The sequence below is a fragment of the Saccopteryx leptura genome, chromosome 7 (assembly GCF_036850995.1).
Source record: "Saccopteryx leptura isolate mSacLep1 chromosome 7, mSacLep1_pri_phased_curated, whole genome shotgun sequence".
Lineage (NCBI taxonomy): Eukaryota > Metazoa > Chordata > Mammalia > Chiroptera > Emballonuridae > Saccopteryx > Saccopteryx leptura.
Window position 1 is genome coordinate 107,269,513 of NC_089509.1, and position 144,179 is coordinate 107,413,691.

The 144,179-nt window shown below is 44.4% G+C and overlaps 1 protein-coding gene, 1 non-coding gene and 1 pseudogene across 7 annotated transcripts; 1 reads left to right on the top strand and 2 right to left on the bottom strand.

Annotated features, from left to right (window-relative positions):
* Nucleotides 1–10,124: 10,124 nt before the first annotated feature.
* LOC136379044 (NADH dehydrogenase [ubiquinone] 1 alpha subcomplex subunit 11 pseudogene) lies at nucleotides 10,125–10,598 on the bottom strand (annotated as a pseudogene).
* A 1,661-nt stretch (nucleotides 10,599–12,259) lies between these two features.
* Nucleotides 12,260–79,597, top strand: ACSL3 (acyl-CoA synthetase long chain family member 3). 6 transcript variants are annotated; one of them, XM_066344951.1, is made up of 17 exons: nucleotides 12,260–12,512; nucleotides 36,565–36,623; nucleotides 37,493–37,660; nucleotides 49,961–50,378; nucleotides 59,052–59,229; nucleotides 60,607–60,716; nucleotides 61,559–61,697; nucleotides 63,433–63,583; nucleotides 65,267–65,390; nucleotides 65,639–65,710; nucleotides 66,961–67,100; nucleotides 69,543–69,715; nucleotides 71,276–71,350; nucleotides 72,789–72,980; nucleotides 73,818–73,932; nucleotides 75,350–75,507; nucleotides 78,886–79,597. In XM_066344951.1, exons 4-17 carry the CDS (start codon nucleotides 50,001–50,003, stop codon nucleotides 79,041–79,043), a joined length of 2,163 nt encoding a protein of 720 aa, XP_066201048.1. In that variant the 5' UTR covers nucleotides 12,260–12,512; nucleotides 36,565–36,623; nucleotides 37,493–37,660; nucleotides 49,961–50,000; the 3' UTR covers nucleotides 79,044–79,597. The 6 variants fall into 6 exon arrangements, with proteins under 6 accessions (XP_066201048.1, XP_066201046.1, XP_066201050.1 ...); XM_066344949.1 differs by lacking the exon at nucleotides 37,493–37,660; XM_066344953.1 differs by lacking the exon at nucleotides 37,493–37,660 and having other exon boundaries at nucleotides 36,565–36,579.
* On the bottom strand, nucleotides 62,419–62,546 carry LOC136379247 (small nucleolar RNA SNORA68). The gene has a single exon (XR_010746730.1). It is a non-coding gene; the product is annotated as a small nucleolar RNA SNORA68 (small nucleolar RNA).
* Nucleotides 79,598–144,179: the final 64,582 nt, after the last annotated feature.

The window sequence follows — 144,179 nt, forward strand, 5'->3', positions numbered from 1 at the left end:
GAGACTCCCGTGTCTGACCTATAGTCCACACTCTGCTCATGTCTGTCTAATTGCTTACCACAATATGAACAAATTCTTACTATAAAAGATTCAAAAATATACAGAAATACATGGGACAAAGGTGAAAACTGCCCTCATCTCAAAATCTCACCTTGCAGGCCTGACCTGTGGTGGCACAGTAGATAAAGCATCGACCTGAAATGCTGAGGTCACCTGTTCAAAACCCTGGGCTTGCCTGGTCAAGGCACATATGGGAGTTGATGCTTCCTGCTCCTCCCCTCTTCTCTCTCTCTCTTTCTTTCTCTCCCCTCTCTAAAATGAATAAATAAAATCTTAAAAAATAATCTCACCTTGCCATTGGCCTTTCATTATATACTTTTTCAGTCTTTTTTTCCTGCATTTTCATTGTATAGACATATGTAAAGCAGCAATATATTTTAGAAGCTTTTCCATGACAGTGTTCTAAGATTAAAGTACTATGTTATGAAAAACAGAGAATGTACCCTTAGGCCATGAGATAAGAATGAGCAAGTTTTGAAGGACAGAGGTGGGCAGGGCACCTGTGCACAAGCCTGAATGGGGAGAAGTGGGGGGTGGGTGGGGGGTTTAGGAACTTGTAGGGGGTGCAACACTCAGCGGGGGTGGGGGGGTTAGGAACTTGTAGGGGGCGCAGCACTCAGCGGGGCCACGTCCAAAACAAGCGCCACAGACTTCCCAACGTTTCCACCCCTGCTTCTCAAATCCTAAGCCTAGGAGGATGGCTGGGTTAGCGCCAATAACGAAGCCCTCTGATATTTTCTATTCTGAATTGCTACTAAAAGCTCAGTACAGGTATTTTATTTTTTAAATTTATTTATTAACTTTAGAAAGAGATGCACGGAGAGAAAGAGATACAGAGAACCACTGATTTGCTGTTCCACTTATTTATGCATTATTGGTTGATTTCTGTATGTGCCCTGACGGGATATAACCAACTGAGCTACCTGGCAAGGGCTCAGCATTTTTTGTTTTTTAAACACAATGTTTATTTTTTTTCTTTCTTTTCTTTCTTTCAGAGAGATCAAGTTAGACATTTTGTTTTTCCTTGTTATGTGCCAGATTCATAATATGTGATAGATGGTGTCTGATGAGTGATTCTTGTTTTGAGTTTTCTTTTTTAACTGGCAGAAATATCCTTGTCCTCTTCTCCCTTCTTCTCGCTTCTTCCTCTTCTTTTTGCATCATTAGTCTTTACTCTCTTCCAGTATTCTACTTTTTTTGGAGGGGGGGGAGGGCTTTTTCCCCAGGTTAGACTTTCATTCAATTTAGGCTCCATATTATGATTACTTATCTAACATGTGAACTATTTTATACTGAGCCTTAGAGAATGCCGATTATGCTTCCAAAATATTTGAGCACATGGACATTTGCTATGATACAAACATAGCACCAGGGTGACTGACACTATTTGCCTGGGAAGCAATGCCGCGCCTCAGAGAAATCACGAGCTGAGAGTCAGAGCTGGGCGTGGGCCCCATTCTACCACTCACTCATCTGTGGTTCTCAAGGAGGCATCCAACAGAGTCTCTATGCTGTATTTGGGTGTTTATCAGATTAAACAAAATAATATATATATGTAAACACTGATTCAATACATGAGCACTATTTTTCCATCCTAACTTTCTGATGTAGAGACTCATCCATGGATTATGTCAGACCATCCATCCAGTTAACCAAATACAGGAGGAGAGTGATTCGGGCAAATGTGTCTGAAGGGAAACACTGCTCGTGCTTCTCCTCCTTTGCTGTGTTTACTCAGAAACCTGAGCTTACCTGATCTAGGGCAGGAAGAAGAGGAAGCCCTGGAAATATGACTCCCGCTTTGCAGGGATGAGATGACATAATTCAAGCAGAATACCCTGTAAGGGGTAAGTGACTCTGTTTCCTAAAGACATAACTGCACTTTCATAATAGTAACAAGTTATCGTCCTAAGCTTCAATAACTTTTATTTTTGAAGCCCTCCTTTCATCTTCCTGTTTGTATATCAGGAAGTTGGGGATGAATGACCCCAAACTGGCCTAAGCAAACATACACGATCATTTTGCTGGTCAAAATACGGGGGGGTCCTGACCCCAAGCACCACTAGGTTTGGGTTTTCTCACCCTCCTCGCTTTCCTGGGCTTTCCTTTGGGCTCATCCAGTGTAGGCTTGATAGCTTCTGAGAGATAATTGACCTGTATGCAGTAAACTTTAGACTTAGAAGATACCAACTCAGTCCCTTTCTCAGGATAAGGATGTAAAATGTCTAGGATGTACTCTGATTGGCCCTCCCTGGATCATGTGACTTCCCTCAAACCAATACCTGTGGCTAAGGGAATAGGATGTTCAGATTGATAGGTTGTGTCCTATATTCACTTCTGTAGCTAGAGTACAGTGACCAGCCGTTATGCCAGAAATACACAGAATGAGGAGGGACCCTTTCCCAAGCTAAGGGGATCGCTTTTCATAGAAGAAGTAGGGCAAAGGTTGCTGGGAAGACAATCCAACAGGTGTTCATGCTAGAGGTAATCTTTTATAGGTGAACTTCTAGCTAGAATTAGACTGGGATTATGTAGGTTAATATAGAGCTTTAAAATTTTTTTCTGGGCCCTGGCCGGTTGGCTCAGTGGTAGAGCGTCGGTCTGGCGTGCAGAAGTCCCGGGTTCGATTCCCGGCCAGGGCACATAGGAGAAGCGCACATCTGCTTCTCTACCCCTCCCCCTCTCCTTCCTCTCTGTCTCTCTCTTCCCCTCCTGCAGCCGAGTCTCCACTGGAGCAAAGATGGCCCGGGCGCGCTGGGGATGGCTCCTTGGCCTCTGCCCCAGGCACTAGAGTGGCTCTGGTCTCAACAGAGCGATGCCCCGAGGGGCAGAGCTTCGCCCCCTGGTGGGCAGAGCGTCGCCCCCTGGTGGGCGTGCCAGGTGGATCCCGGGGGAGCGCATGCGGGAGTCTGTCTGACTGTCTCTCCCAGTTTCTAGCTTCAGAAAAATACAAAAAAAAAAAAAAAATAAATAAATAAATAAAAAATTCTGTATCCCCTATGAGAGCATGTTTGTCCCATCATTATTTTTGGTAAACATATCCTAAAGTAAGCTTTAACTGTGGTAATAAAAAAGACAATATTGGGATAGCCCACCAAAATGAACAACTTCTCACTAATTGTCCATTTGGTGGTTTACTTCTTTCTGCCTTTGCTAAAAATAGCTGATTGAAAAGTAGATAAATGAAGCCCTGACAAGGTAGCTCAGTAGGTTTAAGGATCATCCCCAAAACCATGGTTGAGGGTTCAATCCCAGGTCAGGGTTCATGCAAGAATCAACCAATGAATCCATGAATGAGTGGAACAATGAATCTATGTTTTGCTTTCTCTAAGAAGTTAATTAGTTAACTAACTAATTAAAAAAGTCGATAGATGAGAATGTGGGATTTGGTAATTTAAACTAATGTGTGGTGGATTACTTTGATTTTCTCCCACTGACACTATTGGTGTCAAGTGAGGTTGGGAAGCATGTTCTGACGTTGTAGGTACTCTCTGGGGTCACTCAGGCTCCTGAGGGGCGTGAGTGGGGAAGTTTATAGGAGAAACTCGGTTCTGTAACATTTGCACACATTTTTTTTCCTTCCTTTTTTCCTCTCTCACTCTCCCTTTCCTTTCCTCCTCCTTCTTTTCTCTCTCTCTCTTTCCTTCCTTCCTTAGTACAACTCAAGGGGTGGCAGGAGCTTCTGCTTTTTGGATGAGTAGCAAACAACTACGACACATTCAGGCCTGCCCTCCATCACCTTTACCGCAGTGTTTCCTCCATCTGTGGGAAGCTGCGTTATGTCCCTGTCCCAGCCTGCCCGGACACTAGAAGTCAGAGATGCTCTGTCTGTTCTCTGGGCCTGTTGTTTCCTTTCTGTGCCTGGCTCCCATCTACGTGCCGAGTATCAATAGATCTGGTGGTAGGTTTACTGACAATAATGTTGAATGAGTGTGTCTCAAACTTGAGTGTGCCCAGGAATCACGTTTTGTTAAAATGTGTATATTTTATTCAGTACATCGTGGAGGGGTCTGAGGGTCTGCATTCCTAACAAACTCCCAGGTGAAGTGGCTGCCACTGGTCCACGAAAACGCATTTTAAGCAATGTACAGATGATGTATCATTGAACTGTATACCTGAAACTTATATAATATAAATATAATTTTATTAACCAATGTCAGCCCAATAAATCTGATTTTAAAAATAGAGAAAATGAGCCTGACCAGGCAGTGGTGCAGTGGATAGAGCGTCGAACTGAGATGCAGAGGACCCAAGTTCGAGACCCCGAGGTCGCCAGCTTGAGCATGGGCTCATCTGGTTTGAGCAAAAGCTCACCCGCTTGAACCCAAGGTCGCTGGCTCCAGCAAGGGGTTACTCAGTCTGCTGAAGGCCCGCGGTCAAGGCACATATGAGAAAGCAATCAATGAACAACTAAGGTGTTGCAACGCACAATGAAAAACTAATGATTGATGCTTCTCATCTCTCTCTGTTCCTGTCTGTCTGTCCCTATCTATCCCTCTCTCTGACTCTCTCTGTCTCTCTAAAAAATAAATAAATAAATAAAAATTAAAAAAATTTAAAAAATAGAGGGAATGAGATTTCTGGAAAGAGGTCTGACTCTCCAGTGGGATAGGCATCTGCAAGGACCACTAGCTATCTTGCTGCCATGAGGATGAGATGTGGAGGCTCAGGATGAAGCAAATACTGACACCAAGAAAGGCAACCTGCGCAACGGAGGTCAAACTGTTCTTTCAGATCTAACGGAGCCCGTATGGAGCTATCCCTGAAGGCAGATGCACTCCCTTTACTTCTGTAAGCCAATGACTCCATTTGCTTCAGCAAGTTTAATATGTACCTTACATGCCTTGTAATCTAAAGAGGCCCAACCAATAAACCAACCAACAGCATGAACAAACACCAAGAATGGGGCAAGTGATTTTTCAAGGGAGCTTCACAGAGCACATGACATTTGAGTGAAATGCCTTAAATGACAAAGCAAGATCTAATAGGTCTTTTGATGATAGACTTGTGTTCCCTGTTCTATTTATGGCTCCTGAAAATTGGGCAGGATTCCTAAAAATGCCAGGACCAGTCCACGTGATACAAGAATATGATCCTCGTCTCTGGCAGAAGCTGGCTAGAGCTGGAGGATGATTTTTCTGAAAACAAAATAAAGAAACAAAAATAAAAAAAACAAAATAACAACACCCAGTCAATTTCTCATTAGGACTTAGATGTCAACTCTCAGAGTCTTCTTTTCTGAAATTCCTATCCAAAAATTGTCTTAACTCTTCCTTTCTTCCAGGCATCCTGTTTAAATGCCTGAAGAGCACATTTTTTTCTTTCTTATTTTTACAGAGACAGAGAGAGAGTCAGAGAGAGAGATAGACAGGGACAGACAGACAGGAACTAAGAGATGAGAAGCATCAATCATTATTTTTTTTGTTGGCATTGCAACACCTTAATTGTTCAATGGTTGCCCTCTCATATGTGCCCTGACCGTGGGCCTTCAGCAGACTGAGTAACCCCTTGCTCGAGCCAGCGACCTTGGGCTCAAGCTGGTTCTGGATCTCGAACCTGGATCTTCCGCATCCCAGTCCGACACTCTATCCACTGCACCACCGCCTGGTCAGGCCTGATGAGCACTTTTTAACTCTGTAATTATTTTGTTTATTATTTTTATTTCTTTATTATAATGATTTTAGAATAAGCTTCTTGAGGGTCAGGACATTTTTTTATCTAGATAAGTGATATTTTTGTAGTACATGTTATCTGGTAGCACTTAAATATTTGTGGAATTAATGTTCAGTTGATTAAAGCATTAAATCCAGGATTGGCTTCCAAATACCTGTAGTATATAATGATGTGCAGAAACTATAGCAGGCCCAAAGAAGAGAAACAACAAAGGTGAGAAGTAACTTCAGTAAGGAACTGAAAGAAATGAAGATAGATGGTTCTTGAGAAGAGATGGCTTAGAGAATATTTATTTTTCCACAATTATAAGAAGGCTGTTTATCGGGAAAATGTAGAACAGTACTCTCTATTGTCACAAACTTCTAAATCAAAGGGAGAAACAAACAGAAACACTTTAATTGATCCTGGGAAGACCTTGAGCATTGATTGTCATGGTAAAGGCATGTACTTCAGTGCCAAACATGTTGTGGGTTCCATTGGTGGCCTTATCTTTATTGAGGAGGCAAAGAATGTTGGTTGCTTACCCAATAATTATTGTCCCTTTCATGGTTAGTAACAGAACTTTGATTTTATTAAGATGGCAATGTGTTTGTCTAGGAAATTTCTGTCCCAATCTACTTCATAGGAACATCCTGAACAATGAAATGTTAGGTGAGAGGTTGTGTCAGAAAAACAATTCCATAATTCTCTTTATTTCCTTAAAGGAATTACTGGGAGTTACATGCCTTATATATTTTTATTTTCTTCCTTCTTGATGCCTGGAATGTAGATGTGATGGGTGGAGCTCCAGCAGCTATTTTATAGCCTTGAGTAAGAAAGTCACACATGAAGAAGCCACACACTAAGAACAGCAGAGAAGCACCTTGCATCCTTGATGATTTCATGTAGTTACTCTACTGGCCCTGAGCTACCTAGTTCCATACTCCTTTTATGTAGAATAAAACTCTTGTGTGTTTCAGCCACTATCCTTTTGCATTCTCAGTTCCATGCAGCCAAACTTAATTCTAACTGATACATCTAGATCAGCAATTTTCAAATTTTTTCATCTCATGGCACACATAAAGTAATTACTAAAATTTTATGGCACACCAAAAATATATATTTTGCCTATATGACAAAAAATAGGTATAATTTTGATTCATTTACACCATATGGCTACTGTTTTTTTTTTTTTTTTACAGGGACAGAGAGAGAGTCAGAGTCAGAGAGAGGGATAGATGAGGACAGACAGACAGGAATGGAGAGAGATGAGAAACATCAATCATCAGTTTTTCGTTGCGAGACCTTAGTTGTTCATTGATTGCTTTCTCATATGTGCCTTGACTGTGGGCCTTCAGCAGACTGAGTACCCCTTGCTCGAGCCAGCGACCTTGGGTCCAAGCTGGTGAGCTTTGCTCAAAGCAGATGAGCCTGCGCTCAAGCTGGTGACCTCGGGGTCTTGAACCTGGGTCTTCCACATCCCAGTCCAATGCTCTATCCACTGTGTCACTGCCTGGTCAGGCAGCTACTGTCATTTTTTAAGAACAATAAAAATGATTCAAGGGATAGAAGGTAGGTCATTTGGAAAAAAATTTTAAATAAAGAAAAAGATTGTCCAGCCTGGAAAAAAAAAAGAGAGAAAGTATTTCATGAATATGGAAGGTTATTAAAAGGAGCCTAAAAAAAGGCTAGTAGGTTCTATTATTATTATTTATTTTTACAGAGACAGAGAGAGAGAGAGACAGGAAAGGAGAGAGAGAGGGAATGGAGAGCTAAGAAGCACCAACTCATAGATGCTTCATTTTAGTTTTAGTAGTTCATTGATTGTTTCTCATATGTGCCTTGATGGAGAGGGGCTCAAGCTGAGCCAGCGACCTTGGGATCATGTTGATGCCTCTGCCCTCAAGCCAGTGACCTGAGCTTAAACTGGCAAGCCCATTCTCAAACCCATGAGCCCTTGCTTTAGCCGGCAACCTCAGGGTTTGGACCCAGGGACGTCAGTGTTCTGGGTTGAGGCTCTATCCACTGTGCCACTACTAGTCAGGCAAGGCTAGTAGGTTTTTAATCACTAAAGTGGAACAAAGTTAGGTCACTTTAAATTGAAGAAAGAACATATTGATAGAGTGTTTATGCAATCCAGTGCCACTGGAGACATTGAGATTGAGGATCTCAATCCCTAGAGATCTGTATAAAGTCTAGAGAGGATGTGAGGGTAGCCCACAGTGATGTCTCACTCTCTGATCAACCATGTGCATCCTTGAAGCTGATGCCTGTGGTGCAAAGAAGGAAAGACAGGACCTTAGGATCCGGCCACACAGTCTCCTGGTTCTTTCTTGGAAATTTCCTTGAAATACATTCCATTTTGGTTTTTTTAAACAAAAGGATAAATGGCAGACACTGTTGATTGCAGATACTGTAGATGCCCCGTACATATTCATCCTCTGGCATATCCAGTTTATGCTGACGGCCCCTGCGAATCTTCATGGCTTTCTCTCTAGCAGTGGGCAGGGCAGTGATTTGTCCTTACTGGGGCTAATATATAACCTGGGTACTAGTGTGCCATGCCTGCTCACTGAGTCTTGCCAACACCACAATCCGAGGGCTCACAGGGTGTCTGATTTAGCATCACGAGATCTTGCATAATACTGGTCTGCAATCAAGGGACCCATTTTATGGCATAGAAACAATCAAGAGCTTGTGCCTATGGGACCCATGGGTCTTACCATACACTTCATTATAGGTAAGTGCTGCCTGGTAGAACTCTTATAGGTCTCTTAAAGGTTCAGCTAAGGAGTTTGAGGGATGTTACTCATTTGAGGTGGGTCACTGTCCTTCCAAATGTGGTAGAACCTTTGAACCAAAAGTCAAATGATGCCATGTCCCAGTTGCTAGAGTACTCTCTCCTAGCCCTAGTAGATGATCTAAAATTGAGCTAAGTTTATCAAGGCATTCCATTTGCTAGTGACTGGTAGGGGAAGTGGGCTGAGTACATCTTGGAAAAATGTAGCGGCCCAGTAAACACATTCTGACATGTAGAAGCTGCTTTTCCTTTCTGGCTTTGGATGTATTGTGTAAAGCTAATGTTTGGAGCAGTTGCAGCCATCTTGTAACCATGAAGAGAGAATACAAACACTGAGAATGACAGAGTAAAAAGATGGAAGAATATGGTGTTTTAATGACACCAGTGAGTCACTTTCCTCTGGACATTCCAAGTGAGATAACAGATGATTTTATTATTTAAGCCACTTTTTGTCTTTCTACAGCTGCTTCTGTGTTGATGGTGCCTACCTCTATTGGAGAAGCCCAAAATGCTGACACTTTCCCAGCCTCCCTTGCAGCTAAGATATGAACACGTGACTCAATCTGGCCAATGGGACTTGGGAAGCATTTGTTGTGAGACGTCTGAGAAAGGCTTTCATTCTTAATAAAAATTGGTGTTTAGGAAGTATGTCCCTACTTTTTAGCCAGATACTGTTGTGCTTGCATGTGACACTTGAAGCTGTGGCTGCTTTCTGTGACTCTGACCACCTAAGGATAAAGCCAAGGATGCTAAGACTGTCAGAGTGAAAGAGGGGAAAACCTCAGGTCTTCAGCGACATGGCCCAGCCCCTGATCCACCCTGAACCTGCCCTGCTTCTTGAATTATCTTTACGTGAAGTAAATAAATATCATAGTTTAAACTGGCTTTGGTTGAATGTTCTGCTCCTTGTAGCCAGAGCCATCTTAATTCAAACATCCAGTACTGTCCACCAGTCAGCTCCCCTCTGCCTCTCAGTCTGCTGAAAACAGAAGAACAAATTCCTGGAAAACTTCTATACATCTGTTTCTTCTGGTTCTTGAACCTTACAAAGATGATGGAAAAGGCTAGTAGTAGTTTGCTATACAGTCACAGACTATTTCTTCGGTTCGTAATGAAACAGATCATTAGGTATTCATGAGAATTATAAAGGCATTTTCTCAGTGTTTCTGTAATTTGGAGAAATGACAAAACTATAGAAGGAACATGCTGGATGTTTTCATTCAGTTGCCATTATAGTTTTAGAATTGAATTTTTCTAAAATGGAGGAAAATGTAGCCAAATTTCATAACTCTCAAAATCTCTAAATAAAAATAAAAATATACTAAAACCCTTTCTAAAAGAAAAGCATCTGCTCATGTATTATTTTGTTTAAAAATAAGACATCTAAAGACTAGAAATAATGCATTTTTGGTAAGCCTAAGTAAACAAGATGAGAATTTAGAATTTTAACATCAAGAGAATATTTTCTTTAAAAAATTTATGTGTACATATATATGTATACGTATAGAATATATACATATATGTGTACATATCTAAATACATATACACGTTCGCATATTATACATATTTCATAATATAGAAAGATTTTTTTTTTAATACACAGAATTTAATCTTAGGGGCGTTTCCACTTGTCCAAGGTTGAGGGAGGTGGTGGGGCCCACACCTTAGGCTCTGCTAATACCTTTCAGTCCTCCAGCGGACCCATCTTGACCAGGGCTGCTGTTAAGCCCTAGTCTGCGCAGGCTGCAGCTCCGATCCCAGAGCTGTGAGGGCGGGCTCCCAGGGTCAGGCCTCCAGCACAGCTCCAATGAAGCAGTTCAGGGGGTTGTCGGGCTTCTCAGGGACCTGAGCACCGAGGCAGGAGGCAATGCCAAATATGGCACTAATGGCAGCTGCAGTAAATGTGTACCGTCCTGCCCTGGCCACTTCCTCCAGGAAGAAGTCAGGGGGCTTGAGTGCAACGCTGTAAGCGGAGGTGATCAGGCCAACGGCAGCACTGATATTGGTGCTGGCGGAGGCCTTGCGGTGACACTCGGTGCCATCAGGGATGTCCCAGTACCTCTGAATAAGCGTCTGCGCCATGGCTGCGCACCTGGAGTCCCACACTACACAACCGACAGTACCCAGAGGCCAAGGGCGGCCATAGCTCGCTCGCTATCGCGAGAAAGAGTGAAAGGGAAAAAAAAGGAAACTTGATGAAGTATTAAGATGTCGCTGGAATTGGACTAGTCTGCTTTAGTACTTACTGATGTTAAAATAAGGTTCAATAATGGTTTTCTTCCCTTGGAAATTATTTTTCTAGAGGCTTTTCCTGGTCTGGATGCCACTACTTCTAAAATATACTTCCCTCTGCATGCAGAATGGTGGTAGTCTTCTCTGCCTACCATTCTGTATTCCATTTATTGTCAGGGTGTATCCTTTGATAGCTTTTCCATAGATTAACAAGCAAAGGAACAGACGTATTTTCCAGTGGCAGAACAGGTGGCCTGAGTCAGGTATTCATTGTTTCACGGCGCTAAATTGGCCTGGGCCCAAGGTGAATGAGCTTGCTTTGCCCTGCATCTGTACCATCACGAGCTGGAGTTCGGGCGGCTTTCCAGGTTTTGACATTCTCTTGGGAAGTGAGCCCCTGCTTTAGCCTGAGGCTGGCTTATGACGTTCACCTTTCACCTACTAAACGAAAAGTTTTGCAGCGCAGCAGCGAGATTTTCCTTAAGTCACTATTTGTAGCACCATCATGACTTAAAAATTCAAAAACTTCCTAATCTGTTTTATTTCTTGTGCTTTCCTATCTGATTTAATGTTATAACTCTGTTCATAGACTAAATAATATGTTGGATTAAAAAGAAAAGCCCAACCCTACTGCTACTGAGATAATGAAGTTGGTCTTTCTCGTAATGTAGTAGTCGTTTGTCATTTTTGTTTTAGTTTTTTTTTTTTGTTGTTGTTGTTTGTTTGCTCGTGGAGAGGCAGTCTTTCTGCCCTCAATGTCTTTTTCGCTTTTCTGTAGTGTTTAAAATGAGATGTAATGGCAACTCTTAAAAATACAGAAACATTTTTAGATTCATAAGAAGAACGTCCAAAAACAATAATTTGGAGTAAACGTTATCCTTTGAAAACGAGTGCCAATCTTGCATAAATAGTGAGTGTATTTAGAGGAGATGGGTTATTTGCTGGGTTAGTTGAAGCCAAAACAAAGACATAATAAAGGAACATGCTTGGAATGTCTGAGCCCCTCTCGAGGCTGGCGTTTCCAAAAATAACTTTATTTGACGAAAATAATTGAAATTTGTGCAAGAACAGGATAACGAATCCGGTTAAGAATGAAAATAATATGTAAGTTATTTTATAATCTAAATTTAGACTTAGGCAGCAACAACTGCGTTTTCAGTTCTTTTCTTTTTGGGGTGGGAGTGTGGGTCTGTTCCCCTAGGAGGGACGGCCCTTTCTGCAGACCCAGCGGGAGCCGCCTCCGTGCCGTCCAAGTCCGGCCGCAGCGCCCAGCTCCCCGGCTCCCGCCGCCGCAGTGCCGTCCCCCTCGGGCCGACCCCGTCTCCGCCCCGCGGCGGCTGCGGCTGGGTCCCGTCCGCCGCGGCTCGGCGGAATGACCCGTAGTAACCCCGCTCCGCCCCGGGCCGCCGTGCCGCGCTCCCCGGCCGGGATTCGATAGGCCCAGCCCCGCACGCGCCACCGCCGGCGGGCCAATAGGCGGCGGCCTCTCTGCATAGGCAACGAGCGCCGGCCGGGGGAGCGCGTCCCGGGCGCTTCGGCTCAACAGACGCTGGGGTGCCGGCGCCGGGGAGCGGCGCTGCAGTTGTCGCCGCGGCCGGGGCTGGACGAGGCGGCGACAGCGGCCGGGACAGCACACAGCCGCCCCCTCGCAGTGCGGCCGCGGCGGCTGCTCCCGGGTTTCCCCGAGGCGGCGCGGGACGCGAGCGCTGTGCGGCGCAGCCGGGCCTGCGCGGGCCCGAGGCCGCGGAACCCGAGCCCCGGCGTCGTGGTGAGTGCTGCGCCCGTTGTGGAGGCGGCGGGGGCCGGGTGGCGGGGCGGCGTCCGCGTGCGGCCGGGCTGGGCCCGAGGGCGGCCCCGGACTGGGGAGGAACGTGGCCGAGCCTGGCCCCGGGGCTGTGCGCGCCGGCCCGCGGCGTGGGGACACGCTGCCGGGCAGAGTGGGAGGCGCCGCGGTGGGGTCCGGGAAGCGGGTGACGTGGGGCCTCGGCCGAGCGCCCACGTGAGCGGGGGGAACCGCGGCCGGAGACGCGGCGCTGTCCGGGGGAGGAAGGATGCACGGGGTCTCCCGGCGCCCGGGGGCGGGCCGGGTGGGGTGCGGGCCGGCAGCCTGGATTTGACGGGCTCTGACGCGGACCCCGGGAGGACAGAGCCCTTGAGGGTAGGTGGTGGGGAGGTGGGGGTGTCCTCCTTGCCACAGGGTGTGAGAAGAAATGGGGTGAGGGAGGTGGGGCGACCTAGGTGTTTGCTCCGGCCACAGTCTGCGGTGGTGGGACTGGCGTTAAGACTGACTGATGTTGTGGGGTCGAGAGAGAGTTGGTTTACTTTTTCCCTAAGTGCGTCTTAATTACACACCAGTGACAGAATGTGTAGTAGCACCGAGGGCGTGCTCACTACCAGCCATCCCGGGGGTAGGTGTTATCAGGCCCGTTTCATAGATGAGGGACTGGAGGCAGTGAGTCATTTATTGAACTGGTTTGCCCGGTCTGGTTTTCAAAGATGTGCTCTCAGCTACTGTATATATGGCCCCTCAAAAATAGAAAGGTAGGAACAACGTCTTTAAAATTTTATATCTCTATATATCTATATATATCTATATATATCTATCTATATATATCTATATATAGATATATATATATATGGAAGCAAGAGAGGGAATAGGCCTTGTGAAAGTGTTTGCAGGTGAATAAAGTGATAAATAGCTGTCACTTACTGCACCATTATTACATTCTAGGCACTGTACTGAGTTTTATGCATGGTGCCTTTGTATTGTTAACAACCCTCTAGGGCGGTGGTTATTCCCTTTTTACAGCTGCAGAAACTGCAGTCTGGACACATGAACTCGTCCCAGATGACAGCAAGTGAGAAGAGAAGCTGGGATTCAGAGCATCCTGTCTAACCATTACATTATGCTGCTTCTCCTTGGTGGCTGGCTAAATAGTTGCCACGTGGGTTTTGGGTGGCCAGGAGCACAATGGTTTGGTGATCCCGTCTTTCACCATCATCACAACCTTTTCTGTTTCCCCTGAGAGTCCTCAGAGTTGAAGGGTGCTGCTGAATTGGTCCTGAAGTGTTTCAGAAGGTTATTACCGGGCAGAGGTGTGACGTGGGAGTCTGTTGCACAGACTTTATTCTTTTGTTTTCTGGCATCTTCCTGTGCACTTCTCACCCTGAGGGATGAGGAAAGCCTTCTGTAGTTGCTCTGGCATTTTCTTGTCAGACTTTTCCTGGTTTCGTTCTTCTACAGAAAGGGTTGGTTCTGTAGGACGGCAGTGTGGTTTGGGTGTAAGGCAGAGAGCTCCATTCTCTGTCTTTGGGTTTCTGTTCTAGGTTTTGTAAGCATTTGCACTGGGTTTTTAGAGAGAGAGAGAGACAGACAGATAGACACATCAGTTTGCTGTTCCACTTATTTATTCATTCTTTGATTGATTCTTGTATGTGCCCTGACCCGGGATTGAACTCACAACTTTGGCATATCCAGGTGATGCTCTAACCAACTGAGCTACCTGGGCAGGGCTGGACTGGATGATTTAATAGTCTGTGAGTCTGAAATGTCCTTCTTGAAGAAATGCAAGATAAAAGAAATAAAGGATGGACAAATTTTGGGGGAAATTAGGCCCTGTCTGGTTTGGGGGCATCAGATCTGAAAGCCTTAAGTCTTACTGCTTATGTGCATCTCTGCTATCTGGTCTGCTTTAATGATTAGTTCATTCCTCATTCAGTTAGTTGCTCAGCTAGAGCCTTTTAATTCCTCTTGTATGTCAGGTGCTGGGGTACAGCAGTGAACAGAATTGGTGTGATCCTTGACCTCACTGAGGAAACTAGAACACCAATATGAAGCAAATCAATATGCAAATAAACATAATTACTGTATTTCCTCATGTATGAGACAGACCCTTTTTCGAAAAATTTGGAGCCTAAAAACTAGGTGCGTATTATACAGTGGCTGTAGATTTTGTCACTTGCATTTCCTGCTTTTTCATGCTTGTTGAGAAGTGGTCTGAATTTTACGATGAATACAACTTGAGTTCAGTAACTTTATGTAATACATTTTTTTCAAATTGCTGGCTCCAAAATTAAGGTGTGTCTTATACATGGGGAAATATGGTACAAGTTAGGGTGTTCATACAAGGAAAAGTAGTTTGTGAATGAAGATTAGAATGGGGATTTTTTTTTCTGATTTTTTAATTTATTGATTTAGAGAGAAAGGGGGAGGAGTGGGAAGCACCAATTCATAGTAATTGCTTCTTGTATGTGCCTTGACAGGGCAAGCCCAGGCTTTCGAAATGGTGACCTCAGCATTCCAGGTCGACGCTTTACCCACTGTGCCACCACAGGTCAGGCTATAATGAGGTCTGTGATTTAGATGGAAATCTAGTCTAGGCAGTTTTTTGAACTGATACGATGAGATTTTACTAGAATGACAATCTTGCATTCTGAGGCTATATAATTAAATGGACCTCGTGAGTTTGAGAACTTTTGACCAGCCTTTCACTTCACAGTGTTCCTAATCAGAATGTCACTCAGCGCAAGATATGAAAATGAGAGAGGGAGCTTTTCAAGTAGTCATTCTGCCTGCTTCCTGGGTACTTAACGCTTAAATATCCCTGCAATGCACAAGTTTTCCTCTCTCAAAAGGGGCCAATGGGAAGCAGGAATCTTTATGTGGGATTTGGACTTGAGGGTGGAATTTGGATGTTTTCAGCGAAGCCCGGACCAAAAAGGCAACATATTTTCTAACTTTATTATTATTATTTTTAAATTTATTTATTCATTTTAGAGAAGAGAGACAGACAGAGAGAGAGAGAGAGAGAGAGAGAGAAGGGGGGAGGAGCAGGAAGCATCAACTCCCACATGTGCCTTGACCAGGCAAGCCCAGGGTTTTGAACCGGCAACCTCAGTGTTCCAGGTTGACGCTTTATCGACGGCGCCACCACAGGTCTGGAGTATTTTCTAACTTTAGATAAGCAACACATAATCATCAAAATTATCCAGTATGGTTTACACTTTACACCCTAGGAGATAAAAATGATGGTATGATTTGGGATATACAAGCTGTGAAATATGTGAACATTTCAGTTGAACATGTATTAAGCCATACAGTAATTCACTGCAGCCCACTTACTGAAGGCCGTCTGCATGCAGAACGCTGGGCTAGGTGTGCCACGTGGAATAAATAAACATGAACTTGAGAAAGTCCTTGCTTTCAAGGTTTCTGTTTAATGAATACTAATACTCAGATTTAAGTTTTTTTTTTTCTCCTTTTTTCAAAGTACTATCCTGTTAGCCTGTTTAATTCTCTTAAGAGCCTTATATCATAAGCAGAAATACCAAGAGAACGGAGATTTGGAGGTAAAATCTCAGGTAATTAATAGTATAGGGGAGGGAGAAGATGTCAAGCGGTTGCTCGTTTCTCCTGTTGTTGTCGTTGGTATGCAGTTGATGGCTGAAACCTGGCATGGGTGAGACTGCCCATGGAGAGGCTAGACTAAGAAGAGGAGGCGGCCATGGACAGAGGTGGGGAGAGGAGGCCGAGCTTGCAGAGGGGACTGGCGGAGTGGCCCGGGAAGTGAGAGGACAGCCAGAAGCTGGTGTCCCTGCAGCCGAGGGCGGAAGCAGTTAACACTGTGGGCCCTGCCTGTGGGAGGAAAACCTAGTACCATCCATTGGATTTAGTGGCTCCGGAGAGGTGTGAGTTGAGAGACAGGCTGGATACGGATGAGAACAGTGTTAGCACAGAGTTCCTGTGGGCGGAGGGATACTGCATATGTCCTACAGGAGACAAATTCCTATTAAGCTCGGCCCAGCTTGAGTTGAGTCTTTAGAACACCTTACTTACTACGGGTATTTCTTTTCTCTTCCTTTCTTCTTCCTCTCTCCTTTGATACACCAAAATGTGTACCTGTTTAATACATACAATTTGCTGAGTTTGGACATGTGTGCACCTGTGCTTCATCACCATGATCCAGACATGCTCACCACCTCCAGGTTTCCTGGTGCCTCTTTTTGTTTGTTTCTCTGACCTTCAGCAGCAGTCCTTTGGTAAGTAGTAGGAAGGTATTCTGATTCTGGTGTGTGAGCAAACCGAATACATCAATGAAAGCCTCCGTCATTGAAAGGGGGCTGGGAGAGATTAATCACTAAGGACCGAGGATTCAAGCTGTGTGAAGAAGATGCATACAAGATGTGGTTAATACTGAGTGAGCAACGCAGAGGACAGAGTAGCCAGGGACAGGTCAGCCGAGCAAAAGGAGGCATAGGTTGCATTTAAAGGAAGAGTTGAGTTTGAGGAAGGTACTCAAACGTGGATGTCCAGGGCCGTTGGGGAAGGCAGGAATTGATAGGTGACATTGAGGTATCAGTTGTTTTGGGGATAGGGAAGCTGTGAGGATAGATTGCATCCCAGGAGGGAAGACAAACAGAGATTGGGAGGACAAACAGGGAAGTCCGGGCATAAACTCATTTATTTATTGATTCCTTCAACTCAGAAAGTAATTGTTGAGTTAATGGAAGGTCCTAGGAATGAAAAAGGTCCTAGACTGAGCAGCCAGCTAGTGAAGCGAACCATGCAGACTCGGAGTTGTTACAGGAAGGGTATTTGGGGTCTGGCCCAAGTTGTTTATAATCTGCTGCTGTGACTGTCGGGGTGGCACTTAATGCAGTGTGGCACTGTGCAGAGCAGGCCTGGTAGTGTGGCATTGTCCTGGCCCCTTAGCCTGTCTGGAGCTATTTCTTTGTTGGTAATACTTTCTTGCTCAACAAAGCTGTGATCTGCCTCTTGATCAGTGTTTTTTTTTTTTTTTTTTTTTTTTACAGGGACAGAGAGAGTCAGAGAGAGGGATAGATAGGGACAGACAGACAGGAACGGAGAGAGTTGAGAAGCATCAATCATTAGTTTTTCATTGCGCGTTGCAACACCTTAGTTGTTCATTGATTGCTTTCTCATATGTGCCTTGACCGCGGGCCTTCAGCAAACCAAGTAACCCCTTGCTTGAGCCAACGACCTTGGGTCCAAGCTGGTGAGCTTTGCTCAAACCAGATGAGCCTGCGCTCAAGCTAACGACCTAGGGGTCTCTAACCTGGGTCCTCCGCATCCCAGTCCGACGCTCTATCCACTGCGCCACCGCCTGGTCAGGCTATTCTTGTTCTTTTACCTCCCTTTCTACCGCTTTATTTTACTTGGCTCAGGCTTTTTGTTATCTGTGCCTTATTTCTTTCTTAGGTTTCTTTGAAATTTTATTAGTTAGCTTTGTGCATTTCCCACTTTGTGTTCATTGATGTGTTTATTACTTAGAATTCACTGGGGTACTTGCTTGGGTTTTATTAGATACTAACTACCCTGCTGCATAGTCTTAACCTTTTAAATCGTATTTTAATTCAAAATTGATTTTTTAAAAATTTTTTTAAGGGAGAGGAGGGGAGATAGTGAGACACCCCCCTGCATGCATCCCTACGGGGATCCACGTGGGAACCCTGAGGCCAATATTCCAGTCATCGGAGTTATTTTTAGTGCCTGAGGCTGAAGTGCTTGAACCAACAGAGCTATCCTCAGCACCCGGGGCGACCCAATGGAGCCACTGGCTGCAGGAGGGTTAGAAGGAGAACAGGGAGTGAGAGGGGGGAGAAGCAGATGGTCACTTCTCCTGTGTGCCCTGACCTGGATTCGAAACAGGATGTCCATACGCCAGGCCAACAATCTATCACTGAGCCACTGACCAGGGCCCCAAATTGACTTTATAAGTATAACTTTATTTTTCTGCATCAACATCTTTGGATTTTAAAATATTCAGTGTTATTTTGGCCAGAATTGTAAACAGTTTTTATTTTAACCACAATATTTTCTTTATTTTTATTGGGATTGTAGTGATCCTCATTCTGGACCTTGACTTTGGCCTTTTTACTGTGAAACTAAAACAACCAGAAACCTCTTCCCCTTGGAGACTGACTTGATCGTTGAGTTTGATCCCTTCTGTTTGGGGAGAAGGGTGGGGTAGTTACCTTCTTTCTAAGATGAAGCAAAGAGTTTATTTTAGTTCCATAGAAAACCAGAATGGACTAGAATGAATTAATCTTAGAACTTTAGTTGTTATAATTTTAATATAAACAGAATTAATATTAATTGAAACTATAACACACGGACCATATGCAGGGAATCATTTTTTACATATCCATAATTAGTGTTTCCCGAAGTCATTTTCCTTTTCTATAGCTTTCCATATTGCTCATGTGTTAGTTAGAGTCTAAGAATTTGTAGTCATCATTTACTCTGGAACTTGGTCTGACTTATATAGGTGATGCCGGCTTAGACAGCATAGCTAGCCTTCTTTAGAAATTCAAGATGTGCCCTTGCCTGTTGGCTCAGTGGTAAAGCGTTGGCCTGGCGTGTGGATGTTCCAGGTTCGGTTCTGGTCAGGGCACACAGGAAAAGTGACCATCTGCTTCTCCCCCCCTCCCCCCTTCTCTCTCTCTCTCTCTCTCCCCCCCCCCCCCCCCTTCCACAGCCATGGCTCGATTGATTCTAGTGCATCAGCCCAGGTGCTGAGGAAGGGTCCATGGAACCTCCTCCTTATTTGCTAAAAATAGCTCGATTACCAGCATGGCTCTAGTTGAGCAGAGCATGGGCCCCAGATGGGTGGATCCCAATCAGGGCACCTGTGGGAGTCTGTTTCTATCTCCCCTCCTCTCACTTGGAAAAGATGGAAAAAAATCAAAATATTTACTCTGTATGTTACTTTCTGAGGCATAAAAAGCATACCCGCTCTCCACCAGCATTTTGAGGTGGGAGGGTTATGGAGGCACGGGCTGGGGCGGCTGGGAGCACGGTCAGAGAGGCAGGGTGAGGAGAGATGGTGTGGTCAGAGGGCTGACACAGGGCTTGAGCTTTGTGAGGACACTGGTGCTGGATTCCCAAATCTGGTTCTACCTCACTCTAGTTTTGTGACCACAACAAATGACTTAAGCTCTGAGTTTCAGTTTCTTTGGGGTAAGGATGACATCTCAGAGGGTACGTGTGCTCCGGGGTGTGCATGCAGCCATCTCTGGGTGCTGGAAGAAAATGGTAGAAATTTTATTTTTTATCTTCAAAAGTTTCTATAGCTCATGCATGATGTGTGGCATTTATAATATGCTAGAACAGTAGTACATACACACAATATTGCAGGCACACATGCTAGGAATGCCCGCAGTTTTTACTGACAGGGGCTTGTTCGTGACCCTTAGAGTTTTGAGAAGGTGAGCAAGTAGGTAAAAGCGGGGCCCATGCTTGGAGGCCTGTGAGTGGGGGGCAGCTTTAGAGATCAATTAGGTTTGGGATGGGGTCGAAGAGCTTGGCTTACTTGGCTCTGAGAAAGGAATTGGAAGGTGTTGGATTTAGGGAGCATGTCTTGGCAAGTTCATTTGAAAACCGGTGGGCATAATAAAACTGGCATGTGCAATGATTTGAATTACTTTGTGAAAGTCTTAAATTGTGTTCTTGCACTATATCATGTGTTAGAAGGTTACATGGTAGAAGTTTGGGTGGGACATAACCCAGAAACATGAGTCCGAACAGGGATTTGCTCTGATGTATGTATTATTTATCCACAGATAACCTGGACTTAACTGTATGTGTGTTCAAGTTAGTAATGTTTGTTTATATTGTATGATAGCAGAGGACAGATATGTTAACTAAAGGTGATTATTTTGTTCCTTGTTCATTTCAAATTGCTTTATAAAATAAAAATTGTTTTTTTTTAGGTAAGTCTAAAACATTATGTGTTTCTCTTGAGCTCCGTTTGGAAGGAGAACTGCGTGTCATGGGTCCCTCCACTGCAGACAGCTCTGGGAGGGCAGGATGTTTGTGCTGCAGTCACTGATTCTCACCCGCTGCCTGGCATGTAGATGGCGCTCGTGCTTGGTGCATGAACCAGTCTTTGCATCTCTGCCATCTAGCACCACAGTGCCCATGTCATACTCAGTAAAAGTCGTTAAATTGAATGGAGAGATTTGAGCATAATACCAGAAAGGTTTTGGAAGGCCAACAACCTGCCATCAAAATGACTAGTATGCACTTATCAGTGGGAGCTCAGGAATTCTCTAAGAGTAGACTTACTGTTGATAAAATATGTATTTGAATAGCTAGCAGGTTGAGTAATATATTACAGATATAATTTTAAAATGATGTGATTAAGAAGGCAAAGTATGATGGATTGTCTTAGGCCAGACCAGCGGCTTGTTGTACTTTAATATCATAACCACTTGTCACCTACTCTATAGCCTCTGCCACGTCTGGCAATGTCCGTATCCACCCTCATATCTGTCTTTGGATTCCAGACACTGCTCTTGGCTTCTTGACTTTTCTTAGCTGGATTTTATAGTCTGTCCTTAATCCCTGTATCTTATAAGTGAATATATAATTGACTCTTGAACAACTGGGCTGGGGGAATGTTCGAGGTCCTTCCTGTACAGTTGAAAATCTTACTACTTAAATAATTTTTTTTTTTTTTTTTGTATTTTTCTGAAGCTGGAAACGGGGAGAGACAGTCAGACAGACTCCCGCATGCGCCCGACCGGGATCCACCCGGCACGCCCACCAGGGGCAACGCTCTGCCCACCAGGGGGCGATGCTCTGCCCCCCCGGGGGGTCGCTCTGCCGTGGCCAGAGCCACTCTAGCGCCTGGGGCAGAGGCCAAGGAGCCATCCCCAGCGCCCGGGCCATCCTTGCTCCAATGGAGCCTTGGCTGCAGGAGGGGAAGAGAGAGACAGAGAGGAAGGAGGGGGTGGGGGGGTGGAGAAGCAAATGGGCGCTTTTCCTGTGTGCCCTGGCCGGGAATCGAACCCGGGTCCCCCGCACGCCAGGCCAACACTCTACCACTGAGCCAACCGGCCAGGGCCTTAAATAATTTTTTAAAATTTATTGATTTGAGAGGAACAATTGATTGACAGAGAAACATCAATTTGTTGGTCCACTTATTTATTCATTTGTTGATTGATTCTTGTATGAGTTCTGATGGGAATTGAACCCGCATTCTTGGCATATAGGGACGATATAGCCAACTGAGCTACCCAGCAAGGGCCTCTTGTAACTTTTGACTCCTTTTAACTACTTTTAAGTAGTTAGTAAACTTAACTGCTAATAGTCTACTATTGACCAGAGGTCTTACCAATAACATAAACAGTCTATATATATGTTGTATGTATTATATACTGTATTCTTACAATAAAGTAAGGTAGAGAAAAGAAAATGCTATTTTAAGAAAACCACAGGAAAGAAAAAAACATTTGTTATACTGTATGTATTTATTGAAAAAGTCCACATGTAAGCGGCCTTGCTCATTTTGTACCTATGCTATTTTTGAGGCGTTTTATGGTTTTGATGATAATATGGACAGAATCAGCGATGTCTCTTAACATCTACATCTTCAGCTCTGTCCGGAGCCCCAGTGCTGTACTCTAACAGTATTCTCACTGTCTGTTCTGGTCGTTCCCACACTCTCGGCCCTCTGCTGTGTGCACTCGCGTGTGTATGGGCAAGTATGTCCTTAGTTTTCTCATCCTCAAATTTTATTAGCTAATCTGATGATGTTTTCTTCCTGGTAAACTTTTGGATTAATATACCAAGTAATCATAGAAAGCAAACAAGTAACCAAGTCTTAGTAGAATTTTGTGATTGGGATTGTATTGGGTTTAGAGGTTAATTTTAGTGGAATTATATTTATTTTTTCTCTCAGAAACAAGCCTGTCTTTTATGTGTATATGTAGGTCTTACAGTATCTTTCTGTATCATTTTATACACACATGTTTAAGGTGTGTGCACATTAGTGTTTTAAAGTTGCTTTCACTATTGTGACTAAGATCTTTTCCCTTTCCACTTTTTAACTGGTTATTAGCACAGGGTCCTTGGGTTACGACAGTCTCAACATAAAATGTTTTGAGTTTATGATGCTCGCTCCCATGAACACTTAAAAAAACTGAGATGTGTTTTGGCTTATGCTGTTAGCGTGGTACTGAGGGACTACACGGGCACACGAGCCTGGTTGCACGGGGGGAAGAATACGCAGTGACGCAGCACATGGGTGAGGGAGGTGGAGTCCCCCAGTTCGCTTACCTACGCCGTTTGGGCTGTTGAAAGCACAAGTGTTCGTTTGTGTTGCTTTGGCGACAGTTTGGCTCTTATCATGGCTCCTATATTTATGTCCTTTTCCTTTTTCTGTGGCTTAGTTGTGTTTTTATGTTCTAGATTATGATTTTACAACTGTGTAAGAGTAGGTAAGTGACTTAGGGTAGGCCAGGGGTCGGCAAACTCATTAGTCAACAGAGCCAAATATCGACAGTACAACAATTGAAATTTATTTTGAGAGCCAAATTTTTTAAACGTAAACTATATAGGTGGGTACATTCCTTATTGAGGTAGCGCCCACACGTGGTATTTTGTGGAAGAGCCGCACTCAAGGGGCCAAAGAGCCGCATGTGGCTTGTGAGCTGCAGTTTGCTGACCAGGGCCCTAGGCTGTGTTTATTTAGACTTAAACTAAAATTCAGGTTATGTCACTGTCGTAGGAATGGAACTGTGTCATAACCCGAGGACCCCCTGTAGTATGGAGGAAAATACCAGTTTTTATTATGTACCTAATACTGAGATATCTTAGTGAATTTTTCTTCTGGTTGGGTAGTTCAGAGTTCCTTTGGGTTTTTCTTTTCTTGTCAGCCAATTATCTGCAAACAATGATGATTTTGTGTGTCCTTTTCCAGTATTCCTACCCCTCATTTCTCTTCCTCATCGTTGCATTGGCTGTCCAGAAGAAGTGCAGTCAGAGCCACAAATGTGAACCACAGGTGTAACTGACAATTTTTAGTAGGCACTGACAAGGAGAAAATTCTGAGATGTCCTAAATTAAATTACAGTGGCCAGAGGGTGGAAGGAAGGGACAAGAAGGGTTAATCAGTTAACAACTCTAGGGCAGAACCAACCAAAGACTGCTCACACTCTGAGTGTGTGTTGGCATTTGAGATCACCTTCCAGGTGTCTGTTTCCACGGTTATCTAAAGGGGCAGATACTTCCTCACAGGCCACGCTGCTCCCCTCCTGCTGGCCCCGTTTCATGGCACTGTCCCTTTTGTCGCTCGCCAGTGTCCAGTCTCTCTGAGCGCTGCGTGGCAGGCAGACGCGCCCCCCCCCCCCCCCCCAGCCATGCCGCTGCTGGTTTAGACTTCGTGCTCTGAACTCGGCTTGCTTTTCTTTCTTGCTGGCAGTGGCCTAATAAATCTTTCCTTTTAAGAAGACTTTCAGTGTGGAAGTTAAAATTTTAGTTTAAGAGGCTATTAAATAAAGTAAAAAGAAGCAGGTAACTTTAATATATTTTATTTAATTCAGTATATTTGAAATATTATTTCAACATATAATCAATGAAAAATTAATGAGATGCTTTACATGCTGTGTCTTTGCAATTCTGTGTATACTTTACATTTAGAGCACATCTTAATTAGGACAAGCCACACTAAAGAAGTGTCCAGTAGCTACATGTGGCTGGAGCTGGAGGGCTGGAGTGTTTCGTATGGTCATAGCTGGCTCCTTGTCTTGTTCCTAACTGTAATGAAACTAGCCTTTAGTATAATCTTTGCTGTTGGCTTCTGATAAATACATCTACTTTTTTTTAAGTTATAGGAATTTTATTTTGTTCCTAAGTGAGAAAATCCTTTCAAAGTTAATTGATATTTACTTAAATACTTAAAAAAAAACCCTGACACGATCACGTGACATATTTCCTTGTAAAATATTAAAATATAGAGAATGACAATAATAGGGTCCTATGGTATAATACAGAGATATATTTGGTCTCTGTCCTTATTGTTGGAACAGAGCCCCTCAGTCCTCTGAGTTTCCTTACAGGAGTGTCTTGGGTCGGGCTGTGGATGTCACCTTCCTCCCCTCCAAGAGCACCTTCAGGAAGCAGGGTCTCTGGTTGCCCTCTGTGAACAGGACTCCTCAAATTGTTGTGTTCTGCTAAGAGATTGCCTTTGTGTGAGCTAAACAAAGAAAATAAGTCTTTTTTTTAATATCACATTTGAGTTTATGCTAAGGAAGTGACTTTGTCTGGGGTTTCGGGGTAGCCTCAGGTTGGGGCTGGTCACCCAAAACACCCAGTGATGAGAGGATTTGAACTTCACCCCTCCCCCCCACAGACCTCCTGTAAGGAGCGAGGAGGGGCTGGAGCTGGAGCGCTGTAAAGCAGTCTGCCTCCAGGTTGGTGGCCTTGGCCAGGTGTGGAAGGTGGGACTGTACCCTAGAGAGGGTTCGGGAGCTCTTTTGCGCCCCTTCGTCCCCGACCCCTTGCCCTGTGACATCTCTTCCATTTGTACCTAAACTGTAATCTTCATAATAATCCAGTAAACGTAAATAGTGTTCCTGAGTTCTGTGGGTCATTCTAACAAATTACGGAACATGAAGAGGGGGTTGTGGGAACCTCTGATTAATAGCTGGCAGGAAGGGGACTTGCGACCAGTAAGTAGGGAACAGTCTTGTGGACTGAACCCCTAACCTGTGGTATGATCAAGTCTAAGTTTCAAAAATCTTATCAAAGAAATATATGCACACACGGAGGACTTTTAAACAGTAATTTCTTAGCAGAGTGATACAGAATTTCATCCTCTGTCTGGATTTTGGTTCTGATACATCTTCCTGTCTGGTTTTTTCATTAAATTCTTGACATTGGTACTAGATTAAACATTGCAAAATAGATATGATTATGCCATTGTCCTGTGTAAAAAGCTGGATGGCTCCTCAGAGACCTGGACAGTGTCATAGATTGGTGGCTTGAAACAGGAGAAATTTATTCTCTTACAATTAATAAAATCGCATTAATGGGCTGAAAAAGGTGTTGGGTGAGGCCGCGGTCCCCCAGAGGCTCCAGGAGAACCTGTTTTTGCCCGTCAGCGTCTGTGACTGCTGTGTGGCGGCGTGCTGCCGTCCCAGCACCTTCCAGTCTCCTTCTCCTCGTGTGTCAGATCTCCCATGCCTCCCACATACACGGACACTGTGGTGGCATTAGGCCCGTCAGGTAACCCAGAATCGTCTCCTTATCTCAAAACCCTTAATTTAATCACATCTGCAAGGACCCGTTCCCCAAATAAGGCAACATTTATGGGCTCCAAAGATTGGGGCCCTGATACCTTTGGGGTCATTGATCAGCCTACTGCAAGTAGTTAATGTCTTAAATTGCCCTTTTCTTGAATATCTCTGTATTTTTACAGAAACTGTTATTACTGCCTACAGTTCCCTTTCTCCTTGGCTCAAAGTATATGGATCCAGTCAACTCATCATGGTCAATCTGTTTTGATTTTCTCTTCCCCTCTTAGACGAAGCACTGCATTTGCCTTTTTCCTTAATATATTCTATGTACTTCTCTATAGCTTTGACATGTCAAAATCATGCTTGCCTCTGCTACTGGAGGAGGAACTTTTGAGGACTATGAAATGAGAGTCCTTACATATGGAGCTGCACAGGTAGGCATGTAGTACATATCTGTGCAGGAGATTCAGCATTTATTGAGGGCCAATTAAATACTAGAACCTGTCATGTTGGACCACTTAATTAACAAAACAAAGCAGGGTAAAGTCAGTGTATGTGCCAGAGTTTCTCCAGGGCAAATCTGTCAGAAGGGATTTCCTAGGTCATGGAATTCACATTTATGCTTTTGCTGGAGGCTTTAAAGTGGCTTCCCTGCCCTAGTAATGGCAAGAGCTGTCTCGCTTCCTATACCTAGCCAGTACTTGGGATTATTTTTTGCAGTAAAAAAATTTGATGGGGAAAATGATATTGTTTTAATTTGCATTTCTTTGATAACTACTGAGGTTGGCCATTTTTTAAAATTTTATTTTATTTTATTTATTTATTTTTTACAGAGACAGAGAGTGAGTCAGAGAGAGGGATAGACAGGGACAGACAGACAGGAACGGAGAGAGATGAGAAGCATCAATCATTAGTTTTTCATTGGTTGCAACACCTTAGTTGTTCATTGATTGCCTTCCCATATGTGCCCTGACCACGGGCCTCCAGCAGACCGAGCAACCCCTTGCTGGAGCCAGCGACCTTGGGTTCAAGCTCGTGGGCTCTTGCTCAAACCAGATGAGCCCGTGCTCAAGCTGGCGACCTCGGGGTCTCGAACCTGGGTTCTCGGCATCCCAGTCCGATGCGCTATCCACTGCGCCACCGCCTGGTCAGGCAGGTTGGCCATTTTTTTCACAGTTAATGGATGTTAGGATTTTTATTTTTTCTGTGAATATACGTGGCCCATTTTTTCCTTTTGTATTTTCTATTATTTTTTTATAAATCTGTTATGGATATGTTATAGATGTTATGGCTATGAATTCTTTATGTTCTCATTTCTGAATTAGGATGCTGGCACAAGGAATATAAAATACATTTATAGTATTTTTCCCCTTGGATGGACAGACTGATAGATGAATAAATGAGCGAACTTGTCTAGAGCCATAGCTACTGAGAAACAGCTAGGTTAGGGCCTGTTTTTGTTTGTTTTTTTTCTTTATTTCTTCTCATTTAATTAATTGTGTTTACATAGATTCTACGGTCACCCCGAATGCATCCCCTCTCCCCCGTTTCCCTCAACATCTCCCTTGTCCCCCTCCCTACAGCGCCCTCCCCCCTTCCCTTCAGGTTTATCCCATCCTCTCATCCCCTTTCCCTCTGTCCTCTTTTCCTCTGGTCCCTTTGATCCCTCCTCTGTCTCAATTCCGTTCCTCAGTTCTCATTATTCCTTGGATTCCTCAAATGAGTGAGGTCATATGGTATTTTTCTTTCTCTGCCTGGCTTATTTCACTCAACATAATAATTTCCAGGTCCCTCCATATTGTTGCAAAAGGTAATATTTCCTTCTTTTTCATAGCCCCATAGTATTCCATTGTATATATGTACCACAGCTTTTTAATCCACTGACGGACACTTGGGCTGTTTCCAGATCTTCGCTGTTGTGAACAATGCTGCCATAAACATGGGGGTGCATTTCTTTTTTTAGTTGGTGATATGGTGTCCTTGGGATATATTCCTATAAGTGGAATGACTGGGTCAAAGGGCAGTTCCATTTCTAATTTTTTGAGGAATCTCCATACTGTTTTCCATAGAGGCTGCACCAGTCTGCATTCCCACCAGCAGTGCAGGAGGGTTCCCTTTTCTCCACATCCTTGCCAGCACTTATTCTGTGTTGTTTGTTGATGAGCGCCATTCTGACTGGTGTGAGGTGATATCTCATTGTGGTTTTAATATGCATTTCTCTAATGATTAGTGATGTTGAACATGTTTTCATTTGTCTATTGGCCATCTGTATGTCCTCTTTGGAGAAGTGTCTAGGGCCTGTTTTTAAGTATATCTTTTGGCTGCCTTCCATGGGATGAGGAAATTAATGAGGTAGTGGTGTGCTGAATTTTGACTCAAAATATTTAACTGTTCTCTACTTACTGGCTTTGTTCGTTTAGGCTGATGTTTGTACATTTAAAAAAATTGTTGACAGCTAACTACCTGCTTCTCAAGTGACTGAGGAAATCGTTGAGATAATGTAGAAAAGTGTTAAACAGTGAAATACTGTTTGTACATATTAGTAATTCTTGACCATCATCCTAATGAGTGAATAAACTCAATATACTTAAAACAAGTTTTTTTTAAAAAGCAGACTTTATTTATTTATTTTTTTGATTAATTTTAATGGGGTGACATTGATAACATTGTCTTCCGTCACCTTCTAACTGGTTTTCTTTGTGTCCCTCCCCTCCCCTACCCCCCCCCTCCCACCCTGTAACCCCCACATTCTTGTTCATGTCTCTGAGTCTCATTTTTATGTCCCACTTATGTATGGAATCATATAGTTCTTAGTTTTTTCTGATTTACTTATTTCGCTCAGTATAATGTTATCAAGGTCCATCCATGTTGTTGTAAAAGATCCGATGTCATCATTTCTTATGGCTGAGTAGTATTCCATAGTATATATGTGCCAAAGCTTTTTAATCCACTCGTCCTCTGATGGACACTTGGGCTGTTTCCAGATCTTTGCTATTGTGAACAATGCTGCCATAAACATGGGGGTGCATTTCTTCTTTTGAAACAGTGCTATGGTATTCTTGGGGTATATTCCTAACAGTGGTATAGCTGGGCCAAAAGGCAGTTCGATTTTTAATTTCTTGAGGAATCTCCATACTGTTTTCCACAGTGACTGCACTGGTCTGCATTCCCACCAGCAGTGCAGGAGGGTTCCCTTTTCTCCACATCCTCGCCAGCACTTATTCTGTGTTGTTTTGTTGATGAGCGCCATTCTGACTGGTGTGAGGTGATATCTCATTGTGGTTTTAATTTGCATTTCTCTAATGATTAGTGATGTTGAGCATTTTTTCATATGCCTGTTGGCCATCTGTATGTCCTCTTTGGAGAAGTGTCTATTCATTTCTTTTGCCCATTTTTGGATTGGATTGTTTGTGTTCCTGGTATTAAGTTTTACAAGTTCTTTATAAATTTTGGTTATTAACCCCTTATCAGATGCATTGTCAAATATATTCTCCCATTGTGTAGTTTGTCTTTTTATTGTGTTCTGATTGTCTTTAGCTGTGCAGAAGCTTTTTAGTTTGAAAAAGTCCCATTTGTTTATCCTGTCTTTTGTTTCACTTGCCTGTGGAGACAAATCGGCAAATATATTGCTGCGACAGATGTCAGAGAGCTTACTGCCTATGTTTTCTTCTAAGATGCTTATGGTTTTACGGCTTACATTTAAGTCTTTTATCCATTTTGAGTTTATTTTTGTGAATGGTGTAAGTTGGTGGTCTAGTTTCATTTTTTTGCAGGTAGCTGTTCAATTTTCCCAACACCATTTATTGAAGAGGCTGTCTTTACTCCAATGTATCCTCTTACCTCCTTTGTCAAATATCAGTTCTCCATAAAAGTGTGGGTTTATTTCTGGTTTCTCAGTTCTGTTCCATTGATCTATATGCCTGTTCTTATGCCAGTACCAGGCTGTTTTGAGTACAATGGCCTTATAATATAACTTGATATCCGTAAGTGTGATACCTCCCGCTTTATTCTTCCTTTTCAAGATTGCAGAGGCTATTTGTGTTCTCTTTTGATGCCATATAAATTTTTGGAATATATGTTCTATGTCTTTGAAGTAAGTCATTGGTACTTTAATCGGTATTACATTGAATTTATAAATTGCTTTGGGTAATATAGACATTTTAATGATGTTTATTCTTTCTAACCATAATCATGGTATATGCCTCCACTTGTTTATATCTTCCCTGATTTCTTTTATCAATGTTTTATAATTTTTCGAGTACAAGTCTTTAATCTCCCTGGTTAAATTTATTCCTAGGTACTTATTTTTTTGGTTGCAGTGGTAAAGGGGATTGATTCCTTAATTTCTCTTTCTGACAGTTCATTGTTGGTGTATAAAAATGCCTCTGATTTCTGAGTATTGATTTTATATCCTGCCACCTTTCATTTATCAGGTCTAGTAGTTTTTTGATTGTGACTTTAGGATTTTCTATATACAATATCATATCATCTGCAAATAATGATAGTTTTACTTATTCTTTTCCAATTTGGATGCCTTTTATTTCTTCTACTTGTCTGACTGCTGTAGCTAGGACTTTCAGAACTATGTTGAATAAGAGTGGTAAAAGGGGGCACCCCTGCCTTGTTCCTGATCTTAAGGGCATTGCTTTTAATTTTTGCCCATTGAGTATGATGTTGGCTGTGGGTTTGTCACAGATGGCTTTTATCATGTTGAGGTATGTTCCCTGTATTCCCACTTTGCTGAGAGTTTTGATCATGAATGGGTGCTGGATTTTATCAAATGCTTTTTCTGCATCTACTGAAATTATCATGTGGTTTTTCTCCTTTCTTTTGTTTATGTGATGAATCACATTGATTGATTTGTGAATATTGTACCAGCCTTGCCTCCCAAGGATAAATCCCACTTGATCATGGTGTATGATTTTTTTCATATATTGCTGGATCCGGTTTGCTAATATTTTGTTGAGGATTTTTGCATCTAAATCCATCAGGGATATTGGCCTATAATTTTCTTTTTTTGTGTTGTCTTTGCCTGGTTTTGGAATTAGAATTATGCTCGCCTAATAAAAGGAGCTAGGAAGTCTTCCTTCCTCTTGAATTTTTTTAAATAGCTTGAGAAGGATAGGAGTTAGTTCTTCTTTGAATATTTGGTAGAATTCACTTGTGAAGCCATCAGGCCCAGGACTTTTCTTTTTTGGGAGTTTTTGATAACTGTTTCGATCTCATTTGTTGTAATCGGTCTGTTTAGGTTTTCTGATTCTTCCAGATTAATTTTTGGAACAATATATGTTTCAAGGAATTTGTCCATTTCATCTAGGTTCTCTAGTTTTTTGGCGTATAGTTCTTCATAGTATTTTCTTACAATATTTTGTATTTCTGTTGTGTCAGCTGTTATTTCTCCACTCTCATTTCTAATTTTATTTATTTGAGTCCTCTATTTTTTTTTCTTGGTGAGTCTGGTTAAAGGTTCATCAATCTTGTTTACCTTTTCAAAGAACCAGCTCCTGGTTTCATTGATCCTCTGTATTGTTTCTTTAGCCTCTATGTCATTTATTTCTGCTCTGATGTTTATTATTTCCTTCCTTCTACTAGCTCTGGGCTTTACTTGCTGTTCTTTTTCTAGTTCTTTTAGATGTAGGGTCAAGTTGTTTATTTGAGCTTTTTCTAGCTTCTTGAGGTATGCCTGTAATGCTGTGAACTTCCCTCTCAGGACTGCTTTTGCTGTGTCCCATAAATTTGAGTTGATGTATGCTCATTATCATTTGTTTCTAGGAATTTTTAAAATTTCTTCTTTGATCTCCTTGTTTACCCATTTGTTATTTAATAACATGCTATTTAGTTTCCAAGTGTTTGAGTATTTTTCAGTTTTTCTGTTATGGTTGATTTCTAGTTTCATGCCATTGTGATCAGATAAAGTGTTCGATATGATTTCAATCTTCTTAAATTTGTTAAGACCGCTTTTGTGCCCTAATGTGGTCTATTCTACAAAATGTACCATGAGCGCTTGAAAAGAATGTATATTCTGCTGTTTTAGGGTGAAAGGTTCTAAAGATATCTATTAAATCGAGTTGATCTAATATGTCTTTTAAGTCTGCTGTTTGTTAATTTTCTTTCTTGAGGATCTATCTAATGATGTTAATGGGGTATTGAAATCCCCTACTATTATAGTATTGCTGTTGATCTTGCCCTTTAAATCCATCAAAGTCTGCTTTATATATTTAGGTGCACCTATATTAAGTGCGTAGATATTTATAACGGTTATATCTTCCTTTTGGGTTGTTCCCTTTATCATTATGTAGTGACCTTCTTTATCTCTAAGTATAGTCTTTGTTTTAAAGTCCATTTTGTCTGATATAAGTATTGCTACCCCAGCTTTTTTTTTCATTTCCATTTGCCTGAAATATTTTTTTCCATCCCTTTATCTTCAGTCTTTGTGCATCTTTTGATTTAAGGTGTGTCTCTTGTAGACAGCATATGTATGGGTCCTGTTTTCTGATCTATGCAGCTACCCTATGTCTTTTGATCGGATCATTTAATCCATTTACATTTAAGGTTATTATTGATATGTAATTGTTTATTGCCATTATATTCTTTAAAACTGTATTCCTCTTTTGCTATATTCTTTTTCTCCTTTGATCTGTTTACAACTGGTCCCTTAGCATCTCTTGCAGCCTTGGTTTGGTTGTAGTGAATTTCTTGAGGGTTTTTTTTTGTGTGTAAAGCTTTTTATTTCTCCTTCTATTTTAAATGATAGCCTTGCTGGATAAAGTAGTCTTGGTTGTAGGCTCTTGTTCTGCATTACTTTGAATATTTCTTGCCATTCCCTTTTGGCCTCAAGTATTTCTGTTGAGAAGTCAGAAGTCATCCTTACGGGGGCTCCTTTGTAGGTGATAGTCTTTTTTTGTCTAGCACCTTAATATTTTCTCTTTATCACTTAGCTTTGGTATTTTAATTATGATATGTCTTGGTGTTGATTTCTTTGGATTTCTCTTTAATGGAGTTCTCTGTGCTTCCTGAACATGAGGGATGTTTTCCTGCCTTAATTGAGGGAAGTTTTCAGCTATGATATGCTTGAACAAAGTCTCTATCTCTTGTTCTTTCTCTTCTTCTTCAGGAACCCCTATGATGCGGATGTTATTTCTCTTCATGTTGTCACAGAGCTCTCTAAGAGTTTCCTCAGACTTTTTGAGTCTCTTTTCTTTTTTCTGCTCTGCTTCCGTGTCCTCTAACTCGCTGATTCGATTCTCCGTTTCATCCATCCTGCTTTTAATTCCTTCCATTGTGTTCTTTATTTCAGATACTGTATTTGTCATTTCTGACTGATTCTTTTTTATTATTTCAATGTCCTTTTTTATAGTTGCTATCTCTTTATTTAGGTGTTCGTAATGACCATCTATTGTTGTTCTAATATCTTTGAGCATCCTAACAATCGTTATTTTAAACTCTGCATCTGGTAATTTGGTTATATCTGATTCATGCAGGTCCTTTTCTGGGGATTTCTCTTGGTTCATTTGTGTTGCATTTCGTTGCCTTCGTATTTTCTCTGTGTAAAGGAAAGTTTTGGCCTCTGGAGTCTACTGGGTATGGCCTCTGTTCCTGTTAGATTCAGGAAGGTGTGCTGAGACTGCCAGAGTGTAACTATTGAAGGAGCCGGAACAGGGAGGTGCTGATAGAGCCCCTGTGAGGCTGAGAACAAAGAAGATCAGCACAAAGGAAGACAAACGTTTGCATTCCATTGGTCAGAGACCCTTATCAGAAGTTTATGTTTGAAATTCGCCACTAAGCTAAACCCAGCCCCTGTTCCTATGCTGCGTGCAACCCCCTTAGCGAATAGGTAACTGCCACATCTGCTTCTGTAAATAGTTGCTTACTTAGGATATATAAGGACCTGGCTGTGAGCTCCAGGGGCGACTCATTTGCATCTCCCTGTGAGTAAGGCGTCTCCGGACATCTGGGGAGTTCGCCCCTGCGCATGTTAAACTTGACCAATAAAGTATGATCTAAGCTCCTGAAAGTCTCCGACGTTTGTTCTCGTACCCGGTGGATCCAACATTCCCTAGGTATGGTCTGTCTGCAGGCCCGCCACCCCCTCTGCTGCTGCTGCCTAGGGCTTTTGGGTATGTGCGTTGCTGGTGCCTGCCCACTGGGGCTGTTGCTGTGGTTTCCACCTCTCCTTCACGGGAGTGGCTGTGATTATGTGCTTGGGTGCACACGTGAGCCCAGGGGTGGCCACCTGGCTTCCGCTCCTGCCAACAGAACCACGCCTCCACGTCCCGCCGCCACCCGCCCTCCAGCGAGTCCTCAGCGTGGGTGCGGGCGCTGCAGCTCAGACCCTACTACTCACTACTGTAGACCCGAAAGCTCCCTCCTTCTAAGCAACTCTGCTCTCAGAGCCACGGGAGAGCTTGTTTGGCTGGTGTCCTGCTTCCCTTTGCTGGTATTGCTGTTTCCGGGGGGAAATATTCATTTCAGATTTGGGGAGTGACTTGTCCCAGGTGTTAGGGTGGCTGTCTCCCAAAATGTTTCTCCCTGTGCCTCCTAGATTACACTCTCTTCTTGCTACTCTGGTCCTCTCTTCTCTCCCCGTCCCCGGAACCCCGGGTAAGTGGTTGTGAGAGAGGTTTTCTGCGCAGTCCCTTTAAGAAGAATCCTGGGTCTGAGAAATCAGACTCTTTCTCACAAACAGTATCCTGACTTGTTTCCAGCTAAATACTGTCCTACGCCTCTTCTGGGCTCTGGGGCTGCAGGCTGGGGCTTTGTTCCTGGGACTCAGGACCCTCCCCTCTCTGCTAAACACCCTTCCGCCACGTGAGTCTCTCCTGGCTGCTGATCGCTCCGGGGAGCTGGGCAGCCCTTTCTACATTTCTGCTTTTCCTACTTTTTTTTTTTTCATTTTTCTGAAGCTGGAAATGGGGAGGCAGTCAGACAGACTCCCGCATGCGCCCAACCGGGATCCACCCAGCACGCCCACCAGGGGTGAGGCTCTGCCCACCAGGGGGCGATGCTCTACCACTCCGGGGCGTTGCTCTATTGCACCCAATGCCATTCTAGCACCTGAGGCAGAGGCCACAGAGCTATCCTCAGTGCCTGGGCCATCTTTGCTCCAATGGAGCCTCGGCTGCGGGAGGGGAAGAGAGAGACAGAGAGGAAGGAGAGGGGGCGGGGTGGCAAAGCAGATGGGCGCTTCTCCTGTGTGCCCTAGCCGGGAATCGAACCCGGGACTCCTGCACACCAGGCTGATGCTCTACCGCTGAGCCAATCGGCCAGGGCCCAGATGATACTTCTTAAAATTATTTTGTAATCCACTTTGGTTCTGGGAAGTGGATGTTGGTATGTCCTCCTACTCCAGCGCCATCTTGTCTTCCTGCAGCAGACTTTATTTTTTGAGAGCAGTGTCAGGTTCACAGTAAGACTGAGCAGAAGATTGAAGTTTCCCGGATACTGCTGCCCTCACGTCTGCATGACCTACACTATCAGCATCCCACACCGGAGGCCTATGTACATTTATTACCGTTGGGGAGTCCACATTGTGTATACATTCATTTATCACTGAGAGTCCTTAGTTTACAACAGGTTCACTCTTGGTGTTGTACATCCATGGGTTTTGAGAAACGTGATGATGTGTATCTACCGTTTTAATTTTAATATCATGTAGAGTAGTTCCTCTGCCTTTGAAATCCTGTGCTCCGCCGATTTATCTCAGTTTCCCCTTCGCCTTGGCAGCCTTTGGCTGTCTCCATGTTCTCAGTCACCTTGCCTTTTCCAGGATGTCCTATAGTTGAAATATACAGTGTGTAGCCTTTTCAGATTGACTTCTTTCACTAGTAGTCTGCGTTTAAGGTTCCTCTGTGTGTTTTCATGACTTGATAGCTCATTTCTTCTTGGCATTGTCTGCGTGTACAGGGTTTATCCAGTCACCTACTCAAGGACATCTTGGTTATTGTTATGTTTTGGTAATTATGAATAAAGCTGCTGTGCACATTAGTGTGCAGTGTTTCCTGGAGGAAATTTTTGACTCATTTGGGTAAATTTCAAAGAGCTCAATTGCTGGGTCATATGGTGAGGGTATGTTTAGTCTAAAACACTGCCAGACTGTCTTCAGAAGTGGTCGCACCATTTTACATTCCCACCAGCAGTGAAGGAGAGTTTCTGTTGTTCTGCCTTCTTGCCAGCATTTGGGCTGTTACATTTGTGTTGCGGAGTTTGGCCATTCTACTGGTCACTTTTTATTTATTTATTTACTTATTTTTTTGACAGAGAGAGAGAGAGTCAGAGAGAGGGACAGACAGGAACGGAGAGAGATGAGAAGCATCAATCATCAGTTTTTCGTTGTGACACCTTAGCTGTTCATTGATTGCTTTCTCATATGTATCTTGACCGTGGGGCTACAGCAGACCGAGTAACCCCTTGCTCGAGCCAGCGACCTTGGGTCCAAGCTGATGAGCTTTGCTCAAACCAGATGAGCCCGCACTCAAGCTGGCGACCTTGGGGGTCTCGAACCCGGGTCCTCCGCATCCCAGTCCAACGCTCTATCCACTGCACCACTGCCTGGTCAGGTGGCCATTCTAATAGGTGTGTATTGATACATACTATTCTCCTTTTGGTGAAAAGCTGCATGATAAAATGTCATTTGATAGTGTGCTAGATGGTGTTTTTAGAAAACAACAAATTTTTCTGTGAGTTTTGGAAGTAGAAAAGTCTCCAGGAAAAGGTTGATGTTTGGCTCTGATTAACCAGTGTGAGTAGTAATGCTTGTCTTCATGTGTTTATCTTGACAGGTTATTGAAATAAAGGTGTGTATCTTGAAGACTCTAGCACCTCCTACCATTGTCACCTGGTAAAATGTTTTAATTGCAATATATTTTTAAAATAATTTAAAACAATGTTTATTTTGTTGATTTTAGAGGGAGAGGAAGGGGAGGGAGAGAAAGAGGGGGGGTTCATAAATCTGCTCCTGTCTGTGCCCTGACTGGGGATCGAACTGGCGACTTCTGTGCTTCCGGCCAGGGCCAAAATATTTTATATTAGGCATAAAATGTATTAAATCAAATTGTGGCTAAACTAAAAAAAAAAACATTTCCATTTTGTGATTGTGAAATTATGAAGTTATGAGATGGTAGCTTTCATACTCATTTTAATTCCATGCAAACCCATTGGAACATTAAACTATGTTATTCAGCAATATCATTTACCTTCCTTTCCTCAATTTTAATTTCATTATGTACCTGGAAGAGTTTGAACTCAGTAGTCTCTTTATTTTGCAAAGTTTAGCACTAATTAGACTTGTATTACTGTGAATGTTATTTTAAATTCCTAACTGAACATTCTAACAGAAGCAGGTTCAGGGTAGGAAAGGGGAACAGGTGTTTCGTTAACCTGAGGCAGATCCTGCATGTAAATTATAGTTGTCATGGGTGAAATAGAGCCCAGTTTTATTCTCTCCTTCTGAAGTGAATTCGAGTTTGTGAAATTTGGGGGCAAGAATTTAGGATCAAGCAACCTGAAAGATTTTTAGCATTTGGAGAAGCGAAAGTAAATTGGGACAGAATTATTATAAGGAGTAGTCCACGGTGGTAAAGTGCTTTGAGAATATAAATCAATAAATGTAATTTTATCTACTTTATCTATTAGAATCACGATTGTTGACATTTCTGTTTTTGAAATCATTTCAAAATCTTTGCCCACCTTGCCACTTCGGTAAGGCAGACGTGCATTTCTGTGCACATCCGAGATGACCGTCTGTAAGTGAAGTCGGTGTGCTGGAGAAGTAGACCTGCCTTGCCCGTCAATGTGCCTTCACTGGATTGTAGACGTTTCTTTCCGTCTTCCTGAGTGATGAACTTGGCCAAACGAGGAGTGCTGTGAAGTGACTAAGTAAATACTGTACATTGGAACACAGTACTTTCTCTGTGAATTTCTTTTAGTGATTAATGGGTTAGGGAAACCCCAAACCTTGAAATCTAGCCAAGAATGGATCAACAAAGTTTAGATTTACAATGGAGTTGATATTGTAAATATAATCTACTGCATATTAAACAATAGGTATGGCATTTATATAGATGTAATTAGTATTACCTTTATAAAGGGCCTGGTAGATTGGGGTAGTAGGTGAAGTCATTTTGGAGGTTAGTACATATACTTAGGGGGGAAAGGGAGGCTGTGCATGTTAATAAAGTACTATGGCAAAGTGACAGAGGTCACTTTCTCATCATTGCCTAGATGCAAGCATGCATCCAAAAGGAAAAGAAATTTGTGTTTTATCTTGGTTACCTATATTATAGAGTAAAGGGAATTTCATGGACTGTTTGAGGGACCCCGTGTCTTGAAGTCTAAAATTTAGAACTCTTTCTTTTCACATTTGTGAACTGCCCATATTTGGAAGCCCTGTGACTTAGGAAATGATGGAAAAACCGAACTGATTCACAGGTGTGCTTGTCCTTTATGTAGTTGTTAGATGGAAGTCTTTTATACTCCTTAAAAAATCTAGAGAAGTGATTATCTTTTATCTTTCTTTCTTCCTTTTTTTAATTATGTGAGATGCAGTAAGACAGAGACAGACTCCTGCATGCACCCCGACTGGATCCATCTGACAACCTCCCTACTGGGTGATGCTCTGCCTATCTAGGGCTGCTGCCCCATTGCTCAGCAACAGAGCTATATAAGTGCCTGAGGAGAGGCCATGGAGCTATCCTCAGCACCGGGGGCCAACTTGCTCAAACAGAGCCATGGCTGTGGGAGGTGAAAAGAGAGAGAAAGAGAGAGAAAAAGGGGGAGCAGTGGAGAAGCAGATGGTTGCTTCTTCTGTGCGCCTGGACTGGGAATCAAACGTAGGACTTCCATATTCCAGGCCAACGCTCTACCACTGAACCAACTGTCCAGGGCTGAGAAGTGAATTTTGATACAGTTTTTTATTTTTACAGAGATAGAGAGAGAGTCAGAGAGAGGGATAGATAGGGACAGACAGATAGGAATGGAGAGAGATGAGAAGCATCAATCATCAGTTTTTGTTGCAACACCTTAGTTGTTTATTGATTGCTTTCTCATATGTGCCTTGACCGTGAGCCTTCAGCAGACTGAGTAACCCCTTACTCGAGCCAGTGACCTTGGGTTCAAGCTGGTGAGCTTTGCTCAAACCATATGAGCCCTTGCTCAAGCTGGCGACCTCGGGGTCTCAAACCTGGATCCTCTGCATCCCAGTCTGACGTTCTACCCACTGCGCCACCACCTGGTCAGGCTTGATAAGTTTTATTTTAATGCTGTTAGTAGTTCATCTAAAAATGATTATGTAGAATTTAAAAATAGACAAATTAACAAATAGAATTGTGTATGAATAAATTTAGACTCATTATCATAATTATTATGTCGTGTTTTAAGTTTGTTAGAGGTCACAGTAAGTCAGTAAGCTTATTCTCTTATTTTTTTCTTAATGTTCAATTATATTCATTAAACAAAAGCATATTCTGTTCATGATACTTGTAATTCACATTAAAATAGAAAGTTGAATAGAAAGTTAAATGGCCTCAGGACTTACTTGCTCACCTCGATGACCCAGTGCCCCACATTCAGATGGGAGCAGAAAGTCTTGACTGCATATAGCCATGGCATAGAAAGAAATTATTCAGAGTATTTCCATTTGTGTTAGAAGTTTGGAAGGAGATAGGACGGCTGTGGGTTTGCTTGGCTTAACAGGAAAAGGTTCTTAGAATTACACCAAATATTTTTCGTAGCTCCTGAACGGTGTGTGTGTGTGTCTTGTGTTTTTAAAACAATCTAGTTTTTGAACATGAAAAGCTGCAGAGGCCAGAAAACTGGGCCCGCTGGAAAGTGGAGAACGGGAGAAAGAAGACAACTCCTTGTCTTAGTAGCTTTGATTTTGAAATTTCTTGTTTCAGAAAAGCTTTGTTGGTGGCAAAATAATGGGACTTTATGGGAAAAAGAAAATATTTATGTAAGAATTAAAGAAAAATCCCAAAGGCTAAACTTGCCCAAAGAAACATCTTTTCTCATACATGCATATTTGCTGTCATTATAAGCACGTTTACTTTAGCTAACAATATTTCGTATGTCTGAAACAATTATATTTAGCCCCTGGCCTTTGAATTTTCTTTAATTTTATTTTTATTTTACTCTGGGCAAGGAAATGGTAAGTTTGGAAGTAAAATTGTTAATTTAACTGGAATAGTCTTAACTTAAAAATTCGGCCGTCTGCTCACTCGCCTTGTGTAGACAGGTTCATGCAGTGTTAAGTAGAGTACTTAGCGGGATTACATTGGAGTTACTAAGACCCCGGAGTACCGTCTAGCCAGGAAGGTGTCCTTATGTAATCCAATAGTTCCTGTTCTGAAATATTTATATAGTTGGCTTTTATTAACTAGCCATTTTGTAGGGACTATTGGAATAAATAAGTACTAATTGGAATAAGGGATAAATAGTCCTATTCTTATTGTCTTAATATAGTCAAGCCATTCAATTCTTGGCTAGTTAGTTATACTGAGAAATATGTCAAATGATTGCAGTGAGTGGGGCTTTTTGCCTTACCAGTTGGATGACGTAATGGTGACTGAACATGCTATTCCCCTGTTCTCCTTCAGTGAGGTAGTCTTGAATAAAATGCTTTACTTCTGTATAGAGAATTTCACACTGCATGTTTTTTGACTTACTAGAAAGAAGGGGGATATGTGGCTTGAGAAGGCAGGTAGAAAGCAGAGTAGCATTAGGTTTTCCCATAGGTGAGGAAGCTGAGGGCAGAATGACTCAGAAGCCTGAAGCGGGTGTTGGGGTGTGTGTTTGGAAGGGGTTGTCTGGGTAGGGGTGGTTGGGAATACACCGCATGACGGAACAGATGAATGGACCACAGAACCTCCCCTCGGTACTCTGTGTGTGGGCAGGGCCTGGTATGGCGTTACAAAGGGTGGAGACAAGACTGACACCTGGAGAGTTAGGAAGTCTGGGGAGGGTCTGAGTTGAATCGGTTATATTCCACCTGTGTTCTCTACCTTCGGGACTGGAGTGGGGTCCAGAAAGTAGGGTTCAACAGGTCTGTTACAAAGTCCAAGGACATTTACATTTTAACATGGGGTATGTTTAGTGTATGAATTGTCTTAAAAATAAACTTGTAATCATATAACGGAAGCTCAGGGGGAGATAGATACCCCAGAACGGACTAGTTAAGTGGGGTTGCTGAGTGAAGCAGCACCAGTTTCAAATACAAGATGCTAAATTGTTTTTGCTTCCTCTTCTTTTATAAGGGACTTCATGGGTGGATATATGGTGTCAGCCTCTTCTGACCTCTGAAATTGTCAATGTATTAAACAATGATTAAGGTAATAGAAGAGATTGGGGTGCTTATTATTATAAGGCAAGCATTATGTTCTTTACATGTATAACTGTTTAATTCCATTAATCTTATGATACATATGTTATTCACATTTTACAGATAAGGAAACTGAGGCTTAGAAAGGTAATTTACCTGAGGTGGCATTTAGCAAATAGTAGAGCTGCTGTGAGGGTCAAACCTAGTCTGTTTGGCTCTGGAGCCTGAATGCTCATTAAGAGGACAGTTGAACTGACATTGGTATCTGTCGGCAGGGTGTAAGAAATAAGATAAAAGAAAAATATTAGTATAAATAGTTTTGTATAAATAAAATCTTAAGTACTATTAAAAATACATTGTGTATTGGATTTATGTAGAGTGCTTTCACCTGCTTTCTTTTTATGTTCCTAAAGGGAGTTTTTATGCCTCTTTTTTTTTTTTTTTTTTTTTTTTTAAGCAGGGGAACTCTTCCTGTCCCTGACTTCCCCCCAAAAAAAGTGTGTTAAAGTACCTAATATAAAAAAAAGAAATGAGTTCTTCAGGTTACGTAAATCAATGTTTGGTGATTGGTAGTACTTCTAAATTGACCTGGAAGTACTAGGCATCAGTAGAATATAGTCTTGAATAGATTTAGTTGAATTCCATCAACCTTAATGGTGAGCAAATGAAGATTTAGTGACTTGGCCAGGGTCTCTTAGTAATTAGTGGCATAGCATAGACTGTGTATGTGTATATGTATATGTATGCTTCTGCATGTATGTGTTCTGAGTCCTATTCTGTATCAAGCTGAAAAGGGTATACATTTCCTTGCCTGCTTTTCTGTTTCCTATTTGATTTTATACAAAGACCTAGCATTTTGTTGTTGTTGTTATATTTTAAGAACATGTGGCTTGGACTTTATCTAGAGAAAGTAGATAGAATAAAAGTAAATTGAAAATAATGTGTCTGGATCAGGGTTTGGGAAGTGTGGGGACTGTATATGGTTTGAGGAGAAGACTCAAGAGTCCTGTTGTTATTTCAACTATTATAATAAAAGGACTAAAATAGTTGAAACGTTACATGAGTAACTGAGGATTATGGAAAGTTAGTTGGTTCTATTCAGCTGGTTTCAGTTTTTAATTTAAATATAAGGTCTACCGGAAAGTTCTGTCCATTTTTGGAATAAAACAAAATACAAATTTTTCTTACCGTTAATAAACTTTATTAAATAATATAATTGCCATTATTATTAATGATTTCTTGCCTGCGTGAGGGCAATTTGTATATCCCGTTTTTGAAAAATGTTTTATCTTTTGATGCGAAAAATTGAACCAGTGCTTGTTTGATATCTTCTTCATTTTTGAATTTTTTGCCCTTGAAAAAATTTTGTAAGGACAAAAACAAGTGATAGTCGGAGGGTGCTAAGTCCAGGGAATATGGTGGATGCGACAGACATACTTCTGTAGCATTTCTTCCTTGTCGAAATTCGTAAAAATTACAGTGGCGTAAATGAACTTGATCAGTAGCCATGGGTACACTATGGCTTCACACATAAGACTTAAGTGAATCAACTTTGTTTTAGTTAATTTGCTACGTCAGTATGTATACATTAAGTGATAAAAATAGAGAGGCACACATGCGCCAAATAAACATGTGCTTACGTGTCGAAACTTGTTATGATAGAAACGGACAGAACTTTCCGGTAGACCTTATATATTCACAGCAAAGACTTGCTGGTTTTCCTTCCTTTCTTTCTTTTTCTCTCTTTCTCCCTTCCTTCCTCCCAATGTATACCTTTAGGGTCCAAATTTCATTTTCTGAGGTTAGAATAAATACAGCCTTAATAGTTTTCTTACAAAGAAAAAGACTCAACTATCATTTTTTAGTCAGATTTTCTTGTTGTGAATTGAAAATTTGTCTAATCCAGATGGGGCTGTGACTCAGTCCTCTAATAACGTCTTTAATTGATCTGGTCCAGAATTGCTTGACCTTTTAACTCGTGGTATAAAGGAAGTACTTACAATGATTAATGATCTTGATTTTCAACTGTATAGTCTGATTTCATTCATAAGAGAAGTGACTGCTCTGGGGTCAGAGGTGAAATCTTCAAGGATTTTAAAGATTGTGTTACTATTTAGGGTTTTAGAAAGGAAAAATTCTTTTTTTTTCCAGTAAAAGGGATCATGAGAGATCCACTGGATTGTGCAGTACAGAGTTCTTATTTAACTTAGGCAAATAACAATATTGCAGTGAAAATAAGAATATTCAGGAGAGTTTCCAAATTCTGGAGGGGTCTGGGGGGAGAACTAGGAAAGTGTTTCGGTTCTGCTCACAGATACAACTTACCAGATGGCTCCGAGTCAGAGGTAGCTTAGGAGACGTGGTTTCCTTGTACCTGGAGAACAGAAGATTAAAGAACCGGTACTATTTCAAATAAAAAGTCATTTAAATTATAATCATCCTCAGAACTTCATTCATTCTCATGTTATTAAGCCTTATTGATCTTATTCCTTTTGTTAGAAGTTTTATGAATCAATTTTTCTTAGAGTTCTTCAAAACTTTACCCATTTCAAAGATATCATTTAAAAATTTATCAGACACCTGTATTTGAGTATCAGAGCTTCTTCATGATTCTCTGAAGATGAAACATTTGCAAAAAATTTAGAGTAATATGACAGTCTTGAATGGTCTTGTAGGATTTATTCATTGATTCAGGAATAGATGACTAACAGGAAGGAGAAGTAAGCAGTATAGTCTGAAGGCAAAGCTTGAAGGACACAGCAATATTATTTCAAAGGCAGAAAACTAGGAGTAAGCAGATTAGGCCAAGATGGAGTCGCTCATGCTAAGCCCACATCAGCAAACCAAAAGCTAACCCAGTCTGTATGCTGGGCTGTCCCAGAAGAGGGCAGGCAGTCTGCTTGCCTGCTCAGCACAAGTCACCTGACCAGCTCCAGTACTTGACCCAAGGCCGGACTGTGAAGACCACCGACGTGCTGAGAACTCCCAAAGCTACCTTCCACAAGACAGAAGTGGTCTTTCCCCAAACCTCCTTCTCCTGCAGTCTCCCTTACTCGTAAGGAACATCTCTTTTGTCTTTTTTCAATGTCTCAAGCCAAAAACCTTAGTCACTTTTGATTCTTCTTTTTCTCTCACTGGATGTAAGGCCGCACTTTGAAAGCAGTCTGATTGGGTCATTTCTCACTACTACTTCATTTTTGCTTTGGTCTGAGCCACTGTCATCTCACATCAGAGTCCCTGCAAGGGCTCCCAACTGGTCTCCTTGCGTCCTCAGTAGCCAGAGACATCCCTTTCGTGGCAGTTCAGATGATTTCACTCATGTCAGCACGTTTCTCGCCGACTGCAGGGCCCTTCAACATCTGGGCCCATCCTGCGCTTGCGCTCTCCGACCTCTTTCCTCTCCCTGGGTGCAGCTGGAATGCTCTTCTCCCGGATGTCCGTGTGGCTCCCTCTCACTGTCTTATAACTGGAGATGCCTTTGTTTTCCCACTTCATAAAGGACAGCCCTCTCCTCCCCTGTATTCTTTCTCTTCAGCCTGCTGTGTTAGCCCCTTACCACAGGATACATAGTTATTTGTGTTCTATTACCTCTCACGTTTGTTCGTGCCTGTGACTGTGTCCTCGGGTAAATAGAGCACTTGGTGTGAAGTCTGTATTCAGTGTTTGGGAATAAGTGAATAGTTGGATCCTAGTTCATATGTGCTTAATATGTACTTGCTTCTCTGGAGACTAGAGTTCCGAATGTGGGGTTGCAAAGCGTGTGTGTTTTAAACCCTGGCAGATGGCTTCAGTGGACTCTGGGTATTGCACTCTTCCACAAACCTGTGAGACTTACTGAATGGAAACTGGCATTGCTTCATTTTAACCCTGACGGAAGTTAAGAGAGCGTACTGTCTCTGTGGATTAGCCCTCCGCAGCTCCTCTGTTGGCTTCTTTGTACAGAATTCTTTGCCCAGTTTATCTTTTTATTGCCTGATTTTTTTAGGCACTTTTTGTATATTTTGTCATGTGTTTTTTTTTTCTGAATCTTGTTTTCCTGTTGCTTTTTTAATTGTTTCATCACAGAAATGTTAAATCTTTAAAATCTACTTATTTTGAAAAGTAGAGATAGTGAGGGTTTTACCAGATGTGTAAAGCAGTGAACTGTCAACCATTGGTGCACATAAACATCACACGAATGCCGTTTAAAGATGAGCCTGCCACTAGTTTTCAATTTATAGATATTGGGAGGTGAGGAAGGAGAGAGACATTATTTGTTTTTTTTTTTTTTGTGACAGAGAGAGACAGAGAGAGGGACAGACAGGAAGGGAGAGAGATGAGAAGCATCTTTGTTGCAGCACCTTAGTTGTGCATTGATTGCTTTCTCATATGTGCCTGACGGAGTGGGGTGGGGGCTCCAGCAGATCAAGTGACCCCCTTGCTCAAGTCAGCGACCTTGGGTTCAAGCTGATGAGCTGTGCTCAGACCAGATGAGCCCACATGACCTCAGGGCCTCAAACTTGGGTCCTCTGCGCCTCAGTCCGATGGTTTATCTACTGTGCCACCGCCTGGTCAGGCGAGAGATGTGTCTTTAAATATTCTCCAGTTCTGATACGATTGGTTCAGGGGTCACAGTTGAGAAGCACTGCTACAGATCTACTACGTTTGGAATCATATGGTATCAGCAGGGAAGCAGGCAAATAGATCCCAGAAACGGAACAGTGTCCAGAAACAGATCTAAGTATGAGTGAGAACTTGCTGAAGGTGACATTTTGGTTGAGAACATGGTGATTTAATAAATGTTTTCAGGCAGTTTATTTGAAAGAAAAAGTTAGCTTTCTCCCTTACACAGTGTAGGTAAATAAACTTCATATTGATTGAAGTTTAGGTCAATACCTAAATATGAAAATTATGCAAATACTATGAAAAATGTAAGTGACCATTAGCTTAGCCTAGGGTGGAGGAGGCCTTCTTACACTAGGTTGGGGACCTAGAAACTATGACAGAAAGGATGAACAGGTTGATTGTCCAAGTTTACTTTCTGAAAGGTGATGCTCATTCTAAGATGTCGCGACATAAGTACCTAGGACTGGTTTCCTTGTTTTCTAGATTTTCCATACTCACTTCCGCAAGTAAGAAGCAGTTGGCCAAAGGTTTATTTTACTTAGTTTATCTAAAACATTAAAAAAAATGAAGTGTCTTATTTGCACGTGGCGGGTGCATCTCGGTGCGTTTGACACTAGCGAACCCTTCTCCGTGGCTCCTCCTCCCCTAGCCCTTTCCAGGTCCTTCCTGGACCTCTGATGTGGCTCCTCCTCCCCTAGCCCTTTCCAGGTCCTTCCTGGACCTCTGATGTGGCTCCTCCTCCCCTAGCCCTTTCCAGGTCCATCCTGGACCTCTGACGGGCCTGGCCTCCTCTCGGTCTCGCAGGGGTTTCCCTTCAATGGTTTCTGTCCTTGAACTTGATCTTGAAGATTTACTGCATCTTCTCTCTGGGTACTCATCCTTCATCTCATTATGACTCCAATGTGTGTGCTTCTAGCTCGGACCCCTCGCAGTATTTCGTAGTTTGGATGTTTGGATGACTCCGGGCATCTTAAACCCTTTGTTTTCAAGAGTTGTCTTCCTCTCTTTTCCGCCAGCCAGCCGCTGACCGGCCATCCCGTCTTAGGGAAGGCACCAAATATTTTCCCATCTTTCCCCGCCACTGTGCTAACTTGTGACTTTATTCTGTTCAGGACTCAGAGAGGGTCCTCACTGTTTTAAGTGGAAAGTTTCAGTTATTAAGAAGGACTGGAGGAACAGCTGCCACTGTAGCCACCGTCTCGCCATCAGGCGCTGGGCCCCAGCTGCTGCCCCCACCTCACGCCTGCCCGCCTCGGTCTAGGAGTAAAGCATCAGCAGCTATTTTTATCTTACTGCCCTGCCTCCAGTTTCAGCTGTCTCGAGTTGGTTATACTCTGTGTACACTTTTCTGTGTTGTATTTGTGTAGATTGGAATACAGCTTTAGTTCCTTGCCCAGCCCCAAAGGCCACGACAATCTGACTGTTAGAGTTTGGGGCCTTAGACACCTGACCTGATCGCCTCACCCCCAGCCTGCCCTCCTGGTGTGGTGGCTGGTGGTTTCCTGACGGAGCACCTCAGCTTTGGTGCTTGTTCCAGCCACGTGGTGTCACTGCTCAGAAGCTCCATCCTTCCCTTCTTTCCCTCAGCCTTCAAGGCCGTAAGTTACTATTTGGTCTAAGAAGACTCAGAAGATTCCAGAACTGGCCTCTACCTTTCACTAGACTCTTCCTGAAATTCTTTATACTCTGTGGTTAGCATTTAAGTTTTGGATTCCACCTTGTTCTTTTTCAAAGATTAAATTTTGGCTGTTCTGGCTACTTTGAATTTCCATGTGAGTTTTAGCATTAGCTTACAGATTTCTGTAAGATTTTGTTAAGGATTGTGTTCTGTCAGTTTGGGGAATGTTGCCATTTTGACGTTATTATCTTATAACTTATAAACAGGCTATTTTTCTATTTATGTCTTTAGTATCTTTAAACATTTTTTTGGGGGGGGGTTTTCCCTTGTTATATCTAACCCTAGTATTCTGATAGTGCGGTAAATATAATACTTAACTTTATATTCTGAATATTCATGCTAGTACATAGAAATACAGATGATTTTTGTTTATTCATCTTCTATCCTGCAGCCTTTGAGGTACTCTTTGTTCTTTACTTTTTTAGTGGGTTTCTTTTTTTATAAGGGCAATGTAAAACTTATTATGAAGAAAATTAACGATACAGGAAGGCAGAGAGAAGAATATAATGGATCTCTATATGTTTACTACTGAGGTTTAACAATGAAATATTTTGCCATGTTTGACTTATATATATAAAATTGTAGATATTACAGTGTTTTACTCTGAAGTAGTCCATTATGCATCTCGACTCTGCTGCCTTGACTGGAAGTCCCCTAGGATATTCTATATGTACAGTCATATCATCTGTAGATAAAGATAGGTTTTTTTTTTTATTATTACAGTATTTTTTCATACAGAACTTGAGTTTCAGAGGGAGTACTTAGTGAGATAACGCATTCTCCTGGGTTACTGACATGTGTTTTTTCTTTGCGGCTCTGATGACCTGGAAGTGGTAGGACCCTTTGTCATTGTGCCCTTTTCCTCCACGGAACCGTTCAGTGGCTCCCCTCCCCTGGGTGGCAGACACCCAGCCTCCGGACTCGCTCTCCACAGCACCACTCAGCACGTTGTCGGCAAGCGGCTGGGCATGCCAAGCGGAGCCCCGGGAGCAGCTGGGAGTCGTGGCTTCTCACCAGCTGCGCGGGGGCAGATTTGGAGGTGTCCTATCTTGTGAAACTGCAGAGTTGGACTTTTCAATTTTTAAGCATTGTTTCATTTAGTTGTTTGGACATCTTTGAACATGTTTCTAATAGCTGTTCTGGTGTTCTGTCTGCTAAAGCTGACCTCTGGGCTCCCTGAAGGACAGTTTCAGTTGCCTGCTTTTTTCCCTTTGTGTATTGGGTCATACTCTCCTGTTTCTTTTTTTTTTTTTTTCTTTTTCATTTTTCTGAAGCTGGAAACAGGGAGAGACAGTCAGACAGACTCCCGCATGCGCCCGACCGGGATCCACCCGGCACACCCACCAGGGGCGGTGCTCTGCCCCCCAGGGGGCGATGCTCTGCCCATCCTGGGCGTCGCCATATTGCGACCAGAGCCACTCTAGCGCCTGAGGCAGAGGCCACAGAGCCATGCCCAGCGCCCGGGCCATCTTTGCTCCAATGGAGCCTTGGCTGCGGGAGGGGAAGAGAGAGACAGAGAGGAAAGCGCGGCGGAGGGGTGGAGAAGCAAATGGGCGCTTCTCCTATGTGCCCTGGCCGGGAATCGAACCCGGGTCCTCCGCACGCTAGGCCGACGCTCTACCGCTGAGCCAACCGGCCAGGGCTACTCTCCTGTTTATTGGCATGCTTTGTAACTTTTTGTTTTAAACTGGATATTTTAGGTGTTTTTTTTTTTAGCAATTCTGAGTTCTGATTCCTTCTGCCCCTTTTCCACGGCTTCTTGTGGAGGTGTCGCTGGTTTATTGTGTAGTTCCGGGGCCGGCCTGTTTCCGCGAGTTGACCTCTGCAGCGTGCAGCCTCCACAGAGGGCACACCTGGTCTGTGTGCTGCGTGCACCTGCTCGTCTGCCTCTCCCGTGAGTGGGTAGGTTTCATGAGGGGAGGGACTTAGACTTTGTTCACTGTTGCCTTCCTTGTACTCTCAGTAGTATCTGTCACATAGTAGATCCTCAGGAATTCTGATGGCTGCAAAGTATAGAGTGGTCAAAGTTTCCTGCCTTCTTGCTTCACGGTTTAACCTGCCTGAACTGGAAAATGCCTAGAACCACCGTGGGGCGTGCATTTTGTGTCTGCCCCCTCTGACTGCTTGTTGCTGCCTGGAGTGAGGGAGTGGGCTCCCTGGGAAAGGTCTCAGCGGCCGGTAGCAGCTGCTCTGGGCCACGAGGAGAACGGGGTGGATCCCAGAGTGCTTACTGTAATGTGACTGAAGAGCAGGAGATGGTACAGTTTTAGTGTGTTCTTTTATGGCCTTCCGCTTGCTCCCTCCTCGCCACTGGGAAGTGCGTGTGGTTACGTGGGGTTAGCGTGGAACAGTGGCCTATGTGCAGAGTGGTGTGGAAGCTTTCTGTGGCAGCGTTGCTAATAGATATGGCACAGTGAGTCACTTACAGGTCGGAGGCATGGACGACCTTACGGGGCCGGGAGGGCAGCTGCCGCTTGATGGATGGAAGTCTGCGTCTGCCCATCTAGTATGAAGAATTTTCCCTAAAGTTATTTTAAAATGATTTTGAGCTAACAATCATTCTTTCTCTTCCTTTTAGGTTGTTACAGAGATCTGTTAATTCTACTTTTTGAGCACTTATGAATAACCACGTGTCTTCAAAACCATCCACCATGAAGCTAAAACAGACCATTAATCCCATTCTTTTATATTTCATACATTTTATAATGTCACTTTATACTGTTTTAACATACATTCCATATTATTTTTTGTCTGAGTCAAGACAAGAAAAATCAAACCAAATCAAAGCAAAGCCCATAAGTTCCAAGCCTGAGTCTGCATACAGATCTGTTAACAGTTTGGATGGCTTGGCGTCGGTACTGTACCCTGGCTGCGACACGCTAGACAAAGTTTTTATGTATGCGAAAAACAAATTCAAAGACAAAAGACTCTTGGGAACACGTGAAGTTTTAAACGAGGAAGATGAAGTACAACCAAATGGAAAAATTTTTAAAAAGGTAAGGCGATCTTTGTTTCCTTTGCGTTTTCTCTGCATCAAATGCCTGTTTAGAAGTGGTGGCAGGGACCCGCTTGGCCTGCTTCTGCTGGGGTGTGCGGACGGGCGGGGCAGGAGACGCGAGGGAAGGGGCTGGACCGTTCCGACCTCCTGTTCCCCGCACTCATCGTCCTGCATCTCCACGAAGACACTGAGGACACCACTGGTGTGGGGCGCTTCTGCGCCTGCGTGTACACCAGGGCTTGGAGTAGACCGCTTAGGACAGTTTGGGGTCTGAAAACCAAAACTCGTGGTAGTTCCAGAGGCACTGTGTGCTTGAGATTGCTCTGGGTTTTAGGGTGGGACCTGCTGGTTCTGGTTTAGTGTAGTTCGCACTGGACACTTACAATGTCTTTTTGGTTGTGGCAGTTGCATGGTTTTTAAGAATTTCTTCTTGCAAATACAGAAGAACCTACTATTGTTGATTGAAACAGGAGCTAAGACATCCTTAGAGGCAGTATAACATAGTGGTTAAGAGCCTGGACTCCAAATCTGGAGTATGAGTGTGAATCTTGGTTTTTCCACTTACTCTCTGTGTGACACGTTTAACCAATTTGACTCAGTTTTTTATTTGTAGTAGGGAGGTAATGATCATAGCTGGTGTTTGTTAGCATACCTTTGAGCCAGGCTGTTGTAAGTGCTTTATACATCCATATCCACTACAGTAGCTATGAGTTACTGGGCCACCCTTACTCTACAGATGACAAGCGGGAGGCACAGGGAGGCTGGGTCACCTACCTGGGGACATACAGCTAGCGAGTGGTGACTCTGGAGCTGGAACCCAGGGTGCCTTGCTCCGCCCCCTGAATCTGACCCCCACTCGCACAGTGGGTGAGAGGGTTGATTGAATGTGTTCATACACACGTGCCCACATACACACAGTGTCCTTAGAACACTCTGGACATCCAGTGTAAATGCTCTAGTTTTTATTGTTATTATTGGAGTTTAAATGGGAAAATGAGTGAATCCAGACGCATATGTTGCAGTAGTGCAGCACTGTGAAGGTAGTGAGTGTTGAAATGGCACGGAAATGCAGTTTTTGAACTTGGATACATGAGTTTGGATACAGCAGTTCTTGAAGGTCCTGTAGCTAAGAATCGCAGGTCACACTTTGTTAGCAGCAGTTAGACGACCTGTAGTTGTTTGATGACTGGTCAGGTTATGGTTTTAGTACCTGTGTAGGCAAAGTCTCCTCTCATCCTTTTTCCCAACCGCATCCTGGCTCCAGCTGCTTTTATCAGTTGTGAAGAAGCTCAGGGTCTCCCAGGAGAGTCCAGATGGTCACACTAGGGGGTGAAATGCTCAGAGCTCCTCCTGTTACTGCAGGGCCACAGGGCACTGTTTAACTTAAGTGATAGTCCCTTAATTTTGGCACTTACCATATGAATTCCATAATCCTTTTCTTCTAAGCATAAGAGATGGCAGGCAAGTTAATATCAGTAACTTCTAGAAGTTACAAGTAGTATTTTAACTCCAGACAGGAATCTATAGATGTTCCTCACCTTTACCTAGAGAGGTCTTTTATTTTGTTTCGCCTGGAACAGTCCTGATTTTTGCTTTTGTTCTTCCTCTCACAGCCTCAATGGTTTGGATACATTACATGGTCACTCTACAGTTAAGGCATGTTCCCTGTTTATTTTGCTGGACTTACTTTGGTCTAACTTAAATGCTTTCTTTTACTAAATTAACTTACGATCTAGCTGGAGCTGTCATAGCACATTTCTAGAAATTAAAGTCATGCAGTCAAAGCATGTTTGATTATTATTCCGTAGCCTATAGATTATAATTTGCAAAACATTTTATCATAATGATGTCTGATTTTTGTTATACTGGTTGCTACTTTTTATGGTATACCATCCTTGGTTTCATATTTGAGAGACCTGGTAATTATAAAAGGTACAGAAAACACTATATTTTAGGTTCTAAAGTTTTCCATTCCTTCCTTGTTTTCTAGGCTTCTCACATGTTCACTAAAAAACATTCACATTTGTCTTTTGACCTAATGCCATGTGAATTCAAAGATTAGATTCTTTTATTTTTAAAGCTTTTTAAAAATTGATTCTAGAGAGGTACATGGAGTGAGAAACATTCACTTTTTTATTTCATTTATTTATGCATTCATTAATTGATTTCTGTATGTGCCCAGACCGGGGATCGAACCTGTAACCCTGGTGGTGTATCATGACAACTCTAATCAACAGAGCTACCCGGCCAGGGCTGGTTTCTCTTATTTTTAATCTAAGCATAGGTAACAGAAGTCCTATTAAATAGGAAGCTTTGTTTTTCTTCAGTATCCCTTCCCTTCAGTGAAATCATTTTATAGGGGCTGATACTAGTTTTCACTCATCATTCAGTACTCATAACAGCACACTGTTTCCCAAATTTATAAAAGGAAGAAAAATGTGACTATGAAACTGCTTCCTAATTCAGGTGTCAGCATCATTAGGACAAAAGACAATCCCAGAGCTGTCATAGTTCCTTGAACGGGTGGGAGGAGACAGTGGAAACGGGAGGCCCCTCCCCCGTGTGTGTGTGGGTTATGTACTTGTGTGTGCACGCAGGCGCACCGCGCTTTCCTCCCTCTGCTGACCGTGGTGCCTTTGTAGTTATTGTTCAACAAAGGAAGTACTTGAACTCAAGTAGAAAAGTTAGAAGGCGAGGAAAACGCAGCAGCCTTCTCTGTCTGAACTGCGTTGCTGTCGGAGGTCTGTTTGCCTGCTATTGACGTGTGCAATCAGGGTGACATTTCTGACCGATCAGACTTCGTCACAAGCCTTTATGTAAACTCTGATATAGAAAGCATGTTTTTTTCCTTGTTTGAAATTAGGCTCCTTAAGGAAGTAAATTAATGGTTAGGTTTTGTGTGTAATACTAGAGGCATATACATTCTTCTCGGGGTGCTTGTCAGCAGTTATCTGGGACTGGTGTCTGCTGGTCTGCCTGGCGCTGCCGCAGGCCCCAGGGCTGGACAGTGGGTGTCCCCCCGGCGTGTTAAACAAGCCAGGCTTTGTCTCCCTCTGGTTTTCTTATTTCCACCTGTTGTACTGCAGCAGGAACAGCCTCTGCTCTGTTAGGGTGGTGAGAAGGTTCACAGCGACAGAAGAGTGGGTTGTGTCAGCCGAGTGGCTTCTACTCAGAGTGCTTGTCGCCGGGGAGCGCAGACAGATCTGATGAGCTGTGTCCTCATTTCTTAGTGCCCATTGTTTGAAGGCAGCCTTTAATTGGGAAAGAGAGCAAGGGATACAGCAATATCTGAGTTTCCTTCGTTTTGAGGGCCTGAGCTTTGGGAATTATCCCGAGAGTGTATTTGATACGGTCGAAGCAAAGACCCAGCCTTTATTCCCAGTTAATGCACCCTGCAGCTGTGTTTCCGTGTTACCCTCAAAGTCTATTCTGAGCTACCTGGGGAAGGTGAGCGGAAGGAAGAAGGCAGTGTGATGATTCTGCTCTAGCCACCCCCACGATGAGGTGGCTGTCAGCGTCACCAAGACAGGCCTCTAGGGACACAGATAGAAAGACGGAGGGCAGAGCAGCAGAGGCCGCGGGGCCCTGGAGCTCCGCAGGGTTTTCTGGGACCATTGTCTCACAGTTCTAAGTCCGGAGGAAGGCACGTGGGTGTGTCCGCGCCCCCTGAGGGCAGCCTGCCCAGCCGCACGTGTGTTCTCCCAGGGTCTTGATGTGAAGAACGGTGAAACCGGTGGTGTCCGGAGCATCTCTGAAATGCGTGCACCTCACTAGAACAAAGTTGTAAAGAATAGAATAATTTTACAGTGAAATAGAAAAAAACACAGGCTGGTTCAGACATTGTGATCTAACTACCAGAAAACAGAAGGAGTAATGTAATCAGAGTGCTTATAAAGAGAAGATTTCATTCTGACATTCCTTCTAAAGTGATCCAAGAAGATCATAGAAATCCTTTCTATCCTTGGGGTTGACTTTGCTTTCTTTTCCTCTTCCTCAGTGCCGACTTTTATGTCATTTCTCCCTTCAGTCACATTTTTTATCTTACTAATGTGCGTGATATTTATTTTTTGACTTATTGAGACATTTACATCATAATTTATACCATGGTCGGTGCTGTGGTCGGTCCTTTGGCTGGCCGGGGTTTGCGGTGTGGTCACGACCTTGTTCTCCCAATCAGAACTCGGACTAACCTGTCGCTCTGTCAGCGCCTTTGTGGAAGGCGCCACCCGGACCACATGGCTCACGGCAGAAAGTCAGGAGTCTGATTTCTTTTTCTCTTATAGTCCCCCCACCCCCTTAAACAGGTCTTCTGCTTCCGCTCCTGCTCCGTTCTCACCCACGCACAGGCACAGCAGCCGAGTGACCTTTGGCAGCCAGGCCACCCGACCTCTCCCCAGTCTTTGCCCAGTGCAGTTGGAGCTGTGTGACTCAGTACTCGATCCTGGACTGAGTCATCCTGGGTCATATTTGAGTCCTGTCACTCGCTAGCTGTGTGAGCTTGAGGCACGATCGCATTTGTAAAGTAAGGGTAGGAACTGTCTCAGCGCTGCTGTCCGCGTGGACTGAGCTGGTTCTCGCAGCGCACACGGCATACAGCAGACCGAGTGAGGGGCTCCTTCATCGTCCCCAGCATGGCTATTACCAGCCACACAGATTTCTGGAATGTTTGCATTTTCTTGCCTCTCTCCAGAATTTGTTTATAATCATCTTTATTTACAAAGAGAAAGGTTAAATGAAGCCAGCTGAACTTTGCTGAAGAATGCAGGAAAGTATAATTTTGAATACTTCTCTTCTGAATGCTTAATGTAACAACAAAAAATAGTCCTAGTCGCTACCAAGGTTGGGCCCTTCGTTACCTGAAACCTGGCCTCACTAGACGGTCTCGCTCTTCAGGCTCCTGAATGGTTACAAATTGGTGTGCTTTTATTTCATAGAATGTTCTGTGTGTTATCTTTACTTTATTTATTTTTTAATTTATTCATTGATTTTAGAGAGAGAGGAAGGGAGAGAGAGAGACAAGAACATTGATTTGTTCCTGTATGTGCCCTGACCAGGGATCGAACCGGCAACCTTTGTGTATCAGGATGATGCTCCAACTGACTGAGCTATCTGGCCAGGGCTGTTATCTTTATTTTATAGTTGTCTTTTGAGATAAGAGAGCCCCATTTTCGTTGTTACTAAACATCTAATTTTATATGCTCCTGAACAAAGTATATTAAGTTCTGTGTCCCAGGCATTGATCGTCTGAGTGATAACGTTGATATTTACACAGGTGTACGTCATAACCTGGCATAGAATAAAAGTACAGCCAATTAAATGTGAGAGAAGACAGTGAGCATAGGGATCGTCCTAACTCACCCCTAAAGTTTACAGACAGGGAAACTGAGCAGACTCCATACCGCATTCACTCTCCTGACTCTCAGGAAGATTAAACATAGTCATTTTCTTTCTTTTCTTTTCTTTTTTCTTTCTCCCTCTCCCTCTCACCCTTTCCCCTCTCCTCCTCTCCCTCTCTCCCCCTTCCTTTCCCTGTTCTTTCTTTTTTTTTTTCTTTTATGACAGAGAAAGAGATAGAAAAAGGGACAGATAGGGACAGACAGGAAAGGAAGAGAGATGAGAAGCATCAATTCTTTGTTGCAGCACCTTAGTTGTTCATTGATTGCTTTCTCATGTGTGCCTTGACAGGGGGTGGGGCTACAGCAGATCGAGTCACCCCTTTTTCAAGCCAGTGACCTTGGGATTTCGAACCTGGGTCCTCTGTGTCCCAATCCGACGCTCTATCCACTGCGCCACCACCTGGTCAAGCAAACATAGTCATGTCTTAGATGGGCCATGGGAAGAATGTGTAAGAGGTGGTAGGCAAGGATGTGAGCGATGGAGTGGTGACGAGAACAGAGTCGTTAAACGATCAGGTGGACATGAGTTTTTAGAAAGCGTCTGTTAGAAAGTGTGGCTGCCAGAGGCGAGAGGGCAGAAGACCCGCCAGGCCCTGTGCGCACTGAAGTTGTGTTTGACCACACCGCTCACCCACACACTTGGCAAACGATTGCTGAATGCCTGCCCGCTCTGTGCCAGGCCCTGCTGTAGGCACCGGGGTCTCACAGGCTGCTCTGCTTCGGGGTCTTAACCTGTATGGGAGGAGGCGAGGCAGGAAATAGTAAGTTCACAGATTCAGTAACTACCGTGAGGAAGGGAAGGTGCTGGAGACCGACACGGCCCCTCTGCCTAGGTGGTGGTTACATGGAGGCTGTAGACCAGGAGGTCCGGGTGACAGCCGGGTGTGCAGTGGCTCCAGCTGCAGCGGGCCATTGGCTGGGGCACGTGGGAGCAGAGAAGAAGCCTTCCAGACTCCGGGAGTGTGCGCCCCCTGCAGTTAGTCCTCTGCCCTAGCTACCGCTGTCGCCTCCTCCAAGTTCCTGCCCTGGCCCAGCCAGCCTGAAGGGCAGAAAAAACAACGTTTTATTTACAGGAAAGGAGTCAGGGAGGAGGGCTCGAGACGAGCCCAGGGCGACCTGCAGCCCGGCCGGGGCCCTGAGGGCCTGTGGGCCAGGGTGAGGTGTGGGGTCCCCTCCTGCTGGGCAGGGAGAGCACCGCAGAGTATTGTGCAGGGCAGTAAGCTCATTTCTGTTCAAAACAAATCAAAACAAAACAAAACAAAAAGACTCTTGACTTTAGTGAGAATGGGTCGTAGGGGAATAGGAATGAAACGTTGGCCAGCGGTGTTCATTAGTTCAGGGGCGAGATGGGCTAGGGGCGCCCATGACTGGAGCTGGAATTGGGAAGCTCTTCAAAGCACAGTCCTTGTGAGTTTGGCTTATTTCAGCGACACATCAGGCATTGTAACAGCGGAGGGACTCTGGGTGCCGATGTGTATAAGTTATTGAACTTGGTGGCAGGGAGATATGGGAGTTTTTGTTAATTTCTCATTTCTCAGTGAAGTATGAAACATCACCTGGACGTGGAGAAGGGAGACAGAGGGTAGAAGATTTTAAGGTGAGAGAAGGTTTCAAAGACCATTTCAGAGGGTGAGAAAATGAATATGCCGGGAAGTGTAATCGGCTTGCTGGGTGCTGAGAGCACCGATCCTGGATTTAATAAGGTTGGGTGTTCCTGAGCGGGGTTCAGAAGTATAGGTAGGGGACAATAGATGAGTTTAATTTTAATTAGGGTCAGAAACTTTTCCAGAGAAAGTCAGATAAAATTATGGGGTCCTTTAAATGTGACATTTATGGGAAAGATCACTACTAGAAGATTTTTTTTTGATGATTCATTGTTTTAAAGGATTGATTTTGGTTATACTTGAATAAATTCCTGATTTGATTTCTTTGCCACAAGGTGGCACAATCATACAACTGCACATATTTGGATTGTATATCTAATACCTTTTTGGAATTGGATTACAATTATTAAGAATTTTACACTCCATTAAGCACGAGGTACCTCCTAGATTCTAGAGTCTACACGACTAGCTTAGTGTAAAATGCTTCATAAAGGAATCCAGTTCCTGCGCGTTTGGCCAAGTTCTCATCTGTCTTCTCACCCCACAGAGCTCCTTTTGAAGTCATTGGAGCTCCTCATGCTGAGCGTTTTGTCGGGGTGCAGAGCAAGGTGAGAGCTGGGGACTACTCAGGTCAAATATTTTAAATATGATTGCGTCATCCATCAACATAGGTATTTCTTAAATTCATTATGGAGTAGGACACTAGAGGGCAGCAGTCATCCTTTTTTTCCATTTTTATCTTTAGCCTCTCATTTCTGGAAATCGCTTAATTGTTCTACGCATTTTTGAAAATGAATATGGCTAGATGGTTTTAAGGTGTGACTAATATCGATGAGAAAGCCCTGTGTGGGAACTCTTCGTATTTTTGCCGTGAGAGGAGCTTTTCATTCAGTTTGTGTGCAGTTGGGGATTTATAGTCTGATCTAAGCCGGAGAGAATTCCTAAAGACAACAATAACTTATCCAGGTTTAAAAGGAGATTGTTACTAACGCAGACTTGGTGTCACCTGGGCTTCTGGGAAGCACACATAAGTGGCGTCTGGTGGTGCCAGTGAGTGTCTAAGGGCTTCAGCAGGGGGCTATACCTGGTCCCCACCTGGTCACAGAAAGAGACTTATTTAAATCACTTCTGCAGCGTTAGACACAGCAGTTTACATTGAACTGTCGTAAATGTTTCTGTTAGCCTGGGTCTGGCCGTTTTTCTGCGAAGTGTATTTTACCATTTGATACTGAAATCCAGGAATTCATAAGTAAAGGGAAAGTAAAATTTTGGTATTAGTAGTACTTGATAAATTTTCAACTAACATCCAAATCCTTTAAGTAAATAAAATCTATGAATGAATTATTAGTATATGGCCTCAGAAAGGTGACCTTTAAGAAAGATCCTGTCAAACCCTGAATATTATTTTGGGGGAAAAAATCTCTTAAAAAATAACAGTGGAAAATTTAGCATAAAATTTGAATTGTCATAGAAGATAAACCCATATAGCTAATTTTCAAAATAGATTTTTCACTTGAAACCCACATTCTGGCTTTTTGTTAAAAAATAGTATAATTATGTGTAAACATAACTTTCTGATTTGTCAACTTTGGAACATATCCTGGCTTTCTAGAAATTACTATTTTGGTTATATTGGAAGCTATTTGTATGTTTTTTTGTTTGTTTTATCAGGTTATTCTTGGACACTATAATTGGCTCTCCTATGAAGATGTCTTCGTTAGAGCTTTTCATTTTGGAAATGGCTTACAGGTGTTGGGTCAGAGACCAAAGACCAACATTGCCATCTTCTGTGAAACCAGGGCCGAGTGGATGGTCGCTGCCCAGGCGTGCTTTATGTATAACTTCCAGCGTACGTAGGCTTCTTATCTTCTGGAAGAGCGGGCCGAGTTCCTGTGGGAGAGTCTCACTTATTTTTACTGGTTGATTTTTTTTGAGAGTTACACTTTTATCATAAACATTTCATTCGTATGAGATTAAAATTCGGACGTTATTTTTCACCCTGCGTTCATTCAGTCAGTGGAGAACTTGTTATGATTTAGAATGATTGATCTGTTTCGGAAAAGGAACCAGTTGTGAGACAGACGGTGCAGTCAGTGTAGTAAGAGGACTTGAACCCATTAATAGGGAGGGGTTTTCTGGATCTAGGGAGCTGGGCCTCCACAGTGCTCTCATCTTGGGATTTCCCATTTGAAGATGGTGTCACTTTGTTAGGCTATTTTCATCAGGAGTGACCGTTGATCTCTAAATTGCTTGCAGTGCTTGAACCCAGGTGCTAGGCTAGCCGATAGAGAATTCTTGTAAGGACTGGGTGGTTTTCATGGGGCCTCCGCCTGGGAGGTAGTCCTGGAAGCTTGTTGAGAGGCCTTGGTGCCCCAATGTGATGTTAAGTACGGACATTGTCTTATCCTTTAGAGGAAACACGAGAGATTTCCTGATGTAAAGGCCTCCACTGGTTTTTTCTTTAAATTGGCTTATCTTTTTATTTTCACAGGTTTAGGTTTATAAAATGTTTCTTTTGAGAAGCATTAAAATAATAATATAACTTATTATTTTTAGTGAGAGAGATGGACAGACAGGAAGGGACAGAGATGAGAAGCATCAACTCATAGTTGTGGCACTTTAATTGTTCATTGATTATTTCTCATATGTGCCTTGACCTGAGGGGTTCCAGCTGAGCCAGTGATTCCTTGCTCAAGCTGGCGACCTTGGGGTTCAAGTCAGCAACCTTTGGGTTCGAGCCAGCGACCATGGGGTCATGTCTGTGATCCACACTCAAGCCAGATGAGCCTGTGCTCAAGCTGGCGATCTTGGAGTTTCGAACCTGGGTCCTCAGTGTCCCAGGTCAATACTCCATCCATTGCATCACTGCCTGGTCAAGCAAAATAATTATTTCTTAAACTCACTTTAAGTCGAAATCTTTTGGGTTAGGTAGAGCAAATAAAAAAATCCACCTTATTTAATTTGAACATTTCTAAGAATGTTTTTTGTTAGATTTTTCTGCTTTAGAATAAATAGTACTAACACTTGTTAATGTTACTTTTATAATTTGTATAGTACCTTAAATTTGACTTCCAATGTATTATCTTATTGGTATTATTTTCTTTTTCGTATTTTAGTGCCAAGTGGTTAACAGCTAAGACCTGACATTTTAGAAGTCGGATATAATTATTTCCAGTATGACAGTTCCATAGTAGCAATATTTGACTTGTCCTTCTTTTCCCTATAGTTGTTACGTTGTATGCGACTCTAGGAGGTCCTGCCATTGTTCATGGATTAAATGAAACAGAGGTGACCAATATCATTACTAGTAAGGAACTCCTGCAGACCAAGTTGAAGGTGAGGACTGGAGTGTTTTTAATAACTGTCTGATACTTGAGAATTTTCAGTGTCGTGAGCTCTGTTGTTGCTATTTAGGTCTCCTATGATCTTTAAAATCCTTAATATCCTTACAGACTTACAGGAATGTTACAATTTTATTCCTTTAGAAAAGGGAAAGTAGATTACATGTCTACATATAACTTGTGCAGAGAGTTAACAAATTACTTGTTACTGTGCCCACATCTAAGGTGAAGGGGTCACAACTTTTCTTTATTCTGCTCATCAGTTTTCTTGTCTGTTTGTATTAGATTTGTAATTTTGAAAGATTATTTTTAAACTAGAAATTTATTTTATTCCTGAAGTGTTGATCCATTATGAGTTTTCAGAATTTTTAAAGGGAAAAAAGAGACTTTATGAAACTACTGGAAAAATGGGTTTCTTTAGTTTCTAGGCAACTCCCCAATAATTTCTGATTTTTAAAAAATATGTACAAATTTATGAGTGAGCTCCATCCCCTTCCCCTGTGCCTTCACGAGCCTCTCACTAGAGGGAGCTCGGTTGCCCTGCAGTTCAGACAGCCTGTTTCCATTCCTGTGTGGGAAGAAGTAATTGTTGATTAGGGTTTTACTGAAGAGCAGGGGTCACACAGTAAATCTAATGCTGTAAATTGGGCATTCCAATCTCAGGCCAGTATTTATCTGAAAGATCGGTATTCGTGCTAGTGCACCCCCGCCCCCATTTTTGAAGCAAGAAATGAGTAATTCACGGAATATAGTGAACTGCTCTTCTTGTATCCTGGACCGTTCGCTAAGCTGATTCGTGGAGAATACTGAAGACGGTGAATGCTTGTGTCTTTCCAGGACATAGTTTCTTTGGTCCCACGCCTGCGGCACATCATCACTGTGGACGGCAAGCCCCCAGCCTGGTCCGAGTTCCCCAAGGGCGTCATCGTGCACACCATGGCCGCCGTGCAGGCGCTGGGGGCCAAGGCGAGCGCAGGTAGGGCCGCCCCAGTCCTGCAGCGGTTCTGCAGCGGCCCTCTTCTCCGCAGTCACTTCTAGCTCCTCACTTTGGGAAGTGAGGTCACCCGGGGCATACTTTCATCTGCCCTTTTAGTAGGAAGGCTTTAAGGAAAGATACAAACATGAATTTACGAATGTTCTGGAGGTAGCATTTGTTTGAAATTGGTTTAAAATACTTTTTCCTGTATACAGTTTTTCCATTTCCTCTTTCTGATAGTTCTGGGTGGATCAAAGTTAGTTATATAAACAATGGCATTACCGTGTCCTCTGTGAATTACCGGTGAGTGTTAAGTGAGAGCGGAGCCTGGACCTCGCCTTCTACTCCCTGTCCCAGCTGTCCCTCTTCTAGGGGACGTCTTTTCCTTCCCCAGCCAGCACACCTAGGCACGGTGGCTTCTGAAAGTTTGCACTCTAGGATAAGGATCAGAAGAGGTTAGCGAGGACTGTGGTGTTTCAGATTATCACAGAAAGCTAATTGGAGGTGAGGCTGTATTTCCTGTACAGTTGGAAACTTGACGATCAATTCAATATAAACATTGGCTTGGCTCTGGAATGGTGACATTAATTTTGGGCAGATTGAATTTTAGATGCTGATGGGACATTCAGATGTCATCTAGTGGGCAGTGGCCTATATAAAAGTCTATACTCTGGAGTTAAAGTTATAAGCCAGAAGCAGTTTGTTTTTCTTCTTCTGCCAGGGGTGTAGAATCCCCCAATTCACTTTGAGGGGCATGGCCACAGCCCCCAAAGGTGGTGAGATCTGAGTGTGGTCAGACCTCTGTTGAAACTGCTGCTACGACAAGCAGCTTCAGGGCTTGGTCGCTGGGTGTTCATTACAGCTGTGGATCAGGGGAGGTCCCCCACAGAGAAGGGCGCATTCAGATGCCCCCAGGATTTGTCAGCGGGGAAGGAAGAACACCTGTCTCAGTGCAGCAGCTGTCTGGAGGAGCCAGGGGACACTGGTGAGCAGAGGACTGTCTCTCTTAGCAGCCGTCACCTCAGAGAGAGCAGTTTCCAGGAAGTGGTGGGAGGAAGGAGCGAATGGCAGATTAGGAGGCAAGGGCTTCAGTGAGAACACCCTGGGGCTGGGAGACTGTTCCAGGTAGAAAATACAGCAGTGCAAAGGCCCTCGGGCACGAATGCCCTGGAGTAAGGAGTGGTGGGAAGTGTGGCGGGGACCAGGCCAGCAGGAGGAGAGTGGCAGGAAGTGAGGAGGGGCAGCAGCCAGGCCCGCATCTCTGAGCCCCCAAGGCCCACGAAGGCCCTCAGATTTCACTCTGGGTGGAAAGCAATGTTGTTCTGAACAGGGAACTGTATCATCCTGGTCAAGGATCACTGTGGCTGCTGTGTGGCCACCTAACTGAAGAAAGGGAAGAAAGGACGAAGGGACACAAAAGGCTATTCCAGCCGTTCAAGTAAACCAGTGGTAGTCAACCTGGTCCCTACTGCCCACTAGATGACTTTCTCATCCAAACAGCTTTGCCATCATCTTCTCACCTTGTCTTGCTTTGTCCTTCTCTATATTACAGGTTTACGTGCTTGCCTATCCCAACAGACTTTTCTGTCTCCTAAGTGCAGGGACTTGATCTGTTTTGTTGACCACTGCATGAGTACCATGAGTAATTGTTGAGCTGAGCTAATAAATGATTATGAAAAGAATTGGTGCTTGGCTGACTTTCTCAGAAGCGTGTGTGGTTTTTCCTCCCACACAGAAAACAAGCCTCAGAGCACACCAGCGCCCTCAGATATTGCTGTGATCATGTACACGAGTGGGTCCACCGGACTCCCCAAGGGGGTCATGATCTCCCACAGCAACATCATCGCTGGCATCACGGGGATGGCGGAGCGGATTCCACGGCTGGGGTATGTTGCTGTGGATGAGTCCGGGGCGGCTGGATTCTGTGCCCACGCAGTAACTGTGGTTACAGTATTTGATATGCTGGGGTCGCCCTTCAGGGTCTCTCTACAGTAGGCATTTCCTCCAGAAAAAGGACATTAAAATTTACAAAATAGTCATAGTGGTGAAGTTTTAAAATACAGTTTATAGATACTGTTAACAGTTTAATTTTTACTTTAAAAGTGCAAATGTTATCCCACTTAAATCCTTTAATTTAAATTATTTTAATCAGTTGGTGTTGCTTCTGTAGTCATTCTATTATACCTAAATATGTTAGAATTCGGGTGAACAAATAACTTCCTATATCTAATAAGTATTTATTGAGGTGTTCCATATTTAGTCTCTGATTTTTCTTTTTAAGCCAGATTCCAGTACTAGCCAGGGGTGGGAGGGGCTACAGGAGGGGGGAGATGGGGTGTGTGTGTGTGTGTGTGTGTGTGTGTGTGTGTGTGTGGGCAGCGGGGCTCTGCGGGCCTGTGGGGGGTCATTCCCAGGAGCAGAGGGCGGAGGGGGTACAGCAGTGAGGAGATGGGGGCAGCGGGGCTCTGTGGGTCTGTGGGGGGTCATTCCCAGGAGTGGAGGGCGGAGGGGGTACAGCAGTGAGGAGATGGGGGCAGCGGGGCTCTGCGGGCCTGTGGGGGGTCATTCCCAGGAGCAGAGGGCGGAGGGGGTACAGCAGTGAGGAGATGGGGGCAGCGGGGCTCTGTGGGTCTGTGGGGGGTCATTCCCAGGAGTGGAGGGCGGAGGGGGTACAGCAGTGAGGAGATGGGGCAGCGGGGCTCTGCGGGCCTGTGGGGGGTCATTCCCAGGAGTGGAGGGCGGAGGGGGTACAGCAGTGAAGAGATGGGGGCAGTGGGGCTCTGCGGGCCTGTGGGGGGTCATTCCCAGGAGTGGAGGGCGGAGGGGGTACAGCAGTGAGGAGATGGGGGCAGCGGGGCCCTGCGGGCCTGTGGGGGGTCATTCCCAGGAGCGGAGTCCGCTGGCCGAGGGCTGGTTGGGGCAGGCGGTGGGTGTTTGAAACCCTTTACACAGAAGTTACACACACTGGTTATGGTGGAATTGGATTTGGTAATGGGGAGAGAACTTTCTGTTGCATAACTTTCAGAGCAAGTTTTCTTGGTGTGCCTCAGTTGCCCTTCATAGTTTGGGGGTGGGGGCAGTTCTGTACACACGCACCCGTATACATTTTCTTACATAAGATGTAATTTATTATTTAGAACTTCATCCAGCTCTCAGAACAGGGTAACTCCGGCAGGCGGCTGTGCAGTGTCTGGCTCTGCTTGGCCGCCCACTCGCCCGTCGAGCACTTGCTGCTTGGCTGTCCCCTGCCGGTCCGCCTGCAGAGCCCTTCATGTTCACTGGCCTTTCCTGCGGCCACGGCTCTTAGGGTTGGGCAGAGAGAGCCCTCAGGGGGACTGGGCAGAGCCGCTGGGCTCAGGCTGTCTGTGTCCTCAGCTTGAGGGTGAGCTAGGTTTTGCCCTGATACCCCCAGTGTGTCTGTCTGTCTGTCTGTGGCGCTCTCCTCTCACATACGTCACTCTGGGAGCCACGCTGATGCCCTGCGGGCCCTCCCCCGCCCCTCCCAGGCTCGTTCCCGCGCAGGCGCTGTCAGGGAGGCACCTGACGGCTCTTCTGCCCCCTTCTTTCAGAGAGGAAGATGTTTACATCGGCTACCTGCCTCTGGCCCATGTGCTCGAGTTAAGTGCCGAGCTAGTCTGTCTGTCTCACGGATGCCGCATCGGCTACTCCTCACCACAGACTTTAGCAGACCAGGTAAATTAAGTGTCTGTCACTTGAGATACTATTGATAAGAAATCACGATCATCTTGAACTCATTTTCCCTGTCAGTTTGACAGTATGTTGTGGAGATGACAATTATTTTAAAGCAAGCACTTCCCTTTTAATTGCTTTTTAGAATATAAATAAAAATGATGAATTCATAATATGCTCTTTGGGCTAAGAATTCCATTGAATTTTTAAAAATAAGAATCGCTTTATACCAGATTCCTTTTTCTCTCTAGTCTTCCAAAATAAAGAAAGGAAGCAAAGGGGACACATCCATGTTGAAGCCGACACTGATGGCAGCGGTTCCGGTAAGAACTGACCACTAATTACTGTGAGTTCTGGTGTCACCTGCTCCCGGGCACACATGCTAGTGGAAAAGACGCTTTGCCCAGCTGGTTTCGGGAGGATTTATTCCTTTTGGAGTTTCTGTGTTGCTCTGAGCTCTGTAAATTTATTCAGTCTTGTGTCAGCTTTATTTTTTTCTTGTTTTCAGCTTCTGTACGTATTATCGTATCAGTCTTCTTTTTCTAAATAACTTCTTCAAGTTATTTTCATGAGGTTTGTTTGCTGTTAGTAGGAACCTGAAGCTCAGTAGGAGTTAGGAGAGAAGATTTAAGGTCACTTCCTTCTAAGCAAGTAGTGTAATTACCTCCTGATTCTCAGGGGAAGTCTGGCCCGGACGCCACAAACAGCGACTGAGAAGTCTGCCCCTTGGAATGACCTGTGCATCCTAATGTAACACCAGGCACTGGAGGGCCCGAGAGTGACAGAGGAAATGAGCCGCGACGATTTCCCTCCTTAGTGTTAGTCGTGTGTGGCTTTGTGATTTTGTTTGGAAGTGTTGGAAATTATGATCAAGTATTTGAGCTCTCACATCTGAGCATAATTACATAGTTATTCCAAAAGCAAATATAAACGACCATCAGTTTTGGAATTCCTGCAGGTATATAGTTTTCTTTTGTAGCATCTTTAAATTTTCAGTTCATATAAAAATTAAATAGTATTTAAAATTGTAGAGAAAGATCTATTTGAGGTTGTTAAAGTATACTTCATGGTAGTAATAGGGCTAGCAAGCCAAATTCATTGTAAACACAGAAAATTTTCTTGGGGCAGCATTAAAAGAGAAAAACAACTAGAACTGCCCTGCGGCCTCTTATGAGTGAAGAATGTGGTACTCTGCAACCAGCAGCCATTTTGAATAGTTGTTTAGTTATTTAGTGAGTTTAGTTTTTAGTTGAAAATAAATAAGATAAAGAAGAAAAGCAATATAAAAAAATCAATAATGCTGTATTACTACCCCAACACTTGTATTTCTCTTTTCTCTTTACTACTCATGAGCATCTATCTAGATATGTTTTTGCTATTAAAGGTTATTTTTACAGAAATCACATTTTTAAACTAACTTGTGGCTGTATTTAAAAAAAGTGTTCCTGACAGAATAGATCTTTTAAAATGTCTTAAATGTTGATAGAAATAATAGTCTGAACTGAAGATTTTAATACATATAAGGCAGCTGATTGCATTATTAACTGTATTAACTTAATTATTATACATCTAGGAAATCATGGATCGAATCTACAAAAATGTTATGAATAAAGTGAATGAAATGAGTAGTTTTCAACGCAATCTGTTTATTCTGGCTTATAATTATAAAATGGAACAGATTTCAAAAGGGCGAAGTACTCCACTATGTGACAGGTAAGTAAAGGCGCTCCCTCTTGAAAATTTAGTCATTTTGTTCACATTAAATTAGCCCTGTTAATTGAGGTAGTTGTAAGAAATACATTTATTTTAAAAAAGTCACAGGGACTCTTGCCTGACCAGTGGTGGCGCAGTGGATAGAGCTTGACCTGCGATGTTGAAGTCCCAGGTTTGAAACTTTGAGGTCACTGGCTTGAACATGGGCTCACCAGCTTGAGCGTGGGGTCACTGGTTTGAGTGTGGGATCATGGACATGACCCCACGGTCACTGGCTTGAGCCCAGAGGTCATTGGCTTGAAGCCCGAGATCGCTGGCTTGAACCCAAGGTCGCTGTCTTGAGCGAGGGCTCACTGGTTCAGCTTGAGCCTCCCCTCCCCCTTCAGGGCACGTACAAGAAGCAATCAATGAACAACTAAGGTGCCGCAACTATGAGTTGATGCTTCTCACCTTTCTTCCTTCTTCTCTCTCTCTTAAAAACTAGTCACAGTGACTCTTTACAAAATCCATCTTATTGGAAAAAAATCCATTTTATTTGAAAATATTTTCACTTAACAGTTTTACTCAATATAATAGTGTGCTTATATTTTATATAGATACTTAGGTGATTTTAATTATTTTGGGAAGTAGTTTTTCTTAAATTTATTTCAACATGAATATAAACTGTCAACCAAATATGATTAAATGTTTTATATTTTAAAGTATTAAATGAAAAGTTTTACAGATCTATTTTTTGTTTTAGTAGTGCCAATAAAGTAGATAAAATTATAAAATAGTCTAGAATTCAGAAAATGAAGGTATGATTGTTACTTTTTATTTTTTCTTTTTTTTTTTTGTATTTTTCTGAAGCTGGAAACGGGGAGAGACAGACAGACAGACTCCCGCATGCGCCGGACCGGGATCCACCTGGCACGCCCACCAGGGGCGACGCTCTGCCGCGACCAGAGCCACTCTAGCGCCTGGGGCAGAGGCCAAGGAGCCATCCCCAGCGCCCGGGCCATCTTTGCTCCAATGGAGCCTTGCCTGCGGGAGGGGAAGAGAGAGACAGAGAGGAAGGAGGGGGGGGGTGGGGAAGCAAATGGGCGCTTCTCCTATGTGCCCTGGCCGGGAATCGAACCCGGGTCCCCTGCATGCCAGGCCGATGCTCTACTGCTGAGCCAACCGGCCAGGGCCATGATTACTTTTTAAATTTTATTTATAGATTGATTTTTAGAAAGAGAAAGTGAAATGCTGATTTGTTATTTTACCCATTTATACACTCATTGGTTGAATCTTGTATGTGCCCTGACCAGGGATCAAGCCCACGACCATGGCGTATCGGGACGGTGCTCCAACTGAGGCACCCGGCCAGGGCCTGATTATTTCTTTATGGGAATATTAATATAGTTTTCAAATACTTCACTTCATTTCAAACCTTGTGTTTTCCTGCCTTATTTTTAGTTATCACTTTAGTGAGAGATATAACCTACTATAGAAAGCCTGTTAATCTTTTTTTTTGAATGATTGCCACTTGGTCTTTGCCTTTTCTAAAGTCACTTAAAAAAAATCTTCCTTTTTTTGATCAAGGTAGTAAGGAATCTTTTTAATTTGTGTATTTTTTCAGAAACATTTCAATTAGATACTTGAATTTTTTTAAATTTACAGGTATTAAATAATATGTGAGAACTTGAATTAGTGAAATTTTTAAAAAGTTAGTTTACTATATATAAATATGTATACACTTCTAATGAAGTAAGCTAAAGCAAAAAGTTTATTTTCTTTTAATATGAAGTTTTATAAAGATAGGAGTATCCAGTATGAATATATGTATTATATAATGATATAAAACAAATTGCTCTGGCCATTAGCAAGGGTTTTTCACTATTATATAAAGTTAAACTAGACAGTTTTGAATTCAAATATTACTTAATTTTTTATTTTTTTTTTTTTAGTGACAGACAGACAGAAGGGAAGAGAGATGTGGAGTATCAGTTCTTTGTCACGCACCTTAGTTCTTGCTTAGTGTCACGCACCTTAGTACATGCCGTGACCTGGGAGGCTCCAGCCGAGCCAGTGACACCTTGCTCAAGCCGGCGACCTTTGGGCTCAAGCCAGCGACCTTGGGCTCATGCCTGTGATCCCATGATTAAGCTGGCAACCCTGCACTCAAGCTGGTGACCTCGGGGTTTCAAACCTGGGTCCTTGGCATCCCAGGCCTATGTTGTTTCCACGGCACCACCGCCTGGTCAGGCCTTAAAATTTTTTTAAGAGAAGATCATCTATTTTTTTACTTGATTGAACTTTTAAAAATTAGGATTTAAGTAGTGGGTCAAGAGAATATCTTGAATTGGGTGTGTATCCTTGGCTAAGTCACTCCCTGTCAAATTAGAGAGATTAATCTAAATGATTTGGGAAATCCCATTCAGTTTTGAAGTCCTTTGATTCTCTGATTAATATTTTTAGGTTTATTTTCCGGAAAGTTCGGAGCTTGCTGGGGGGGAACATTCGGCTCCTGTTGTGTGGAGGCGCCCCGCTCTCCGCAGCCACACAGCGGTTCATGAACATCTGTTTCTGCTGTTCCGTTGGTCAGGGCTACGGGCTCACCGAGTCTGCTGGGGCTGGAACGATTACAGAAGGTGAGTGTCACCCAGAGGGGCGTGTCCCGCAGAGGCTGGGGCCACGCCTCACGTTCCTTGGTGTGGGTTTCCTACAAGTACACAGAGAAGAGGGGTTACGGTATTGGTCTAACACAATAATGGTCATCCCATGTTCTGTGATTATTGATATAAGGTTTTAGAGTATGTTAGGTGTATCTGATAGTAATTAATCTAGAGGAGTTTTTCATATTAAAGTAGGTAATATTAAAAACTAGCATTCTGGAAAAGAAGTTTAAGGAAAAAGCATTGGCTATATTGTACACATTTGTTTTCTTACATCAGTTACTAAGTTTTGTTTATGTAGAAAATTAACATGTTTAGTTAGATATCTAGCGTATTAAGGCTTAAATTCAGAAATGTTTCTTGTGGGTGTCTGTAAATGTAGAGAGAAAGGTTTAGAGAATATAATTTTCAGAGCTTGTCATGATGACGTACGTGGCTGAGGGGGTGATCCCCTACCGGGGTGGCTCCCAGATGAACCCACAGTGCCTCATGTGTCCCTTCGGGGAGAAAGTTCCTTTGCTTCATAGTAGATACTGATAGATACTAAACCTCTTCACTGCTGACTTTCTTCTTTGCCTGGTATACTTCTGCGTACTGTTCTGAGGTTTATCTTGCATTACTCCTGGGTTTTCCATTACGTTCTCTGTATATTACATATTTTTGGAAGCTACTTCTAAGTTTTGTTTTGCAGGAAATAAACAAGCAATCTTAAGTACATGCATATATAGTCTCTTTTTTCCTGAGGATCTTAAATTTTTCTCTTTTTAAGATTCACACTGAATATGTGACTAATCAGTTACAGTTCATTGTAAATAAAATTAAAATATTAAATACTGGCAGTTTCTTTCTATTTGAATATCTTGAAGAAGAGATACAAGGCAGTAGTAATTTATAATGGTGGGTTCTTTTCTCAGATTCTTGAGGGTCCGCAGTCTTCATGTCCAGCTTGGACTTTGAACTCTCAGTGTGTGAACTGAGGGTGTGAGGGCACCCCTGAGGTGAGGGAGGCTTCTGTGGGCACACGTTGACATGGCGAGCCCGGGAGGAGCCTGCCACACGGACTGGCACCGCACAGCTGTTGGGTCTGTCATGACAGTGGAGGAGGTGTAAACCGCTCTGCTCCATCGTTTCCTAAGATGGGTACACATGCGAGAGCGGCCAGCAACAGGAGCGGCCTGCTCTGAGGAAATGCGACCAGTAGGGTATCTGGGTGGGCGGGGCCAGCTGCCCCATCTGATGAGGGTGACAGTCATTGCTGTGTTGTGCTGGGAAGGGCCCCTGGTTCCCAAGAGGCCACCCTTCTGTGTAAAATGTCTTGACTTTTTAACTGTCAGCGATCAAGTTAGATTCAAAACAAAACAAAAGGAAAACTCCGAGTGAGTCACACAGCCTGCGGTGCACCAGTTTGTGACTTCTGCTTTAAGGATTCCCAGGGGAGAGCTAAACTTTGGATCAATCATCATTTTTGGTAATTTAAAAAGATGAAGCAATTTGTTAACTGTTGTAATCAGAGACTGTTTTTCCTTTGCATCCTAGTGTGGGACTACAATACTGGCCGAGTGGGAGCGCCGTTAGTTTGCTGTGAGATCAAATTAAAGAGCTGGGAGGAAGGTAATCGTGCGTTCTAACTGTGGAGCGTTAACTGCGCAGCTGTGTGCTTCATTTTCGGCCTTAGAACATCAGCGTACTCACAGTGCCCACTTTTATGCTTACAGTACATACATTTCACCTAGAGCTGTATGAATGCATGTACTTTGCTTGTTTCAAAATGATTTTGAAGAATTATAATTGTTTTTATTTTGCTTATTTTATTACATAAATAAAAGTAAGAATTATGGCAAAAATGAGAAATGTGCTAAATAAAATATCTTTGTTAGGAATGAACATAACTTTTTTTTGTAGGAGCAAATTCATAAAATTTATTGTATGAACTTGAAGATTTTTACATTTTTTTCCTTTGGTCTTTTACGTGAGGGCTTCAAGAATTATCAGAAAGAAATGTTTGCTATAATTCCATAAAAGTCTGTTTTTATGTGCCACGTAACTACTAATTACTTTAAGAAAATCTGGTTTGATCGTGTTAGCACACACACACATCTGAGATCTGTGTGGGGCTCTTCCGGTTACATAGAGCGAGGATAAGGAGTCCCAGGCCCACAAGTGGTTTCTCAGCTCTTCGTTAGCATGATTAGTGAACATGTTTCATACATTTAAACTTGGCCCATTCTTAAATTAATCTGTAAGCAATGAATCTTCTAAATGTATAGTAGTTTGACTTTAAACAGAGATTTATTTTTTTTATTAAATGCATGATCTAATACTTTATTATTAGTTTACTAGTATGATACTTAGAATATCTACAGAATTCTTATAGAAGTACAACTGTGTAGTACTTGTAGTTATTTTATACAATAGATGTTGGATTTTTTTTTTTTTTTTTTTTTGGTATTTTTCTGAAGCTGGAAACGGGGAGAGACAGTCAGACAGACTCCCGCATGCGCCCGACCGGGATCCACCCGGCACGCCCACGAGGGGCGACGCTCTGCCCACCAGGGGGCGATGCTCTGCCCCTCCGGGGCGTCGCTCTGCCGCGACCAGAGCCACTCTAGCGCCTGGGGCAGAGGCCAAGGAGCCATTCCCAGCACCCGGGCCATCTTTGCTCCAGTGGAGCCTTGGCTACGGAAGGGGAAGAGAGAGACAGAGAGGAAGGAGAGGGGGAGGGGTGGAGAAGCAAATAGGCCCTTCTCCTGTGTGCCCTGGCTGGGAATCGAACCCGGGTCCCCCGCACGCCAGGCCAACGCTCTACCACTGAGCCAACCGGCCAGGGCCTAGATGTTGGATTTTTTAGTGTAATATTTCCTGAAAATATTAGTTTAAAAAAGAAAATGCTTATGGTTAAGCAACTAAAATTTTGTTAATTCATAGTATCTGCCTTATTTTCTTTTTGAAACAAATTGGATTGAAAGCAGATGTTCCTGTTTTAAAACTAACAGTTGCAAATTTTAGGAATAAAAATATCGAATTAACTCTAAATTATTCTGTTTATTAGGTGGATACTTTAATACCGATAAGCCACATCCCAGGGGTGAAATCCTTATTGGTGGCCAGAACGTGACAATGGGATACTACAAAAACGAAGCAAAAACAAAGGCTGATTTCTTTGAAGATGAAAATGGGCAGAGGTGGCTGTGCACGGGAGACATTGGGGAGTTCGACCCCGACGGCTGTTTAAAGATTATTGGTGAGCCATCTAATGCTTTCTTTTTGAATGTGGGTGTTGCTGAAACAGTTTTACACAGGATGCTGTGTATTTAGAGAAGCTGTTTAATAATGTAAAACTGTATCTTCATGTAATGTTGGTCTGGTCTGTTGTGTCGTCCCTGGAATACAGAAGTTTCCAGTAGGGACTGTGCAGAATTGTGAAGTCTCAAAATCCGTTCTAACCCATAACGAGTCCGATTCTTAATAGGGAACATTCATTTTTGGAATTCTTTGATACCTAGAGGATATTGGACAGGGCTCTGTCCTGTCGGAACCATGTCCTTGCCTTGCCTGACAGCTTGCTGGGGTGACAGGCACCGTCTGGGCTCCTCCTCAGGGTTCTCATCCCCAGTTCCTGGCATTTCCAGCCTAGTCATGACGAGAAGCTGGGCTCGCGTAGTGCTTAGAGAAGGGCCAGTACATATGTGTACGAAGGTGTTACTCGTGTTAGCCTCTAACGCAGGGGTCGGGAACCTTTCTGGCTGAGAGAGCCATGAACGCCACATATTTTAAAATGTAATTCCATGAGAGCCATACAACGACCCATGTAAGTTACACATTATCCAATAAAAATTTGGTGTTGTCCCGGAGGACAGCTGGGATTGGCTCCAGCCACCTGCAACCATGAACATGAGCGGTAGGAAATGAATGGATTGTAATACATGAGAATGTTTTATATTTTTTACGTCATTATTTTTTTTTTATTAAAGATTTGTCTGCGAGCCAGATGCAGCCATCAAAAGAGCCACATCTGGCTTGCGAGCCATAGGTTCCCGACCCCTGCTCTAACGTGTCTTCTGGCCTCTGTCTTGAACAGATCGTAAAAAGGACCTTGTGAAACTCCAGGCAGGAGAGTATGTCTCCCTCGGGAAAGTGGAGGCAGCTTTGAAGAATCTCTCACTAATAGATAACATCTGTGCATATGCAAACAGGTAAGAAAGTAGAATTCATGCAACTTCGACTTGGAATTTGGTGTGCTATTGGCATTTCCTTCCTATATGGGCCTTTTCAAAATGATACCAAGTTATACCAAGAACTCTTCCTTACCTGTGTCCCTGGGCACGGCCCCTTCTCATGACAGCCATTAACCACTTCTTTCCTTGTCACGTTTCTCTCCTTCTCTTCCTCTGTGTGTGGTTTTCCGCTCTGCACCTCACCACATGTCCTACGTGCTGGGAGGGGGAAAGGAAAGTCCTCTGTCCTGTGGCTTTGGTACCCCTCTGCACAGGGGCTTCCCAGACCAGTCCAGAGGGAGGGGGAGCAGGAAGACTGAGGGCCCTGGCCGATTGGCTCAGTGCTAGAGCGTCGGCCCGGAGTGTGGAAGTCCTGGGTTCGATTCTTGCCCCCCTTTTGCTTCTCTCTTTCTTTCCCCCCCCCCCCCCCCCCCCCCGCCTTCTGCAGCCAGGGCTCCATTGGACTGACTTGGCCTGGGCGCTGAGAATGGCTCCATGGCCTCTGCCTCAGGTGCTAAAAGAATGGCTCTAGTTGCAGTGGAGCAACGGCCAGATGTACAGAGCATCGCCCCCTAGTGGATTTGCTGGGTGGATCCGGGTCGGGCGCATGCAGGAGTCTGTCTCTGCCTCCCCTTCTCTCACTTAAAAAAAAAAAAAGGTTGTGGGGTGTGAGGAATCCCTGCTCTAAACATGCAGCGGCTGACAGGAGAAGCATTATGAAGAGATAAGCTCTGGTGTCAGAAGAACCAGTTTAGAAACAGACTGCGGTACAACCCCAGTTAAAGATACATTACATTTTGTATGACTGATTCGGCGCTGCAGTGAAGTGTTTTTGTTAGCGATGCCACGGGTCTGGTGTCACTTGTGTGGCACTGACCAGAACGGCCCGCCTCTTCCTGCCGCCCCCACTGTGTCTGGTTCCCGCCTCCTGTGGGCAGCTGAGCCCCCTTTCCACACAGAAACTCCTGATAGCAAAAGGAAAACATCTGTGTGATCACATTACTTAGATTTGCTCCCAGATTTCTTTAGATTCAATTTCTTTTTTATATTAGCTTTTATTTTGTTTAACCTGTTGATGTGAATTGTTGATTTTTTAAAGATGAGTTTTCTAACATTTAGAATTTTTTAAAAAATGTACACATGACACTATTCCTGTGCTTGTGTGAAGTTGATCACAAAATGTCAGATTAGTTGAGTAGCATGAGTGCTCCCAGAGCCGAGGGCGGCTGTGATCAGGCAGGGAAGGTGGCCGTGGCGCGAACTCGGTGGCCAGGCCGGCGTGCCTCATGCACTTCTGTCGAGCAGGAGAGGTTGGCCTCTAGAATGTCCGTGTGGTCATAGCTGCAGTTAGGGGCGGGCGTTCAGTTCTGTCACTGTTGTCCCTGGTCTGTTCCAGTTTCCATTCTTACGTCATTGGATTCGTGGTGCCAAATCAAAAGGAACTAACAGAACTAGCTCGAAAGAAAGGCCTTAAAGGGACGTGGGAGGAGCTGTGCAACAGTAGTGAGATGGAGAACGAGGTGCTCAAAGTGCTGTCTGAAGCCGCCATCTCAGGTGAGTGGTGCTCACACGGATCCTGGGAAGGAAGAACGGAAATGTGTGTATTTATCCTGTTACGTCACGAGGCGTAGGTCCCATCGTTTCCCACCCAGAAAGCAGTTGTATTTTCCTACCACGAGTAGGAGAACGTGCTTACCTGTCGCCACGCAGACCCTGCTGTGGGCCACCCAGGCCGTCGCTCCGGGACTGGCGCACGTGTCTCGTCTCCGCACCTCTCGCGCTCTGGCGTGGCCCTTTCTCCACTTTTCCCGTCTGTGGCCAGGCCCGCAGCCCTCAGGGAGTCGCCCAGCATGGTTTCTATGGGCTCTCTGCTGTCAGTGTTCTGGGGGTCGGTGTGCTCGCCTGTCCTGTGCCCCCTTTGTGTGTGTGTTTGGGGAGGGGCAGCAAGACTCGTTTACTATTGCTGGTTTACTAGAACAGCTGTCCCTTCTCGTCACCAACATTAAGTTTAATACCGGTGTTCACTTTTACTCTTTGGATATATTATTCAAATTTATGAAAAATGTAGATTGCATTTAACCTGATAAAATCATTATTCTGACCATTCACTTCAACAGTAATTATATTTTGTTTTATGTTGGCTTGGCAGATAGTTTCCAACATTTTAGGTAATTTAAAATTTTGGACTCATACTAAATCGAGTTAACAGATATGCATTGGAAATTTACATAATTCCTAAGTAAGATAGAATACTGAAACAATACTTAAGCATAATTTTAGATTTCTATACTTTTTGCTTATTTAAATTTTTTATTTGTATTTTACCAGCTTTATTGAAATGAATTTATATACCATACAGCTCACTCAATGTGTACTACCTGCAGTAAACAGTTTTTAGTCCATTCACAGAACTGTACAGCCATCGCCACAGTCAGTCTAGAACATTGCCATCACCCAGAAGAGAGACCCTGTGTCCTTAGCCGTCACCTCCATCATGCCGCAGACGCCTAGCCCTTGGCACCCACAGATCTCCTTTGCTTCTCCAGATCTGCCTGGTGTATAGTTTTGTGTGAGCGGGAGTTGGCGTGATGAGCACTGGGCTGCGGGCAGGGCTGGCATCTGGAACCCCGGGCCCGGGCGGAAGCGCCTGTCCACAGCCCAGTTCTTTCTTTGGGGCGGGGGTGCCTCAGCTCTGCTCTGACGGCCTTTTAACTGACTGGGTCAGATCCACTAAGGTGATCTGGGATAATTTTCCTCACATAAAATAAACTGCTTATAGACTTCATCACCTCTACAAAATGCCTTCAGAGCAGCACCTAGATTAGTGTTGACGAGTAACTGGGAACTTGAGCCTAACCCAGTTAAACATAAAACGGACCACCTCAGCCCACCCCTTGTCACGTGGCACCCGTAGCATCTCCTTAAACCACAGTTAAGCCCCAAGGGAAGACAGTCATCCAGTCAGACGCCTGCTCACAGGGCCAGCCGTCCCGCCTGCACCAGGAAGGGCCTTTCCCCAGAGCCTGCCCACCCTGCCCGGCTTGCTCTCCTCCCTGTGTCTCCTGTGGGCTGAGCGCCGAGGTAAACTTAGCTTACTGATACATATTATAAGAGAAAAGGGGGAAGGGAACAAAAGTGTTTGCTTAGCATGTATACAGACGTATGGACAATAGAGTCAGGAAGAAACCCCAGAGTCAGGAGAGCCCTCGGGGCTGGGTTTGTCTTTCTAGAACGCAGCGTAGATACTGTTACTGAGTTGGGCCGAGAGGGTGCTGAGCTGGCAACTTGGGCTCCCGGCGGCTCCAGGCGTCCCCACGTCTCAGTGGGGGCTCCTCGTCCCTGCTGTCCACGTGCTTTTCCTCTTGGACACCACTTCTGGGGTCCTTCTCATCTCTGAAGAATAAAGCCTTGTTTGTTATTTCTGGGTTTACTTTTCAAGTTAGAATTGACATATATTAGTATGTCTCGTTGCTGAGACACTTGTATCTTTCATTTAGTACTCCATGTACGTGTGGATTGCTGTGGCGGGGTGTCTGCCTGGTTCCCTTGTTCGATTGGATGCCACATGAGGGCAGAAACGACTCACTGCTTTTCATTTTTTAAAGAATGTTTAGTCAAGTACTTTTCTCAATATTTTTATTAAATATGTGTTGCATGAATGCTGGTAAAATCAGTCTTACTAAGGAAGTGTGTTGCTTGAAAACTGTCTCTTCCTGTCTTCCCTTCCTCCCCTCTGCTGTGGCGAATCGCTGGTATCAGTGTGTTAGGAGCACCGTAGCGAGCCAACATTCTGTCCTTCAGAGCTTACCAGAGAACAGCCTGGCTCTGTAACAAGATTCTCTGTAAAGATTTTATTTGCTGATTTTCCAGAGAGAGACGCTGAGGAGAGGCAGAAGGATCAGCTCAGAGCCGCTTCACCTCAGCTCTTCATTGCTTGCTTGTCACTTGTTTTATGTGTCGAAATGCGACCTCAGCATTGCAGGCCAACGCTTTGTCCTCTGTGCCACCACAGGCCAGGCAACAAGGCTCTCTCTAAACTTTATTACTTTTTAGTTTCTGACATGATTGTGCTCCTTATAATAAATTCAGAGAAAACAGGTGTAGAGAGTGACATTCCTTTCTTAATCCTGGATCCCAGTCCTGACGGTGTATCCACCTTATAGTCTGCTGTGGGTCTTTCTCGTCCTGTACATCTAGACCAGGATAGTCAACTTTTTTATACCTACCGCCCACTTTTGTATCTCTGTTAGTAGTAAAATTTTCTAACCGCCCACCGGTTCCACAGTAATGGTGATTTATAAAGTAGGGAAGTAACTTTACTTTATAAAATTTTTAAAGCAGAGTTACAGCAAGTTAAAACATATAATAGTAATTACTTACCAAGTACTTTATATCAGATTTTTGCTAAGTTTGGTAGAATGAATCTTTATAAAACAACTTACTATAGTTAAATGTATCTTTTTATGTATACTTTGGTTGCTCCACTACCGCCCGCCATGAAAGCTGGAATGCCCACTAGTGGGCGGTAGGGACCAGGTTGACTACCACTGATCTAGATGCTTACAACTGTATCTAACATTAAAAACAAACTTGCCTTTTAAAAAACTTAACTATGTTACAAAAACTTGACGCACCGGCACCATATAGGTCTCACTCCTTTTTGATGACTGAATTACACTTTTTTATGCATATAACTTCTCTAACTCATTCTATGGATGACATGCATTTAAAGGTTTTTTTTGCTATCTGGTTCTCATATCTTTTTTTTTTTTTTTTACTTACACTAACATTTCAAAGTGGTAGATTGCTAGAGGTGAGCCACATGGCCGATTGGTTGTGCATTTTGGTGGGTGCTCAAGGACTTTTGGCTAAGAGTTTCAGTTGTACATTTTTCATGACTTTACATTTATATTTTTCTCCTCACCATCTCAGCGAGTTTGGAAAAATTTGAAATTCCCGTGAAAATTCGTTTGAGCCCTGAACCGTGGACCCCAGAGACTGGTCTGGTGACAGATGCCTTCAAGCTGAAACGCAAAGAGCTTAAAACACATTACCAGGCGGACATTGAGCGGATGTATGGAAGAAAATAACCATTCTCCGGGCGCTGTGGGTGTGCTGCAGGGAGCCGAGATCAAATAGGAAAATACTTGAAATGCATGTCTCACCGGCGGCGAGGCAGACTCCATTCCTCACATTCAGCCTAACTGTTGTTTCTCGTGACGTCACCGTGTTGAACTGGCAGGATGAGTCAAGCGCTAAGGCAGCGGACTGCCCGGCTCCTCCTCCCTCCCTCCTGCAGTTTGCTCCTCCTCCTGGGACTGCACTTGTCAGCATGAGGACTCATTGGGAACCGGGATTCTAAAACCTCAAGTTTTTAAACATGATTTCTATGTTCTGTATAATGTTCAGTTTGTAACTTTTTAAAGTTTGGATGTATAGAGGGATAAATAGGAAATATAAAAATTGGTTATTTGGGGGCTTTTTTACTTCCAGTATTTAAAAAGTATAAGGTTATGGATTGAAATTATGTAAATTTCAGATGCTTATGAATCAAATCATTGTTGAACAAAAGCTTTGTTGCTGTGTAATTATTGTCTTGTATGCATTGGAGAGAAATAAATATACCCATACTATGTTTTAAGAATGCGAGACTTTGTGCATATATGCGTGACAGTGTCTTCTTTATATATGATTTCTCAGTAGATAAGGTGCTGGTGCCACACGGAACGCAGTCGGGGGGGGGGTGGCGATGTGACAGTAGGCTAGAAGCACAGGCGTGGCACCTGTGGGGGTCAGCCTGGAGCCTGCCGCTCATGTCTGTTCTCGGTAGCTGTCGGCACCAGGGCAGTGTTACTTCAAACCTTTAGAATTTGAAGTAATTCTAAAAAGCAAGACAGGGTAGAACTTAAAAATCAAAGGCCAGAAAGTTATTCTTTATTTCACTGATCATCTGTACATTGAGTTATTTATGACATTAATAATGGAAATTTATTCTGTCCCACTCTCCTACTTTTTATTACATGTTTAATCTATTTCACTTCCAAATTAGGTTTGTTTGATGGTTTGCACTGGGCTGTGTGTGTCTGTGTCTATTAGTAGCTTATTAAACAGGCACCTTACCCTTTCTGTCACAAGCTTTCTACCCCAGAAAATGAAGTGACTTAGAAAGCTTCAGTTAATAGTATTCTTACTGATCTACAAGAGAACTTAATTTTAATGAGGTGAATTAAGACTTTATTTGTAGGTTTTTATGTCTGTGGGCAACTTATTTGTGATTCTAAAAGCATTGCTTATCTGCTACATATTCTTTTCATATGTATTTTGCCTGTTGTTTGTTGAGTATTAATAATATTGTACCATTTAATATGTGTTCAAAGAAGACTTTAAGAAAACATAGGGACCATGGTTTTTATGTCATATTAGTTATTTCCTTGGTTCTTACTTTAGGCATCATCAGAAGGCAAAAAACAAACAAAAGTACCCAACTGAAACCAAAACAAAGCGTAGACATAGACCTGTGTACGAAGGCGGGCGTGTGAGGGCTGGGCCCTGTAATCTGTGCTCATACCACTAGCACGTCATTTTTGGAGGTACTGCACTATACTTTGTTTGGTTTTGAACTTGGCTTGAATTTTTGTATATTTGCATTATGTTTTGAACGCATTTTTCTTCATTACAGTTTATCATACGGTTTGGAAAAACTGCCAGGAAGTAAAAATAGGAAAAGAATTAAGTGGAACCTCTCTAGCAGGATATTGTGATCCAGAGTTAAAACAGGGTGGGTGGAATTTGTTTCCAATGCCTTGATGCCTTATCTTCTGAGTAATTGCTTGCTTTCAAATGATTTTTTAACAAGTTGTACTTAGGAAAAGAAGGTTCAGTTCTTCAAAGGAGATGTTGGTAATTGTGACTTGAAATAGTGTCAGTTGAATATGAAGCTTATCACTGATTCTGAATAGAAACTGTTTCTTTTCAGAAACATCTAATGACGCTGGTTTAATCTGGATCTAGTTCCATTTTAATCATTTTGTTTTATGATTCTCTTCAGCCCTAAAATATCAGATGCCAGGTGTCAGATGTTACAGCAGAAATAGGAAATGAAATAAGGAGAGTCTCTTTTCAAACAAATGACTCTTTAACCCAAACCATCTTTGGTGACTTGAAAAATAGTCTGTTTTAGTAGTATGTTTTCAAAAAAGAAAAAGTTGGTTGATTAAACTAAACAAAACAAAAAAAACCCAACAACTATAATTCTATGACAAGAAATGGCTGCTTTAACCAGAAGGTACTTGAAGAGGAAAACTTGGAATTTCAAAGTAAATTGCTAAGTTGAATATACATCTGAACGTAGGCTGTAGATCCTAAAAGAATGGCTCCTAAGCACTCCTCTTTTTTGGAAATGAGCTGAAGAATTCTGAAACCTTTCCTGTGACAGCAAGTTCACCAAATTGCTGGCCCCTGCGTTCCTCGTCCCCACATCTGTACTCCTCTGGTATTTTTTAGCTTAGACTCTTCATTAGAAACTTTTCACTGATCACAGAACAAGAAGGTGGTGCCTACTTTCCAAATACTACTTTGTTCTTAAGTAATAGATTTGATATCCAAGATGTCCTCTCTGGTTTGTAATTTTGCAGCACAATGTTTAAAAATAGATAAACCTTGGCATAACCTTGTTGCTAAAATTTACAGGATTTTGTAGTTTTTAAACCATCCTCGTGGATACAACTTTAAAACTTCAACAAGAAATGGATGTGTGGGTTCTTTTGTAAGGACACTGTGTACCTCTGTAACGTTTTAAAGGGGGGCCCCACCTTTCAGCTGTCGTTGGACCGCATGGAAATGTAGCCCACCCGTTCCATCCTTACAGTGATACTGTGAGTTCATGTTCTGTGTCTTCTTGGTGACCCGCTGTTTTCTGCCTGAAGAAGTATATGTCATAAAGAAGCTCCGTGGTACAAACTATTTATTTGTAATTTGACATGAAATTTGAAGAATAAAGATACATAAAAACATTTTTGATACCAAAATTTAGTATCTTGTTTTATTTAAAACAGAAAACCCCCCTCCAAAAATAAAATTAACTTTAATTGACATTCCTGAAATCCTGGTTGAAAAAGATGTTTGGGGAAAATTTTCTTTCTTGGCCTGGCAGTCCATTTGAAGGGGAGATTTTTTGCTCTAGAATGGCCATTGTTTATCTTAATTTCTCAGCTCTTTATTTCCCTTTGGGCCCACCCATCTCTAGTCCTCTCCTGAGTCCTCTCCCGAGTCCTTTCCCGAATCCTCTCCATTCCTTCTGGTTTTGGTGCACAGATGCCTGGCATTTTAAAGTCATTGCTGATCAGATGTTACCTACACTCGCACACACAGCATAAAGTCTTGAATACAGATAACAGAAATGTTAAAATTTGGCATTAAACTGTGTGGGGTTAGAAATGAATGTGGCCTATTTAGTGCCAACCTATAATCCTTTGGATTGTGGGGAGAGATCTGTGTGATGTCTCAGAAACCTGTCCCTCCCTGCCTTCAACTACCATCTAATACAGGTTTCTGACAAAGTTGAGTGTATGTTATCAGTGTACTAACTTACGCTTTTACCAAAGCTGTTCTTTGTAATCCTGTAACTAGCAAAACTTGCACGGAAGCATCTAGCAGCTTCAGTGTGGTTGTCTAATTGTATCTTATTTCTCTAACTTGCTCAGGTTATTCTTTTAAACAGCAGTTTAATATTTTGACCACACCAAAGGTATCTGTAACTTTTAGAATGAGGCAGGTCTATATTGTCATGGACTCCCAGCTTCCCACTGGGAAGGCAATGTGGCTGTTGGAAGAACACAGCTGTGAAAGGTATGGCCCATGATGTTGCAAAGTTCCATGTACATCACCATGGGGAAGAAAACCCACCACTATGGTGCTCAAATAATTTGATGCCCAGCCTTCCAAATCTTATTCATAAACATCTGTGGCGCCAGTGCCCCCTCGCCATTCTGCTTTGTCAACCCTCACGGCCCTGTTCTGGTCCTGGCCATCCCATTGAAATCCTCAGTGTCTGAGAGCTGGCAGCACGAGGGATAGGAAGGCCTGAGTGAGATTCGAGAATGGCTTCATCCAGAGGCCTGGACGGGCAGGGGCTCAGCTGGGCTTGGGAAGGTGGCGTGGGGTGGGAAGGCGCTCAAGTAGAGAACACCCAGTTCTAACGCCCAGCAAAATGCTGGTGCGGGGGTGGGGCTGGTGACCCCTGGGCCCGCCCCGCCTTGCTGTGGGGCTGCTCCCCAGGCCTCGGGGCGCTCTGCTGGGCCTCTGCCGACCTGGGAAGACCCTTCTGCGTCCTCACCAGCCTCTCGGTGTGAATGATTTCTGCCTGAAGGGGAATGCAGCAAGACTTCTGAGAATGAAAAAAAATTCCCACAAATGTAAGGAAACTGGCATTTTATAGCCGTGGTCAACAGAATCAGTTTCGTACCTTTTCAAGCGCGATCAGCCGCTTATCATCTTATTTTGGAAGGCAAGATGTATCAGGCTGAAAAAGAAGTTTCTAAGATTTTTGTCCCTTAATTTCACTTCTGAGAATCTGGAATATACCCAATAGATGTGGATTGAGATTTCTTGCACAAAGACCTTCATTGGGAAATTGTTTATAGTGACCATCTATTGGAAACAACCTAAGTGCCCTACTCTCTAAACAGCTAAGCACCCCATTTCATTGATTATGTAGGCAACAAATGTGTTTATGCAACTGTTTACCGTATTTACCCATTTATAAGACACTCCTATGTATATGACATACCTTAATTTGGGGGCCTGAAATTTGAAAAAAAAAAAAAGATGACAAGCATGAAAAAGCGGGAAATGCAAGTAAAAAAGAAAAAAATCTACAACCACTGTATAAGACACACCCAGTTTTTAGACCCCAAATTTTTTGGAAAAAGTGCATCTTATACATGGGGTAATACAATATATCATAAGAATGACTTAATATGAATTATTTGGGGGAAGAGAGTGGGAATCAAAATTTATTAGGCACTTCAGGTCATAAAATGTGTGTGTGTATGTGTTGTCTGTGTTGTGTGTGTGTGTTGTCTGTGTTGTGAGTGTGTGTGTTGTCTGTGTTGTGTGTGTGTGTCTGTTGTGAGTGTGTGTGTTGTCTGTGTTGTGTGTGTGTTGCATGTGTTGTGTGTGTGTTATCTGTTGTGTGTGTGTGTTGTCTGTGTTGTGTGTGTGTTGTCTGTGTGTGTGTGTGTTTGTGTGTATGTGTGGTCTGTGTGTGTGTGTTGTGTGTGTGTGTTGTCTGTGTTGTGTGTTGCATGTGTTGTGTGTGTGTGTGGTCTGTGTTGTGTGTCTGTGTGTGTGTTTGTGTTGTGTGTGTGTGTGTTGTCTGTGTTGTGTGTGTGTGTGTGGTCTGTGTTGTGTGTTGCATGTCTATGCACAGAGAAGTCTGGGAGGGGCAGGGCTGACACGAGGCTAGGAACGGAATTGCGGTGACTTTCCTTGCTGTTCATGCTGTTTCTTCCTAAGTTGTTTTAATAACGGCATCATTGCTATCATAAAAACCCCAACTTATGAGAATATATTGTTTAAAGGTATTTTTCTTACCCTGCCACAATGAATAATTTTAAGAAAAAAATTATCTTGAAATTGTCTCATGCTTTGCTAAATAACTAACCAGCAACCCTTTTATTTTCTATTTTTGTATTGATATTTCTTTCCTAGGGCTGGCTAGCATAAGGCCACACATTGGGTGACTTAACACAACAGAAATCTGTTCTCACAGTCCCGGAGCCGAGAACTCCACAGTGCGGGGTCAGCCCGGCCCCGCCCCTCAGCTTCCCGGCGCTTTGCCGAGATTCTTGGCTTTCCTTGGTGTGTAGCTGAATCGTCCCCGTCCTCGGTCTCCACGTGGCATTCTTCCCACGTTGTCACGTCATCTTTCCTCTGGGCCTGTCCCTGTGTCCCCTCTGTATAAAGACACAGTCATATTGTTTTGGGGCTCAACCTAACCTCATCTGAACCTCGTCATCTACAAGAACTCTCCAAATCAGGTCACAGTTGGAGGTGCTAGGAGTTAGGACTTCAACATATCTTTTTTTTTTGGGGGGGGGGGGAGACAGTTCAACCTGTACTTGTGTATTTTTTGAAAGCTTTCTTCATTTACACTCCTGCCTCTCAGTCTTGTTCGGTTTGTTCTGTCTTTGTGACGTGATGTTTGGGTGTCTCTCCCTGTCATCTAGTTTTGCATCACAAAAAATCCCCTCCTCCTGGGTAGTTTCTTCTCTGTTTCCTGGTTCTGTATATGTTTATTTTCATCATCTTAGTCTATTTTTCCCTCTATTGACTGCTTCATTTCTCTTGTTTGCAGTGAATTCCGTGGAACTTTTGTCCTCAACCAGCTCTTCTCTAAAATCTCCATGTATAACAATAGATTCATGCCCTCCCCCTCTGCCTTTTCGTGTAGAACTTGATCCGTCTCAGGTCACATGCTATGTATTTTTTCTAGATCATCCATTTTAAAAAGTATAGATAATTGCCCTGGCCGGTTAGCTCAGTGGCAGAGCGTGAGCCTGGCGTGCGGGAGTCCCAGGTTCGATTCCCGACCAGGGCACACAGGAGAAGCGCCCATCTGCTTCTCCACCCCTCCCCCTCTCCTTCCTCTCTGTCTCTTCCCCTCCCACAGCCGAGGCTCCATTGGAGCAAAGTTTGCCCGGGCACTGAGGATGGCTCTGTGGCCTCTGCCTCAGGCGCTAGAATGACAATGATTGCAGCAGAGCGATGCCCCAGATGGGCAGAGCATCGCCCCCTGGTGGGCAGAGCATCGCCCCCTGGTGGGCATGCCGGGTGGATCCCGGTCGGGCACATGTGGGAGTCTGTCTGACTGCCTCCCCGTTTCCAACTTCAGAAAAATACAAAAAAAAAAAAAAAAAAAAGTATAGATAATTGATTAACTTTTTTAAAAAGGCCCAGAAGAAGTGGGGATTTGGAGAGGCGCTCTCCTCCTATCATTTCCTGAAAGTTATGCAATTCTCCTTTGCCTCCGGTTTTATTTTCAGTGGACTTTCTAATTTTGGTTCTTGTCATCCTTCTTCCACGCAGCGGTGGCCTCTGGGATGATTGCACCAAGTGTCCTTTGAAGACCAGACCTGTGGCTTTTCCTTCAGTGATATGCTTAAAAAAAAAAATTAAACTTTTACTTGAAAGGAATTTCAGGCAAAAAATGGAGAAATATCCTAGGTTTTATACGAATTGCTAATGTAATGCAATATATGAATTTATTTTTAAATTTCTAGCAATTTCGAAATAGAAACTAAAAATGAAAATCTTTCCTGTACACACAGATTTTGGAGAGCATGTTATATGGGCTGGAATATATCCCCCCAATTCATGTATGGAAGTCCTTGCCTCAGAATGTGACTGCATTTGGAGAGAGGACCTTTAAGGAGGTATTAAATTAAAATGGGATTATTAGAGTGGACCCTAATCCAGCATGACTTGTGTCCACATAGGAAGGGGAGGTTAGGCCACAGACACACACAGGGAAGACAACGAGAGGAGGAACCAAGGAGAGAGGTCTGCTGGCCCCTTGGCCTCAGACTTCCCAGCCTCCAGAGTTGTGAGAAAATTGACTTTTGTTGTTGAAGCCTGCCGGTCTGTAGTATTTGTTGTAGCAGCCCTAGTAAACTAGCACAGGACGTGTTTGGGTTAGGGCATATATTCCGTGACTTGCCTTCTTGGAGAGTATACATGGGGCATTTTCCTATGTCAGTATGTGTAAGTTAACCTAATTAAGAAAGTGACCTTTTTAATGGCTACATAGTATTCCACAGCATGAATATATTACAATGTATTTTATCACTCTTTTATTGCTAGTCATTTAGGTTTTTCCAGTTTTTACTACTAGAATCAATGTGACCACATACAGCCCTTGCTAACACTTTGTGCATAAGAGGAAACTCAAGCATCTATAACACAGTTCCCTAACTGTGGCCTGGCTAGATCACACCTTAAAATTTTTTCAAGCTCTCCAATTGGTATTTTGTTTTGAATGTGTTTCTAAATTTAAGTTTCTGAGGATGTGGGTGCTTCAGTGATTCTTTGTATCCCCCAATGTTAGTATATATAATATGTTATTCTTCTAAGAGAGTGTCGGCTGGGGTATCATTTTCATCAATCATCGGTCATCATTCAGTCATGTCAGCCTTTCCCCCAAGCTCAAATGCAGAGAACCAGGGGCAAGATGATGTCCCATGTGCCCTAGACAGGCCCACCGGGGAGCGTCTACAGATCCTATGTCGGGCTAGGGTTTTTGGGTCACGCATTGCCCCACCTAAGTCCCCCCTCCCTTCCTCCTCCCCCCCCTTGTCTCTCTGACTGTAAATACTAATTCCACGGGCCTTTCAGTCATGTGTGGAACGGTTTTGTCCTGCCCTTCCCCAGGAGTGCACACAGATACCGTACCATTAACGAGACAGAGGCCTTGGCAGGCATGTGACGTAGAGCATGCAGACAGCCATGCCTCTATGTTGCTCTGTGTGTTCCCTCCTCCGCGGCATTGACAGGAAGCAGCAGGGACGGTGGGGATAATTGATGCTGTCTGCCACCGTCTGCCAGCCGTTTCCCTTCTGTGACTGTCCAGCCCCTGTGACGGTGCCCACTGTGCAGGCTGACGCCCCCGGCCCTGCCCTCCCCGAGTGGCACCGGCAGCATCTTGCTCTGGCAGAATCAGGACAGTGTGGTGGGACAGGATTCACAGACAGAGGGTGATGAACGCAGACTCACCACCGCCAGCCACCCGCGATTGCTCGTCACCTCCGTGCCCTTGGTGTGGAAGCTGATTTGGGATCATGAAAGGAAAATTAAAAAAAAGACAGCTAGCTTTTGCCTCAGCGTGTCAGTACCGAGAACTGCTTCTTGAATTTTAGGATTAGTCTCTCCTTTTTTTCCCCTCTAAGTCCTCCTGCTTTTCCTTTTTCTTCAACGATACGGAAAATTTTTTTTGTTTGTTTGTTTGTTTGTATTTTTCTGAAGCTGGAAACGGGGAGAGACAGTCAGACAGACTCCCTCATGTGCCCGACCGGGATCCACTCGGCACGCCCACCAGGGGCGACGCTCTGCCCACCAGGGGGTGATGCTCTGCCCCTCCAGGGTGTCGCTCTGCCGTGACCAGAGCCACTCTAGTGCCTGGGGCAGAGGCCAAGGAGCCATCCCCAGCGCCTGGGCCATCTTTGCTCCAATGGAGCCTCGCTGCGGGAGGGGAAGAGAGAGACAAGAGAAGAAGGAGAGGGGGAGGGGTGGAGAAGCAGATGGGCGCTTCTCCTGTGTGCCCTGGCCGGGAATCGAACCCAGGACTTCTACACACCAGGCCGATGCTCTACCACTGAGCCAACCGTCCAGGGCCGTGACTTGAGTTTGACGGGATAAAACTGCTGGAGCAGCCAGCCTCTGGACGACCCTAATAGTTCTCACGCGTGTGATTATGGAGTCATGATAATTACAGTAGTGAGCACTGAGAATTCCCCAAGGATCTGATGCGTGTCGCCTCCTCTAAGACCCATCTCAGGGTCATGGAAACGGTGCCCGTGTTCACCCTGCCTTACAGACGGGCAGACACAGACTTGCAGAGGTGACATGAGTCGTGCCAGAGCTGGGGGGCGAGCCCGGCAGCTGAGGCCCAGTGCGGACGGACGTGGTGGGCGAGGACCTCCCGGACTCCAGACCCTCCTGGTTAACGGGCGGGCCTGTCAGAGCCGTCCTGCTAGTCCTGACCGCTGACCGACGGCAGGGTCTGCCAACTGCTGCTCCCGGCCGCACAGCCTGGCTGACCCGTGATGCCTGCTGCATCCTTGCTTCTCTGGGCAGCCCGATGTCCAAGCCTGGCGCGGGCTGTCTGCCCTGAACTGTCAGTCAAACACCACTCAGCAGATGGCTTATGCATGCCCGGCCCTATGCCAGGTGCTTTAAATATGACCAGGTGTAAATGAGCAGGCCGGCTGCGTGGAAACAGGAAGATGGCTGTATTCTTAGAATGGCCTTTTGTTAACTTTGGCTTCGGGTAGGCAACCTGGTCGTGCGGCTCCTGGCAATTTCTATTTTGGTTTGCCTATGACAGTGACGCCGCATTTTCCACTTGAATTTTCCATCCGCTGGTTTATTTTATTTTATTTTAAAACAGCTTTATTGAGGTATAATTTATGTACCACAGAATTCGCCCGTGTTAAGTGTGTAATTTGATGATAGTTAATAAATTTATAGCGTTGGGCAGCCATCACCACGATCCAGTTTTAGAACAGTTTCCTGACCTCGGACTGTCTCCGGCCCATGTATGGTCACTCTGGGGGCTTCTTCGGCTTCCTCCTGCCCCTGCCCTGGACGCTCTGGTCCTTTCCCAGGCTTGGGGCTGCTGCGGAATTCACACCGGGGACTGTCCGGGCTTCCTGTCTGCTCTGTGGCCCCAGCCGTGGGTCCGGCGCTGGTGCTAACGGCCTCACTGTGGGTTCTGTACACCGGGGGGCTCTCAGTGCTGGCTCCTTCAGGGGGACCCCAGGCATCGGAGTCTCTCCTGGTAACTTCCCCCGGAATCACCTATTTGGGATTCCTGTGGGGACACAGACACCCTCTGTAGCCCCGTCAGTATTCCGGATTCCCCTTAACCTTTCTATGGGGACATTTCACCGTGATGGGGAGACTGCGGGGAGGAACCGAGAGTTGGCATGTCCTTAGTCACCACCGGCAGTGTCTCGGGCCCAGGGTGAGTCCGGACCTCCCACCATGCCCCTCTGCGCGGGGGAACGATGGTGGGTGGGGTTGCTTCCCCGGCTTCTCCTGACTCAGGAGTCTGCACTGGCGTCTTCTCAAGGCCCTTCTTCAGGGTTCGGTGACATCGCAGTGGCTTGCCAGTCCTGCGGTTGAGCAGAGGTGCTGATGAGATGTGAGCACACCCCCACTCACCTCTGCAGACGGACAGCCCAGCGACGGCACGCCGTGCTCCCGAGCTCCCAGATCCTTCCTCTCGGTCCTGCTTTATGTCTGCAGTGTGGACTGGGTCCCCCACCAGGACCTGGGCTTCTGGAACTGAGCTGTGCAGAACGGAGTCCTTGCTGTCCCTGAGCGCTCTGTCCACACTCAGCCTTTCCCTTTTATTGGGGCTCCTCCACGCACCTGTGTCGCATGTCCTTGTACAGCCCCGAGGATGAGAAAAATTGAGGCTCAGAGACATGAAGGAAACTGGACGTGGTCACACAACACAGGTACACATACACTAGTTCTGACCCCAGACTGGGCAGTAACGAGGTGCAAGGAAGAAACCCGACATCCAACACCAGGGAAATAGATTCGAATGAGGGTCAGTCCCGGGATGGACTGTTCTGCAGCTACACGGAGACATTTCTATCTAATTTCTATCTATCTATCTATCTATCTATCTATCTATCTATCTATCTATCTATCTCTATCATCTATCTATCTATCTATCTCTATCATCTATCTATCTATCTATCTATCTATCTATCTATCTCTATCATCTATCTATCTATCTATCTCTATCATCTATCTATCTATCTATCTCTATCATCTATCTATCTATCTATCTATCTCTATCATCTATCTATCTATCTATCTCTATCATCTATCTATCTATCTATCTATCTATCTATCTATCTATCTATCTATCTCTATCATCTATCTATCTATCTATCTATCTATATATCTTTCTTTCTTTCTTTCTATCATCTATCTACCTATGTAATCTATCTGTCATCTATCTATCTATCTATCTATCTATCTATCTATCTATCTATCTATGTAATCTATCTGTCTATCATCTATGTAATCTATCTATCTATGTAATCTATCTGTCTATCATCTATGTAATCTATCTATCTATGTAATCTGTCATCTACCTGTCTATCATCTATCTACCTATGTAATCTATCTGTCATCTATCTATCTATCTATCTATCTATGTAATCTATCTCCTAGGTGCCATCCTGGACTCCTCCCTCACCCGCATTCCCAGCAGCCAGCTCGGCACCCACTCCTGTGGATCACGCCTTCTCAATCTCTTTTCTACGGTCCACTCTCCTCCGTCTCCTCCACGACCGCTGCAGTCCAGTCTGTTGTCGACACCCCTCTTGACCGTGAGCATGACCTCCTCACTGTGTTCATCTTTTACATTCTTCAGCTTTTCCCACACTGCTACCAGACTGACTTTTCCAAACCATAAATCTCATCATGCCTTAAAAAAGTCTTATTGTCATGGAATTCACATACCATGCAATTTACCCATTTAAAATGTGAGATCCATGTTTTTAAATATATGTACAGAGTTGCGTAAACATCCTCACATTGATTTTAAGACTTTCCATCACCCGCCAAAGAAACCCCATACATATCAGCAGTTACCTCTGATTACCCCATTTTCCTAGCCATAGGCAACCACTAATCTACTTTCTGTCTTTATGAATTTGCCTATTCTGGGCATTCTCTATAAATATAATCATCCATCTAGTCATCCATGTTGTAGCCTGAATCAGTACATCATTCCTTTTGGGGGGCTTGGGGGTGCACTGAATAATATTCCATTGCATGGACGTGACATTTTGTTAATCCATTCATCACCCAATGAACGTTTGAGCACTTTCCACTTTGGGGCTATTATGAATGATGCTGCTATAGCCATTTGTGTAGAAGTGTTTGTGCAGACATATGTTTCCATGTCTCCTGGGGAGATACGCAGGACCGAGACTGGATCACATGGTTACTCATTCTCTTTTACAGACTGTTCAGTGACATTCCGTGGCTCTTAGGTGAAGTGCGTCCCCCGCTCCGTGGTGCCCAGCCCTCACCTGCCTTGCCCGTCTTTCTCTCGATGCTCCAGGGCATGGCCACAGTGGGCTTGGTTTTGGTCCCTTGTTTTCCAGAATCAGATATGGGTCTGGAAGCCCCTTTGGACCTCCGTCCATCCTTCCTTCACATAGTCACCTTTCCTCAGCCTTCAAATCCCTGTTCCATGGGCATTTCCTCCAGGGACGCCTTTCCTGAGCTCCCCGATGGGCTCAGGCCCATCACCATCATCGCACTTTATGTGTCTTCCTCCGTGGTAGCACGTGTCACAGCCACAATTCTACATTTTATTTATAAATGTTCATTTTAATATTATTATCCTCTAGGCCGTGTCGTTTTTCTATCTCGTCTTTGTATCCCCAGCATCCACACAGCACCTTACCTGGTGTCTGTTGAGTGAACGGTGGCATGGGACTGGCATGCCACCCACCGCCCACTGTACGATGAACTCTGAAGTGTTATCTAGTTCAGCGACTTTCAACCGCCGCGTTGCGAGATGTTTTAAAACATGCGACACCTGACTATTTAGTTAGGGGCACTGATCTCTTTCCCCTTAGATTATATATTTAAAAAATGACAACAGCCAACACAACAGCCATCTGCTGTGAATGAGGCAAAATTATAACCATGCTTTTGTTAGATTGGCAAAAATATATATTTTTTGGTGTGCCGCAGAATTTTAGTAGTATAGTTTGATGTGTGCCATGAGATGAAAAAGGTCAAAAGTTGCTGACCTAGTTGACTAAGGGTTTTCTGATCTTTATTTCACGCGAATAGTATGAATCAGTCCGATGGCCGCTGGCACTGTTCCAGCTAAATAGGACAGAAATGCTAACAGTGAAATAAATGCACAGCCTTTTCAAAGACCACGCCGGAAGCCAAATGGAATTTCACTGGTGGGAGGTGACCTCTCCAGGGTGGATGAACTCAGGAGGGTTATTGGAAAATGAACTTAGCAGGCCTGAGAATCTTGTTTCTCCTGAAGCAAGGGACCCCCAAACCTACCACTTCACTAGCTTACTCGAGTAGAAGAGTGTGCATTTCTCAGGGTCAGAGGACAGAGTGTGGCTTTGGGACCCACACACCTTCACCGACTCTGTCTGATGCCCAATCAGCGTCAGCGGGATCTGACTTTGTGAGATCAGGGTGGAAGCTGGACCTCCCCACCCCTCCCCAGCCCCGTGGGCCATCTGGTCAGTTTCTAGGAGAGCTCCTGTATGGGTAGATGGGGGTGGAGGTGCTATCTGGCTTCCAGGGGCTTTGGTGCAGGCAGTGGGGTAGAGCTGCTGTTCCCTGGACACACCTTCACCTCTCTACCTCCGTCCTTCCTGCCGAGCCCGAGTTCTGGACCTGGTTCGTCAGGGTTCGGCAGACGTGCTTTTCTTCTGTGACTTACTCCCTTCCACGCGGCCTCTGAACTCCCTTTTAACATGCCTTCAGCCAGCCTCCACTTCTAGACATTTGTTGAATTTTCATCAACAATAGCCCCCTCTTATTTTCCTTACTGTTGTGGGTTTATGTCCCTTAGAACTTTCTTGCTCCCATTTTGATGAGAAGTCAGGAGGGGAGGAATTGAATACACATATCCCCCCCCCCCCCCCCCCATCTAGGACTGCAATTCTTGCTCCTAACTCCTTATTTAGTGAACTATTCAAATCGGGTAGATTTCCGTTTATGGAACTACATTTCTCCCTCCCTCCCTCCCTCCCTCCCTCCCTCCCTCCCTCCCCTCCCCTCCCCTCCCTCCCTCCCTCCCTTCCTTCCTTCCACATACACCTAGGCTATTATCTCGAATGGGGGAGGAGTCATGTTTTAGTCTTTGTTTCTTGGGGCCTTGCCCAATACGTTTTATGTGCTCAGTGCTCAGTTCCTGTCTGTCAGTTGTGTCGGCTTTGACGTTCAACGTGGCTTCTTTTGTTCCCATTTCACATTTTCGTCCATCCTCCCAAGTGCAGTTTCTCATAGCGTGGACTCCACATCTGGAGACTCATTACCTCTCCCTTTTCATGGTCTCTCATGTTTCCAGCCCCGACCGGCACTTCCGCAGGATTTGAAAGAGATGAGGAAACACATTAAGTGCCCCGTGTGGACCCGTTCGCACTCTGTAACTTGTTTTCGGAGTTCCCGTCCTCTTGGTAAAAGCACAGCTTGGACAGTTTATTATCCCTTATGCCTGGCTTGTTTTCGTTCACTAGGAAGAGTTCCAGAGTTCCCCAAGTTAGGGGGCAGCTCGCTCCTCCCCGTGGTCACGAGCGTGTGGATGTGGGACCTGTGTGTGCACCCCCTACCTTACTATACTCAGGACATTTTTCCCCTCAAAGAATACTAAATTAGTGGTCTCAGCTCATCCAAATAAAAACCATCAAGCAGGACAGCCTGACATGGTCCTTAAATCCCATCGGTCACATTTTTGGCAAATAGCTGTGTCCTGTAATGCATTCCCATGATGTCCTGCTTACTCATCTAACGCATGACATTTTCCTGGTCTTGGGATCTTCCATCTCAATTAAATTTGGAAGGAAAAAGTCATTCTCCTACATTGTAAATGGGGAAAAATGCATTGTGGGGCCTTTTCTCACTAGCCTGTAGAAGAAGAGAACTTGCCTGCCCCGCCGGGTCTCCATGGTGACAGCTGGTGGTGGTGGTGGTGGGGGTCCGCTCAGGGCGGAGTGGGAGAGCCCTTTCTATTTTGCAGTTTGTATTTGGAAAAATTCATTATGATGTTTTTCCTTTTTGTGCTTCAGTAACTAAAACTACCCCCGATTAATTGACAACATCTATGAACACACTTTTTTGCACATAGTAAAATTTAACAAAACCACAATTCAACACATTTGGAATTAGACAATATAGTAGAAAGAACATTGATGTGGGGGCTAAGAAAGACATAACTGATTTACTGTTTTTTTTACCTATCATCTATTATTGCAGTAAAATAAATAATATAAAATTTACAGTTTTAACCATTTTTAAGTGTACAACTCAGTAGGACTAAGCACCTTCACAATGTTGTACCACCATTACCACTATCCATTTCTAAAACCTTTTCATGCTCTCAAAGTGCATCTCTGTCCATTAACACCAACTCCTCGTTTCCCCTTCCCCCAGCTCCCAGTAAGTTCTATTCTATTTTTTTTGTCTCTATGAATTGAGTTTGCCTATTCTCAGTACCTCATACAAGTAAAATTATACAATACTTGACCTTTGGTGTCAGCCTTGCTTCATTTAGCATAATGCTTTCCAGGTTCATTCATGTTGGAGCCCGTGTCAGAATTTCATTGCTTTTTAGGCTGATCCCATTGTATGCACGTACCACACGTTTATCCATTCATCGGTTGATGGTATTTGGGTTGTTTCTGTCTTTTGGTTGTGGTGAATAATGCTGCTTTGAACATTGGCGTACAAATATCTGAGTTCCTGTTTTTACTTCTTTTGGGTCTATACCCAGAAGCAGAGTTGCTAGATCATGTGGTAATTTTATGCTTAACTTTTGAAGGAACCACCAAACTGCTTTGCATCAGCATTATTTCCCAAGATGAGGAAAATGAGGTTCAGAGAGGTTAAGCTACTAGCTCAAGGTCACACAGCTGGCCTCTAAAGAGAGCTATTAAATTTAGATACTTAAGTATATAACATGCTTTTAGCTAGCGCTTTCCATAAATAGCCTCTCAATAAGTGTTTATTTCTCTTCCCTCTGCTTCCGATGGTAATTCATATATACTGGCCTGAAGTTTAAATTTCCTGAAGATTCTGCATTCATTTTCTTTATAGCTACCACAAACACAAACAGTTCTCTTAGTCTTGGCTAAAGGGATTCAAAAACCTTCTCCTACAAGCTCCTGTCTTAACAGTTCGTGTGCTGATCGCCAGTCCTGGATCTTCATCTGCAGCCTCTCCCAGGCATCCTGAGGCGGCTGTAGTTAATGTTGTTTGGAGTTCTCGAGAGTGAAAGAATTGCTTCCTAAATTATTTCAATGCCACCCTTTCCCACCAGGTTGACCCGCCCCTTTCCTCTCCCCACGGATACACAGCAGCCGCGACAGCACGGCCTGTGGCTAGGCAGGCCCCATGGCGGGGAAACTGTACGGTGTTAGCTGTTGCATGCGGAGGCCCTGTTGGCCTTTCCTGGTCACAGGACTGCCCTTTCCTGTCCTCCACTAGGCCCTCCTTCTGGGTGACGAGTCTCCTATTCCTCTGCCCTCACTTTCTAACACCTGCTGGCGGGTCAGCCATGGGTCACTGAGGTTGGTTAAGACTGAAGTCACACTGTCACCTCTCCCGGAAGTAGTCACATGCACCACCTCGCTCTGATAGGGGAATGGAAGGCCGAGGACAGAATTCCCACCAGACAGGTGGGTGTTAAGTGTTGGGAACTGATGGCGGCACGGCCTCCTACGATGCACTGGAATCGTGTCTCACAGGACCGCCACTTGGAATGTTAAAGACCGGTGTTACCTTCGGGGGTTCCTGGCCAGGGAGGTGACTGGATGAAGCTAAGCGAACAGCTTGAGAGGAGTCAAAGCCTCCAGCAGCCCCGGTTCCCTCCTTGTTGGGCCAGGAGGAAATGTATTTTTTTCCAGAAGGAAAGTGAGAGTCACCAACCGAAAATATTCATAGTTAAGGACTGGGGAGGAGAGAAGAATGGTTTTGTTTTGGGGGTGGGGAGGAGACAGACAAACATTGCACACATACTCGGGGACCCTGGAAGATGGCTTTCAGTAAGTGTAGTTCCCAGGCCGTCCACAAGATGGTGCAGGAACTCTGCTCACACCTGTCCTCCGAGGCAGACAGTGGCTTCTGCCCTGGCACATGGTCCCACCGCTCAGGACAGTGTGATGAAGATGAAGCCTTCACTATGGTGAAGATACCTTTTGACATCTCAAACATTCAGATTGAATATTCAATTAAAATGGATCGAGTTGCTAATAAATGAACTGAAATGACTGATGTCTACCAAAGCTCCCTGTATAAGAACTTAGCATCAGACTGGGAGAAGCCAAAGACGACGTGATCAAGACGCTGGGCAAGGCGATGCCGAGCGTCTTAGGTGCCGAGAGGGTCCCCCGGTCTAAGTGGGGCTGCGGCCAGTTATCGCGTCGGGCGCTGACTGTGGACAGCGCCGATCTGGGCACCGTGCAGACCGCCGGGAACGCAGCCCCGAGCCTTCAGAGAGCTCGCATCCTGTTGAGATGATTAGACAGCAAATTAGATAAGAATGATGACGCGCACTACGGACCCAGACGTTGAAGCCGACAGGAGGAGGAGGAGGGCTATAGTTTCAAATCGCGTGGCCATGGGAGGAAAAATGACATTTCAGTAAGCCCCGGAGGACTGCTGGGGCATGCCAGGGGGAGTTTCGGGGAGGATGGTGTAGACAGAGGCTCAGCAGAGGCAGAGGTCCTGAGGTGGGGGTGTTGGGCGGACTGGCGGAGGGCGGAGCGAGGAAGGCAGTGGCAGGATGCAGGCCTGGGACGCTGTCGGGCGGGGGAGGGGATTCTGAAGCGGATGGTCAAATAAAACTCTGTAGGGTGTTAGCGAAACTTTGACTTTGGACTAATAGGAGCATTGAGGATTCTGAATGGAGAAGGGACGTGGTGTGACTTACATTTTATTTTATTTTATTTATTTTTAAATTGAGTTGATTGGGCTGACATTGGTTCATAGAATGACATAGGTTTCAAGTGTACAATTCTATGCTGCATCTCTGTATATTGCATTGTGTGCCCACCGCCAAGGTCAAATCTTCTGCTGTCACCATGCATTTGACCCCTTTCACCCTTTACTACCTCCATCCCCCTAGCCACCATGGAAAACAGTATGGAGGCCCCTCAAAAAATTAAGAGTAAAGTTAGCATATGACCCAGAAAACCCTCTTCTGGGTATCTACCCCCAAATTTGAAAACATTTATTCTTGCCCCTACGATGTACACACCCCTCTGTTCATTGTAGAATTAGTCATGGCGGCCAAGACATGGAAATAGCTGAAGTGGTTTTTTTTTTTTTGTTTGTTTGTTTTCTGTATTTTTCTGAAGTGAGAAGCGGGGAGGCAGAGGACAGACTCCCTCATGCACCCAACCGGGATCTACCCGGCAAGCCCACCAGGGGGCGATGCTCCCCTGTAACCAGAGCCATTCTAGCACCTGAGGCGGAGGCCATGGAGCCGTCCTAAGCACCTGAGGCCAACTTTGCTCCCACAGAGCCTTGGCTGCAGGAGGGGAAGAGAGAGAGAAAGGAGAGGGGAAAAAGTGGAGAAGCAGATGGGTGCTTCTCCTGTGTGCCCTGGTTGGGAATCGAACCTGGGACTTCCACACGGCGGGCTGACGCTCTATCACTGAGCCAGCCGGCCAGAGCCTGAAGTGTTTTTCGCTAAATGATTGGATAAAGATGTGGTACATACATACAATGGAATAGTACTCAGCTGAAAGAAAAGAGGAAAAACTGCCTTTTGTGGTCACATGGATGGGCCTTGAGATCATGTTAAGTGAAATAAGGCCGGGAGAAATAAGAAGAATATAATTTTACTCATGTGGGATATAAAACTGAAAGCAACAAATGAGCAAACAAGGAAAACCCGCCAACAAAAACTCACAGACACACAACAGTGCGGTGACTTAACGTTCTGGAGGGATCACTCTGGCTGCTGCTTTGTGACAGGGACAGAGGGAAGGCAGGGGGACTGGTCAGGAGAGGACTGCAGTGTCCTCGGAGCAGAGACGGGGGGACGGGGGCCAGGGAGGCAATGGTGGGAGTGCAGAGAAGTGGTCAGATTCGGGTGCGCTTTCAGTCAGTAGGATTTGGTGGCGGAAGGACTGCGTGTTAGAGAGAAAGAGAGGGAGCAGGGATGATGGCAAAGTTAGTTCTTTGAGCAGCAGGGCAGACGAACCGCCCTGAACCGAGATGAATTCCAGGAGCAGGTGTTTTGGGGAAAGACCAGGATTTCTGACTTGGATACGCTGAGTTTGGGAAGCCTGGGAGACGTCCAGGGGGAGATGTCTACCCTCTGTGAACCTGGAATTCGGGGGAGGGGTCTGGGTTGAGATCTGAATTCAGTATTCAGGGGAGGGGTCCAGCGGGTCTATAGAGATTTAAAGTCATAGACTGGAGAGAGAATGAGCAGAGTGATGTAGTCCCAGGGCTGAACCCAGGCTCACTCCATGGTGGAGGAGTTGCAGAGTTGAAGGGAGGCCGGCAGTGGTGACAGGAGGCGGGACCGGAGCGGTTGGAGGAAGCCGGGAGAGTGCGGTGTCCTGGAAGCCAGCGAGGACAGCAGCCGAGGAGCGGGGAGAGGCCAGCGGTGTCGCCGGCTGCTGCAGGGCCCGCACACAAGCCCCTCTCGGGTGGACTTCCCACCCCGAGCCCTGCAGACGCGTGGGGCCGATAATGCCTGGCCGTGGGCTGTCCCGTGCACTGTAGGACCCTTCGCAGCACACCGGCCTCTGCCCCCTAGCGGCCGGGAGCCCGCCCTGCCAGGCGTAGCAACCCAGAGTGTCTCTGGATGTTGCCACACATTCCTTGAGGGACCAGATCGCCCCTGTTAGACCCACTGCCCTGATTCATGCTCTGAAGAGCTAACATCCAGGGGAACGGGATCTCTTCTAACCGAGGGGAGAGGAAGCCTCGGGGAAGCTGACGCATTTGAATTTGACTTGACAAATTCCAGTCCGACTGGAGGGAGAAGGCAAGGGGTTGGACTCCCGATGGACAGTCACGGGGCAGAGTGGACAAAGGCGCCTAAGCCAGGGGGAGATTCCGGACGCTTGGTACACATCTCTGCATACAGACCAACCTCTCCTTCTGGAGTCATGGAAACGGTTATTTTCATCATCACGTGCTTCAGGCATAGACACGGTTTCCACTGCATTTTTTTTCCCCATAAAGAGATTCTGCAGGTTCAAGGATTTTTTTTTTTTCTGAAATATGACTTCTGGTGGTTTAAGCACAACAATACGTGTTATACCATTTAAAAACTCTGATTAAAAAATAAAAATGATGCTCTCTCCCTCCTTGCCTCTCCTGCCTCCCACTTCCGGCATTTCCCCAAAAACAATAAAGGAGAAACTTGTCTTTCTTCCGGGTTCCAGATACCAGGTCAGACTGTTTTTCCTCTCATTGGAATACAAGATCAGTTCATTGCTTTACTTAAAGCTGACTCAGAGTCTCTCAGCCCCTACAACACACACACGGGCACAGTTGAAATATAATCTTTTTTTTTTTTTTTTAAAGCAGATACTTACCCCATGATCTTTTTAGCTATTCTACTGAGCACCTATTGGAATAATTATTTTTCTGGACACTTAGCCAACATGTTCAGAGGGCAGACTCATGTGGCATTTACAAGACTCTCAACAGAAAACATCTTCAAGGTGCAAAAAGCATTCATCTCTGGGAGGGAAGAGGTTCAGATACAGCTCAAGATAAAGGCCAAGTTAAGTGGCAAGTGTTAGGACTTTGGAGGGAGAAGGTAAAACCCTTGGGTAAGTACACTTAGGACTTTGGAGGGAGAAGGTAAAACCCTTGGGTAAGTACACTTAGGACTTTGGAGGGAGAAGGTAAAACCCTTGGGTGAGTACACTGATCCAGTGACTGGCTACTGGCGTCATGCTATCTTCTTGGAACTTGCGGGACAAGTTTCCCGATGGGAGTTATAAGCAGGACAGTTATTGATGTTCAGGTGCAGACTCTCTGAAGCTGGGCATAGAAATACCCTACTCAGGGGTTCCCAAAGTTGCTCATCCATCACCGTCCTTAGTGGTGCTTAAAACAAGGGGACCCAACCTAGAGATTCAAGGTCAGTTCATATTGAGTAAGCTCATGACATCTGTCATCTGTCAATATGCCCCGGGTGACACTAACCAGTTCTGGACTTCACATTGGCATTTGGGGGATTATTTGCTCAATTTTCATAGAAATTAAGGAGTTCTCAGTTTTAGACAAGAGGAAGTTCTGTAACTTAGCGAACCTGAGTTCTTCATTTCAAAAAAAGTTAACAGATTGGTACTGAAATAAAGATAAGATCAGAGCAGATCTATGGCTGAGAAAATGATTTTTTTTCCCCATTTTTCCAAAGCTGGAAACGGGGAGGCAGTCAGACAGACTCCCGCATGCGCCCGACCGGGATCCACCCGGCACGCCCACCAGGGGGCCATGCTCTGCCCCTCTGGGGTGTTGCTCTGTCGCATCCAGAGCCATTCCAGTGCCTGAGGCAGAGGCCACAGAGCCATCCTCAGCGCCCGGGCCAACTTTGCTCCAATGGAGCCTCGGCTGCAGGAGGGGAAGAGATAGACAGAGAGGAAGGAGAGGGGGAGGGGTGGAGAAGCAGATGGGCGCTTCTCCTGTGTGCCCTGGCCGGGAATCAAACCCGGGACTGCTGCACACCAGGCCGACGCTCTACCGCTGAGCCAACCGGCCAGGGTGATTTTTTTTTTCTTTTAAGGAGAGTTCTGTTGAGCATGTTGCAACCTTTTTCCTTCCTTGGTTTTCTTTTTTGTATTTTTCTGAAGTTAGAAGCCGGGAGGCAGACAGACTCCTACATGCACCCGATCGAGATCCACCTGGCATGCCCACCAGGGGGTGATGCTCTGCCCATCTGGGGCGTTGATCCATTGCAACTGGAGCCATTCTGGCACCTCAGGCGGAGGCCATGGGGCCAACCTCAGCGCCTGGGCCAACTTTGATCCAATGGACCCTTGGCTGCAGGAGGGGAAGAGAGAGATAGAAAGGAGAGGGGGAAGGGTGGAGAAGCAGCTGGGAGAGAGAGATAGAGAGGAAGGAGAGGGGGAAGGGTGGAGATGGGTGCTTCTCCTGTGTGCCCTGACTGGGAATCTAATCTGGGACTTCCACACGCTGGGCCGACACTTTACCACTGAGCCAACCAGCCTGGGCTTCTTCCTTGGTTTTATTCTTCCACTTCATCTTGATTGTGAACACTACCCTCCATCTGTGCTCTGGTCAGACCAGTCACTGAGATGCTGCTAGCCAAAGTAGTTTGTATATATCCATGTGCATTTGTCATTCACCTGAAGTGATGTTACTTCATGCCTTCTCTCTTTTGAGGTCAATCAGCCTCAAAGAAATGCCCATCTTATCTTTTAGATTGTCTTCTTCAGAGTATCCTTGGTAAACAAGGTCTAATAACTCCATGTGTCAGTGACAGTAAAAGCCAAGAGTTTCCCAGTGAATAGCCACAGCCTCTCCATCCCCTCCTATTACTGATCATGCAAACTCTGTAAGTCCCACTCAGCTTGCAAGGTATTCCTTGACTGACTTGTGTCTGCCATCCCTATTTCTATGACAACATCCCAGCACCAATCCAAGCAGTAGGAAGCACAAGACTATTAGAAGATCACTCTTCAAGAATCTTGGTTTACTCTGGAATCATAAGCTACAACGGTGAGCACTACGTAAAGAGTGTCTCCTTTGTGGGATCTTAAAGGCTCCCCATGTGGTCCCAACTAGCCTTGATCAAAGAGTTGTCTTCTAAGCATGAGGGTAGAAATCTGCACATATGAGTAGCTGGCTTATGATGTTCCTCCTCCACCGGGGACCCCTTCTTCTCTCCCTGGGCAGAGCAATGATCGCAAAGCGGATCAGACTGAGTGAAGAAAGATGGCAAAATTATAAGACATTTTCAAAGAGTAATAAAAATGATAATAGTTTGGTTAGCACTTATCAGGAACGAGACGCTCCACTAAGCCTTTTACATGTCTTCTCTCATTTAATTCTCAAAACAATCATGAGGTAGGGGCCATCATTACTGCCATCTTACTGTTGAGTAAAACTGAGGCTCCGGGGGTTAAGAGGCTTGCTTCAAGCTGGTGAGGGACAGAGCTGAGAGCAAACCAGGTCTACTTGAATTGACTCTGAGTTCATGTTCTTGAAACATCTTTGCTGCTCTTCCTTTTATGAGCTTTTGACATGAGTTCTGCACAGTCAAGACACCAGGACCACAGGCAGACTGGCCGGTCTGTATTCCTGCACATCTTACTTGAGAACACCCATCTGCGTGCAAAGACTGCTGACCTCAACGTGCCTGCTCCCGGCTGGGGTGCAGGGAGAATGCATGAGGGTAAGAGTCTTTATTCTTCTTGCTTTACTGCATTTTCCACATAGAGGGTCCATCAGAAAATAACACAACCAGTCTCTGCGCATCATCTAACCACCCCAAGGAATGCAGTTAAAGATTAAATCCTGAATGCACCAATATTATTAGTCATCACCATCAAGGGTGTTAGCCCATTAGCTAACAACAACAACAAAAACCCACAAAAAAAACCACCAAACCCTCAATATATCACGATTTCCTAATTAGCAGCTAAGGAAGGGAAGAAAAGCTCCAGGACCCTGCATTGTCCTAACTGCCAATCCCGTTGCTCTCAGAGGGCCTGCTTTGTAGGTTATGGAAACCTCATCCTGCCACCAGCAATTTCATGATCACCCAGGAAACGTCTAAACATCTTGAAAAGACGTTACTTTCTTGTACGTGTTATTTCCACTAATGAGACTGGAGGGCAAGGCGACCTTGACTTTCCCCTTCAGAGCTCAGTCTCCATTCTGTCTGTTTCTCTTGCCACAGGCTGTCTTTACCTAGTTGGTGTTTCTCTGAAATGCCTTTTAGAATTTTAAACACTTTATCTCTTACTTCTCTCAGAGAAGCAGCAATGCCGCAGGCTCAGGGCGTGCCTGCGAGGTGGACTCACCCTTCAGGGTCTGGCTTTGCTTGGGCTCCGCACACCTGCCATGAACGTCCCTCTGATGTCTGAGGTGTCCCAGAAGTCCTGCACTCTGCAAAGTTGTCCCGAGTGCAGTGCCAAGGACACTATAACCTGAAACTCAGCCCGATTCGAATGCTTTCCTGTGAGTGCTCAGAAGCTGAAAAACGGGTGCACTTAACAGCAGGTGTTTATCAGTACAACTTATTCCTCAACCAGCTCCCTTGTTCTCTGCATTTGGCCGGGTGCCCCTGAACGTCACCCTGTCGTGTGGGTCAGGGTGGCAACATGCCTTCTCTCAGGGACACAGGCCATAGTGTGACCCCAGTTTGGTCTGGATTTGGATGATGGCCCGTGGCTGTGACTCCCACTTATCTCGAATGGAGATGGGATACTTCCCCAGCAAGTTTTAAAATCACCCAGATAGCATCCCTTTTTTTTTTTTTTTAAATTTTCAATTACAGTTTATATTCAATATTATTCTACATTAGCTTCAGATGTACGGCAAAGTGGTTAGAAAAACATGTTCCTTACGGAGTGGTCTGCCCAGTCCTTCAAGCACGACCCCGGCCCCATACACAACTATCACGGTACCATTGACTGTACCCCATGCGGCAGTCTCCATCACCGTGACCATTCTGTAACTACCAACGTGTCCTGCGGTGTGACCCCTGTACCTTCTCAGCCAGCCTCCGAGCCCGCGCCCCTCTGACAGCCATCAGTCTGTTCCCCGTGGCTCTGATCACCCAGATGACTTCTAAACCTTGTGCAAAGTGATGACATTTCTGTGTGTGTCCACAAGTGAGGCTGGAGGGTCCTTCTCCCCGTCACCCTGTTTCCATCCTCCTTATCTCCAGTCAGGAGGAACTGCTCTGAGCCAGCCTTCGCGTCCCTCCCTGTCCCATGTCCTCCCGCTTCTCTGCTGCTTGCCTCCCCCTCCTCCCTCCAGCCGGCAGTGCTGGGTCCTCAGGGCCTGCTCCTGGGCTCTCTGCCTCTGTCCCCGAACCCGCTGTCCCTGCCAGCTGTTTCCTGGAGTCATTCTCCGTCTCTCTCCCACCTTTGTAAACAGCGAGGCGTGCCCTACATGCGTGAGCACGCACATCTCTCTACTGAACACTGTGGTGACCTTTGCTCATGAGTGTATAACCCATGGAGCCAGACTGAGGGAGGACAGCTCCAGCCCCCAGAAAGTTCCTGCGTGACCCTCTCAGTCAGAACCCCACAAAGGGAGCCTCAATTCTGACCTTGTTGGGCAGATAAAATATATTATCCTCACTTTGTTAAAGATGGTGCTGCCCACTTGGAAGTTGTCGCCCAGGTGATATTAATGTGTGTTGGGGGCGGGCTGTGGGCAGGCCGGGTCGTTGTAGCCTGGGGCTTGGTTTTAAGACTAAGTTTTTCCCCACAACCTTGACTGATTGCATGATCTGGGTGGTGCACTCCATTGAGGAATCCAGTTATGCCTCAGATAAGTGACTTTGTATTAGAGACTTTCCTATTTTGTATATTGGATTAAAGGTTTTGATTTCTACACTATAAAATGGGGGCAGAACAGGAGCTTGCTCTCTTGGTTCCTGAGATTAGCATTAGAGAGCAGAAAGCAGAGAAAGGCCACGTGGAAGAGGCCAGGAGAAGCAGCCAAGATGGCGGAGTGTTGAGTGAGAAGCCAGTTTGTGCAGAGTTTGTGCAGGGAGAAGGGAGGAGATGGGGAACAGAGGTGAATAAGTCTGGTGAGTTAGAAACCTTTGATTCTAGGAAACTCGGATAAGTCAGTAGCTTTGTGAGCACTGAATGTGAGTGGGTTTTGGAGCCCAGTGTGTGTTTTTACTTGCCCGCCGGGTGCAAGCTAGGATTAAAAATGATGGCTCATCAGTTTTTGGTTCCATTGTTTCTTTACCGACTGTCTGAATCCAGTGCGAACCTGCATGGGCCAGGCTGCTGTGATGGTGGCCCTGGCTACTGGCTTTACAGACTTCCATCACCATAGAGTACCTCTGCTTAATTTTAAACTTCATATGAATGGAATCATACAATATGTACTCTCTTTTTTGTTTGTTTGTTTAATTTCTTTCACTCAGCGTTATGTCTGTGAGATTTATTCATGTGGTCTGCATTAATAGCCTGTTTTTTTTCATTGAAGGGTAATATTCTGTTATATTTCATAATTTATTTAATTATTTATTCTTCTGTTGATGGACATTTAGGCCGTTCCCAGTTTGGGCCTGTTCTGAATAAAGCTGCTATGAATGTTTTTTGGTGGACATAAGAATTCTTGGGTATATGCCCGAGGAGGTCATAGAGGATTCATATGGTTATCTTTTGTAGGTATCACCACACGTTTTCCCAAAGTGATTGTACAAATATTTGCACACTCTCCAGGAGTGTAAGAGTATTCCAGTCACCTCTTATTCTCACCAATACTAGGTATGATACTATGACATTTTTTAAAATTTTAGCCATCCTGGTGGCTCTGTAGTGATAATTCATTTGCTTTAACCCGCACTTCTCAGGTGACTAATGGTGCTGAGCCCCCTTTTGAACAGGCACTGGCCATTTTGATACTCTTTGTGGCATGTCTGTCCATACCTTTTACCTGCTTTTTAATTGGGTTGTTTCTTTTTGAGTTGTAGGAGTTTTTCTTTAATGAATATTTGGATATGAAGGTCCTAATGCTTTTTAAATAAAATCCAAACTCATCAAAAATGCTCTTCAGACACTGTTCATGACTTGGACTTGGTTATCTCTCTCTCTGCTTCCTGTCCTCTCTATAGTCCTTCTGGCCTCAGGACCTTTGCATCTGCTGTTCTCTCTGGTTTATTCTACTGTTAATAAACATTTAGTTTCTTTTCCTAAACCAGTGTTTCCTTCTCTTGTTATCCTGTCAAGTCATACTAACCCCCAAGGTCTCAGCTTCAACTTTATTTCCTCCCAAACTAAGCTAAATCTCTCTGTGGTATAGTCTCATCCCACCTGTATGTAACCTTCATATTATTTATTGCAAGTCTCCGCAATCATTTATAAAAACTCTTTGGTCGACCTGCTCTCCCAGTTCTGCTGGAATCTTCCAGAGGCTTTGGAGCGACTCCGTTCTGCTGTGTATTGTATGCACATCACTGAAAACAGGGCCAGGCATATATAGAAATTGCTCAACAAATATTTCTGAGAAGACACAAGCATGGGAACAGGAACAAAGCAGCATTGGATCTCAGCTCAGGCAGACTCCACAGTTTGGGTTCTTTATCTGTTTCACCGAGAAGCTTGCACTGCGGCTGAAAACCGTACGGGGAGCAAAAGCGCTAGACGCATGCGCTGGTCGGAGCCTGTTGCTCCTGAGAGTGAGATCACGTGTGCAGTGATTCTGCTACCAGCCGAGCTAGGTCCTGGGGAGCGCAGAGTGGGGGAAATGACAGCGAGGAGAAAGTGTCATGGTGGGACTGGAAATGGCAGGGAAGAGGTCCTGGAGAAGAGAGAGAGAGAGAGAGAGAGAGAGAGAGAGAAGGAAAATGTGGTAGATACTTCCCCATGGTCGTCCTATGAGCGCTAGGGCTGCCGTCGAGGGCCTGAGGGGAATTCCAGAGCATGCAGTTGCACTTAGATAGGAATATAAATAATACCAAATTTGCTGACTATAATGGCTTGGGAATTCAAAGATATTTTGAGGATTTTAAGATGATCTCAGGCAGGGATGGATGGATCTTTGGGGGTTAAAGTACAGCCGGACCGTTTCCAGACCGATGGCCCTTTGAGTGCAATGGTCCTGTAAGTCTGTGCGGGACAAGGGCTGCAGCACAGAGTCCTGAGCTCTGGCATTCGGTCGGTGTGGCTGAACTGTTGAACAGCTAGACCAACACCGTATGGTTTGGGCAGAGGCGGGACCTTGCGGTCCCGGGGAATATACATTCCTGGGAGGCACCATGGACCCGTTTGCGCACCAAGCATTAGACTCATGAATACTGTGTCCTGCAACTGAGCTTACCACTGTTTTTCTTTTCTGATCGGCATAGATGCTCTTTTAATTAGTAAATATACCTGCATTGAGAAAATCACTGAAACCATTGCTTTCTGCTGTTTAGATAGTTTTAAAAATAAAGCAATGGGAAACACATAGCCATGTTCCCGCGGGAGGGTTGTGGAAATTTTCTGGTGCTAAGTTCGGTCTTTTATGACAACCATCTCAGTCTGGCGAACATGAAGACAGCGCAAGGTTCAGGATGTGCTCGAGGGATGTTGAACAGATGAGGAGACAGTGCTCCCAGGCGAGTTTGTGACAAGAGGAAGGTCTCATTGCAGTGCGTGAGGACACTGTGGCGGACGCCCAGTCTCGTGGGTCTTAGCTTTACCCCTAAGGTTCTTTGTGGGTAGTGGTTCCTGGGAAACCTCACCCTAGTATGTGTCTAGGTTTTTGTAATTAAGCCTTCTCCCTGGTTACCACTGAATTCTCCCCCCCTCCCCCCAAAAAAAACCCACTGAAAAATTTAGACCAAAACCTGAAAACTGTACTATTTTTTCATAGTGCAGAAGGTAGAAATTGGGAGCAAATGCTGTGTTTAAAATAGAATAGTGTGATTGCTTTTTAGTGATTTGATTTGAGATGGTTGGAGGGTTGTTTGTGCACAGGCCACGTAACCTGGAGCTAGCAGTGTCCCTGTTCCCATCCAGTCACCCTGTAAACACAGGAGACCCCGGCCCACTCTGGGGGCATCCGGGCCTTACAGAGCTGTTCCCCAACCACTGCAAATGCATGTGTCCCTCCGCAAGGCACCCTGCCGCTCCCCCCTGACCCGCGAAGCCAGCCCCGTGAGACAGTGTTGTCACGGGGGAGGCCCTGATGTGGCTTCTGCAATGCTCGCAGGCTCCTGGGGCAAACCCCAACCCGGCTCCAGCCCCTTTGCCTACCAGCCCCGAGGGGTGTGCTGGCTCCCCGCCCCGGGGTAGTGAGTGGGGGTGGGGGGTGGGGGTGGGGTCGGGGCCCACTCTCCCTCCTGCACTAAACCTGCCCACTTCCCTCTCTTGTGCCTAAGGGTGTGGTGAAATAGCCTGTGGCCCCTTCCCCCCCCTCTTATTTTTTAAAAGCTAGCTCCTATTTTTTTTTCATAACAGATCTATTGACCTACAAAACGTTTCACAGGTTTAATGTCTGCAATTTGGTGAGTTTGCCCATATGCACACCGAAGCATCATACTCACTTTATAAAGGTAAACAGAAACGCAGGGAGCCTAGTGCTAGTGTAAAGGCTGTCAGTCGTTTTTAATTTAAGTGTAAAAGTTAAAAGGCACAAGAATTAAGAATATCTATAACTTCAAAAGTCGGTTAATAGATAGACAATATGAAAACGAGTAAATCGGCCCTGGCCGGTTGGCTCAGCGGTAGAGTGTCGGCCTAGCGTGCGGAGGACACGGGTTCGATTCCCAGCCAGGGCACACAGGAGAAGCGCCCATTTGCTTCTCCACCCCTCCGCCGCACCTTCCTCTCTGTCTCTCTCTTCCCCTCCTGCAGCCAAGGCTCCATTGGAGCAAATATGGCCCGGGCGCTGGGGATGGCTCTGTGGCCTCTGCCTCAGGCGCTAGAGTGGCTCTGGTCCCAACATGGCGACGCCCAGGATGGGCAGAGCATCGCCCCCTGGTGGGCAGAGCGTCGCCCCTGGTGGGCAGAGCATCGCCCCTGGTGGGCGTGCCGGGTGAATCCCGGTGGGGCGCATGCGGGAGTCTGTCTGACTGTCTCTCCCTGTTTCCAGCTTCAGAAAAATGAAAAAAAAAAAAAAAAAAAAAAGAAAAAAAAGAAAATGAGTAAATCGTGACACCAGTTAGCCTCTCCTTCGTCCCCAGGTCTGCAAAGCCTGTGCTCACAGGAGGAGGACACACTGTCCAGAGCACAGGGGCCTTTCCCAGCTCTGTCACAGGAACTGGCCGCTTTCATCTTTTACTGAACAGATTACAAATAAAAGTTGCCTGAGAAAAAGATCCAGAAGTGTGGACCAAAACAAAAACAAAATAAAACAAAAAACCAGCCCAAAAAACAAACAAACAAAAAACAAAACACAAGACGAACAAAAGAAAACAAGACAAGCTAATACAAGGCAGATCTATGGTCATTTTCTTGAATGAGGCATATTTTTTATTTCTGGTCTACGGCTCAAACATTCATTTAAGGGATTTTGAAAAAGCTTAAAGTAAATCTTTCTCTTGTGTGTGTGTATGTGTGTGTGTGTGAGATTAAAGAGAATTTCCCATATAAAATAAAACAAAAAACCCAGCTTAAAGAAAGCAACATTACCAGCTAGCTGGCTCCCATGGGCCACACCATCGTCATCCTTGGACCCCAGGATCTCAGACGGAATAACTTCTGAACACTGTCATCTCTCGGGTCCCGTGTCTGCAGCGGGGCTGAGAGCACTTCAGCCTCCTGCCCTGGGCACAGTCGCGTTGATTTCTGCACACGACCCGGACCAGACCCCCCTGGGCACAGTCACGTTGATTTTTGCACACGACCCGGACCAGACCCACTGTGCTGTGCACCCCTTCCTGCACTTGCTTTTCCCGCTCAGTCTCGACGGCAGACTGGCCCGCCTGGAGACCTGGCGTCTGTGCTTTGAAGTCCGGGACTGCGAAGGCATCTTGAAACCATGGCAAGGTATCCCTCAAGGGAATCTGGCTGGATTTTGTCTCAAATGAGGATTTTCCAACTTCGAAGTCCTGTTTAATCTACTGGGACCCTGACTTTTTAAAATGTCACAGTCAATAGACATCTTCTGATCTCATAAAGCTCATATTATAAAGTGCTGGGTCACTCACCTTCCCACGGTGTCCTCAGTTTTCCCAGAACCCTTGTTGCTCTTAGCAAGCCTCAGTGAAAACCACTTCCTCTGGATGTCTGCCCCTGTCCCCTGCCCGTCACACGGTCTTCCCAGCTGCTGGCTCCCGCCAGTCGCCCTGGCCCCCACGGCTTGCCTCTCTCTCTACCTGCTCTCTCTCGCGCGCGGCCTTGCCTAGCCTCCTCTACGGGAGGAGAGCAGAGGTGGAGAAATGCTCGTCTCGGTCATGCTTCCCTGGGGACTCCCAGCAGCTCTGAGCGCTTCTGCAAGGGGGATCAGCTTTTTTCTTTTTTTTTTTTTCTTTTTTATTTTTCTGAAGTGAGAAGTGGAGAGGGAGAGAGACAGACTCCCACATGCTCCCAACCGGGATCCACCCGGCATGCCCACCACGGGGCGATGCTCTGCCCATCTGGGGCATTGCTCTGTTGCAACCGGTGCCATCCTAGGGCCTGAGGTGGAGTCCATGGAGCCATCATCAGTGCCCGGGCCAACTTTGGGTCCAATGGAGCCTTGGCTGCAGGAGGGGAAAAGAGAGAGAGAGAAAGGAGAGGGGGAAGGATGGAGAAGCAGATGGTCGTTTCTCCTGTGTGCCCTGCTCAGGAATTGAACCCAGAACTTACACACACTGGGCCGATGCTCTACCGCTAAGTCAACCGGCCAGGGCTCAGGGGACATCAGCTTTGATTGTCCCTCTAATGGATTGCAATACTTCATTGTTGCTGTAATAGAGAAGTGGACAAAGGAAAGGGCAGGAAAGAAGGTCCTTCCTGGTGGGCTGAAGAAAACTGCAATTGGAGTGAGGTCAGATGTTAGCATGTCATCGTTCATACCATCAGCCTAACGGTTTCCAGGACATGCCAGCAGCTCTAGTGTTGACTGTCCCACGTCTCTCACGGTCCTTTGGGATTTGATTTTGATCAGTGAGAATAGCTTAGGGCAGTGGTCCCCAACCTTTTTTGGGCCACGGACCGGTTTAATGTCAGAAAATATATATTTTCACGGACCCAGCCTTTAGGGTGGGATGGATAAATAAACAAAATAAAATTATGCGACCGGTGTAAAAACTGTGGTATTTTAAAATATAATTGTCAAACTTACAAGACAAGCGTCAAGAGTGAGTCTTAGACGGATGTAACAGAGGGAATCTGGTCATTTTTTAAAAAATAAAACATCGTTCAGACTTAAATATAAATAAAATGGAAATAATGTAAGTTATTTATTCTTTCTCTGCGTACCGGTACCAAATGGCCCACGGACTGGTACCGGTCTGCGGCCCAGGGGTTGGGGACCACTGGCTTAGGGCGCATACTTCTGTATAGGCTGAGGTGCCACAGGGGAAGGAAAACGACGGAGTCTCTGATTTTTGAGGTGTCTGCGATTTTCGGAGGGCTTGATTTTGTCTTTCTTTGATGTAATTTTTCACCAGGGCAAGTTCTTGGTCCACGGGACCCGGGTTGACAGGGCACAGCTGACTTGCAAAGGAGACTCTATCCATGAGGGAGGAGAATTTCACAGGCCCACACAGTTTGGGTGCAGGCAGCTCTTTCTTCAGATGTCCTCTGTGTGGACAGAAGTGAACTTCGCTGTGGGCCCGGCAGTCACCCTGTAACAAAGCGATCGCAGCTGTGTGTCTTCTGGGTGTTGTAAGAAATCACCGGAAAGGCACTGACTCTGTCTTGGGTGAACCCCTCACGTCCCTGATCCTGCCAACCACATGAGGACAAACAGAAAGACCTGGGCACTTGCAGCTTTATTACAATTTATATTACTACTGGAAGAGGTGTAGGCCAGGGGGTAACTGGATTCCTGTTTGTGAACTTGAAGGTATGTGCTAACCTTATGTTGTAATGTCAACCATTCCTTGACCTTACGAGGGGAATGTTCACTTAGTCCATTTCTGTTGAATGCCAGTGACAGACGTTACCTAATTTTTCTGTTTTCTAGAAAAAAGTTCCTGGCTCCTACTGAGCTGATGAGCTCTTATGATATGTATATTTCTTTCCTCTTTTATGTCTAGGTCTTTCAATTTGATGGGATCTTAAGAAATTTAACTTCATACACTTTAGAATCCTTAATAATCTTTTATCTTCTTAGCACCATACAACAAACACATACATACTATCTTTAGGTAAAGATACCTGAAGTTATGTCTTACTGGATTTGGGATATTTTATATGGCTTTTGTCTGATCTAAGACCAGAACTATTTGTATCATTCTACTATTCCTTTTTGAGTTGAAAGCTGCTTTGTAATTGATATATTTACATTTACTATTTCTACTCTCTGTTGATACACTTAATGAATCAATTACATCAGCATGCTTGAACAAGGCTCAGCCGAGTACACTGGAGTCTTTTCTTTCTCTTGGAATATTTTATGTTAACTCTTTCTCACTTTGCGTATAACAAGTACCCTTCTAAACTGTGTTTCTCAGACCCCTTTGAAATCTGACGAGCTACTGACTCACTGTCTAGAACAATATACATACACCTGCCATTTGTCCTGGTTCTTAATCATTGTCATTACTGGATCATATTAACTTTTTACTCTGTACTTCACTGTTGGCTGTGTTTCTGTTCTCCGATGATTATGGTTCCTCGTTAATTTGTTCATTCTCTCCATTGTCTTTTTTTTCTTCCACTGTACTATCTAAGGACAATAACAGTTTTGAGCACAGTGTCATGAGCACACGAAGTACTGAGCAACCAACTCCACTTGAAGATCAGAGAGGGTTGGAAAGAGGCAGTGATGTCCTTGGAGTTAAAAACTAAGAGATGAGCTGAAGTTTCCCAGGCAGGCTGAATGGAGGTTTGGACACTGTATCGTGGAAATGAGAGAAATTGGAGTTAAGTTCTAGAGAACAGCATGTAAAAGGGTGTGGAAAATTTGGTGAAAGTTTGGGTGGGTGAAGGCAGTGTAGAAGAAGAGTGTGGGATGTGTGGATGAAGCAGTAAAGAGACGAGTAACTATCAACAAGAATGCCTAGAAGGAGGCCTCTCATTCTGCATTTCAGTTCCAAAATCATTAGATCAGGAGATGTTTCTGTTCTTTGGTTTGAATGTTCTGTAGCGCCTGTGGGCGGCCTGGTTGAAAGCAAGGATGTCCTCAACCAATAATGGTAAATTTATCTCACACCTTTTTTGGGAATAATTGTTCAATCTTAATTCAGGATGCCTTACAGTTTAATATCACATTCTACATGGGATGTCATTGTTGTTACCATGATCACCATCATCATCAATGACAATCCACCACCGCCACCACTAACACTCACTTTGTACCGAAGAGCTTAGTTCAGACTCAGGGCAAGATTATCTTGAATAAAGCTAAGCAAAGAAAATAAATCCACAGTTCTTACCTTAGGATGCAGATACTCTCTTGTTTGATTCCACATTACAATATTAAGGGGGGAAAATGTTACCTTGAGAACTAGATGACCAATAACATGAAGCTCTCCAAACCCATGGTGCCGCCGTATGTCAGACCCTCGGCGTTTCTGGCTTGGACGTCTCGGGACCTCCTCACTAGCTGTCCTGATGTAGCCCAGGCTGCAGTACTCCCAGCACCGTAGCCAGAGGGATCTTTCTAATATGAAAATTTGATCATGATGCTGTGTAGCTTAAGTCACTCCAATTCCTCTAATTTCCAGGAGACAATGTCTAAACCTCTACACTCAGAGCATAAGAAAGACCCTCCCTCATCCTGGCTTCCACCTCCTTGAGCGGTCTCATCTCTAACATTTCCGTTGAATACCATCTCCTGAATGCAGAAGTATGTTCCGCTTCCTGTGTTTGAAGACGACTTTCATTTATCCTCATAAAGCTCTTTCCTTTTCCGACTGCGTAGAGAATTAGTAGTCATCCTTCCAGAGCCAGTTCCAGTGTTACCCCTTCCATGAAGCTTTCCTCACTATTTCTGGGGACGATTTAAGTTTATTCCACTATATTCCCACAATGCCTTGCTCCCATCCGTAGAAGATCCTTAAGGCACATAAATTATTGTAAGTCGGGGTTTCTAGGGTAGCAGGATTTGTATACCCTGTTCACCTTGGTATCTTCCACACAGAGCTGGATACAGAGTTGTTGTTGAATAGTTATTGAAAGAGTGAAAACATATGTTATTTAAGAAAATCACCAAGGATAAACACCCAAAGTTTATTTTTGTGATGAGAAAGTTAACTTTTTTTTTCCCCCCCTCCTGAGAATTCTTTTCCCATTTACTTTGGTGAGAATGGGAAGGAGGCTAGGAACAGAGCTGTGAAGGACAGAGAGAGGGAGGAGACGAGAGGAGACTCAAGTGTGGGGAGGGACAGTTGAGACAGAAGGCCGGTGAAAACCAGGCTGGCCCTCTTTATATGAGAATGGCAGGCTCAGGACCAGAGAGAAAGTCCCCATTGGATTGTCAAACAGTAAGCGGGGCTCTCCAGCCTGAGTGTGCGGCAGGGCGACGTCTATCTGTCTCTGCTTCCGTGGGAGGAGAGAAGAACATGTGAGGTCTCCCTGGACAAAATTCAGAAGGAACTCGGGCATCCACACTCCAGCTGTCTCTCTATTCTGTTTATTTTTCTTTTCAGACTCTCTTCCAGCATTAGGAACCTTGCTTTTAGCCTGTTCAGCTGAAGTTCACTGGGAAACATAACCCTGGAAACCCCAAAGGGCCTATGGGGCCCGTTCAGGCTTCCTTTACTCCCAGTCGAAGAGCTGGATAGGAATTGCCTTCCACAGATGACTCATTCTGCTGAAGAACTAAGTGTCCAGCGCCTTGGCTGTGCTCGGCAGCCCTGTGGAGACACGCTGGCTTCTCTCGGGGAAGGGCTGGGCAGCATCCATGTGTGTGAGGAGACAGTAGCGCTGTTGACCTGCCCAAACCGGGGAAGCTGGGTTAGATGAGGACCATTCAGCGCTGTGTCTTTTTACCTTTTGTGTGAACGTAGTCTGGAAGAGGTACTCTTAGACTATTCTCTAGCCTAGGGAAGAGAAGATCGAGGTAGAAAGTTGAGCACCCGGAGCCTGGCTGTCTGTATCACTGACAATATAGTCTCTCCAGGAGGTTGTGCTACTTTATTTAGCTCTGAAAGTAGAAGCTACCTCCCTCACAGTGGACTCTGCCTGGAAGGAGGCCAAAGGCTTAGAGTGGTTCTTCCTCTTGGTTCTGGAATATCCAGACCCGGTGCCCTTCCTTCAGGGCCGTAGCGCCAAAGGGCCGGAAGAGAGGGCGGAGGTTCATCCCTCCCAGGAATGGGCATTTGGGCAGAACTGGTTAATGAGCATGTGCGGAGAAGATGTGACCAGTCGAATAAGAGCATTGACATCAGGAAGTAGAGCTTGTGGGAAGAAGCGTTTCAAGAGGAGATACAGGGTAAGGATAGCAAGTACCTTGATGGGTTTAGAAGGAGGCAATGGATGGTGACAGCGGTAAGACACCTGTGCTGGCACTTTAGGGACTAACAGCCAGCAGCTCTGTTTCAGCTGCCGGCTGACAGTCTCCTGCTTCTCCTTCTAGTTCCACTGGTGCCTGAGACTCCGCTTCCCCAGAGAGCTGAGCTTGGCACAACGGTCCCTATTTGCCCTTTCCTAAGAATGGCCCAGGCTCTTACCCACAAGGGGAAGAAAATAATTGACTATTAAAATGCTCAAATGTAGTGCTTATCTATGGGGCCTCTAGATGCAAAATCTCCAATCAGTAGGACATTTTGACCAGACCGTATTCTACTTGCTACCCATATTTTCCTCTGGGCTTTAGTGCTTCAGAAGCTGGAATTCAATGGAAACCCCCTCCCACACACATTTTGGCTCTTTTTATGATTATGGTTTGTTATGGTAGAAAAGTAGGCGACATTCATTCGTTCATTCATTCATTCATGGAGTATTTTTTGAGCACCTTTGGGGGTCAGTTTCTTCTTTACTAGGAGCTGGAAGATTGCAGGGAATAAGTCAGAAGTTCTTTACCCTCATGAAACCGAAAATTAATATAAATCAGGTAGTAAATTGAAATCTCTGTTATCTCTACAGTACAATGTTTCAGTTGACTTTCGTTCTTCCCCTTCTCTGTCACAGGAGTCCCGCGGGTCCTAGCAACCTCTGCAGTCTAGAGCAGACACAAGGAGGGCACCGTTGGTGGTGCACCCCTTGTCACTGACTCAAGTCTGCCAGGTAACTGGATGAGCCACTGGTGTCGTGGGGCGTCTGGTTCCACAGCTGCATGAGGAAGAAGCTGATCGGCCCTGGCCACGAGGGCCACTCTGTTGACTTCCAGTGCTGCAGCCATTCTAGGAAGCATCTGTGATGTTTTTTCCCTTTAGTGTTTCATGCTGTCTGTCCAGTGTCCTTGGATGTGCTGGGACGACCACCCGGTCAGAGGTGGCCTGCGCTGACATAGGGTGGGATCCTGGCTTCTCTGAGCCCCATGCTTAGAAGGCTGTGTCTGCTCAGTCTCAGACGAGGGGAGAACGCAGGGCAGTATGGCTGGCTGTCCGTCGCTCACTGTGCAGAGAGTTCTGGTAATTTTCCTCTGTGAGGAAAGGGGCTGCTCGCCAGCCTTGTCCTGCGAGCCCTCTGCTGTCCCCGCCGGTGTCAGCTGATGAAACAAGGGCGTTTGATTTCCCTTTCCGTTACTGTCTCTGACACGGAGCCACCAGGGAAATGAGCCTAGAAATCTTCCAGGCTCTCCCAGGCAGCTGAGAACGATCACAGAAACAGAAACACTAGACTCACTGGATCCTAGGACCCGGATCACCACGACGTTCTGACGCTCAGGAAAATGGGACCCCCATGTAGATTTGTGAGCATGCTTGTGTACGTGCATTTCCCTCCCAGAAGTGGGTACAAGATGGGGGGCAATAATATTCCTTTTGTGTTATCTTTATTTTTCTGGATGAAAAGCAAATCAGCTTTCGGCTCTTGGCCAAAGAGAATTTCTCTCCTGTATATTTTTGGGGCAGAGTTTTGTGAGCATTCCATCTTTTTTTTTTTTTTTTTTTTAATATAGGTTTCTATATTCTAGTTATTGTGGGAATGCTTCATCTGGAAAACTGGAGTGGGTTTAGGGTACGTAGCTATTTCCATGTTGGTTGAGGCTCCACCCCTACACCTTCTAGTATATCTCACCACAGAAAGTGTAAGTGTGTGTGTATTTCTTTTCTAAGGTTTTCAATTTATTCATTTTAGAGAGGAGAGAGAAAGGGGGGGAGAGAGACAGAGAGAGAAGGTGGGGAGGAGCAGGAAGCATCAACTCCCATATGTGCCTTGACCAAGTAAGGCCAGGGTTTTGAACTGGCAACCTCAGCATTTCCAGGTTGATGCTTTATCCACTGCGCCACCACAGGTCAGGCATGTATTTCTTTTCAACACAGTCTAGTCTTAAAACAGGGGAGCTCTATTTTTCTTATCATTAAAACTTTTATCCTTCCTCTCTTTGTTAAGTACTATAATAAAGTTAGCATTATTTCTCTGAGGAGATTTGATTCTCGTGCCTGTTTACCTTATAAGAACATCTCAGGTGCTAAGAATGGCTCTGAGCAAGCCTTCTGAAACCATGGGGCCAACCTTAAATAGATTTATTTCTGATTCCCAATTTTCTCCTTTGATGGAAAGGGGCATGGGACCCAGTAAATGCCACCAAGAATATCTAAACTGTGGACACATCTACACATATAAACAGTTTAAACACACTTGTCAATTTGTTTCATTCACTTAAGTCAGTAAAATATACACTTAGATAATGAATATACACTTAGACTAATCCCCTCCACAGCTATCTTGAAACAAAAGCGGTCATTTCGGGGAAAAGATCAGCTTGGTTGGGCAGCTGCCATATAGACAGGACAATGCACGTGCTAACTACACTTTTCCCTTTTTGGTAGTGGCCATGCTGGCATTCTGTAGCCAGAAGTAAGAAAAAAAAATTCAATTGGTCAATGGAGGCGACTTCACATTTCTAAACTGTTCAAACAACAAAGGCTGACATGTTGCTTTTAAGAGTTATCAAGGGATCATTTCACCACAATCTGTTGGGATCTAGAAGAAAAATCCCTGAGAAAACCCTGTTATCTGAAGGAACACAGATAGCGTCCCTCTCTAATAATCATCGTTAAGAGACCATGTGGGAACACTTAGGTAAGTGATATGCAGTCACTCTATGTTCTGTGACACTAATTTTAGGAGCTGAACTTGTTGTCATAGCTTACAGGTAACTATGCCAACAGACAGTGTGCTGACAAGCTCTGTGCCTACCATTATTAGAGATGCCACGGTCTTGTCAACTACAATTAATTGGAATTTTTTTTGTCATGGATTTCTAAGGCAATTGACATCTGCATTTCCAGGGTGCAAATAAAGATATTCTGGATGTGGAAAAAACCAGACTTCATTTTCAAATCATGGCATTTACTCTGAAAGACAGCTCAGGGAGGCAAATGCAAATGAGGAAGCATCGGTCTGGTCTTCCTTTGTCTTTTCAGAAACAGGAAACTTGTCAATGCATCTGGGTGTGAAGTCGGAGCCTATGGCCTTAGACGTATCCATGTGTGAAACCGCTAATTTTTTCTTGCAACGTTTAGAGAGAAAACATCCCGGGGAAAATTTTCAATAGTGAAACAATATTTTGGACAGCACTCCAGATGGCTTTTTCTCAGCTTTTCTAATGAGTTGTTTGCAATTTTATTTCTCTAGGGTTTGTGGTAAAAAGGGGTCTGATTATTTTGACTTTCAAACTCTACTTAATGGTATATATTTTGATGAGTCAGAAATCCTCAGGCAGGGGAGAGGGCTTCGGAAGAGCTCTGTTTTCTGGTGTGTTCAGTACCAAGATAGGGTTTCGAGAAAAGCTTGTCTTGGTGCTTGTTGTGAGACATTAAGAGGTCCCCAGAAAGAGATTTCAGTAGATTCCTGGTTACTAAGCATTCCCTGAGTACCCATATGTGCCTTAAGTAGTGCTGGGTACTTTCACATTTATTTGTTTACTTAAGAACTTAATATCTTTATTAAGGTAAAAAGAACCTTTACAATTACACTTTAGCATATATCTATATATTGAATATAAATACATATACGTACACAGTAATACCTTGCTTTTCATTGACTTCGGTTATCGTCGGTTTTGGTTTTCGTCTATTTTTCCACGAAACTTTTGTCTTGGTTTTCATCAGTTGCCTCGGCTTTCATCGGCATGCCCACGTGGCCTCGCTGCTAATTTTGCACAAACAAAGGGTGACCCACATGTTCTCCTGCTCAGTGCGGCGATGTTTCCTGTTGTGTGAGCATCACCCCGCACGTCTAGCCAAACAATTTCAATGCTTTCCAGTGGTTTTGTGCTTTTCTTATTGATTGCGAGTGCTAATACTACAATGACATGTAATGATTACTGTGTATATAGTGTCTGCACCTCTCTCTCCCCTCCTTGCCATCTTCCATATACCAAGAAGGGTCTTCAGAAAGGTACATGACATGTTAAATGTTCATTTATGCTTTACATTAGTCTTTTATATTCATTTGATATTAATTTCTTATTGATTTTAGTATTAAACACTATATTTATTCTCTATAAAATGTGTTTTTGGTATGTATTTTGGAGTGTCTAGAACAAATTAATTGGATTTACATTGATTCATATGAAATAATTGCCTTGGTTTTCGTCGGTTTGTTTCAGATTTCGCTGATTGTTTTTGGAGGGATTATTGATGAAAACTGAGGTATCACTGTATATTCAATAAGCATACATTTGTATATATGTGTATATGCATATATTGAATATATTATATATGTGTATATATAGTCCTTCTTGACCCAGGGAGATATTTAACAAAAGAAAAAAAGAAAATGAGTTCACCTCATAAAATTAGAATAGAATTCGATGCAGAAGGAAAAATATAGAAAGAGTCCAGCGAATATCTGAATGACCTAATCTGGTCAACTCTGGGAGCTGTTACATCTAAGACTTTATTTTTCTCTCTTAATGTGATAGAGTATTTTATGTCTTTAAGGTAAGAGTTTTTCAAAGACGCTTGTTTCCTGGAGATTGGACTTTACTTAGCTGAGTTGTTGCTCCAGGAAATTCCTACTAGGTCAGTGATTAATTAAAATCTTGAAACCTCACATTATACTTACCAAGTGTAACCTGATTTTTCCTGGAGTTTAGACTTAAAATGAGCAGAAGTCCAGCACTGGGACTCATCATACCCAGACTGACAGACACTCAGGAATGTCAGTTTTCTACTGTAGAAATTTCCAGAAAGTGATTTCTAGACTGGGAGATTTTTGGTGGTGCGATGTAGCTCCCTAGGTTGGGCAAAGAGAACGATAATGATGCTACTATTGTTTGATTACATGCTATGTGATATGCACAGTCAAAATGCTTTACAGATGTTCTCTTGTTTGTAACAACAGATCTATGCAAATGAACTTTTACTCTCCTAGCCTACAAGTGAGGAGACTCAAGTATAAAGAAAATAAATAACATATTCATTCTTTATTCATTAATAATTATTAATAATTAATCACTAATCATTAATAATTCCTGCAAGTTTCTGTGCTAGGGCCTGGAGATAAAACATTGAGCATATCGGTCACCTGCATCTTCTAGTTTACTGAAGAAGACTGACACATGTGAAATATGTATAGATACTTACATACCAGTCGATGAATTTACTGACTCAGTGCAAGTATGGGATGTGCTGCACAGGGAGTATGGAGTGCTCAGAGAGCATGCGCAGAGGGGAGTGCTCAGAGAGCATGCGCAGAGGGGAGTGCTCAGAGAGCATGCGCAGAGGGGAGTGCTCAGAGAGCATGCGCAGAGGGGAGTGCTCAGAGAGCATGCGCAGAGGGCAGTGATGGCCATCGTCATGGTCGCCATCGTGGAAAGGAGAAGCAGGACTATTGGGAGAAGAATGAGTACCTACCAAGAGCACCTGGCATAGAGTGAAGCCTCAAAAAATGGGCCAAGTGAAAATGTACTGTGTAGATGACTGCAGGCCCTGCATGTGTTCAGAGGAAAAAGAGGTCAATAAGGACAGGAGCATCCAGAGGAAACTTCCTGGAGAAAGTGTGTCAAAGGTAGACGGAGCATGAGGGTGGGTTGCGTAGTGGATAGCATGGATAACGAAAGGGCCTGGGTCCTATCGAAGACAGCTGGTGCTCTTGCTTGAGCGGCACCCTTTCTTCCCTTTGAAGGATCGGCCACACTTTCTCTGTTGCTCTCAGGCTTGGAGGAACTGCCGAACAAGGAACCTTGTTGTCCCTGAAGAAGTAGACGGGTGATCCCAGCTGTGCTGGAAGAGGCTGTCTCCCTAGGATGTGGCTATCACATGGAGTGGTCAGAGGATTGTGGTTGGCCTGGTGAATCTCAATGGCAATGCCCTGGACAGACTGTCCCTTGGTTCCTGCTACCTGGCTCTGCAGGGCATCCCCGAATATCTGCTTTTCTGAGATTTTGGACCATTCTGCTTTCCCTTCACTTCTGTGAGTTATTCCATAGCCTTTTCACACACACACACACACACACACACACATACACACACACACACACACACACACACACGTTTTTGCTTAATGTGGGCAGAGTCAATTTCTGTTGCTTGCAAACTACAAACCCTGATTGATTAGGATTTTCTAGCTTCCCAGCCCCCACTAGTTTTCTTTAGGATGTCCTGGCTGGTCAGTAGCTGATTACAGAATGCTTTTGAATGTTTATTTTAGAGAGCGAATTCCTTACACTTTCCTTACGAGCAGATAAAGTGGTCTCACTACTTGAGTCATCGACAGAGATGTCTGGAAATTGAATGCTCCTCTTTATGACTCAGTTTTACATTTTGCTGCCCATGACCCCCTAAGCGGCTCTACTCAGAAGACTGCTGAGAAGATGTGAAGATATTACCAACCATCTTGTAGACTCTTGAGAACAAAGATATAGTCTGATTAAAAATATATATATATATTTTTAAGTCTATAGCTGTGACCAGTGATTGTTTTGTGTTTTTCTTGATTTTTACTGACTTCGTTTACTAATTTCTCTCCCAGTAAAAGTCAGCGTCTCCCTTCATCTTCCCAGCTTCCTTTAGGGGTTAACCTGCTGTCGTGGGGTCGCCTGCATCTTCCTTTCTTGGCCCCAGTGACGTCTCCACTGGCTTCATGTGGTGCTGCTCACTTGGAACGCTCCAGGCTTTGCTTCTGACAAGCGCTAATTGAACTTGCACTCCTCATTTTTTCTCACGAATCCTGGGGGCAGTAGCGTTTTTCTCCCCAAGGGAAAACTGAAACACGACAGTAGGCTGAAGTAGCTATTATGTAAACAAGAGAGAAATCACGGCCGGCTTTCTGCGGCCTCTGTGAGAAGGGAAAGCGGAAGGGAGAAGAGCAGTGGGAGTCCAGGGCTGGCCACGTGGATGAGTCTTGTTCAGCGATAGCATGGCATGAGAAAACACGAGGGCCCGTGTCAGGAGGGAGAGCGCCATGTGAAATGGCTGAGCCGGTGGCTGTTGTCACAGACCTTAGTGGACTCAGGATGAATGGGAAGATAGCCCTAAAGAAACTAGAAAATGGTACAAATTCAAAAGGCTGTCTAAAAATAAATATGATCCTCAACAGTTCTCTCTCATTGGTTGATAATGAGAATAAGTGCATTTAACAGGTAGAAAATAAGCATAAGCTCAGGGAGTGAAATCTGCCCTCTGACTTCCAGGCAAGCACTGTACCCTTTGGTGTTTGAGAATTATTTGCTACGTCTCACTCCGATCTGCTCTGAACCACCACGGCACTTATTTACACTCTCATTAATCTGGGCATAATTATCTATGGTCTCTCCTCTCCTGGTTTCTCCTCTCCTCAACCTCTTCTCTCTGCTCCCTGCATAAGCATGCTGTAGTCAGGTCAGTCACCTTTTTGAAGACCTTTGATGATGCTCTTTAGTCAATAGGACCAAGTTCAAGTCTTAACCAAGACAAACCAGATTCTACCCATGTGGCTCACCACATGCCTTCCCAGCCTCGTCTCCTGCTGTTCTCGTCCCTTCCTCCCCAAGCTGGTCTGCTTGATGCTCTACAAACCCACCTAGCACTTCAAGGTCTCTGAACCTTTGCTCAAGCTTCTTCCATTTTGGTCTTTTTTTCTCAAGCTTCCTCCAGAGAAATCTCTTCAGACCAACATCATTCAAAGTTCCTGCTCAGTAGAATCTATTATGTTTTTCTCTGTGCACAACTCTTTCTATAGATGCTACACATATGGCACATACATTATATCAGTGCAATCTAATAGCAACATAACATGAGCCCAATATATAATTAAAATTTTCCAGGAGCAACATTAAAAAGATTAAAAAAAAAAACCCTATGCAAAGTTAATTTTAATAATGTATTTTACTTAAATCAATATATCCACAAATATTATTTCAACATAGAGTCAATGTTGAAATTTACTAAAGAGATATAACAATTTTTTTGCAATCTGGTGTGTGTCATACTCTTGCAGCACACCTCAGTGACCAAGTACATTTCAAGTGTTCAATAGTGATATTTGGCCAGGGTTATTGTACTGAACAGTCAGCGTTATATTATAAGTCATTATACACTTGTTTCTCATCTGGTTCAGTGATGCATTTCTTAAGGAGTATGCATTATTCATCTGGATATGTGATATATAGTTTTATGTAAGGGGCATAGCAGGTGAATGTGTGCTGAATAGATGATTAGTTTTTTACAAGTCTTGGAAATCTATGAATGTTGGGACCACAAAGAAATCTCCTAATCTCCTTTTCTGTCAAATTTTCTTGGTGGTCTCAGGTCAGGCTATAAACTCCTGTTTCACAATTCCCTTAAATCGATTGCCAAATGGTCAATAAGGCAGTGCATCACACAAATGACCTGAAGGCGCTGTTCAAATTCCATTTGGCTGTTGTGAAATTATCATAATAGTTTCAATATATTATGGCTACGAATGATTAGGTTGTAATTGCACGTCTTTGAAATATTTTTCTCATGACACTAACCTAGATGAATCAACCATGCACACATGAGCTAACCAATCATAGGAGGCATCCCTGAATGTGCTTAGACAAGATGGAAATAAGAGGAAAAAGAGATTGGTTAAATCTATAAATCAATTGTTATTTGATTACCATCTTCTCTGAACTCCTGTAGCATCTGTAAGCCATAGCATGTAACACATATATACCATGATCCAGTGGGTACAGGGTCACAGGCAGTCCTGTAGAAATTCCTGAGAGTAGTGGTCACACACCATTGGCAAACATCCTGTTCTTTAATCCTACTCTGTTACAACCTCCCCAGGGCCAGAGGGGCGGAGTCTGTGCTGGGGACTCTTGGGATTTCGGGATGAAATTACACAATACAAAGTACTGTAAGATGTTTCCAATGTATTATAAACAATATCTCTTCTTGCCAGAATCCAGTCTTTGAGAATAACTTAATGACTCAAAATACAAATAATGTTTGCATCTAGAAAAATTACGCAATGGTTTTGCATGCCAGAGATAAAATGAAATTCCGTTTCTGTACATTCAGATGACATTCTCGTCATGTTTGTCACCATATTCACCACTCCATTTTGACTTTCCCAGTGGTTTAACATGTCTTCATCTGTCATATCATCCACTCATTGATTCAAAACCTTTTTAGGTAAAATTACAGTGTCATCACTTGCACTATGATTCACATTGGCCATGGAAACTATGAAAAGGATTGTATCTAATATTTTGGAGGTTATCTGCTAATTTTTAACATGTAGATATAACTGGGAACAGTTTTACTTACACTATAAAAGAATCAGTAGCTGTTGCCGAAGGAAAGTAAGTTCAGAAAGAAGCAGCAGCATTAGAACTTCGACTCCTTTCTCTCTTCTTCCTGTGGAAGAAACTCCTGGATTCTGAGAACCCGAACAGATGGAGACTTGCTGGACAATATCTAGTCCTGTGGGACAGTCCTGCCTCCGCTATGGAGGAACAGAATTACCTCGGCACGTCTCAAGACCTAACGGAGCAAACTCTGTCACATGCTGGAGAAGGAACTAGCCAAACATGGCATAATATTGCCAAATTTCAGACCATTTTAATCTAATCACTAAAGCAAAATGTCGTCAATATTTAAAAAATTAAAAGTTCAGGGTCAGCCCAATTATTTAGGCATGTTTTTAAAAAGAATTAAAAAAAATTAAGTATAGTTGCTATAAAAATCTTATCCTGGTTACATTAGTTTCAGGTATACAACATAGTGACCTGACATCTCCATACCTTACCATGTGATCAGTCCACCAATTCAGTAATCATCCAACACCATGTAAACCTATCACAATATTATTGACTATGTTCCCCTTCCCCGTTTCACTCACCTTGCCTGCCTTCCTTTTGGAATCCATCCCTTTGGTCTTTGTTTCTTTGAGTCGGTTTTTGTTTAGTTTAGTTGTTTTTTTTTGTGTGTGTGTGACAGAGAGAGAGACAGAGAGAGGGACAGATCAGGACAGACAGACAGGAAGGGAGAGAGATGAGAAGCATCAATTCTTTGTTGAGGCTCCTTAGTTGTTCATTGATTGCTTTCTCATATGCACCTGACCAGTGGGCTACAGCAGACCTAGTGACCCGTTGCTCAAGCCAGCGACCTTGGACTCAAGCTGGTGAGCCTTGCCTAAACCAGATAAGCCCGTGCTCAAGCTGGCGACCTCAGGGTTTCGAACCTGGGTTTTCTGCATCCCAGTCTGACACTCTATCCTCTGTGCCACCGCCTGGTCAGGCTAGTTTGTTTGTTTAATTTGTTTTTTAGGTTCCACATAGAAGTGAAACATGATATTTATTTTTCTCTACCTGACTTGTTTCATTTAACATAATACCTTCTGTATCCATCCCTATTGTCCTAAATGGCAAATTTCATTTTTAATTGCTGTGTATGGACCATTGCATATATGGACCACATTTCTTTACCCATTCATCTCTTGATGGACACCTAGGTTGCTTCCATATTGTGGTTATTATAAATAATGCTGCATGAACATAGGGGTGCATATATCTTGTTGAATTCGTGTTCTCATTTTCTTTGTAATTACCCAGATGTGGAATTGAAGCATTCATGCTTCAATTGGTTGGGAACCTTTTTGGCTGAGAGAGCCATGAACGCCACATATTTTAAAATGTAATTCCATGAAAGCCATACAATGACCCATGTATGTTATGCATTATCCAATAAAAATTTGGTATTGTCCCGGAGGACAGCTGTGATTGGCTCCAGCCACCCGCAACCATGAACATGAGAGGTAGGAAATGATTGTAATACACGAAAATGTTTTATACTTTTAATGTTATTATTTATTTTATTAAAGATTTGTCTGCGAGCCAGATGCAGCCATCAAAACAGCCACATCTGGCTCGCGAGCCATAGGTTCCCAACCCTTGCTTTAGTATGTCTTTTTCCCCCCCTCTAACATGAATAATATGAGTGAAATTTGGGACTTGTCTAAATGTAAATCAAAATCTAAAGGTGGGCCCTGGCCGGTTGGCTCAGCGGTAGAGCGTCGGCCTGGCGTGCGGGGGACCCGGGTTCGATTCCCAGCCAGGGCACATAGGAGAAGCACCCATTTGCTTCTCCACCCCCCCCCCCTTCCTCTCTGTCTCTCTCTTCCCTTCCCACAGCCAAGGCTCCATTGGAGCAAAGATGGCCCGGGTGCTGGGGATAGCTCCTTGGCCTCTGCCCCAGGCGCTAGAGTGGCTCTGGTCGCGGCAGAGCGACGCCCCGGAGGGGCAGAGCATCACCCCCTGGTGGGCAGAGCGTCGCCCCTGGTGGGCGTGCCGGGTGGATCCCCGGGCGCATGCGGGAGTCTGTCTGACTGTCTCTCCCCATTTCCAGCTTCAGAAAAATACAAAAAAAAAAAAAAAAATCTAAAGGTGGTAGAGCATGTGGTGCTCACAGAGACTGCCGCCCATGTTCCCCCTGCCAGGAACGCTCTTATGCTTTGTTGGAGAATCACCGCACGGTCCATACTGTGCCCATGCCTGGTCCAGTCCTTCTCCCAGATGTCCCTCCACGTGCTGCTGAGCGGAGCTGGAGGGCGGGGCTCTGGCCTCCCACACACCTGGGCTGTTTATGTGGCTCCACCATCTGAAGACTCTGGGATTCTGGACAAAATAATACGCTTTGTTTAAAATATGCATGCAGATTCTTTGACACTTTCTCATCAAAAGGTGGACCTAATTCTCCTTGAATGTGGGTCAGCGTGGTGACTGGCTTATAGCTGATAAAATGCACTGAAAGTACCATATCAGTATTTTCAAATTCCTTTTTTTTATATTGTTCCTTATTCTTTTCTATTGTGTGTACACATACCACCTGTAATTAATGGTAAATGTTCAAACTTTGAACGTTTAGGGGGAATTTGATCAATGGCAAATTTAGTTTAGTTTTTTTTCCCAAAGGTATATCAAAGGGAAAACTTCTGCTCCCTCATTGTAGGCTGTGAACTTTGGACTATTTATTAGACCAATGAACAGAATCGTTGGTGTGGCTAATTTGGAGCACCATAGAACTGAAAGAACTTTTATTGGGGCCTCTCTTTGACTTCGCTAGTTTCTAGTATAATATCCCCTTGTGGCCAAGGTCAAGTGCCAGACGCAGTTATAGCTTGCCCCCAATTTTAGAAAAGCTAATAACACAATTAAAACTTAACTACACAAATAAAATAGGGGTAGTAAATTTCTCTGACAAGAGAAATGTTTAGATTACGATTTATCCTTGGGTTCCTTCAAATCGGACATTCTCAGTGGAGTCAGTTTTGCTCTCTAGGGAGCACTTTGAGCATCACAATAACTGAAAGAGTGTTACTGGAATTTACTAAGGGGGAACTGGTGATGCCGGACTATCTCCAAGCCCACCCGTCCTGCATACATGAATGGTCTCTACCTTCACAATCGTCTAGTGCCTGAAATCTAACTCCATTTTACATACAAACAATGTTGATCTTATGTGTGTGTGTGTGTGGGTGGCATAGTTTTAATAACATACAATAAATTATATGGGGTTGGAGTTACTTTGAAAATTGAGGGAAGATTATACTACTTAGTTTTGTTTATTTCTTATTATTTTTAAAATATTTATTTATTTAATTTAATTAATTGTGTTTATATAGATTCTAGGGTCACCCCGAATGCATCCCCCCTCCCCCCTATTCCCCTCAACATCTCCCTTGTCCTCCTCTGTACAATACCCTCCCCCCTTCCCTTCAGGTTTATCCCATCCTCTCATCCCCTTTCCCTCTGTCCTCTTTTCCTCTGGTCCCTTTGATCCCTCCTCTGTCTCAATTCCGTTCCTCAGTTCTCATTATTTGTTGGATTCCTCAAATGAGTGAGGTCATATGATATTTTTCTTTCTCTGCCTGGCTTATTTCACTCAACATAATAGTTTCCAGGTCCCTCCATACATTAGTTTTGTTTAGAATCTCACCAAGAGATGGTTACTATTGTGGACTGAAGGTGTCCCTCCAAAATTGACGTTGAAGCCCTAACCAGAGCGCCTCAGAATGTGACTGTATCCAGCGACAGGACCTGGAAAGAAGTAACTAAGTTAAAGTGGGGTCCTTAGGGTGCCTCCTGGTCCAGTATGATTGGTGTCCTTACAAGAGGAGGAGATTCAGAAGCAGGCACACGGAGCAAAGGCACGAGGAGAGGATGGTTAAGGGGAGAGGCCTCGGTCGAAACAGGACCTGCTGGCACCTGCTTGAATCTTTCATTTGGGATTCTCTCTGACTTGTGTAATTTTTAGTACGTAGGATAGCCCTGAGGTCAAGGTCAAGTATTAAGTGCAATAATAGTTTGCCTTCAATTTTCGAAAGCGTAACGACAAAATCAAAACTTACTAAGAAAACAAAATAGGGCATGGTGATTTTCTGTGACAAGAGAAATATTTAGATATCTAGCCTCCAGAATTGTGAGAAACTAGGTTTCCCTTGTCTGGTCTGAGGGGCTATATGATGGCAGCCCGAGCCAACTAACACAGCTGCTTTATTTTTGGAAAAGTCACACCAGTGAAAACTGCTTGTTGTGTTCAAGTCCCTAGTACAACACATCTGTGCCAGGCTGCTTGGGTAGCTGTCAGGTTCACGGAGACTTTACATATAGTGCAAGTATCTGCCTACCTTACACATACTGTTGTCATGTCTGAGCATTTACTTAAAATGATATTCCTATTATCTTATTGTAAATTACTTTTCTCCACTTTACCTTTAATGGTAGGTTAATACATCGATACTTTAGGAAATTATGTGTATAGGCAAATTATGTTACCTATAAATTATAATTCAGAACAACAACAAAAAAGGACATTTAAAAATATTTATTACAGGGGACTAGGGGTGGTCAAAATGGATGAAAGTGTTCAAAAGAGACAGCCTCTCACTTATAGTATAAATAAGTCATGGGATGTAATGTACAGTATGGTGACTACAGTTAATTATACTGTATTGTACATTTAAAAGTTGCTGAGAGAGGAGCAGGCTTGTGAGCCTCACTCACCCCACAGAGTGGCCCTGTGACCCCGTGATCCTGGCCCATCCCACCCACTAAATGTGCCTCCATGGTCACTCCTCAGATGTGCCGTGTGAGGCCTCGTCACCGGCTTTGGCTCTGTTATAGTTTGAATATTTGTGTCTCCCCCAGATTAATATATTGGGTTAGAACTCTCAGTGTGACGACATGAGGAGGTGGGGCCTTGGGAGGTGATTAGGTCATGAGGGTGGAGGCCCCATGAATGGGATTAGGGCTCTTATTAGAAAAGACCTCGGAGTGCCCCCTTGTCCCTCTCCCATGCGAGGACACAGTGAGGAGATGTCTGTAGCCTGGAAGAGGGCCCTCACTCAGCCTTGCCACCATCTTCATCTCACACTTCGGTCTCCAGAGCTATGAGAAGTAACTTTCTGTTGTTTATAAGCCAGCCTGGCTGTGGTACTCTGTTATAGCAACCTGAACGGACGGCGACAGGGTCCGAGTCAGGCTGTCGTTCACACTGCCCTTGCTCAGCTGCCCCTCTTCTCTACTCTCCTGTGGACCCACATCCCTCAGTGTGGACCCCCACCAGGCCCCCGGGACGCACAGCCCCTGTTCGCGATGACCTGTCTCACCACTCATCAGGGACTCACACCAGCTTTGGTCGTCAGTTCTGTCTGGAGCGGGGATCCCTTCTCTCCAGCTGAGTTGTGCGCTGCCTCTTACAGCTCCTTCAGGACTTGCAAGAATAATAGTAGTGGCTTACATTTGTCTACCATTTTACTGTTTAAAAGAGTGCTATATTATTTCTAAAGAGTCAGGGGTAAGAAGAGAGCATAGGCTAAAATAGATGGCAGAGAAGAGACTCATTTTGTCAGTTTTCCCTCCTAGCGTGGTGGTTGAGTAAGGGGATCACACCCTGGGGACTGTCCCCTGGGCTGCTGGGAGAAGCTGACATGTGATTGACAGCTATCCTGTGTGCCTCAGCTGACTGCTTCAGGGTGTTTGGGAAGGGGCCAGAGACTCCCTCTGGCCAACCTGGAAGTTCTCTCCCTTTAATTTGTCTGCTCACAATTACTTCCTAAAACAAACATTAAAACTATGGCATGGGGGACAAGGGAGGTTAAGCTGTTTGGTCCAACATATACATAGAAGATTGAAGAACTGGGTTGTGAAGAACGGGTCTACTTGCCGTTAACGACAATGCTCTTTCTGTTATACCAGTGGTAGATGCAGACTATTCGTGTGGGCTAATTGGTAAACATGCCAATCTATGTTGCATCCATGCGTCTGTGTTTTTAACTAAGCACCCTTAGTACTTCCGATACATGCATCATACTCACGTTCAGAAGCCTCTTTCTGTTCCAAGTGACCTCACGGACATGGCTGTGCAGATCTCAAAGGACTCTCCAGTTTATAGAGCTTCATTTGTAAATAGGGCAGCAGGTGCAGAACGCAGGCAGTCTCTAGGAGCCTGTCCATCTCTGGACACCAGGACCCTGGCTGTTTGCAGCAGAGGTGGCTGCATGCATTGAGCTCATGACCAGAAGATACCATACTTTCTGCTCCGTAAGACTCACTTTTCCCCAAAAAAAGTGAAGGGAAAAATGCCCATGCATCTTATGGAGTGAAAAAATACAGTATTTTATTAAATATTTAAACACACAATTTGGTTCAGAATATTTTTTTTCTTATTTTCCTCCTTAAAACCCTAGGTGTGTCTTATGGTCAGGTGCATCTTATGGAGAAAAAAATACAGTAAGTGTCTGTGGAAACATTCTCAGTTTAGGCAGCAAACTCAAAGACCCAGAGATTGTGTGGACACATCTAGAGAGACTCATAGACCCAGAGGTTGTGTGAGCACATCTAGAGAGACTCATAGACCCAGAGGTTGTGTGGACACATCTAGAGAAACTCAGACCCAGAGGTTGTGTGGACACATCTAGAGAAACTCATAGACCCAGAGGTTGTGTGGACACATCTAGAGAGACTCATAGACCCAGAGATCGTGTGGACACATCTAGAGAGACTCATAGACCCAGAGGTTGTGTGGACACATCTAGAGAAACTCAGACCCAGAGGTTGTGTGGACACATCTAGAGAGACTCATAGACCCAGAGGTTGTGTGAGCACATCTAGAGAGACTCATAGACCCAGAGGTTGTGTGGACACATCTAGAGAGACTCATAGACCCAGAGGTTGTGTGGACACATCTAGAGAGACTCATAGACCCAGAGGTTGTGTGGACACATCTAGAGAGACTCATAGACCCAGAGGTTGTGTGGACACATCTAGAGAAACTCAGACCCAGAGGTTGTGTGGACACATCTAGAGAAACTCAGACCCAGAGGTTGTGTGGACACATCTAGAGAAACTCATAGACCCAGAGGTTGTGTGGACACATCTAGAGAGACTCATAGACCCAGAGATCGTGTGGACACATCTAGAGAGACTCATAGACCCAGAGGTTGTGTGGACACATCTAGAGAGACTCATAGACCCAGAGGTTGTGTGGACACATCTAGAGAGACTCATAGACCCAGAGGTTGTGTGAGCACATCTAGAGAGACTCATAGACCCAGAGGTTGTGTGGACACATCTAGAGAGACTCATAGATCCAGAGGTTGTGTGAGCACATCTAGAGAGACTCATAGACCCAGAGGTTGTGTGGACACATCTAGAGAAACTCAGACCCAGAGGTTGTGTGGACACATCTAGAGAAACTCATAGACCCAGAGGTTGTGTGAGCACATCTAGAGGAGAAACCGACTGCGAGCGGCAGCCCATTGTCTGAAAAGAGCACTGGGCTGGGAGTCTGCAGACAGTACCCGGACACGGCCTAGCCACTAACTTGCTCAGTGGGTATGGGCCTGCCTCTGTGCCTCTGTTTCTTTCTCCGCAACAGAAAGGGATTGACTACATGGATGGTTTTGTAATGTGCTCTTTGGAACCCAAGGGGTTGACAGATGAGCCCTAGGGGGCGCCATAGTGGAATGGGCAATGGTAGAGGGGCTCTGGGACTCCCCACTCTGCTTTAAATGCAGCAGCTCAGAATTGGCCCCCTTGCTTTATTGAGGTTCTCTGCAAGCTCTCTGCAGAAATGTGGGCTCCAGCCCTGAACGCTGTGCGAACCGCCCTGAGCTCGGCTTGGAGGCAGGCTGCAGCCTCAGGTCTCTACGGCTAGTGTCTGGAACCTTGGACAGACTTTTGGCGACTCACCCAAATTCAAATGCACACGAACACAGCATAATCATTTAACTCACGGGTTCAACTTCTTTGCAACTAAGAACCTCAAGTTCAGGTGAGCAGATGGGGGTTGAACAGTAAATATTGGACCTAGTTAAGGCCACTATTTAGTTTACATAAACACAGCTGAGCAAACAGAAGGCTGTATTTACAGTAGCCATTTCCTCAGTGGGTCACATGCCAAATTAATTCAATGGTTTTTTTACTCTTTTCCTTCTGATTTTAATCGTGACCTGTCTGACCGAGTGGATGAAACCGAATGGGAAGTCCAGTCATGAGAGACCAGGGAACCTTTTTGTAAAGGGCATTTGAAGCTACGCCTGTCATTACTTAGTGGGGTAAAGCAAAGGGTTTAAGGCAGTGGTCCCCAACCTTTTTTGGGCCACGGACCGGTTTAATGTCAGAAAATATTTTCACGGACCGGCCTTAAGGGTGGGACGGATAAATGTATCACGTGACCGAGACAAGCGTCAAGAGTGAGTCTTAGATGGATATAACAGAGGGAATCTGGTCATTTTTAAAAAAATAAAACATCGTTCAGTCTTAAATATAAATAAAATGGAAATAATGTAAGTTTTATTCTTTCTCTGAGGACCGGTACCAAATGGCCCACGGACCAGTACCGGTCCACAGCCCCAGGGGTTGGAGACCACTGGTTTAAGGGACCTCTACACATTTAAAGCAGAATGACTAGTGTATCTTAATATTCTTTGTGTGTGTGTGTTTTTTTTAATCTCACGTAAGAACAGGTAGAAATCATTTTGGCATTGTGATGCTGACTTGCATCGTGGCTACTTGGGTTTTCCTGGGGCTGATCTGAGTTGGATCGTTGCTGGTTTCTTAGGTGGGGGCACTGATGTCATAGCCTTGGGAACAGCAACCTTATTATTTAATGAATAAGCAAAGCATGCAGGTAGGTTCTCCATGTAGTTGACTGGCTTGGGATGTGTTTTTATGTTTTTGAGTTGCATCCCATTTGATCCACGTGTTAGTAATACTGCAAGCTTCTGTAACAGCAGAACCCCTAAATCTCTATCAAGTCTCCATGGCTTACACACATCAAGTTTAAAGTGGGTTTGGCACGCTGCCTTCTACACAGTGTTTCAAGGCTCCAGCAAGCTCTACTTTGAGGTAAGGCACACTGGCTTCTTACCCATACTAGCTGTGACTTCATCACTTTTGTTCATGATTTCATTGATGAGAACTGACCCCACCCCAAGTATAAAACAGACTTGAGAACATCATCCTGGGTTGGCTGTCTTTTCTCCACAGAAACAATAAAATGGAAAAAAAAGCACAAGTTTTGGTGTACAACTGGTTATCTTTGCCACAACAGGCAACAAAACATTGAGAGATGTTGGATAATTATCAACTAAGAATGCAACTTTGACTATTTACGTCCCAGACAGTGAAGTTGATGGCATTTTCGACCTTAGTCAAAGCTAGAGGAGAAAAATGCTTAAGGAAACAACATACCCTGAGGCTTGCAGAAATAACCCACTTATCAACCTGGTATTATTATGGACAAAAACTTGTCTTTGTGAGTTGTGCAGGAGAATTGCACAAGCTAAGGTCAGTTTCTTTTATGTGGGTCCAAGGAATCCTTTATCTGTGTCTCAGAGGTTTTCTATAGGATGACATTATTGGATTAGATAATCTTTAATACCTGGATGTTGGCAATATGGGTTATTGAGATCATTGAGAAGCACAGCTCTGTCTTTGGTGTGATGGATTTAATCATCGTTCTGCAGGAAAGGCATTGACAAAAATGTTCTGAAAATTAGTCAGAGGAAATGGGGAGCTGAATGTTTGCTTTTGTAAAATGAATCTTGGATGTGTTTCCAAACATTTAAATGAAAAATATGTATCATTTAACCACCACTTCAATGCTTAGAGCAAACAGGAAGCAGATGGCTAAATGGCATGTATCTTAAAGTTTTAATCCCATAACAACCTACACATGCAATTATCAAATAAAAATAAGCCTGGTAAGTTTCCACAAATATGAGTTTTAAGAATTATTATTTGATCAGTCTCAGATCAAATGAAAAATTTTTTCTCCAATTACTTCACGTTATTATTTATTTATCTTTTTAAAAGACACATAGTTGCAAAGGTACCTGATATTGGAGCTCCCTCTGAAATCACTGCCCAGAATGGCGTTTGATCCTGAGTCCTTGGGCCAATGCCGTGAGTCGTTCGTTCTGACACAGAAAAAGCAACTGTTTTTGTCAAAAAAGCCCTCCCCAGCTTGCTGCATCGCTGTTCACTGGACTTTGGGTTTGTAAAGGCAGAAAAGCTTCTATGCTTGGGCGCTGAGGTATCAACCAACGTGAGTTAGACCAGGAGAGATTTGTAATGCACAGCTGTTGACAGATAATATGCTCTTTGCAGTTATTTGTGTCTCTTCCAAGGCACAGTGAGGAGTAGGGCCAGATCTCACCCACCTGCGGGCAGAAATCAGAGTGACATGGATGGATCTTTGGGGACTGTTTTTCTGTCTACCTTAAGAATGGCTTATCGATATTATAAACATATTATTTATTTTTAGTTACTTGTTTTTTATTTCTCAAGCTTCCCCACCCCTGGATTTTTAAAGGAAGGACTGGAGCCGTGAATGCTCCCTGGCCGCTTTATTTGAAGTGATGATATATCACGGTGCAAGAAATCAGCAGAGGACTGGGGTCTGAGTCACCTGGGCTTGATCTGGGTGTCTGCTACCCAGTGGCTTTGTGAACATAGGTTCTCTGTACCTCAGTTAGCTCATCTATAAGATGGGTCATTGTAGAGATTAAATAAGATAGTTGATTAAAAAGCACTTAATAAGTAATGATAATTCATTTCGTTCTATCTATCATCTATCTATTATCTCTCATCTAATCAGCCTAGTTATTCTCCCCCCTCTTTGTAATATATATCATGCATGTACAATGTGAATCATGTGTAGATGGATAGACAGCGAGAAAGACAGAAGATGGAGAGAAAAGAGGCCATGGGACAGGTGTTTCAATTTCTTTGGAGTAACTCTGACAGTTTTTTTGGGGGAGTGGGTATAAAATATTTCAGGCACACAAAAATGTAAAATAAGAACATTGCAAACTTGTGTGTATTCACCACCCTGCTTAAGAAACGGAACCATCCAGAATCAACGGGAGCCACCTTCATATACTTTTCTAATCTCCTTCCTTCTCCCCAGAAGTAACCAGGAGCTTGATGTGGGGCAACCGCTACTCCTGGGCACAGGTGTTTATACTTTTCTATTATGTCTGTACCCACCAACAATCTGCAGTGTTGTTTTGCATGGTTTTAAGCTTTAAATAAATGATATAATACTGTATGTACATTTCTGCAGTTTGCTTTCAATGTCTCATTCCGTTTTTGAGATTTATGTGTTGAACCGTGCATCTCTAGTATAGTCATTTTAACGGCTGTGCACAATTCCCAGTGTCTTCCTTTCTTTCTTTTTCCTGGTGGAGTTCCTCTCTCCAGCCTTCCACCCCCCTGTCCTGCGTTAGTACATTTGTTCTTCTTTCCAGTTCTCCCGTAGTGCCCCACCCAGTGAGAGGCTGTGTCGGCGGGGAGGAGCCATCCTTGGTTTCCGGCTGACCTATGAGAAGAACCCTTTGTTCTGGTCTCCATCGTGGATGCACATTTTTCTGAGGTGGCTTAGAAACAGGTCATTCACTTATCAGTTACAAAACTATTTGAAACAACCTATGCAAAAGATAGCCTCAACCCTGGAGGGGTCCAAATGGACATTGTGCGCATGGTGTAGCAATAAACAACAATGACAATAAAAAATGATGCCTTCTCAAAATGCCTTTCTTTGCTAAGACAAAGCCTTACAAAAGTTCTCACAATGTTATTATCATTCTTCCTTCCCCCTTTCTCCTCTTTGCTCGAAAGAAAGAATGTATATAGATAGAAGTCACTCACATGTTGTTTTCTGTACCATCTTTTAAAAATATTACATTTGACATATATTAAAATGATGACATATGTATACATGATAAATAAATGACATAATGAACATTTATGAAGCTATCGGTCCACTCGAGAACTGGAACGTACAACTTGCATCAACCCGTAGGCTCTGTGCTGTAACATCCCGGAGCTGAAGACGTCACTGAGGCATTCCTTAGCTCTTGTCTTGAGCGTCATACTTCGGTGAGGATGTGAAGTATCAGGGGGCAGGTAGAGAAAGAACCCTTCTGTTTTTGCCTGAAATTGTAATTGCAGAGGACTGGATGTGAGCCTAGCTAATGACGTTGGAAATTTAGATTTGTGAAGATACATTTAGACGACTGTTGAATTCATTTCCTCTATTTGAGCATCAGAAGTCTTGTTTATAAATGGAAGGGCTGCAGGAGGTGATGTCTGAGGTCCCTTCTGTGGGCTGAGTAAAACACGTGCTTCTGTTAGTTCTCCATGGCTCCAGTGAGGTAAGCAATGGTCTGCAGAAAACCTACACTCACCTGCTGGGGGGGACAAACTCACCGACTGCTGTGTCCGGTTACACAATGTCCTTTCTTGAGTGCCCTTTGAGGGAATGCCCAAAGTCCACTGCTTTCCCCGAGCATTCCAGAAACTTGTGTCTTTTCTTTCTGAGAATACATCGTGGAATCATCCTACTGGATCTCATCCAAACCTCAAACCAATCCTAGTCATTCCTTGTCTTTGAACCCAGACCTCCACCTCCACCCCCATGTCTAGTTACTGAGTCAAGATTATGGACCCTTTTAGACTATGAGTACGTTTAAGAGGAAGAAGAGTTTTGGTGGGGTGGGCAGCAGATGAATGCTGACTCCAAATATTTGGTGGCTGTCATGTTGAAGATGGAGGAAAATGTTCTAAGATAATGACAAGGGGGAAGCTGTGGCTAAAGGTCAGAGGCTACAGGAATACAATTTTAGGTTATATAAGAATATTTTGACAGTTCCAGTCATTTGTCTAGGAAGGTGTCAGATAATGAGTACTGGCAGGGAGCCACAGTGCGTTTCATTGTAGACAAATGTTTGGTCCCATTCAACCAGGGAGCAAGAAGCTAGGATCTGTCAGACAAAGTCCCAATGCCAGCCACAGTGTAGCACTTTTTAATTCTGACTTATTTATTTTGTAACCAATCATTTGTTGTTGTTGTTGTTATTTTGATCCTTTAAGTTTTTACAAAATACCTGTTGGTTTCAGTTGCAGGACATATGTATTATAGCAGGAGACAGGACTGACATAGATTTGGCTGAAATGCAGAGAAACATTAACCTAGGCACCTAGCTCTAGTGATCAATGGCCAATTTATCATGTGATTTCCTGACTCCGCAGGAGCCCCCAGGGATCCTGCCTGCAGAATGCGGGTACATTTGCCTTAGTCTCCCTATTCAGCATGGATCACACCGCTTTCTTGCTTGTGTATAGGAGGGAGTCATTTCTTGAGCTCAGAAAGAATGATTGCTCTCTCAGCATGGCCCTGGGGCTCAAACTCAACCTTCCAGGGTCCAGACCACTTTTGGTTTTGGTTACTTGTGGGCAGAGGCATTCACTCTTTTCATGAGAGTTGGCTTCAGTATCTTTGGGTCCCAGCTATGAGGGAGACTATTGGCCAATCCTACCTACATGATGTCAATGGTTCAGCTATCCTCAATGAGCTGCCCACCTCCTTACCCAGCTGAGCTAACCCTGAATGCTTGTATAATGTGGCAAAATACAGATTCTTCATAGCCTGCTGGCCGTGGGCTGCTCTGTGCTTTAGAATCCAGCTCTGTTGCTAATTTATTGAGGAATAACTGACACACACAACTGTATATATTTAAAGAGCACAACATGATGATTTGATATTGATGTACATTGTAGCATGATGGCCAAGAGCAAAATAACAGAACACCCCCCCCTGCTACCTCACAAAGTTAGACTACGTAACTGTTTTTGGTGCTGGGAATGCTTAAGATCTATTCTCAACAATTTTCGAAGTGTATACAAAACCGTATTTTAACTATTATTGTCCATCTCTTGCTCTCGTTGGGTTCTATGGTATAAACTGGTAATCTGGTACTTAGAAGGTTTAAGAGAATCTTTTAAGGGCTTCAAACCTTTTTTTTTAAAAAGGGAGTCAGTTCCGCCCTCCTCGTCTGGAATCCCCGAAGGCCCTCATTAACACCCCTTTTCCATGGTGTTCCAAAGCCGGTCCTGACCCCTCGCCGAGCTGGAGCCAGAGGAAGTGGCCACCAACACTTGAGCATCCCAGGAACGGAGCGCGTGCCTGGCGTGATTTCGACAGGAGGCCAGACAGTTCTTCCCGGGCGGCTCTGTCCGTCCTGCTGTCTGAGCAAGATGAGGTACCTTTTCTGTCCCTAATCTCCACGTGTATAAAACTCTGCTCATAATAACTCTCTCTTGACTTTTGTAAGAATTAAATAAGAAAGTCTGTGAAGAGCCCTTCGCACATTCTTTCTTTTATTCATTCAACAAATATTTATATTTCTCGAAGGTACTGCCGTGAGCCAGGTACAGTTCTAGGTGCCCGGAACGAAACAGTGCCCAGTCACTCACGGCTCCTCAGCTCCAGATTAAGATGGATGACGCTGTCGAGCTCCCCAAACGTTGTCTTTCGGCATTCTTTTAACGTTGTTTACCATGTACGATAACTGAACACGTGCTGGTTCTAGGCGCGGTTCCAAGCATTTTGCACATGGAGTCTTACGATAAATGCGCAGAGTTAGCTGGGTGCCTTCATAAAGTAAACCTTCCTAAGGAGTCCCAGTACTTCTTCAGACTCCCTCCCCTGCTCTGTGGTGGCCGTCTGGGGGAAGATCCCATTACTTTTCTGGTCACTCTTAAGAAATAAAAATCCCTCAGCTGCTCCAGTTTCCCCAAACAACCTCGGTTCAGTAATTAAACCATCCATTTCAACACGAGAGTCAAAGCTTCTCAGGTTCATCTGGAGTGAAAACTTCCTCTGTGACACCCCCTACCCCTTCATTTGTCCCGCCTCCCCCGGGCCTCGGGCAGCCTGGAAGCCACCAGTGGGCAGGGCCGTGACTTCCGACCCGACTCCAGGCACTTCCTTTGGACGCGGGAAAAACACCTCCTCCCTCAGCCCCTGGACGCCATCTTAGGCAGGAATGAGCCCGTATCTCAGGTCTGGGTGTTTCCTCGGTGTGGCTTCCATCTGGCCTATTGGAAACACCTCAGTGTCAAGAGAAGGATAATAAATAAACTTTTTTCCTGACGAACGTGGGGAGCATGGGCTCCCCTAACTCAGCAACCTCTCTCCAGAGCTGGGGCTGGACTCACTCTCTCACCCTCAGATTTTTCCCGGGGTGGGTATGACCTCAGTCCTCTGTGTCCAGCAGGTTGTAGGCCGCAGGGAGCACGTAGCCGCTCTCTCTCCTCACCCTAGTGGAGGTCCAGTGCAGAATGCTGTGCCTGAAACACCCGGTCCTTAGAGGAGAACACACTGTACAGCAGTTAGACCCGAACACCCTGGGCTCAAAGTCTCAGATCTGGGTTCTGATGCCAGCTGGGCCACGTAATAGCTGGGTGACCTAAGGCAGGCTACTCCAACCACTCTGTGCCTCAGTTTCCTTATCTGCATAATAGCGATGATCATAGAGGCTACCACACAGGAAGTTAAGGAAGATTAAATAAGTTAAACTGTATAAAGTGTTTACAATAGTACCTGAGACACTTTCAGTATCATGTGAATATTTGTTAAATAAATACCAGGTAGAAAAAAAAAATGTTTGAATAATATATAACGAAGGTCAGTTGATGACAACTTTACCAGGCACTCTTTAATTTCAGAAGTTCGGGGCCCTTCCATTCTCATCAATTTTGGGTGGTGTCCAAGCAGAACCTGCCCACAGTTAGTTACATCCCCCTGGGACATACAATAGCTGGTGTCCTAGGAAGGTCTGCGGATCTTACCAAGCACTATAATACACCCAGTCCTGTTTTATTTCCAGTGCGAGGAATGCTGATGAGGAAGGCTGACTCAGGGTATTAGAAGGGATGAGCACAGCAAGAGTTCCCAGACACAACTTTTCAGAAAGGGCTTCTGGGAAAACAAAATCAAAGGTGAGCCGGACGGTGTCATTTCACAACGCTCCGCCAGCCCCACAGCCTGGGTCTCCCACGTCTTGTTTTGCTCTGATCCTTCCTGTCTATTCAGGGAAGGGCTATCCTCATGGATGATGAGATATGCTGAGTATCTGGAGACAGTGAATTATCCTACTCTTGACATGCCCGAGGGGCTAAAACCGAAACACAGGGAGATTACGCAACTCGGCCGGTCACGTAGCCCTGGTGGGGCCAGGCTGGGTCAGCCCTCCAGACTCCCGACTTACATTTAATCTGATGAGACTCACCACCATGCTGTTATCCCAGCACAGGCTTTGTTTAGTCACAGAAGCAGCTAACATAATTTGAGAAGTGTGTGGCCAGGGAATCCTGGGTCATCTGGTGAAAAATGACATTACCAGGAAATTATAACACTCAAAATTCTGGTGAAAGTTGAGAGTCAAGATCAAGAAGGGGGAAGAAAAAAGCCCAAACAAAACAGGACCATCAATCAGCTGTGTACATAAACGAAAGGGACATTGGTTTACTGTGGAAAATCTGCGCGGAGGACAAAGGTATCCCTACTTCACTTATGCTTTCTAGGACATACGGAGGCTGGTGTGGCCTCCAAGATTTAAGATACCATGTATTCAGAGGAAACAATTTGTAATTACATGTTTGCATGTATGTTTGAGTAACTGGCCATCTAAGAATGCACTTTAAAGAAATAGTTTTATAAAGACTCAAATGAATTTGAAAAAATAACCATCTTTTGTTTCCTACTCTTTCCCAGTTTGCTGGTTCCTGTCAAGCGAGACAAAAGATGGTGGAAAGAATGGCGTCCGGACTTGTACAGACCTGGGTTCAAATCCTTACTCTGCTTCTAACAGCACAACCTTGAGCAACTTGTTTAACCTCTCTGACCTCCAGTCTCTGTCTATGGATTGGTTACAATACCAACCTCACAAGATTGAAGTAAGCACAGTCTCTACAAAGCCCCGGTACATGAAAGACACTCAGTTAGGTCTGGACCTCAGCATATCTTAGACTCATTCAGAATTCCAGTTCAAAATGGATTTTTCAAAAGCGTGACATTGATACAAGGATAGAGAGACAGGTCAACAGAACAGTAACAAGCTCAGAAATAGATCTGTACATGCATGGTTAATTGATTTTGCAAAGGTTTTAAGGGTATTCAGTGGGACAAGGACAGTCTTTTCAACAAATGATGCTGGAACAATTGGACATACACATGCAACAAATAAGTGAACCTTGATCTGTGCTTTGCATCAGATAAAAAAATAATTTAATCTGTGTTATAAGCCTAATTGTATGAGCTAAAGCTCCAAAACTTCTGGGAGAAAAATAGGATAAAATCTTTGTGATCTTGGGTTAGATAAAAATGTCTCAGGGCCATGGCCGGTTGGCTCAGTGGTAGAGCGTCGGCCTGGCATGTAGAAGTCCCGGGTTCGATTCCCAGCCAGGGCACACAGGAGAAGCTCCCATTTGCTTCTCCACCCATCCCCCTCTCCTTCATCTCTGTCTCTCTCTTCCCCTCCTGCAGCCGAGGCTCCATTGGAGCAAAGATGGCCCGGGCGCTGGGGATGGCTCCTTGGCCTCTGCCCCCAGGCGCTAGAGTGGCTCTGGTCGCGGCAGAGCGACACCCCGGAGTGGCAGAGCATCGCCCCCTGGTGGGCAGAGCGTTGCCCCCTGGTGGGCGTGCCGGGTGGATCCCGGTTGGGCGCATGCGGGAGTCTGTCTGACTGTCTCTCTCGGTTTCTAGCTTCAGAAAAATACAAAAAAAAAAAAAAAAAAAAATGTCTCAGGATACCAAAAGCTCAAACTATAACCATTTTTGATAAGTTGGATTTACTTAGTAGTAAGAAATATTTGCTCTTCAAAAGACACTATTAAGAAAATGGAAATGCAAGCCACAGAATAGGACAGAGTATCTGTAAAATGCATTTAGTTCTTCAACACTGCTGCCTCCTAAAACTGTGTCACAAAGTCGATGTAATTAATCACTCTTGTGTACCCCTGCGCTCTCTCCCGCAGAATGCACTTTCTAGAAACTTCCTCCTCCTTCACTATTTATGCTATTGTTCATGGCCATACTTCTCATAATACTGTTTGTTATGAACGAGGGCCGGAGAGAAGATTGAGTTGTGTGTTATGACAATGCAAGCTCCTCACCTTCAATTCCATTCCTGGCAAAGGAGAACGGAACAACAATGAAACATCTGGAGACAGACGCATGCCCATCAGGAAGCAACCTGCAGCCCTTGGTGGCAACTGGACACTCTCAGCAATGACAGCAGAAAGCACGGATTGATGGCAGTACGTGCTGCATTACACCCTTTCATTTCACCGTAGCAGAAACATCTATGCACGAGCCTGCGTGGAGTCACCCTGCAGGCAGTCACTGGAGTTTCATTTGGATTGTTCTTTCCCTTATACCTGCAATGGATTCCGTCCTCCCTATGTCTCTGAAGTGTTTTGTCTTTTGGACTTCATTCCAGGTTCATCCATATCTTGTCTTGGTTTTCCTGTCTTGGGACTGTTGGCTCAATTTAAGGGATTTATCTTATTTGAAAACTCAGCCCCTATTTGACTTCCTGGTACCAAACTTTGTACTCCTTGCTCCTTACATCTGGTAACCCCTTCCCCCACCTCTCTCTGCTTCTTCTAGGCTTTCATTTGCAGTGTTTGACCATCCCTAGGTGAGTATGAATCGCCTATGTCCCAAGGTACATAATCAACAATATTGGGATCAATAATCAGCAGGCACCATGCTCATAGGTCCATCTTTCCTGGTGTCTTTGACAAAGCGCTGTATGCACAGCTAACGATGGAAGTCTTCAGATCCCGAAGATGACTATAGATCGGAAAGGTCACATCTACTTTTACCAAGATAGCCATGGCACTTTTTAAGTGTTAATAGAACTGTGGGGATGTCATTATGGGTGAGCAAAGTTCCAGTGTATGGGTGGTCTTGCTGTTCGATTGTCAACAGTCGATACCTCTAAGCCAGCTGGGGACTTATGGGTGAGCACGGCTCAAACCATAAGGCAAGTGGACCAGTGGGGACCACAGCAGTACGTGCTCACCATCCC

Excerpts from the sequence above, each read along its gene's own strand:
- ACSL3 (XM_066344954.1), top strand. The coding sequence starts at position 50,001 with ATGAATAACCACGTGTCTTCAAAACCATCCACCATGAAGCTAAAACAG. Across the intron at positions 67,101-69,542 it reads AGTACTCCACTATGTGACAG|GTTTATTTTCCGGAAAGTTC; the intron begins GTAAGTAAAGGC and ends TAATATTTTTAG. Across the intron at positions 73,933-75,349 it reads ATCTGTGCATATGCAAACAG|TTTCCATTCTTACGTCATTG; the intron begins GTAAGAAAGTAG and ends GGTCTGTTCCAG.